The sequence below is a fragment of the Gymnoscopelus braueri genome (genome assembly GCF_963280865.1).
Source record: "Gymnoscopelus braueri genome assembly, chromosome: 13".
Lineage (NCBI taxonomy): Eukaryota > Metazoa > Chordata > Actinopteri > Myctophiformes > Myctophidae > Gymnoscopelus > Gymnoscopelus braueri.
In genome coordinates this window covers 18,071,714-18,176,890 of record NC_137615.1, presented here as the reverse complement: position 1 = coordinate 18,176,890, position 105,177 = coordinate 18,071,714, and the positions used below count along the sequence as shown (strand labels likewise).

The window sequence follows — 105,177 nt, the reverse complement described above, 5'->3', positions numbered from 1 at the left end:
TGAGCGTTTGTTGTTCCATCATTTGTTTGTCTGGGCAGAGTGTAGGCTATATGTTGTGCATTGCGCATTTCTGGAAATTTGGAACAGACTGGAAATGAGCACAAATTGTTCAAATTATGTAATTTAGGTGAGGGGTTTAGAAGTTCAAACATGTTATTCACAAATGGCAGTGAAGAATTTACCCAATTTTCCCTGGCTGTCATTGTTAGGCTATCACTTGTGATTTGATTGGCTAATCTGCCATAGTGATGTAGTTTTGATTGCTAGCGATTATAAATCATCACACCAGAACACCATGTCCCAAAGCCAGAGCTGGATCCCTGTTCGGGCCTGTTGGTACCAGGCCCAGGGGCCCAAAGGTCAGGATGCCCCTCTAGAAAATTAGGCCAACTGAGACCCACTGTTTCAGGTCCTGGCCCTGAATTTCAAAAGCTGAACCAAAAACACACCACTTAGAGGTACATTTTCTGAACAGGCAAAGTAGGGGCCCAGAGTAGGCTCATTCAAGATGGTCAGAATAGGGTGTTTTCTGCCCAGGGACCCAACAGTCTCAAGAACGGATCTGCTTTTATGCATGGTAGACTAGTAGACATTAATTTCTTTGTTTGTTTTTCTCAGACTGTCGGCTGGAAAAATCTACTCTGTGATTGATTTGTGATTTGTTTGAAAGTGTCTATCCAAGTTCCCTTTCTCCGCCATTACTGTGCAGTAATCTTTACCATTGAGCTAATAAAAAAAGAAAGCCGGTCTGCTTGCTCAGGGGATAAATTGAATCTTGACCATGACCATCAGGTCAAACTTCGTGTCAGATCCTGTGTCTAGGTGAGACATGACCTTTGACACGATCTAAATGTCTCAATAGAAGAGCAGGGGAGACAAAAAATGTATAAGTTATATTGTATTACAAAATCGTGGGATAAAAATAAAATAAAAAAGTTAGTGAGGCTTTAATGATTAACTATTAACTATTAACTATTGACTATTAACTACAGTATTAACTATTAATCATTAATAATGAATAATAATAAGTTAGGGGTTAGAGAGTCTTGCTCTGGGACAGCTCGACATATTGCCGGGGCCGGGAATCAAACCTGGGACTTTCTGTTTCCCAGGGGGGCTCTGTACCCATTCAGCTAAAGAGCTGAATGGGTCACTTCACCATCACTGCATAGTTGGTGCTGATGAGACAAATACATTTCCCATTCAACGTGATGAAATAATTATTTATAATATGTCTTTTGACTCGTAGCGTCTTTTCCCAAACTCATTCTACTGATGTTGTCTACTTGTCTCGCTCTATGGTTGAAAAGTAGCAGTATAGCCCAGTGCTAAACAGGTAAAACAACTGGACCATTGCTGAGAGGTTTTCATCCTGAAAATGGGCCTATTAAATGATGAGATATGCTGTGTACATGTGTGACATTATGGGGGGGGGGGCCTGAGTGGGTAACCGGTACAGTGGGCACAGTGGGCACCTGAGTCCTCTGGGCACCATTTTGTTTCCCAGAAGACTGCACCTCAGGAACTAAATGGATAAGGGACCATTTGGTTGTTTGGACTTTAGATCTGAAATATGATGGTGCACTAAGGATATCTATAAGCTTGTCACTTCCATAGGCAGTCTCAGGCCCAGGGGGGACTCAAAGCTACCCTGCCCAGAGCAAATTCTTAATAATTAATCTTTCGTGGGTAATATTAGGAAATTGCCGTGGCATAGAGTAATTCACAACGGTATCTTCTTCTTCTTTCGACTAATTCTCATCAAGGAACAGTGGATCATCTGCTTTTATCTGCTTCTGTCAGTCACTTCTGACCAGTCACTCCTTGTGGTCCCAAAAACAGGCTACAGGGGGATCGATCATTTTCTCTGTAGTGCCCAAACTGTGGAACGATCCACCTAATTCTTTACTGAGTGTACAGCACTTTGGTTCTCATGGATTGGATTGTTCATTGTGTAGCAGAGTTAGCCTCGCGTGGCCAGACAATATCACACGACACACGGATATTAGTCTGGTCCCTATCAACAATAGATTTTTTTCCAAGGGGCGGTTACAAAAAGATCCAAACGGACTCTATTGGTTAGACCTAAACCAATCAGAGCAGTGCTTCCTTGTACGAACCAATCAGAGCAGTGCTTCCTTGTACGTCATTGCTCCAAATAAGGTGATAAGCCCGCCCACATTTGGATACTGGGCCCTGATTGGTCCCTCACGACTTCGGAGGGAGAGAAATGAAATCTCTATTGAGGGGGGCCAGACCTAATCTGCCGAGGGCTAAAGTGCGATGCAATTTTGCAGGCAGATTCGTCTGGAACCAGGCTATAGCAGAGTGGCTCTCAACCTCAGCCTGATGACCTAAAAGCCTAATATCTCCCCCGGGATAAGGAGAATTCCCTTTACTCTAGCGGTTAAGATGTTGGCTTTCAACGCGGGAGACTGGCGTACGAAATCCCAGGCATTACATTTGCATCTTCCTCTGCCACACCAGCCACCTGCATTTTCTTCTCTCTTTAATTCGCAGCTGTATCAACTTTATTAATTTGGGTACCAAAAGTAGAGGCGGCTACGTGTGCCTGCAGGCAGAAGGAGCACATTTACTATAGGTAAATAGTAGTTGTCATGGCTGGCACACTTGACCACTCGATTGAAGCAGGTACGTTTTGCAAAAAAAGTGGATACAGGGCACAGAACTACACATTTTGTATCAACACATTCTCACAAATAATGGACTGGGACATAGCTATTTTCAATGTATCATACTAAAGGATGACAAAAGCCTTCAAATAGTGGCAAAGTAGTCCTTTAAGCTTCAAACAAATTCATGCACACTAATGATAATGCAGTTTATCTACCATTAGCTGTTTAGACTTTATTCAATTCTTCAAGATGGTGCTGCAGGTTCTAAGTTGTTTGTGTTTCATCATGACATTGACATTTAGGCAGCAAAAAAAGCTGTTTCATAACATTATTGTGGCATTTCTATTCAATTCACCCTCTTCCATATTGAATGCCTAGTCCTTTTACTCTTCATTTTGGATGTAACACAGAAGTAATGCGAAGGTCATTTAAAATATTAGACCTAACACAAGTTGATGCCTTCAAGTGTTGCCTCCCAATCTGATGCTCCACTGAAAACCTCTGGTTACAGCTGAACAGTCGAACAGTGAACAGTCACATTACGTGGTAAAAGACCAGAGGACGCTGATTGTAATTCATCAGTCACATATTTATGCATATAATAAACCCTCCAGTTCATTAGCAGTTTAGCACATTTTATCATTATTTAAAACCCAAGTTATTCTGTGAATAAATCTTTAGAGGAGCAGCTAGGTTTGATGCAAGAAGCATTCTGTAAACATTTGGATCCTCTGCTGCTCTGTCCACACACCCATGAGCCCAGATTGCACTCTAGATCAGTGGTTCTCAACCGGTGTGTCAGGACCCCCAGGGGGATCCCCACATGATTTTGGGGGGGTCCCCAGATGACAGTGAAGTGACAATTTAAGGACCTTTTTAATAACAAAAAAAATGGGAAAAAATGGAAGAAAGAAGAGAAAAAAGACCATTACTGCATCAAAAGTAATCAACAAACTATACTTTAAAAACTGGTCAAACACTGGCCAACATTTTTGAAAATAGCCGATCTACAAGCGCTCAACGCCTTGCTATTTTCACAATATGTATCTGTGGAACCGAGTCAAAATAACATTATATATATATATTAAAAAAGAAAGGCATGGTATTTTCTTTTCTTCAAAACCTTGAAAAAATGTGCTCGATTGTGATACTAAATAGGAAATTAGTTAGCTCTGAAAATGCATGTGGCCCAATGGCTGCCGTTTTAAGTGGTCAGATGGGCGGGCCGCCAACGCTTCCAAGATCTTCAAGTGGGCCCTGATCCAGAAAAGGTTGGGAAGCACTGCTCTAGAATAGATCATCACAAAGTGCTGCACTGAATAATACCAACGGGAATACTGACAGAGTAATGAATTTATGGATGCTTGTTTGGAAAGCTGCTCCTGTGATCACAGCCAATTAATTATCACACACAATATTTGGATTCTTTGCACCAAGGGCCAAAACACATCACAGAAAACAATTAAATAATCCATTGGATATTTTAAGACTAGATATAAGTAAGTAGGTCTGAGAGGCTTATTGTCGGTATCAGCCGAGAACACAGGAGTCTATCCCCGCTACAATGCCCATGGGAGATGTTGAGGTGGAGCCGGAGCGCCACACATCAGCTCCCAGTAGCACATCTTGCTGTACCCAAGCGTACCCGTACCCGTGCTAATCATACGCGGTGCCCGGGTTCGAACCCATGATTTTGTGATCCAAAGGCAAGAGCACTACCGACTGAGCTACCCAGACACTGAATGGATGCAGTCAGCATAATGTCCATGCAAACCAGGCTTTCCACAGAATACTGCAGAAAGCCTGATGATGCAAGGTTTCTATGGAGTGAAACTAGATGTATGGGATCTACTACTAGCCATTGACATTGAAAATATACTGTATTTGTACTGAACACAGACAAAGAGAGACACACACATACAGACACTGCACACAATACCCGAAGGTATACACGAATCCACAGACGCGCTGCCTGTAGCTGCCTGTAGGCGGCCATTGCTGCGGTGTCGCGTCCGCGGAGCGTTGACACCGCAGCAATGGCTGCGCCCAGGGCTGCGCTCCGTGGATTCGTGTATACGCTTCCCTACAAGTTCCGACCAGACGCGACAGTGTACCTACCGGCCATTCAACAGCAGATTTTCGGCAACAGACGCTTTTCAACGCTTACAGCGTGTCTACCTTTACACTACTCAAGCAACCAGACTTTTGCTCCTTTATTAGAAAGCAGACACATTTTCTTATACACTATCAAAACACTCAAGGCAAATGATTTCCTAGACAAAAGTACTGAAATAAATTTGGTATGCGGACAGGCTTAGGCCTGGCTCAGGGCAGAGGACAGCCCTGCCAGGCATAGTCCACCATGGGCACCTAAGGCCTAGCAGGAAGACCATCCCTCTGTAGATTAATGCATAACTCTACTCTATTGAGTCTGAAATTCAAGCACTTGAAAAAACTAATCAGAGGACACCAAGGAAATGATGGATTCCTCTATTTGGTATGTATTCAAGTTATTTGAATACATACCAAATAGAGGAATCCATTATTGTCTAAAAGAAAGATACTATGTGCTAAGAGAAAAGGCTAGTGAAGTGCTGAAGACAGACAATTCACGAGTAAAGCGTTTTCTATAATGAACTGAAGTTATTAAATTGTTACCCTCAAATACCCCTCCCACAAGTTTTACAAGGAATTAAAAAATATCCTAATCCCGCCTTAATTGAAGTCCTCATATTAGCAAGGGAATTGAAAATGATTTCCTGAAACATTCTGCAGGCCATTATCTCTGTTTTTCACAAAACAGGAAAAGATCCACTAAAGCGGCCCTCCTATAGGCCCCAATTTCCCTCTTGAATACTGATTATAAATTAGTAACCAAAATTATTTCCTCTAAACATTTAAGACATTCTTAAGGCGTGGTGCCTAGGGGGCGAGCCATGTAGAAGAGCAAGTTCATGTGTCCTCAATCTGTCCACACCTCCATAGGGCAAGACTGACATCACTGAAGCCAAAATTGTCATTTTAATAAAAATCATTATAATGTTCTTCCAAAACTGAGATTGTGGAAAATTACGGGGCCAGGCTCTGCAGAGCAAGGCTCCGTTTTGTTATTGGCATTATTCTGTTTCTTCTTCTTCTGCCGTTTTTGGCAGTTCTGGCTTAACCGTGCATACGCTTTTTACGAAACTCTGCCATATGTTCGATGGTCATGAAACACTTTCAAGAAATAATTCTCACACTCATTCGTCAAAGGGTGGCGCTATAGCACTCAATTGAAAATGCCAACTTTGAACAGGTACAACTCATGCCCTGTTTGACCTACAGCCATGAAACTTGGATACACATTATGCGTCTCCTCATGCTGAACAATTTTCACACTCTGACTTTTGACCTCTGACCTTTAGATCTCCCACCATTTTGAATTATATGAAAAACAGTCATTGGCTCTTAAAAGCTTCATTCTTTCACTTATGGAAAATCCGCCACTAATGTTTTGTCGGCAGAGGTCCAAAGTTCATGTGTAAAACGTTTCGTGCAGATTACTAAAAAATCCCAGGAGGAGATAGATTTTAACTATTGCAGTTTTATGAAAATTATTCATCTGCCCCTAACACATACGTGCAGACTCACATTTCTTTGAAACTTTGCAGAAATGTAGAGGGGCATTCCAAATATCACTGAAACCAATCTTACTGCAATTGGCCAATAGCGCTATAGCAATTTTTTTTTAATGCAAACTTTAAACAGGCATAAGCCATGCCTCGGGTACGTTGTGTACACGAGGCATGACTTACGTTTTAATCTTGACGTGAACGTTTCAATCCCTTTCAATCCATGTCGCCTCTGTTTTTATATCTTCACTGAACAATCTGATCAGATGTTTTATTTGGCTAAGTAATCACCAAGGGCCACGTGTAGGCTAGACAAATACCCTGACATGGAGAATCGGAATATGGCCAATATAAACAGGCAGACAGGGCACACCCCGCACATTGCAAAACAATATTCACACTCACAGGCCACTGAGGCCAGTGCTGCACTGAATGTCTCGTCGTGCAGCACTGGACCTCCACCGGCAGGGTGTCCCCCATACTATCGTGTCCTCGTCCCAGTTTGCCCAAAATGTCCTGTCCATGGTAGCTGCTCTCCCTCTGGCCAGGCCGCAGTGCTCACATTCTCTCCTCTCCTGTGCAACATACTCTATCTAGCCTAGGTGACCATCTTTGAGCTGCTGTGTCCTCTTTTAAAGGAAGGACGGTAAATTAAGGAAATGACACAGATGTCGTTTTCTTTATCCTGCAATTCCAGCTGGCAGATTTGTCGCACTGGGTGGCAAACTGCAGCCGGGAGTTCAATGGAATGCATTTCAGTCCACATCCCGCGTCAAAGAGAGCCAGGTAGTCTGTGCACCAGCTTATGAATAATCACTATTTCTGAACAATTGAGACCATTGTAAAATACTCAGTGCAGGAAAATAAAAGACATCATATCACCCATTTTCTGCTGTGTTGCTTTTTGATGTGTACACTGTATAATTTTATAGAGGCGGTATCTAAAGAGCACAAAGTAAGTTTATGAACATGCCAAAGTATCGTGAGACTGTCCATCATTGCCAGTCTGACGACCAAATCTCGCGATACTACCAAGCATGAAACGCTACCTGCCGCTGTTTAGATGCCTCAATAAAATGACATACTGTGCACATCGAAAAAACAGTTTTCACAAAACAACCTGCGATATGTCTTCTTTTATATTCCTGAACCGATTAACTGACAAAGGTCGCAATGGTTCAGAATTAGGGTTTGTTAATAAGCTGGTCCAGCCGGCTCTCATTCACTCCAATGTATTTCATCGAACTTCCGGTGCGAGTTTGCCACCCATGGGCATCATGGCGCATGCCCGGGATCCAACATGTTTCTTGCTTGTTCCTTCTTATCTAGTTCCTTACGTTAAAGCTTCTTGATGGGCTGCCACTTACACACCCAGGTGCATTGCATTCACACAGCTGCAGGTCTTCTTTACTAATCAAGTCAGGCTTTGGTGTTAGTGGACAGGAAGAATAAAATGAACAAACATGCAAGTCAAACATACATTGCACACTCAAAGTAATAAAGAAAAGCAAACAATAATCACACAAAATACCAAACAACCAAACAAATCATATAACTATTCCACCGGCCAACAATGTGCTCAACAGCAGTGGAGGTAAATTGCTCACTTCTATCCATCAGCGACACTCTAAAAGAGATCAGATATTATTAACGCATTACATTTTAGAAGTGATGAATGAGGTCCTGTCTCCTTTATAGGCTCCAGTTGGGGCTGTGCTGGCCATGGCATCGGTTAATCAGGTTGTATTGGCACATTCAATGACACCCCATTATCCTCCACAATATTGCACAGAACCCCACTGGGGTCCACTGGTGGGCCGTGAGGATATTGCAAGTGGGCAAAACACAAGATTTTATATTATATAATATAAAATTAATATTTAAAATAATAATGTAAAAATAAAGTCATGGTATTCTTTTCTTTAAAACCTTTAAAAAAAAAATCATTGTGATACCGATAATTAGTTACTTAATGTTAGTTCATCAATCGAAACAGAAGGTCACAAGAAGGGGCACAGAGGGAAGTGAGGGAGTGCTAGGGAGGGAGGTGGAGTCTGAAGAGATGAGTTATCAGATTACGGCTTCAGATTGTAGGGTTGGATCATGCCTTTGGTTGTCAGTGTTTTGTACTCTGTGCGGGCAGAAACCGGGAGCCAATTGAGGGAGCGGAAAAGGGAGACGTGAAGGTTTTTTGGCTGGTTGAAGACCAGGCGTGCTGCAGCATTGTGGATCATTTGGAGGGGCTTAAGTGAGCATGCCAGGAGGCATACAAAGGGAGTTACAGTAATCAAACTTTGAGATGGCTGAGGCCTGGATACAGAGCTGGGCTGACTCCTGGGTGAGGAAGGGTCTAATCCTTTGAATGTTATGAAGTGTGAACCTACAGGAGTGAGTGAGTGCTGCAATGTGTGCCTTGAAGGACAACTGACTGTCCAGGACAACCCCCAGGATCCTGGCTGTTGGAACAGAAGCCACCAGGAAGTAGAAAGAGATCCTGCATGGGGCAGGACTTACCTGGTCTGACATCACACACAACAGAAACCGTTGCCGAATAATGTTGATTTGCACTGATGTTACCCCTTGCCTAACAACACTGATATGCACTGACATTGCACATGTCCAGTCCGGCTTATTATCAGCACACCCACTACAAAAGGTTGTTACAGTCCATATGCCCTGATTATAACCAAGCATATACAATTTTTATGGAGGTGATATTTAATCAAATGTTTATGCCAGGAGTTAGATCTCCTTGATTACACATAAATTGAACTATGCTTTGAATATGTAACAGTCTATAATAACTAAGCTATTTATTACTTTAAGTTTTTAACATTGTCAATTTATGTATAAAGAAAAATGTAATGGCAAAAATTACCACGGGCGAGACAGTGCAGTATGGAAAAAATGATGTAGCTTGAGTCAGCTGCTCAGTTAATTTAGTGGATGGCATGATTTATTATGACCGCACAAATGGTTTTCCACATTATGCATTCATATTGTGGGGCATAATTGAACTGCCAAAGGACTCAATCTGATGGTGTACATGCCATGGAAAGACATACAAGCCTACCTTCATCCTAATTCATTTTTATTTCACCATCAGAGATGGTGTGTGTGTGTGTGTGTGTGAGAGAGAGAGAGAGAGAGAGAGAGAGAGAGAGAGAGAGAGAGAGAGAGAGAGAGAGAGAGAGAGAGAGAGAGAGAGAGAGAGAGAGAGAGAGAGAGAGAGAGAGAGAGAGAGAGAGGGGGGGAGAGAGAGAGAGAGGCGCACAACATTATTTATTGGAAGGCTATAGGTGCAGGCAGGCAGACTGGTCGTAATACTCTTTTATTTTAAGATTAGTCAATATATTTTATATTGAACCACAAATTGCTGATCACCCACAGAAAGACCTCCTGTTTGCCTGGCCTTGGTCCTAAACTAAATGTACATCAGGGAATGCTGGGAATTGGATCTCCCCTTTCCTCCACTGGAGGGCCATGAAATATTAATCCACACCTCTTTCCTGACAGTGAGGGATAGCCTGGCATCTAATGCGCACACATGTGTGTTTGTGTGCATGCGTTTCCACACGTGCAGGACCATTAACAGTAAATTGCATGTTATGTACCATAATGTGTTTCTCTGAGAGAGAGAGAGAGAGAGAGAGAGAGAGATGCCCATATGTGGTGTAGTTGCAGGTATGTGTTCCATTTCAAGCAGGTTATATTTGTACTGCGTGATCCCTGGATTTTTCCTTTATTTTCTGCAGCGGTGGTATTGGCCTGTTCATCATAAATCATAAAACTACATGTATTTCCATTGTTTGTGTGTGTGAGTGTGAGTGTGAGTGTAAGTGAGTGTGTGCGTGTGTCCCCTACTGAATTCCAGGCTAGTCACAGTCTACACTCTACAGCTTTAGAAGTATCCAACCATTTAACAACATGAAAGCAGATCACGCTACCTATAAATGGAGAATCACCCAAATGCACATCTGAGTTCTGGACCGGAAGCCAGGTCCATTTTCATTGATGTGTTTTCAAAAGAACGAGGATGTGTAGAGGGAGTGGGAGTTTGAAAGAAATGATGTCATGTTGCAGCATGGAGTTGGAGACCTCAAGAGACAGTGCTTCACTTTGGGGACACGCTGAATGCCACTCAGAGCTTCACAGAACCGGTATTGATGAGCCAGTGGAGCTAAAAATGCAACCGGAGCCAAGTGTCAGACTGGCCCCAAGGACAGACAGTTTCCTCCTGGGTATTCCACCAGTGCACCTCCAAAATTCAACTCAATGTTGATTGGGCCCTTACAAACCACAGAGCACCCCTGACTGTTGCATCTTTTCTGACTGTGTGCTACTAACGGCCCAGTGGCGCACCACAGTATCGTATTACATTGTACCACGCCTTGTGCTTTGTTTTATCTTTTTTATTTTTTCATTGGCAGCCACTTTTAAGCATGAGAAAACAGTCTCTAATTAGGTTTCAGTGTCATCTCAATTTGCCTGAATGGATTTCTTGTTCACTTATTCATTAGGTTACGTCTATGCTTAGTAAGCTATCAATATGCAAGGTATGATACGGCTATCCCAGGTAAACAACCAATAAAATCCAATATAATTAAATATGAATAATGCACTAAACAAAAACAGTTGATTTATTTGATCAATAATATTTGGGTTCGTAGGGGCCATTTCCATTTGAAGTATGCATGCATCCTCTGCCTTGGGCAGTTCAGTCTGTATGAATACATACCACTTCTATGAACTATAAACATGTGAAAAGCATTATTTGGCTCAGTCTGTAATGCCTCAACCTTATAATGAACGAGAAACTCTGTGTATCACGATTACTTATAGTGGATCAGGATACATTTGCTCCATTATACTGTACCATGACATGACCTCATTAAAGTGTAGGAAAAAAAATGTATTTAACAAAGGTAAACGTGTAGTTCTCTCATGGAAAAACAGTGTGTTCAACACTGTATTACAAAGATGGTGACACGGGGATGTGGTGGATTTCCATAACTAATCTAGCTAAAAATAAATCCACTTTGGTCACACTTTATATTCGTGTTTTTTTATATATACATATGCAATGAGGTGGTAACCCAGCTATCAGGTTAGAATTCTTCATCAACTAAGTGGACCAAGAGGATTCATCCAAATCAACTTGATTTCTCTTACTATTGCACTGGAAATCACAATTGTGCTACAATACAAAGGCATCCCTATATGTTGTGACACAGTAAAAGGTAGAAGTAATGTACCAAGGCCAAATAGACACCACTGTCCCTTATTTGTCTTCATTTGAGATATGTCGATGCTGCAGTGTGGGTGGAAATGGTGGAAATATGAAAGGCATAATTCTAAATGTGTCTGACATACCATCCACTGAGCCGCAGTTGCTCCCTCAGAGAACCCTGGGTAGACAGACAGTGGGCATGAGAACACAAATAGAGATGCTAAAACAAGCATTAGCCTAACTGTCAACGACAAAATAACATTTCCAAATGCCTAATACAAATGGGAAGAGGTTGGCTTCATGTGGATCTCGGGCTTCATCTGGCCAGCCTGTCATTTATGACAGTGGTTCTCAACCTGTGGGTCGGGACCTCCAGGAGGGGTCCTCAGAAGATTTTTTTTTGGGGGGGGGGGGGGCAGACAATGTAAGGACTTAAGATATTTTTAATACCCCCCAAAAAAAAAAGAAATGAAAAAAGATGATTACAGCATCAATCATGCAGTAATGGTCAAACATTGGCCAAATTGTCAAATAATATAAGATAGAGGCAAACATTTTGAAAATAGCAGATCTACAAGCTCACAAGCTGTGAGCTTGTGATAATCAATCAGCTAATCAAATCTCTCCTGATCACTGCTTACAGGAAAGAGCTTTTGAATGCCAAACAGCCCGACACCTGGATGTGCATTCACAATGAATCCATTAATAACAGACCTTGCTTGTCCCTTACCATTCCCCGCTCACCCTGAATATAGAAACAGCAGGTGACATTTCAGCTTGTTTTCCTCTGTGCCTATCTTGATGTCAACACCAGTCTATTCTTCAGTATAATCAAAGCTGATCGGAGTTGTTTTTTAAAAGGTTGTGTTTATTCATAATTAAAGCTATCTCTAAATGTCAAACTTTATGGCTAACACTATCTTTGGGAGGCATCTGAGTTCAGCAACTCCATGGCTAAGTCTTTTTTTATTTTACTCCTCATTTTATCTGGGGAGTTTGCTTCCAGACCATATGTTGCACCTGAGATCTACTAGTGTTGGAAAAGTTACTTTCTAAAAAAATAAATAAGTTACATTTAATATTACTTACTACTTCAGCCAGACTGCAGACAGCGATAATTACGTTTTGGGTTGCAAAGGACAGGTTTACAATCAAGGTCAAGAAAAAATATCTCAGGCGGTGCAGTGGTAGAGAGCCTGTGGGTTTGAATCCACGTGGTGCTTTGTCAAGCGTCACAATCGGGCGAGGGACGCCAGGCAGGGAGGGTGATATTTGTCACTGCACGTATTCCTACGGGCTGGGGCGGCACCTGTCAGCAGGGAGTGTTGGAAGGAAGGAGTAGGACAAAGGCTCCACGTCCTTCCGGTGGGGGCTCCTCACTGGCAGGTGAGTCAGTATGTGTGTGTGGAGAAAAATGAATTGGCATAATGACTAAATTGAGGCGAAAGAGGGGTAAAAAGAAAATCCAGTATCTCAAAATATTAGAATACAGATGTATAAGACCAATAAAAAAAGTTTCTAATACAGAAATGTTGAAAAGTCTGTTAATTTATGCACTCAATACTTGGTCTGGGCTACATTTGAATAAATGACTGCAACAATGCGGCGTGGAGGCGATGAGCCTGTGGCACTGTTGAGGTGTTATGGAAGCCCAGGTTTGCTTTGATAGTGGCCTTCAACTCGTCTGCATTGTTGGGTCTAGGAGAGTGTCTGGCCATTCGAGCTCAGTAATACCATGGTCAGCAAACTTACTAGTATAGTTTCGGAGAGGTGCCAAGTCCTTCTGGAAAATAAATCTCCATAAAGCTTGTCAGGAGACGGAAGCATGAAGCGCTCTAAAAACTCCTGAACGGCTGCATTGACTCAGATAAAACACAGTGTACCAACACCAGCAGATAACATGGTACCCCAAAACATTACCGACTGGAAACTTTCACTCTAAAACTTCAAGCATCTTGGATTCTGAGCCTCTCCACTCTTCCTCCAGACTCTGGGACTTTGATTGCCAAATGAAATGCATAATTTACTTTCATCTGAAAAGAGGCAATTTGTGTTAGGAGCCCCGACCAAGTATTTAGTTCATGAATGGACATATTTTTCAGAAGGTCGCCATTTATCATAAATATTTGATTGGTTTTATGTGGTTTTCTGTAATATTCTAATATTTTGAATGAGAAAAAAAGATTGATCATTCATTATTTTCATGAGCTATATACCTTAATCAAGACAAGTTTTTAAATATTTACTTTGTGTCGAGAATATATTAAAGTTTCACTTTTTGAATCACATTCTGTAGAAAGGAACTTTTGTAATGTAATTTTTTGGACCGCAACCGTAAGCTTTACACAAAAAAGAAAGTGTTTGTTAGCAGTTGGCTGCCCTCTGATTTGCCATCGTTTTCCCATACATGAGGGAAAGTATCTGCTAAAAGTTTGGATATATTGGATGCAGTGGTGGACAGTAACAGAGTAAATGTACTTGAGTACTGTACTTAAGTACAGATCCTGAGAATTTGTACTTTACTTGAGTATTAGGTTTTTTTGATACTCATTACTCTTACTTTACATTTCCAAGAGAAATATTTTCCTTTTACTCGATTACATTTCTAGGAAGACTGTAAAGTACTGAGTACTTTTAGGTTGGCTGTTTCTTTTTTCTTCTCTAAAATGCAATTTTAGGGAAGGGCTGGGAAGCCCAGACCTTTCTGGGCTTCCCTAAAATGCAATTTTAGGGAAGGCCATACTTCTGCTCTAGGAACGAGGGGTAAGCACGCACATCCTAAAGCAGTAAATCGGGTGCTGGACAACAATACGTACGTGAGAAAAAGAGGGGAAGTCCGCACACCGTTTGAGCTCCCAGTGGAAGAGTTTTTTATTTTGTTAGGCAACGTTTCGACCGTAGCCGGTCTTCATCAGGTCTTGATACTTCTGCTCACACTAGCCGCGTTTCTGGCTTCCCCCTCCGCTCACCTCTTTGTTACATCTTGTTTGGGTGTATAGGAGTAAAAGTATTTAGTTCTGATTCCTCAGTCATTTCTGTTTTCATAGGCGTCTCTGCAGGCTTTGTAGCATAGTGGTTCTACAAGCAAGCACATCAGTGTATATGTCACAGGACGATTGAATAACCAGGACGATTGAAGACAGAGCGCTCGTTTTTAGGCACGGGGCGAGGCGGGGCTTTGATGCGACGCGGACCTTTCACCGATTTGCATATATGGCTGTAACAAATGTTGCCCATATTTTTGCGAGGGGCACAGGGGGTCTCAATTGTCACACAACCTTCATAGATGACAGATCCACTGAGAAAGGGACCTCCGCTCTCCACCGTCACAGACATTCTGGGAATGACCCAAGTCCATTTCTCTTTACCATGGCAACTATTCAGATTCAAAAGTGGATTTTCATAGAACAAGAAACCTGAAGGCGATCATGGCCTTGGAAGAGCATGCATTTTGTAAATTTCTCCAGATGTGGTTACGTTACAGAAATGTAAGCTCTAGACTAGACTATTAAAGTGCACTTTTCATAGTTTAAAATGACGAGATCACAGCAAAAGTTGTTTTAAATACACATTTACTTCCTCATGTCTCACTCACACATACAAGGACAAGTTACCACAGTGGCACAGTCTACACAGTAAAATCACTGTCATTGAACTTAGACTGTTAAAAAAAAAAAAAAAAAGTTACCAAATGGACCCATAAGGGTACATTTTCTACTGCAGAGAATTTTACTGTGTAGCAGGCATAACTACAGCAATGATTAAATTATGGATCATACATTAGAGCAGCATCTCTTAGTCCATACACAACATTAGCAATCTGCTGTGGTGCTAACTCATTGTCAAACAGTCTTTCAAACATATTGGCAAACAACACAAAAATCGAGCAGCAGATTCAAATCGAGGAGGGAGGGAAAAAAAGAAACACCAGACCAGAGGCAGATATAATTAAGAAAACAAGAGTTTAGGACTCCCGAGGAAATTCATCAAGCTCAAGTATTTACACAGCAAACAGAGATATGGGAAATATAGTTCCAAGACCACACAGGGATAAGATCACAGAAAGTACTGTTAAGGCTCAAGTGTAATTGCAGTTCCCATCAAAATTTCAGAGGTAATGGGTTATCACAATCAAACTGTCAACCAGGGCAATAATCAAAATACGAATCTGTCACTGACCAATCACTTTCCACCACCTTCCACTAGTACCTCCCCTGGGCAGACTGAACTCCCACCGTTGTGGTTACTGGAAACTTGTGACTGGAAGACTTCAAACATCTCAAGTATTTAAATGCAGGCCGAACCAGTTAGTCATCAAGTAGGCTATGGAATCCAACACAAACTGCCCCAAAGATGAACACCTCCCCCTGCTGGTCTGCAGGGTAAAGACAAACATTTGGGGACTAGCCGAGGGCAAGATCTACAATGAAACATTTAGTTTAAGCCTCTCAGTGAGGAAGAGAATGTAGGTGTCCCTGTGCACAGCACCTGTCAGATCTATAATAAAAAAGGCACACCATACTCCTTTAACCATGCCATTCAGATGCGTCGCTGAGACCGCAAAACATCCAAAGTTAACTCAGACAGAACTCCCACCAACATAGAAATCAATTAACTTCTCCACAAAGAACAAGTGAGAGGCAAATTTCTAAAATGGCAGATGAAGACAGATAACAGCTGATATCTAACCCGTGCCCTCCAAGTGCATCACTAAAACAACCAGTGCTGAGAACAAATGTTGGAACAAGACAGAAGGGTGCGGTTCAAAGACAAGACAAAGTAACAGTTGGAAATAATATTCCAGTGGGTTACGAGGTTGGCAAAAGTTTCAATTACCAAAATAATAAAAGTAAAAAACAGGAACCCAGTAAATGATTATTGCTGAACGGAGATCTATGTGACACAACAGGGATAGGCCTGAATCGTAGGGAGAATGTAAATACAAAGGAACAAATAACCCTGAACAAGTTGGAAGGAAAGAAATAAACTCCCACTAAGACTATCCCTTTAAACATAATGAACTTTGTACATACAAATCCGGGGAAGCAGTCGGAACAAACAGGAAAAAAAGTCAGAAATTTTTAGAAAATGTTGAGTTCATACCGTGTCATATAGTTGCCCCTTTTGTTGTGTGCAATCATCTAACAATGCGGTCCATGTGGGTCATGAGGCAAGAAGTTATGGAGCCAACATGGTTGCCATTAAAATATTCATCGACTATACAATCTACATCTCTGACTTGTTGACATCTCAACAGGGAAAGGGGGGAGGAAAAAAAACTAGATTAAGAACAACTTTACCATATTTTCTCATTGTACATGATTCTGAAAATATATTGTCAACTTAGAAATTAAAAGTCAAATAAAAAACTAAAAACTTAATTTAACAACACACTGAAATTAAATATACACACACACACAAAAGAAGGGGGGAAACACATCAAAAACTCCCATAGACTGGCACGCAACTGTCCGGATAGCAACAGGCTGCACTCCCTAACGCCCTCCAGGGGTTGCTAGCGGGAGCGCACAGGAGAGAAGTCAATGGACTGCCACGCTGAAATAGAGACTGAAGGAGCTCTGCAGAGCTCATCATGGCCTGGCTGTTGAAATGGCTAGGAATACAGCATGAGGCACTTTCCCTGTAGTCAGAATATACGCTTGCGTTTCAGATACGAGTCTGCGTAATGTCCACCCAGGCCTTGGGAGTGCTGGCCCACGTACCCCCCCTCAGGGCTTGGCTCGGGAGATGGGATCAGACCGGAGTACACACGTTTGTGACCACCGATGGGGGTCTGCAATTAGAAAAACGCAGGCTGTCATTTCTAGGAACGTTTCCAATGCGGATAATAGATAAAAAAAAAAAAAGAATAAAAGTAAAACCAGCACAGAGAAAGCAACAATTACCTTGATGTCATTCCCTAGGCCAGGTGGGTAGCTGTTGGCGAGACTCAAAGGAGGCATTCCCACAGCCTGAGAAATAACAACCAATTTACTGTCACTGACTGCAACAATTTAACACTTTGGGATCCAGAGTTTTGCACAAATGCCCTATACATTAAGGTGGGGTCATTTATAGTCAAACTTACCATTCATAATAAAAATTATACTCTCATATGCCAATTTGACAGATTCTACCAGTGGCAATGGTGATCAATGTCAACATTTAACTTAAGTTCATTATAGCCACAAAAAAACACTGAGTGGAATGGTTCAGAGCTCCAAACCTTTATTCATTGGATTGGCATATAAGTTGGACTCTGAAAGAGTTCCAGCAGTCAGGAATGTACAGCTTACCTTGTTGAGTTGGGTGGAAGGGGGGTTGGGCAGGCCTGGTCCTGAGCTGAAGTATGAACTTAGGGGTGGATTGGTGGAGTATCCATAGCTGTAGTCAGGATGATGAGACAGCTGCAGAGACCAGATGAAACCACAGTTATTTGCCAGCCTGGATACATTATGTTTATAAATGTATCTTTTGCCATTGCATCCTCTAGCGTGCCCAATTTATACAATGTCAAACAATATGCAGAAACAATATTCAGAAGCAAGGCTTTGCAACAAGGCATCTTAAGACAGCGTTTCTCGGGTGTAGTCTTCAACTCTGAGATAGGCCTGTCACAATTATTACATAATAGTCTAATCGCATTTTTCTTAGATAGTTATTTATTTTTGCATAATCGTTTCCATGAAAACATTTTCAAATATATAAAAAAGCAGAAATGGCAAATCTACAAGCTTACGACACGTCACTTAGTGACACGTTGTAAGCTTGTAGATCATGTCAAACACAATTAAAATCATTAATCGCAATTTGAGTGACAATTAATCGTCAACTAAATTTGTAATAGTGACCGCCCTATTCTGAGAGTGTACAATGGGTCATCTCTGTGACCCCAATCTACACTGCTAAATCCTTAACTCTGTACTCTCCCATAGACTGTTAAAGACCCGTAGGTCCATTTGGACCACTGGTGGTCACCGAACCAGACGTTGAGATCCTGGGTCTCAAGAGATGATATGGTGATGTCCATTCATCATCAGTGCAGACTGCGCTAATACAAACTTGCTTTCTCACAGTAATTGTCACATCATGATTTCCCATGTCAACCTCAACTTGCACTTCCATTTTACCATCCCCTGCCAGTCCATAAATATTTAGACACCAGTAAACCTATGGTGACATTCTACGGTGCGTAAAACACGGACAGAATCATGGAAATCAGGACATTTAATAAGATAGAAGTACACAGAATGAGTTTGGGGGAAATCATAATATAATCTTCAGAACATTTAGAATTGTCCATAGAATAGAAATCCTGTTGTGCTTCCGACTTCCTCCCAGTCCTTTGCATGCGTGTACTGAACCAGGACACATTAACGAGTGGTTATATAGTCAGGGGATATTAGCAGAAAGATTTCCAATCTTGGAATAAATTCCTTACCAAAACAAATCTTACCAATGTGTTTGTAAAAGTGTCTAGTAACACATCTCACAAAGACTGAAATGCAGTTTCCCTAGGGGAATTTTTGACAGCTGCTGAAAGTTGGGGTACCCACCATAACCTTATGTGGGGAAAAAAATCCAAATTTAATTCTGTTTTAAGTAGCATGTGAGGGGTCAAACTAGGGTGTTTTTATGATTCTGAATCCATTGCAAGCATTTGTTTTGCACCAAAACCACTCCTTGGGCTAAAAACAGCCCAATCTCAATGGGCTTTTTACACAAAAAGTATACCTGGAAAAGGATGGCTATGGCCGTTTTTAGCCCAAGGAGTGGTTTTGGTGCAAAACAAATGCTTGCAATGGATTCAGAATCATAAAAACACCCTAGTTTGACCCCTCACATGCTACTTAAAACAGAAATAAAATTTTATTTTTTTCCCCCCCACATAAGGTTATGGTGGGTACCCCAACTTTCAGGAGCCATCTCAAATTCTCCTTGGGAAACTGCATTTCAGTCTTTGTGAGATGTGTTACTAGACACCTTTACAAACACATTGGTGTAGATTTTTTTGGGTAAGGAATTTATTCCAAGATGTTTTTAATATCCCCTGACTATATAGGATAGCAACAGAGATGAAAACCTCGTCTAAAAAGAACTAATTAACAGATAAATTCAGGGCAGAACAGTGTCCAAATTAATTTTAAAAGAAATGTTTGGGACAACCGTTTTGTCACCACACTACTGACCAGTTTTTATATGCCCAAAACGCTCAGATTAGTTCATGCTCTGAAGCACTTGTCCAAATGTCCTTTTATTATTGTAGTGACTGATTGCTCAACCTTTCAAAACCGGTATGGTAATTTTATATTTATGCCCTAATGGACTTTCAGTTATTCTTATTTCAACTAAATGCAGCAGTGCTTTCCCCATGCTAAGTGTGAACTACTGCATTTAGCATCCTCTATGGTACATTGTGATATGATGAACAGCAAGACAAGGAAACGAACCAAACCAAAGGAAGCAGTATGTAAATAAGCCTCCTGTGACTTAATCTGATTTAAATTGTGCAAACGGAGTTACTCTTTGGTTGTACCGTTCAGCAACAAGTGTAAGAAAAGTGTGCAAGGAATGGTGGAAAAGTGTCTAGTCAGCATACAGCCACATGCCAAGATGGTCCAAAACATCATAAACTCTGGTTTTATACATGCAAGTCTGCTAAAAGCAAGCCGTAACCAGAAATCACATCCAAATGACAAATTATCACAGCAGCCATTTCAGGGAGATTTGTGCTGTATAGGTGGGGGCTCAGAGGCTGACTGTACACACCATCATGCACATGAGGGGTGAGAGGGTATTACCTGCTGTCCAAATCCTGCCAAGGCCCCAGTGTCCAGGTTCTCCTGCTGTTCATACAGGTGGGCCAGGGGATCCTGAGGACAAACACCAGATGGGTATCAGACAAGTCACTGGAATGTTCAGCCAGGCAGGATAGGCGTCATGGTAAGGTAAGGCCACGTTGGTGTGACCTTACCCTGCAGAGGAGAGCGTATTAATCACTTTTTAACCCAGCATTTAAATTGAATAATGAAAATAGGTAATCTATAAAGCATCGTGATGTGATCTCGTAGATCGGCCATTTCCGCCATTCGTCGCAGGACCAAGTATACAGTATAGGGTTTTAGTGGTTAATATCACAGCCAGTTCATCAGCATGCAGTGGGAGCACGGAGGATTGATTACCTGGTGACGGGTGTAATCTGGGCTATACGACTCCTGGTAGCGCAGGTTGTAATTTGAGTGTATGCTTTGGTTTGTACGCTGGTTGGACATATTGCTGAGCGTAGGCCTCTTCCTGTAGGGGTGGGGTCTGCAGTTTCCGCCTGTGCAATCAAGAGAAAGATTGGCATGAAAACACTGTCTCACCTCAGGGTCAGTGCTGAGATCCAAGAAGGGATTAAGCACATGGCAGAAAGCATAGCAAGTGGAAAAGGTGACATCTCACCTGAGGGAAACATGCTGTGGCCGTTAAAGAAGGCATTCTGGGAAAGATTCACTTCTTTAGGGCCATCTCCGAGTATTGACACCTGGTGAGGAGGAAATGGGTTTGTTTTAAAGTCCCTGTCCACATGTTCCATGGTGTGGTTTAAATATTCATCTGTTCAATAAATGTACATTTCAAGTATTTTTCTCCCCCAGAAAACACTCTAATAAAAGTGACAGTACATTTGTGTCTCCATCTTTTTCCTCATTTAGTATTCCATATCCTATGAATTATGTATACATGTGATCCTCCAGAATGTAGGTAATCCACAGAGAGTCTACATCAAACGCACTGACAAAATACAAGCAGTCCACTTCCTCGTTGTAGAGAACCACAGTGTTGCCAGTGTATCAGCTCCGTTATAGGCCACATTAACCTCTGCCAAACTATACCCAGGGTTAAAGTGGGCTAAGATTTGCCTGTTTTATACCCCAGGTATATACCGGCCTAGTCAGTTTACACCCCAGGGTATAAATCTGGCTATAGTTGGGGAGTGGGGAATTATTTGGGCTGTTCCATCGGTTATGGGGGAGCGCTTGTGTTGCGTTACTCATGTCCCTCCATTCGTTCTCATTGACTATTGCTGCATTTGGTGAGGCTCTGACTGTTGTTAGTTTGTGATGTTGCACCTTTTCTGAATTGCAAGGCCTGTGTCAACCGGTTTTCAGTGAGTGCTGGTCTGGAGAGACCACATTTTAGTTGTGAATCTATATGCTTTGGAGATGTGCAAGAAACTACCAGAGTATCACAGGTAACAAGCGTCAGAGAGAAAACTAAATTCTAGGAGTACATTTTTTTTAATCTTGTGTTACAAAGAAGGCAAGTGAACTGACAATGGGTACAGGCAACGGGCAAGTTAATTTAAGAGGCAGAAAACGCAGCATTGCCACTGTATGACCACTTACCCCTTGTGCCGTGAGACCCTCTGTCCCGATCATGCCACCCATGAGAGGCATAGAAATTCCCTGCAAGGTAGGAGACAGATTTTGTGGGAGGCTGCATGCAGCTGTGGGGGACTCCTGCTCCCTTACCAGGGTTCTACCCAGAGATAGTGGCTTGAGAGGGCACAGAGAATCTGTTTGCAGGCCAAGACCTGGGATCACCCCACCTGGGGACAAGAAACAAAACCAGTCCATTAATTAAAATCTAAAGCGCTACAAGAAATAGCACATAGCGCTGACAAATGACCAGTGGAGTCGTCAAGATCATGACCGATGCAACAACAGTCAACCAAACAAGTGTTCCTAAAAGGCAAACAAATGTTAGTTATCAATGTAAAAAGAAAAATTGGCCTGCAAGTATACCTGTAGATTGTCATCTTAGCAATTACTCAATAACTTCCTCGACCAAACGAATAATTGAGAATTGATTATCGTTAATTTTTCATAATGGATTAGTTTGCTACTAATAACAGAGCTGCTGCAGTTCATGAGTCTGGGAGCTACGGATGGAAGTCAGCGGATGCCAAACCTTGTTGTAGATCTCCGAGCAGATGGACTCCCTGCTGTAGAGCAGCCAGAGGGTTCTCCCCGATCAGTCCCGCCTGGAGGGGCAAGAGGAACGGGGCAAGGGTCAGTGTCACCGCAGGGCTATATCGCTGCTATCGGGCAGAAACCTTGTAGTTACCATTTGGTCACAGTCTCTTGTTAATACTTAATCTGTGAAATATTCAGCTATGAAAGTGGTTAACTCTGTCTGTGGGTTTTATAAATATTTCAACCTGGTGTCCCCAGTTTGGTCATGTCATACTGTATGCGAACATTTTAGATAAAATAGCAGATCTACAAGCTTGTTGCGAGTTGTACATCAACCATTTTCGGTACTTTCGTACAACACGAAAGTACAAAAGTATAAAATAAAGCATTGATTTGTGAAGAAATGTGGAATTATAAGGTTTCTGACCAACAGCAACGTTTAGAAAGTAGTCACTCACTGCCACAGGAAAACTACAAAGCAACATAGCTTACTCACCAGATATGTGAGGCCGTTATTTACACACTTTCTCTGCACAATGAAGGCACACACACCCACCACATCACTCAACAGCACTCGGAACTCATCCCAAAGAAAGAAAAATAAAACCTCCTCTCATCAGAGCACTTACCCACTCAGCATTGTTATCGCCACAGCAAATAAAAGAATCGAGACCTAAAGCCTAGCACTGCCTCACACACTTATATATAAAATTAATTTAAAAAAAAAGTCAAACCCACATCATTATCACTCACACAAGGTACCAGACGGTTCTCTTTATTGTGCAGCACCTGAGCCCAGAGAAGATGATTTCCCAGAAAGGCTTGCTAATTGTGAAAAAAATAAAAATAAGGAGAGGGCTGAGGATTTTTTACTGTGCAGCAGGAATAGTGATACAGAGTGAGATGGGATTAAAAGAAACCGGCAGAAGCTCTAAAACACTGTTTCTCAACGTCAGGTCTGGGGACCCCCAGTGGTGAAAATAAAAAATTTAAAATGAGTAAACAATGGTTTCAAATGGGGTCCATGGCATAATAGTGCATATCAAACTAGAAGTCCTTGAAGTTAAACAAAAGGTTGAGAACCAGTGTTCTAAAAGATGAGCAGCAGACATTCATGCATACTGTACCTGCTGGACCTGAGCCTGGTTCTGGAGGAGCAGCTGGAGAAGGGCAGCAGAGAGGGCAGGGTTGGCCAGTAGTGGCATGGTGGGGGCAGCTCCAAGCAGACCTACACACACACACACACACACTATGTCTCATTGTAGTTCATGGATCCGGGTAGGGCTGCACTATTGATTATTCTATAAATTACTTCAGATTAATCTTGAAGCGTGTTTGGATAATTGGTATAACAAAAATAATATATCAATGAATCAACGCAGAAAAGTTCCATTAGTTGACAACCCCCATTTAGTACTTAAATTTACCTTATTTGTGCAACACTGTAGGATTAACATTTTTTTCCCCCCCAATATCCAAAGAATATATATAATTTCCCCCTCAAAATAGATGTTTTTCTTATCAGCAATTCGATTAGCCATTTCAGCCTTAGATCGGGGCCAGCCTCTAACCACATGAACCCTAGAACCCCAATATGCGAACAGTCTGCAGAAAAAGCTGATCTACAAGCTCACAAGCAGAGACTGTGTCGAGGGGACCAAGTATAGACCCCTGGGGTACCCCGATCAACAAATTATATATGGTTTAAGTGGTTAATGAAAAAACTAAAAACGTATTTTGTGGTGGTTGTGGCACCGTGCATGATGTTCCTCACCTTGCTTGCGCCCCTGGTTAAGGGGGTTGAGGAGCATCTTGAGGGTGGCAGGGTTGCTAAGACCCGTGAGGATCTGCATGGCTGTGGGTTCAGGGAGGAGACCTTTCCCTCTGTTCACAGCCTGAAGAGACAAGAGGGCAGAGGATTCATATCAGCATAGACCCAAATTAGCCTGCCAGAAAAACGATAATTACAATGGCCCAGACGACAATATGGATATTTCTGGGTGTCCTTGTCAGACAGCCCGGAGAATTTTGGCTGAAGTCGATACATTTTCTGCTCAAGCAGTCGATTTACCACCTCAATTTGCTAATCTGTAATTTGCCTTTCAACGGTGTCGTTCTGTGGACTTGTGGACAAATATTCGCTGAGGTTTGGTGTGAATGTACAGCCAGAAGGGCTTTACCATGGTCTGGGCAGCAATCAGAGCAGCCAACATGCTTCTCCCCGGGGGGCCGGGGGCACAGAAAGACACCCGGATGTGTGTCCCACCAAGCACCCTGCTGTCAGCTACTCGCTGCACCTCCTCCGCCATTTCTGCTGTGGCAAACTCCATGACCGCGAACCGCCGGAAGCTTCCATCCTGTCCCTGAGCCAACTGTAGAAGAACACACACAAACACACCACATGAGGCACACTTCCATATGCTCAAAATGACCAACCCAAAGTGCGGCGGCTATCAATAATGTGTACAAGTTCAATAACTAGATTCTCTTAAGACAAATAGTTGCTAGGCAGATATGAATCATTTAGATATCAGGATATGGCTTGAAATAGTCATTAAGTGAGGTGTTGTGTGTGTATAGTGGCTATAAAAAGCATGTACCGCCATGGACTGATATTTACACACTATTTTGTGGTAGATATTTAAGTACATCAGTGTAGAACAGATATGTGACGGTAGAATATAAATTTCAGCCCTCTAGGCGTCAACTTATTTTTTTATCCCTGAAATTTGCCAACACCAGAACCCTTCTTTATTTACATTTTTGCTTTCAGCCCTTGGCAAACATTTTGAAAATGTTTTGAAAGAAATGAGACCTTCATCTTGGTAATATCTAAACAAAGTTTCTTACAATAAGGATAGCCAGGAAAAACCACGATGAGGCTTTTGATAAGCCAAGCCAATTTCTGCGGTCCTACACTCACTAATTAGATTTTCAGATCTCCAGAAATGTCACCTTTCCAAGCAAAACGAGATGGCGCGGTGGCTCACACAAACTAATCAAGCTCCTCTGGCCCAGAGGGTTATGAGAGTTGTCACTGTTATTTTCAGTGTGACAGTATCAGACACCATTAGATTTATGATGTAGCTTTTACCTTGCATTACCCATTTCCCCCAAAATCCTATATCAGATCGGATGACCCTAAAGCAGTTTTAGGTCAACATTCATTTGGATGCTTGGTTTAATCATCTCCTTGTTCTGAATTTTAAATAGTTTTAATGTTATGGGAATAGTAATAAATCCAATTCAGACTACTCTAAATAATTCTAGACACGTTGAGATCTGCGACTGCAAGAGCCCTAAATTCAGCATCCATCACTATGGATGCCCTCAAGTTGTAGAATCACATTTAAATCTTTAATCCTGCCCAACAGCTTCTTGTTAAAACGATTACATGAGTGCTAGACAGATTCTGTCAAACTAGCATGTGAGCTTTGAATATTGCACAACCTAGGGCTGGGTAATTAACCGAAAATATATCTCAACTAATTATTTAGAGCTTAATCTTGCTCATGTAGGTTAATCAAATACCAAGAAGCAGTTTAAAAAAACCAAAGTCTGATTAACCCTGCATTATACTTTGCAGTACAATGTGACATACAAAAACAGCTGCTCTACAAGCTCACATGTCCATTTTTCCTTTTTGTATCGTTCATTAATCATAGTCAAGGCAAAGGTTTGAAATAATAGTAATCTTGATTTGAAGTGATATCGCACAGCCCTAGTACAGCTTTTGACAACCAAAAAAAATCTCAATCAAACCAGTGGAACAGACAGAAAGTGTTGCTATGCACGTCATGCCAAAAGGACACCACTCTCTCATTCCAGAAACGCCTGTTGAATGACACCACCTGGGGTAGTCAGGTGGTCATTGCCATAGAAACCAGCTATGTTCATCGCTATAGAAACTCTGAGTGGCCACAGGAAAAGCAGGGCAAAGGTGAGGGCCATTGAGAATTCATATTTAATACTTAATCTAACTTGCCTAAACATGCAGAAACCCTGTATTAAGACTTTTTAATGACACTCAGAATTTTATTTAACCAATTACCCTATTCTGAGGGGGACATTTTGCAGAAAAAAGCTCACATTGTGAACTTTTAGATCTGCCATTTTCTGAGCAGGGACTTATAGAAGTATAGAAATTATAAATGTCACAAAGATAACAGCTGTCATTCATGGATTTCAACTACAGAGTTTAAGTGATTACCGTATTAACAAAAAAGCACAAATACAACATAAGAAAAATAAAACCTAAGATTTTACCAGTCTGTCTGTAGCATTTTTAAGACCTTTGAAGCATGCATTTGTAAGACCTTTGAAGGACGAATTTAATGCTTATTTTTAAGCCTTATTTTTTACAAGAATTAAAGACTTTTAAGGATCTGCAGAAACCCTGTAAATATAATTAATAATCCCCTTTGGAGCTGTGTCCCATCTTCTAAGCCATATGCTTTATCATGCATTTTCCACTGCAGGCAGCAGACATCTAAAGCTCTACTAGTGAGATTTTCCAAAAGGTTACAGTTAGATTTCTCACGTCTTAAAAACCAACAGCAGCTAGTAGCTGTATAATGAAACTCTTGTGAATGTTGCCTAAATTGAGAGTAATAATGCCAGAGGTATTTCTAACATAATATAGTGAAGGAACACACATTAGGCTTGCACCTCAGCAGGCATGAATTCACAATTACTGAGGACATGACAGTGATAAGACAGCGTGTGTGCGCTTATTATAGTAATGTACTTGTGAGGGCCAAATGTTCCCACCCAAAAAAAGAATATATATATATATATATATATATATATATAGTAGAATTTTAGAAAGAGACTGTGGTAACATTCTGGCTGGTCCTCATAAAAGAAACATGTTTTTCCCCCCCCTTCGTTTAATTAGTAAAAGATACAGGTTGAGGTTAGATTAGGCATTTTGGGATTAGGTTTGGGGGATGCGTTTAGGTTAAACATGAAAGGATGATAAAGTGGCATGAAATTGCTGCCCTAAAGTTTTAATGTCCTAACAATTATAATAACACAAATGTGAGTGCGTGTGTCACACTGGACCTGGCAGAAGATGGGGGCGTGTGTGTCGGCGAGGGAATTGCGGAGGTCTTGGGCCGTCAGTACGCTGGGAGGGAGCCGGTCCACACACAGGCATCTAGAGTGCAGCAGCGGGTAGGTCAGAGAGCCCACCTCGGTCCAGTGGACGTACAGCATGCGAGAGCCCAGCTGCTTCCCGAGGAGCTCCGACTTGGCCCGGGCGGCCGAGTCCTTCTTCATGTACTCTACAAAGCCGTAGCCCTTGGAGTGGCCGGTGGAGGCGCTGTACACCAAGAAGCAGCGCTCAAGGTTGCCGAAGGGGCGCACCAGGTCTTCAAACTGCTGCTGGGTGAACGCGTGGGGCAGGTTGGCGATGCACAGGAGAGCGTCTGTGGGCTGCAGCTGCACTGAGATCTCTCGGTCACGCAGCAAATACTGGTGGAACTCTTTGATGGCACATTGCGCCTGCTCCCCATTGAGCAGCGTGACAAAGGCTTAGGATAAGGAGGGAGAGAGAGAAGTTTTGATTATTCGAAATATTAGGTGGTTCTTTTGAAAAGTTCAAATGTATTTGTATTATATAAAAAATTACTAAATGCATTAGTTCGATTAATCACTTAGGCCTTTTTTACACTTTGTCATGAAACTCTCATTTGTCACGCTAGCAAAATAGTCACGCTGGCAAAATAATCCAATCTACAAGCTCACAGCGCATCATGATTTGACGCGTTGCGTCCTTGTTGATCTGCCATTCTTATTAATTTGTTATGATATCAATTTGATATTCTTTTGTTAAAATATAAAGTGTAAATAGCTCTACATTCTTATAGTACTCATTGCTATACAGTGTTTGTTCAGCAACAGGTCCGCCTGTCTCTCCAGCGCTTTATTAAACAGAAGATGCATTTTCAGGTTGGGACACCAATTTTAGAAAGAACTCAGACAGGATACAGATTAAACAAGTGAAATTGAAGCGATGACACAAAGAAATGAGCAGACAAAATTGGAACACTAATTTAAGCTAAACATTCTTTAGCTAAGCACTCTTGACTGGCTGAAATTGGCAAACTATCTGAACATTTGTTTTGTTTATTAAAGAGCTGGTGAGACCTCTGTTAACTCTTTCACTGCCAGACTTATTTCAGACTGTGTCGTCCCAGTGCCAGGAAAAAGGTGCATTTTTCCTCTGTTTGTTTTTTAACAAAAAAAATTCAATTTCTTTTTTTTTTCATATTTTCGTCATTCCGTCATTGGCCATGATAGCCATCGGACGGGAATTCCCGTCCAGGGCAGTCAAAGAGTTAAGGTAGTGCAAGTGATTTGCTTTGGTTAAAATAAGTGTTAAATAGCTCTATATTCTGATTGCTATAGAGTGTTTGTTCAGTATTAGGAGTCTCCTTGTCTCTCCAGCTCTTTATAAAACAGAAAATGCATTTTCGTTTCAGTTTCATTTCCAATTTTATCCAACCAAGACAGAGAACTCAATCAGGATACAGATTAAACAAGTGAAATTGGAAGTGACGACACTAAGAAATGAGCAGACAAAATTGGAACACTATACAAATTAAGCTTAAAAATGGGTACTTTCTCCTGATTGGCTGAGATTTTGACACCTACTGAAAAATGCATTTTCTGTTTATTAAAGAGCTGGAGAGACATCTGTTACTGAAAAAAACTCTATAGCAATGATTACTATCAGAATATAGTATTTTAACTTTAACAAAATACTTTTTGTTTTAACCAAAAAATATCACTTACCCTACCTTTAATGAACAGCAATATATAGTGCAAATATAGTGGTTTAACCGTTTAAAAAAAGTTGTTTTAACCAACAACAAAAAAACTGATTTGTATACTGGTAATCCTTATGAAAAGGAATAGATTAACCTTTATGTTTTGCATTCTAGCAACAGCATTTTAGAGCTAGCTAGCAAACTGCATTGTTAGTAGGTCCATTTAGTACATTCTGCTTGAGAAGCAACTATGTACCTGTCCATGTATCTACCTACCGTTTAACAGCAACCTAGTCTCCCACGGGCAGATCTCACTCTATACTTTTTTAATCATGGTCTCATCACTGATTGAGATAAGTCAGTCATGGCTACTCACTGCCATCTCACCCACAGTTATGTCTCCCTTCTACGACAACTCACCCAGCCACTGACCAGACAAAGCAAGTGCTTTTTGAAGGGGGACACTATATTTCTACCCGTGCCAAATACACACTGAACTGTAACGTTGAGCATAAGTTCTGAGCTTGATGGAATCCTTTTTTTATTCAAACTAATGGCAATCCCCTTCAAAAATGTAAAAGCAATTTACATGATTGGTCCACATGGGCAGGGTAAGATTTCACTCCTAATCTGAATCTTGCCTGAATTGGTTAGTTTTAAATTACAGTCTACTACTGGCCACATGCCTCTTTGGCATAACAACTTAGGCGAGCCAATTTTACAACTCTATTCTGCAGCCACAGCACAGCAGCAACAGCAGTCACAAGTTAGATTGCTAGAGAACTTGTAGTAATGCAGTGCATGTAAGAAAATCTGTATACTGAATTACCAATGTTCCAACAAATGTCTCAATGCAAGTCATTGTGCAGGAAAAAAGTACCAAACCAGCCAATGTGAACCCAATAATGTAAAAAATAATAAATACATTACACTTTGAATAAAACCATCAACCAAACGGCGTGAGTGCAGTGTACAAGTGCTGGATGGTAGCCAGATAAGTACTAGTTAAGGATTTGTGGAAAACTAGCATCCATCTACAATTATATAGAACATTTAACAGCTGGAACAGCCAGACGCTTTGATCTCTTCCTGTAATAAAGTGATGTCTGCATGCTTTTCTGTGACAATTGAAAGGTTAGAAAAGGGTACGCCGCTCACACCACTCCAAAAACATAGTTTCAAATTCAAGTCAAACCAAGGGACATTTCAGTCAACATATCTGAACCGCAGCCTTCAGTGCAATTCATTTTCACCCCAGCCTGTAAATCATTAGACAGTCGGTTCAAATTCTTGGTTGATATTAATTCCAGAATCTGCCATAAAACGTGTACCATCCCCAGGGGGATTCTGGCTGGGAGTCACTTTGTCATGTTTGTTGGCAGTCTCAACTTCATCTATTTTGTTTTTATTAAGTAATGTAGTCTACTCATTAATTCTCAAGACAAGAGATCATGGATCAATTTAGAGTCATGTCATGTGAATGATTAATCAACAGCTTTCTGGTGAATGTCCCCCTTTGAACGTTAATTAGCATCATTGCAATGAAGAATTATGTCAGTAGTAGTGTTGAATATGAACTTTAGCCTTTGAGAAATAGTCACCCACAGTCATGTTATTTCCACATCAGTTTGTTAATGAAACAATAGTATTAGATATTGATCTACCTCTGAAGTGGTATGGCCTCAAGCACACACTACCAATACATCACACAAACCAAACATTATACCAACCTGTGCCCTTGTATTTGTCTACAAAGCAGTACTTCAGGTCATACTGGCTCAAGAGCTCATGCACCTCCTGAAAGAAAAGAAAATCAGTATGTAATCACATTCTGAAATGTTACTTCATCACAGGTTCTGGCTATAGTGAGACATTTTGTTTCATTTAAAGTTTTATAAATAGATTATGTTACCAGATAGCAAATTATCAGCGCAAGAACAAATGTGGAGTAAATGATGACTCATTGTCAGTGGTGTAAATTAAAAGTGTAAAGTACTGTACTATTTGTATGCATTTTAACTTTCCAATTTTCAGTACATTTACTTCTACTCCACTATTATGTTTTTATCCCACTACAATTATTTGAAAACTTTAGTTACTTTGTAGATTTGGTCATTTGGATTATTATTACAAACTACTTCAACACTATCATTTCAGCCATTTGAAAATAGCCAATCTTCAAACTCGCTGTGAGCTTGTAGATCTGCCATTTCCAAAAGATTTGTATCCACAAGTTTCCTAGGGCGTTGTGTGCATCACTCAAATCGACAGGAAGTGATGCCCATAAAGGAAACCTGTGGATCCATTTGAAAACTTGTGGAATGGGGCATTCTGCATAATGAGTATTCTACTTTTGGTTCCTTCAAGTACATTTTAATACCAATACTTTTGTACTTTTACTAAAGTACATTTTCTAGATTGCAGACAGTGATGATACTTTTACTCAAGTAAAAAATGTGAGTGCTTTTTCCCATCACTGCTCATTGTTGTAGGAGAAATTGTTCCACAATGCTTTTGCCTGTTCACAAACGAATGGCGATGCCGTCTAGCATTTTCCGAAACGTTTTGTCTCTCTCTACGCCTTCCACCTTTTGTCACACACAGCTCCCCGTTCCCATTACATCTCGAACTCCCAGCACTCCCATTCACACAATGGCTGGCCCAGCGTTACCCCCACGAGTCAAGCACGTTCCAAACGGTGTGGCATCATGTGAAAAAAAAACCTGCTGCTGCCTAAACAGCCAATTACACTAAATACTTAATTGACATCTCATCTTAACACCCGTGTGTCCCACTCCCTGATCAATCAAAAGCAAATGTTACTACGCGACATGTAGCATCGAAAAAAATCTAATAATCAATGGGGCATGTTAATTATTATCTATACACATTACACACAAGGCCTGAGTTAGCCATGGCTCACACGACTGACCGTCACGGATGAACTTCAACCTGGTGTTTTCACGTTCTACATTTACGGCCCGTACATCTACATACACGTTCAGATTTCAAATATAAAGTGCTTAACCCATGGCCACGGATGTTACAATTCTGTACGAGCCCTAAGAAGTACCCGTATCAGTATTGTGCAATAAAAAGCATTTTAATCCGATCGGTGGCCATTTTCTCACACAGTTATAATGTATCGGAGTGCAGTACACCTCCCAACTAATAGGGTCACGTCGTTGAAAGCATATGGAGAAAATGGCCACCGATCGGATTAAAATGCTTTTTATAGAACAATAATGAAGATAAGGGTACTTCTGAGGGCCCGTACATAATTGTAACATCCTTGGCCATGGGGTAAGGACTTCACATTTTAAATCTGAAGGTTTATGTAGATGTACGGGCCAAAAGGGGAGAAAGTGCAAACACCAGGTTGAAGTTCATCCATGACTGATATGACAGTCATGTTTCAGGGCTAGGCCTGAGTTGGCAGCAGGTCATGGGGGACACTGTCTGGTCATCGTCAATTCACCATCGGTCATCGTTACATGCCAATTTGTTGATAGCGTTTGTCGTAGCAGACGCGGGGATACATCAATGAATTACTTAAGGTAATTTGTCAGAGAAAAAAGTCGGCAAATATTTAGCAGATTCTAATCGGAGCGAACACAACAATAATAAACGCTACTTCAGCTAAGTTGGAGCGTTCGATGGCTGGCTACCAGCTAGCTGCTATGACAGGAGGCATGATGGAGCTGGACTCTTAATGTCAGCCAAACAATCCCACCAAACAGTTTAAAACGTGTCGCCCCGGCTGGACTTTTCCACATCTCACCTGATTGCTGACATCGGATGGCAGGTTTTTGACGAGGATCTTTCGACGATTATAGAACTCTCGTCGAGTTCTGTCCAAGCGGCTCTCGATCTCCTCGGGGCTCAACGACGTCAACTCTTCATGATCGACCCTGTTATTGCGCTGACCCTCCTGCCCCGGCGAGGTGTCCTCGTCGCCGGGCAGGGTGGGCTCAGGGTGTCCGTGGTGGTGGTGGTGTTCCCCTGCCCTGGTCATCCAGTTTGCTGCGTGGTCCCCTCCGGCTAGGGTTGTCACGATTACAAATTTAAGTTCACGATTAAATGTCACTCAAATAATTACGATTAACGTGTGTTTGGCATTGAACATATGAAAAAAAATGCACAGGGCAGATATGACAAACTTAAAAATACAAAGATAGACATTTAATTATTGTATTTGTATACAATGTCAAAATAGCAGAAATAGCTGATCTACAAGCTTACAACGCGTCATTGCAAGCTTGTAGAGCTGCTATTTTTCTTTTAATATTCGAAAATGTGTGAACATTTTAACATGGAAACGATTATGACGATTATGCAAAAGTAATAGCGATTATCTCAAAATTGCGATTAGACGATAATGTAATAATTGTGACAGGCCTACCTCCGGACAGGTCGTAGTTGTCATGAAGAAGTGGACGGGATTGGGAAGAAGAGGCGAACTTGTTGGGCCCTGTCGTTGTCTCTGTGCTCTCATCGCTAACGGACACAGCAGCCGCCATCACTCAGTGTGAAAAGTTTCTCTGTGGACGCTGAAACAACAAGCGTCTGATTTGAGCAGTTTAAACAATACACACATGGCCGTAGCGCGGCCTCCCATTGGACGAGCCGGAATGCAATTCTCACGTCACGTGACAAGAGGGGGCGGAGTTATTTGAGAAAACAGCAGACGAGCAGACCTACAAGCTCATTGAAAAGCCTGGTGACCGAGGTTACAAGCAGGGTTGCCATGTCCGCTTATTATAAGCGACTTTGGTCTTGGTTTTCTGTTAAGTCGCTTGTAAATATTGGCAGTTGCGGTTTTTGGACTTGTTTCTTAATGTTGTTCAAACCAGTGGGCCAGGGACCCCCCATACAAGATTTGTTGTTAAAATGTGTCATAAATATTCCCAAATTACCTATTTTTTTACCCCAAGATTATTTATTTCTTATTTTGAAAATAGCAGATCTACAAGCTCACAACCTGACGCGTTGTGAGCTTGTTGGTCTGCTATTTTCAAATAGCCGTATTATATGGCCCCTGTCTAAGTCTTAAAGGGGAAGACCACCCATTTTCAATATTTAACTATGTCATTAATATAGCATAAAGGAGTTGTGTGGAAATAAGAAAATTTTTAAATGTTAAAAATTTTAAATGTTAAACCCAAATTGATTTTGGGTTTAACATTGCAAATTACACCATGATGAGTCATCACGGTGTAATTTGCAATGTTAAACCCAAAATCAATTTGGGTTTAACATTTAAAATTTTTAACATTTAAAAATTTTCTTATTTCCACACAACTCCTTTATGCTATATTAATGACATAGTTAAATATTGAAAATGGGTGGTCTTCCCCTTTAACCTACCCTCCCCTACCCCCCCCCCCCCCTCCTTCATTTTCCTCTTTTGTATATATATTTTTTTCTCTCTCGTCATACCAGTAACCTGAAAGCTGATTGTATGACATTCTGTATAGTAGTGTGTATATCTGCCTGCCTCTTATATTTCATCATGATTTGTGTGCATGGGGTTCTCATCTTAAACAAGCTTAGTGCTTAATGAGGGTTTCCAGTTTAGTAGACCTTGTATTGTGAATTTGTACTTCCATGTACTGTTATGTACTGTCATGTACTATTCTCATGTCTTTCTAAATAAACTACATCAATCAATCAATCAATAATAGTCGGCGTCTTTTGGGCTTGTTTTCATAGACCTGATGGCTTATTTCTCTCGCAGAATCTGGCAACACTGGTTACAAGCTCATTTGTCTTGTAGTGTAGTAGTTAGACTACCGTATGTTCTGCGCACGACACCATCGTACGACAAAGCATAAAAAAATCACTTGTCAACGACAAATTATCCTGGGTGGCTTGTTTGGTTACAGGATAGGTGGGCACTAGGGACATCTGGGCACCAGGCACCTCGATGTAAAATTGGCTATTTTGTCCAAAATGTTAAGACCATTTTTGAAATATTTAAAAAAAAAAGTAATGTAAAGTATACATGGTGAAATATGCACGGTACATCTTTATTTATCAGACTTAAATTTATCCTTCACCTTCTTGTTTATGCCCCAAAATGACTGGATATACAGATTTTGAAGCAATTGTAGAAATGTTAGACCTTAATTGTCGAATGTTTAATCATGTAAACTTTACTTTAAAACATTTTCCAAATATTTATTTTTGTAACATTTTGGGAAAGAAATGCCATTTAACACTGAGGTGCCCAGTCTTCCTTGCCTGGTGCTCACCTATCCTGTGTTCCGCTTGTTTACCTCAGAATTTAAATGATCCAAAATATCTAGCACGCATGCAGTTGTGTGATGTGTCTTTACGTATGCTATTATGAAAAATGTATTTGACAATTGTGTTTGCAAGTCATGTTTCAAAGTATAACAAATAACACAAAAACAAATGATCAACCATGTCTTATTGTCATATCACGTGCAATTTTGACCCATGGAAGCATTTGTATGAAGTATTTTTTGAAAAAAGGCCTAAACCCAGTTTGATACAGTACAGTACCGTACAGTCAGTAGCCTACAGTATAGTACACCCACACACGCTTCAAACATCAAACATGTAAAAAAAAAAAAGTGCAAAAAAGGGTTTATTGATGACAATCTTATTCCATTGTATAAAAAGAAACTTTCAAAGTACACCTACATTTCTAATAACCTTATTTATAATTAAAAAGAAATTGCATTTGCAAAACATACATTATTACACAAGTGTTTTTTATACTTTCTCTGATATATGCAAATTATTATATATATTTAATGAATGTCAGAAGTACAAGGACAGTAATGTGCTTTCATCCACATGAACTCTATACTATGCTAGATGGATAAGTGCAGGCAGAGGGCATTGCAGGTTAGACATAAGCTACTGTAATATATAGATCAGCGGTTCCCAACCTTTTTCAGGGCCCATTTGAATATCTCGAAAGTGTTCGGGGACACAGGGCCGCGTGAATTTTCAGAGCATGGTTATTTTAATGATCAAAAAAAATCATTGTATTCCAGCTTGGATCAATGAAACTAACATAGTATCACTGACAGAAACTCTGCAACTTTCTATAACTCTGTACTTCTCCTTGAATAAAGAAACAAAAAAAAAGATGATTTTTTTTTTTCCTTTACATTATTTTTTTTAAATATTAATGTTATATTATCATTAATATCTTAGTGTTTTACCAATTAATTGGGGGCCGACTTGCAATATCCTCACGGCCCACCAGTGGGAATCGATGGAATCGATGGTTGGGAATCGATACTATAGATGATCTTGTGGCAATATCAAAGGGGAGTACATGAGAGAGCCGAACATTGGTCCTCATGACTGAACATGGGCCAAGGAGACGTTTAAGTTCGGCTGAAATTCATATGTTTGTCGAATTGCTTTAATGCTGTCCATGAGAGATTTGAAAGTTGGCCGTTGTGCAGGATCCGTGTCCCAACACTGTCGCATCAGCATGTGCACCTGATGGAAAGAAGTATGGAATCATTAGCCTCATTCAAAACACCTAAACGCTCGGTACTTAGTAAACTAGTGCTTAGTTGGCTCTATACTTGGTCCCGTCTTTTTTCCATTTACACCAAATCTCTATGCTGAAAATAGCCAATCTACAAGCTGAGAATGCAGTGCGAGCTTGTAGATGTTCTATTTTCGGTGAATGTTCCCCCCAGAATAGGATTGCTAGGTTTCAAGTGGTTACTATATAGAAATGTGGGATTTCTACCTCCTTATGTATAAGACACAGCCTCATCCAATTTAAGGTCACACATAGACTCCACTGCTCCAATGAAAAGCTAGCCAAGATATACCCTGGCTTTGATGCTGGGTGTCCGAGATGTCAACACAAACCAGCCACGTTGGGCCATATGTTTTGGTCGTTCAACTCATTAGTCAGGTTTTGGGAGGGAATTTTTTAAGCGATTTCCCATATATATGGTGGTACGGTGGATCCCTGCCCGGTGATTGCCGTTTTTGTAACATGTCGGATACAGTAAATAAGATAAATAGAGAAAATTGGTACATGTATGTTTATTATCCGTTACACATGGAACATTTAAAAAAAGTGTATTAAAAAAAAAGAAGTGGAATTTACCTCGTGTGGGCAATCTCTGGGACAGGGCAATCTCTTGTGTCCCTCCAGTAGTTTTATCAGTGTCACCACAGTCATCTGACCCTGAACATTCCCCATCAGGTCAAAGAACCTCTACAATAACAAAGCATATAAGTTATGTTTCAGCATCGAGACAGAGACTGCACATTTGTATGTTTGAACTTAAGACAACAGTATGAAAACACTGTTGTGTTAAAATAACACAGAGGATTTTACAGTGAAGAATCATCACGTACTGTTGGAGGACTCTGGCGAGGGTCACAGCGAGTCAGGATCTCATACAGCGTAACACCAAAAGACCAAATGTCAGAGGAGAAGGAAAACTTGCTGTCTTTCAGACACTCAATGGCGTACCTGTAAAGCATACAAACATACAGTATAGAGTATAATGTAACGGATGATTTCAAAGGCATGGGTGAAAAAAACATACAATGTTGCGTGAACTTACCAAAAGACAGGGCTGTCTCCGTCTTCGCGGACACGGTAGTAGACATCTCCTTCAGGAATGTACTTTGTCAGCCCAAAGTCCCCAATCTTGACCAAAGTGTCATTCTCTACCAGGACATTGCGGGCAGCCAAGTCTCGATGAATGTATCGCTTGGTGTGGAGGTAGTCCATCCCCTTTTTGAAAAGAAAAGACAAAACAGAGAAGAAGCAAGAGACATAGCAGGAAGAGGATTTAAAAAAAGCTATTCAGCAAAAACATAATAATAATAATTGTATATCACCAAACTCAAAGTTGGTTCAGTAACTTAGCTTACCTGACAGATCTGCTGGGCAAAGTCGAGGCACTGGGACATGCGTAGTTTACGTTTGGGAAGGTACTCTCTGAGACTCCCAAGTGGCAGATATTCCATTATAAGCTGCACCACCTGTCCCCCTACCAACAGAAAGAAACTACAATTCTATCTGTGTCATACTGTACGTGTGCTGTGAGTCCAATGGGGATTTACGTTTATAGCACTGGTTCCAGTTTCTCATTATTTCCCATGCTAAGGATGTGTTGTTTGCTATGGAAGCAAATTTCTGCCAGTAAAAGAGTAAAAATAAAAAGTAAACAAAAGTCTTTTCTTGAAATTGTGATTTATGTCTCACAAATGCCTATCTCACAAAACTCAGAATTCAGAGATATAAGTAACAGTAACCCAGTAAAAAAAATGAACAGGGTCACAACAAGGCCCTGTTACCAGTGACACCTATCCTGTGGGTTCCTTGCCACATTGGCACCTCAGAGAAATGCTGTGCACCCAGCTCATGCGGCCGCTGCTCTGGGCCAGATTTACGTTACATTCATTTGATAGCCCACCCACTGAAGTTAAAGTAGCTCGCCCATTGGCTTTGGTAGGTGTGAAGAGATGTGTGTGTGTGTGTGTACACACAGTGCACATCCATGCAAGTCATGGATTGCCAATCCATGATGCACAGATAGCAGCACCAACTCGAGGGAGTGAAGAGGGACGGTCAACGAGAGAGACAGAGAGGGGGAGCGAGCGAGCGAGAGAGATGTTTCCTCCACAATTTAAATATAAAAAACATATATAGCACTTACCTTTTGTGAGATCATCATCATCAATAAATGCCTTCTTTCATAATGTCGGTGCGATGGCATTAATTAATTAGCCCTACTTTGTGTGCATTCGTGTTTTTTTTTCCCCCAAACTGGTTCAGGCTCCTAAAGTGAACGTGTGGGCAATTTAATTAGGTAATATTTATCTGCTCCTTATTCGTTAGTTAGGCTAAACCTTCGAGAAATCTTGAATCCTTATAGGCAAAATATTTTTGTGTAATTGTAGGCTATGCCTGTTGATATGGTGCTGAAATGTGCATTTGGTGACTTTTTCCAACAAGTCATATGAGTGAGTCATGTGTGTCATAAAAAGCCCTAGGACATTCATTTGATAATCGTACCACTGTACTATTAGCAAAATGTTAATAAAGTAGGCTATTCAATCAATAAAAAAGCATTCAATCAATAAAAAAAATTAACATGAATCGGCGTCTATGCCTATTACCAATACTTCCAATGCTAATCAACTGAATACTGCAACCATAAAGGCACACGTATGACTCTCACATACTGCTTCTTACAGTATAGTGAGTGTACAGCAAAAAAGATAATAGTGAGATTAACAAGCTGAGTATCTAAGACTCACCTATCTCAGTACAACAGCCCTTGTACTTCACTATGTTGGTGTTGTTGAGTGACTTGAGGATCTCAATCTCTTTCATCCAGCCCTCGTGGAGTTCGCTGCCACCACCATCTTGCTTCAAAGCCTTCACTGCCACCAGTTCTCCAGTGCCATCATTGGCCGGGTCATACAGATACAGTGTCACTTTTCCAAAGTGACCCTGCAGACATGATTAAGAGGATTATTTACCAAAATGAAACGCATGGCACATATCTGTGGCAAACCAAGAAAGTTAACAGATATAGAGTAGTTAAGTGAGGACGTGCAAGCACCTGGATTCAAACCCAGGTCTGCCACATGGCAAACCATGCATCTACCTCGCAACCAAAGAGGAATCTCTCCCTGTCCAAGATATATATTAGGCTTCTGCCAACCCATCCACCAGGAAACCTGATACAGATCACGGCACCAATTGTGAGAGACCCAGGTATGGATCCAGGCGGTTACAATAGCACAAAGTGTTAAGTAGACCCCGACTGATGCCAGATTTTGGGATCCGATGCCAATCCCGATTTTGAAGACCACCGATTGGCAATGTTTTGACCAATATTTGTATTTATTTCTTAAAGCAAGGAAAGAAAAACGAAATTGTCGGCTGCATAATTGTTGATACCAATTGTCAAAAAAGTAAAATAATGACTATGACTACTACATTGGCCAAACCGATATATTGGTTGGGCTCTAGTATAAAAAGTAACAATTCACCTCTCCTAAGTCCCGCATCTTTTTCATGTAGCGTTTGAGGAACACACTATGGTTCGCATCTTGTTGTGACTCACTGGTAGGGATCTCAGGACCTGAGCACAGAGAAACATTGATTATTGACTGCAATGACATGACTCGAAAGGAAACCAGCTGCACATTGCAGTTGATAAGAGAGGACCTACTTTTGATCATGATGTCTATGAGCTCTCTGAGCAGAGTGCGGAAGGAGGGCCTCTCCATGGGCTCATAGTTCAAACACATGTTGATGAAGCTGGCCAGCGCCTGGGAAGAGGGCACGGGTAAGCGGCGCTTTTGCTGGTAGAATCTCTCTTTCTGTTGGCGGGTGGGGAGAGTCAGGAGTTCAGAGTTCAGATAGAGCATCTCGAGACGCAATAGAGAAACTTGGCATCTTCTCGGGACCCAAATTTATAAACATACATTATGAATTCATCACTTAAGCCCTATTTAAAAAAGAAAAAGTGAAAATAGCCGATCTACAAGCTCACAACACTTTGCAATGTAACGTGCTGTGAGCTTGTAGACCTGCTACTCAAAGTATTAATAATTTACTATATTGTATACTATACTACCATATAAAAAAAACACACAGTTTTATTTATCAAATTTTTTAATCTATTTATTTATGCATTTTCAACCACGGTTAAACATGGGATATCTGCTTATGTTGCGACACATTAAAAACACTGAATGGATAGAGAATGAGACCTCTACAGTTAATCAAGGCTGCTGCTGCGGAACCAGGCGTATGGTTGACTGTCATTAACCCTACCTCAGACAATAAGTCACCACTCATGGGTAGATCACCATTGTTGCAGATTTCTAGCAGTGTGACACCAAAGCTCCACTTGTCGGCAGCATTTTCAAAGCGTGCGTCACTTGGAATGCACTCAGGAGCTATCCATGGGATCCTGTCCAGACGCTCTGTAATGAAGACCATGACCAAACAAAACAAAAACACAACCTCAAAAAACACAATTCGCAATGTGATCTCAAGAACACATGTGTTCTAAATTTACTTTTTACAGAGGAAATCCATCTTGAAACTAATTTTTGAGTTTCATGTTGCTGAAATGTATGGTCATCTCAAATCAAGGCTGACATTGTGGAATGTGTCACAATGTTTTTTTCATTTTTTCACCCAGTGCCAAATGTAATCCTGGGCGCTACTCTCCCTCTGCCAGCCTAGGGAGAGCCCAGAACTGAGCTCATGCCTTCATGCCTCCTTCAATGCATGAGGAGCTAGCAAGCCGCTTCTTATCACCTGACAGGGGGGTGTTTCCCCGGTTGGACGTACCGCGTGGAAGGAACACCTTATTCCAACCAGTTCCTTTCCCCTCCATCAGGCGCCCCGGCTGACCAGGCAGTATAGAGACCAGGATTACTGCATGTTTTTTGTGAGGGTACCTACCATAGGGGACACGGGGAGAACATGCAAACTCCACACAGAAAAGCCCTTTCATCAACCCCACCTAGGGTATGGGCCCCCAGTGCCCACAGCGTCCCCGGCGGGAATCAAACCCAGGACCTTCTAACTGTGAGGCAACAGCGCTACCGACTGCGCCACCGTGCCCCCTAAATTTTCCATATTTAAAAAAAAAATGAAAAAAAAAAAGTTCACCTAAAATGACAAATAGGGATGCCAAGTTGAAAGTCGTCATAAAGTCTTAATGTGTTGTCTTTTCGAAATTTGGGAGAGACTTTATGATCCACATGAGTGGAAGAACATTTGTGAACTATTCTAATGGTGCGTTCACACTGGCACACAAAATAACCAAGTGTAGCCAGCTACAGCACTTTGCTGCCGAGTCACAGTTGAATTGTTGTGCAACACGCTTGTTGACATCATCACGTTTGCGCCTCTGTGTGGGAGCGATGAGCGAGAAAAATGTTAAGGAAACTATAAGGATTTTCGTTTTGTAATTTTCCCCATTACAAGCAAGAATTGTGTTGACAGAGAAGGTGAGTGGAAATGGTAAAACACAATTGACACTTCACCTCGTGATTGGAAAAACCCTCAAGCCAGCTCAACTTTCTTTTGGATAGCTTTTGTAGCTTGTCAACAAGCTCACTGACAAGTAAAAAAAAGTAAAATAAAGTGCTGGACATTAGTTTGTATCTTCATGTCACTGGGTTACATTGAAAATGGCTTGTAGCCTGTCACTTTGTCACAGCTAGTGTGCACACAGTATAATGTGAACTACTGCATTTAACATCCTCTATGGTACATCATTAGCCTGGTTAGCAAGACAAGGGAAACGAACCAAAGGAAGCAGTGTGTATGAAACTTCCTGTGACTTAATCTGGTTTAAATAAGACGGCAGTCTAGATAAAAGTACACAAGTGTTTCACTGTCACTTGTCTGACAGTTAAAGTACGTACGTACCTTCCCGTGAAAGGACGTTCAGGCTAATGCCTGGATCACTCAGCTTAACGAAGGGAGAGGTGCCAGGCTCCAGACCACGCCGTGCCACTAGAATGTTCTTGCCACAAACGTTGCCATGACCTAGCTCCTTGGTCTCCTGTATAGATCAAAATGGAGACTGTATTAAAAACGATAAAACAACTAATAATACAAATAAAATAATAAAAACTGGTGGAATATTAGCAAGAACTTCATGCAATATTAAGCTGCCACAATGACAATTAGTCAATAGCATACTTAAAACCCAACAGTTAAGACAAAAGCTATTGGAGGTCAGTACTGTATATATGCATGTATGTACAGTAACACATCCATAAAGTATGGTGGCATATTTAAAGTTTACTGCAGGTACTTTTTTGTGTTCATTTGTGCATGATATATCTTTAGGAACCAGATACTGTTTCATGGACTTCTCCATTTGAGACTCTCATCACATTTCAATGTTTATAGTACAATAAAGAAGAACATCTGCAAATAGTGTTTAATTGCCACAAAGATGGAGGGCCCAAATGTTCACACACAACTCCTCTGATCATGCACTTAACTGCACAGGACAGGCCTGAGTAAACTAAAATCGTACCACCACTTTGCCATGTTTCTCTTCTTTTCACCACTTAAACCCTATATACACTTCGAACGGGGGGGAACAGGGGGTCCCGCAAGAGTCTAAAGTTGATCCCCTCCATTTTCCCCTCTACACCAAATTTCTTCCGCAAAAATAGCCGATCTACAAGCTCACAACACGACCTGCCCGGAACATGGATGCTAGGGTTCATGTGGTTTTTGCAGGTGTCTCTTTTTGAGCATTACTTATACATACAGAAAATGATAAAAACACAAGCAAGAATGTAACGTTTGAACCTCAAAAGAGGGGGGTGGACAATGAAGCTGAATATTCCAGAATAGATTACAGATATAATGTATGGTATATGAAGAACACGTGTTATAAAATGAACTCACAAGATAACTGAGGGCGCTGGCAAGTTGTTTTGCAACGATGAATTTCCACTGAGGAGTCACCAATGCCCTTTCTCTGCGAAGGAAAACATCCAGAGGACCAAACTCCACGTAGTCCTCTATCATTATGTCTGTGAAGAAGCAAGGGGGAAATAAAGTAGGTACAGTGTGGTCTTAATTACGTTTGTGGTTTTGTGGAAGTAAACAAAGATAGAAGCTTGATTGTAAAAACTGATCGTGTGCGTGATGGGGAAGTGTTTGAGAGGAGGAAGTCGCATAAAGCTGAACAGTGTAAATGCTCTTACTTTCAGATCCTTTCACCGACACACCATGCACAAACACCAGGTGACTGTGGGATACCTGACTCATGAGACTCGCCGTCTCAAAAAATGCCTTGACAAAGAAACGGGAGAGATTATTGAGAGAGCAACCGACAAATACATAAAACACTGACAAAGTTATTAGACGCTCAGCAAAGGATCACATTGCTTTATCAATGGTTACTTACCAAGTCTATGTCTTGGTGGCTCTCGTCTAGGATTTTGAGTACAACTCGGATCCCTTTGCGGCAGTTTTGTTCCCTTTGATTGTTGTTGTACTCATCCTCTTCTTCATTCTCGCCTCCGCCCCACACCAGCAGACGTCCAGAATAAATGCTGGTTCTGGTACCACGACCCAAATGTTGCCCCTATTCGTAAAACAAGAACACCACAGAGTCAGAGGGAAGGACCAAAACCAGCAGGGTGTAACTAGAGGTGGTCCAAGCAATGCACAGGGTGGTGTTGTTTTTACCTGTTCGAACTCCCCGTCTTTGATCTGATGGAATCTCAGCTGGTCTGTGTTCACTGCCAGAGAGACAGGGTGAACAGAGTGGTTTCCCCTTTGCCTCATCACTAACAGGTTGGATCGATCTATGCGACAAAGAAAACAAACACACAAAGTGGTACACGTACATAAAGTCTGAGTTCTTTTCTCACAATTTCTTTGTAAAACAAACCCCTCAAAATTCTTATTTTATCCAGTTCTGGGAATGGGCTTCCCTAGCATGTCAGGCCAAAACAAAGACAAATTAAACATAATATTGAAGTTTACATTTTAAAGGCCAATGGCAATTGCAAGGAGTTCATTGGTGTGGACTGGCCTTAAAACTGTTTTGTGGCCTACAGTAGGTGGCCAGTGACTTTGACTAGTTTCACTTTCAAAACCTTTGCATCATGCATGTCACACAAACAGAATGCGGCACACAACACCAATGGTTGATAAAATGGATTGTGGAAGTTAAATGGTGGATTTGTGGATAGGACTCTATATGAACAAACTTGTTATATCAACAAAACGCATCGCATTCTGTTTGAGTGACATGCATGATGCAAAGGTTTTGAAAGTGAAACTGGTCAAAGTCACTGGCCACCTACTGTAGGCTCCAAAGTAGCCTGACAGCTCGTCACGAGTTCGATTCCCGATCCTGGCCTTTACACAGAGACTAACCTGCTGATCGAGGTAGACAGCATTTCTTCACAGTGAAACAGTCTGTGCCCGACTTGAGTACAAATGTCTTGAGGCTGTCTGCCAGCTCCTTTACGCTGGAGAATTCCTTGTCCCAGCCTTCCAGGCAAAACTTTGAGTCTTTTTGCTGAATTCGGAACTGCTTATGCGTTGGGGCCAGTCCATTCTGAATGGCAGTAGGATCAAGCACACAGACAGACACACAGACACATCAGAATCTGAATATGATATTACTTGACTATAATGCAGCCTTTAAAACGAGGAAAAGACAACACTGAGGCCATATCAAGATCATATCAATTATGATATTATCTAGTCTCATATTACAATATCAATATAATATCAATATTATATTGTCCAGCCCTTTGCCTAATGTTAATTGCTTTTGTCCTCTCACCTGACTTCTATTCAGCACTGCCAGTATGATTCGATGATAGTTCACAACACTCCAGCGTAACAGGAAGGCTCCATCATCCGGATTCTCTTTCTTTAGCCTCAGCAGCACAAAATCATCACTGGAGAGAGTTATATTATTTAGTGTTGTGTCTTTATTCTCTTTTTTTTTTTACATTGATGTCCATGTAAAATAGTAAACTAAAAAACTAAAATAAACAGAAAACAACTCACAGCATAGGTCCATGCAAGCCACTTGCAGCACTCATCACTACCCTGGGAGGTGCCACTTCATGACATAGATAGTGGTGGGCATCCGCAGTCAGTCGGAAGTATCCATCTAGGAGGGAGATGAAGGAACGAGCCTGCAGGCTGGAGCCCATCTTAGCCTCCTACATCCACATACATAAAACACACATACACTGAATTACCAATTACCATCTGCGCTACCTCCTACAGACATGTGACAGTGAATGACACTAAGGAACTACACACACATAGGAATTGAAATCGGAGAATATTGCACACTGCACGTTCAGACCCTAATAGAGACCTGGTACTCTTACATTCGTCATTTAAAATTAAAGCATTACTGCTTTTAGATAGAATGAAAGTCAAGTGCTCTGACCACAGAGTGGTTATCCTGTGTGGTAATGCACACAGCAGCTCCCGTAATGGATATGTGGGATATTTCAGGGAAGTCACAGAAGGAGGTCCATTTGTTCGGCGAGTCGGCATCCTCTTCGTTGGGCTGTTGCTTTGATTTCTTCATGCTGCCAGTATAATCGGTCGATTCGATCCTGATGTAATTGTTAGCCTGGGCCTAAAGGGTGACAGTCAAAGACAAAATTAACAACACACATACTCCGTCTTCCGTGCTGAGCCAAACTGCAAAAGCAACTCACTTTTAATGCTTCAAACTTTATTCATAGCAGCAGCAAATAACGACAATGTTTCGACCTTGCAGTTAACTTGAGGAAGATTTGAAGAAGACTGCAAGGTCGAAATGTTGTTATTTGCTGCTGTAAATAATGCTTGGAGCATTAATAGTGAATTGTGAGCCCTTTTTTAGTTCCTAGAGGGTAGCAGACCACACCCAATCAACAATAATACACTTTACATGAGCAGAAACACCAAGCAGAGCAAAATGATGGCATTACAGGCACGTTACGATGTTTTACCGTACCTTCTGTCCAGGCAATTTCCTCCACTGGATCCCATCAGAGCCAGAAACCATTATTTCATGTGTGGCTGGGGAAGCAAAGTTGTCTTCTGAAACATCGTGGGCATGGGTGGTACTGAGATAAGACCCGCTACTCTCCCCGTCTTCCCTCAGCTCCAGATCGCACACAGGGAATACTTCTGTGCCAAATTTGGGTGCCAGGTGCTCCAGGGTGGAGATGTACTTGTAGATGACCTCCTGGACGCCCAGTCTCCCCACATCCACCGTGTGCTGCTGGAAGGTCCGCACAAAGTCATTAAAGACACGCCGGATCCTGATCTTGGTCAAGAAGTTGACCTTGGCAATGTGTTTGGCGAAAGATCTTGGAATACAGTGCAAGAAGCTGTGAAAAAGAGAATATGTGCATATAATCTGGTTAAAGCGTTGACACCATAGTTCGATGGACCATAAGCACACTGCATTTCTCTTAACCAATGCATTACTTGGTTTTCTTGGCAGCTTCTTGTATGCTGCAGTCTATACGCATTGCCTGGTGCGCAAGGTGCAGCACTGCCATTCCCAAACTCTCGTTCCTGAAGCAATTTAGCTCTTCCTCTGTCCGAGCCTCTTCCATCGCCACGACATCATTCACAAAATCATATTTAGCCTGTTGAGGAGAATCGTAACCATTTCAATATAAGAGTATACAGCACTTATCAATATTATTTCCTTTATCTGTACAAGCACTTTGTAACAATAAGAAAGGTTCTATATAAATTGTTATGATTAAATAACTGTAAACATTCTTCATAATTACAATATTATAAAACACACCTGAGAGTACAGGTATTCTAGGGACGTCATTTCCAAGAGAGGGGAACCTCTGTTCTCTGAACTAGAACGCAGAGCATAACGGGAAACTGTTGGTTCCGTCTCATTTATCCCATGCCAGTTCCTGAAGTAAAACCTAAAAGAAGGAGAAAACAGATTAAATATTATGCTACTGTATACAGAATGTGAATGTATTCAGGCTATTACCCCTCCGTTCCATCCTTCAACACTAATGACTAACCTCATACGATAGTGCAGTTCAAGGCCGGAGTTCTCTGGGACGAATACGTGGTTGGGGCTATACCAGCAGCCCAACTTTGGATCGTAGAGTGCAAACAATGGATGACATAGTGGAGTAACCTCTGGAGTGGAAACAGGCAAGGTACACCCACTTGAGAACATTGTCTCTATGTAAACACAATCCTCAAACCAAAATCCTAGATGTTCATGTATCCACATGTAAAGCAAAGCAAAGCAAAGTTTGTTGTTTACCCAGGGTGTTGGACTAAGTGCGAAACTTATTTACAGCCAGACCCTGCATGGAAGCCTTGCTCAAGGGCTATTCAGCGGTGATTCATGATTGATGTGATGAATTGGGGAATCGAACTAGGGACCTTCCGGTATCAAGGCCGCCCCTCTAACCACTAGGCCACCGCTGCCACCGCTGCCATTTGTACACTCTCAGAGTAAATTAACACTCAGGATTTTAGTGTGTATTTTAACCCATTAAAACCTGAGGCGATTCTTAAATTTTTTTTCTAAATCCTCTAAATCTCAAAAAGGTTTTTTCGCGATTTTTCAAAAATAGCAGATCTACAGAGCTTGTATATCTGCTATTTTTGAATAGCCAAAGAAATCTAAAGAGACACAGATGTGTTCCAGGTCTTAATGGGTTAATAAACACTAGATCAAAGGGCATGAATCGAGTGTCTTTCTATTACCAACAGCCTCTGCAGCGCGGATACACAGGTCCTCTGCGGTGACCTGTCCTTCTGCGTGAGACAGGTAACGCTCCCCGTCCTTCTTCGTCCAGAACAGGTAGACGTGGACGCCCGGACTGTGAGGAGGTTCACAAGGACCTGGACGTGCTCCTCCTGCCCTGGTGGTGCTCTTGGAGATCCGAGGACCAGACATTGTGCGAGCCGCTCAATCACTGACAAGACAACAAGTTGTTTGTACAATTTGTATTAAAGCCGCAATCCGGAACATATTTGGATGAATAAAATGTTATTTTAACCATTCTGGTTCTTCTTCTTTTTTTTATATTTTTTCATAGCGCTGGTACAGAATATCTCCTACTACTGTATACAGTACACCTTAAATGTTTTGTACATAAATGACAAGACATTGACAACACAGGGTGATAGAACTGTGGGTGGGTGTGTGGGGGTACACATTTTTGCTGAGATTTGTCAAAATAAATATAATAATGATAACTATTATCTAAAATAACACATAAAGATAAACACTCCCACCATAGTAAGGAACCTAGGAGCAGGTAAAACACAGGACAAAACAAGAACATAATAAAAATAAAATTAAAATAAACTGAAACAAACAAAAAACTAAATCAGAAACAAGACCCTGAGATCCTGAAAGGGGCAGCGGCGAGAGAGAGCACGATTATCAATGCTCCATGTTAGTTGTTAGCATTGGCAACCATTCTGGTTCTTAGAGTGGGGTCCATGGACCCCCAGGGGTCCTTGAGGGGGTTCCCCAGTTAATAGGATCAAAATCAGTTTAACCACTTTACCCCTATGGACCTCGGCCACAAGCTCTACAAGCTGCTATTTTTAAACAACTAAATAACTAAATGTGGACATTTTAACAACACAAATCTTGTATGGGGGTTCCTGGCACAAAATACTTCGAGGTGGGTGTCCGCGGCCAAATGCATGTTAATTTGGGGGTCCTTGACATGAAAAACTTTGAGAACCACCGTTAATACAATGTAACAAGCATATCCGCAGTGGTTGGAGGTGGTCCCATAGAGTTATATGGTGGTCCCCACCCTACTCTTCCTTTGAGAAATGTATACCCTGGTGTCCGGTAGGACACCTACTGGCTGACAGTTGTACTGCATGATGAAGCTCATAATGCAATATCTCACAGATAAAGTGAGGGTGCTTTATTGGAAGAACGGTCTCTCTAGGGGAGGTTCAAATCCAGGATAGGACGTAAAAGGTACGGATTGCTTTGCAGCCACATAGATACATGCAGTGGTGGAAGAAGTACTCAGATATTTTACTTAAGTAAAAGTAGCAATACCATAATATAAAAATACTCTGTTACAAGTAAAAGGCCTGTGTTCAAACTGTAGTTGAGTAAAAGTACAAAAGTATTGGCATCAAAATATACTTAAAGTACCAAAAGTTAAAGTAAAGGTAGCAATACCATCATATAAAAATACTGTGTTACAAGTAAAAGGCCTGTGTTCAAACTGTAGTTGAGTAAAAGTACAAAAGTATTGGCATCAAAATATACTTAAAGTACCAAAAGTAAAAGTATTAAAATGTTTGAAAATAGCAGATCTACAAGCTTCACAGGTTGGCTATATGTATAAAATAGGGCTAAAGTGACTCATGTATGTTTTATAATATAATATAATTGATATCTGCAAAGTAACTAGTTTTCAAATAATTGTATTTGCCTCTGAGATGTAATGGAGTAGAAGTAAAAGTGCTGAAAACTGGAAATATTCCAGTAAAGTAAAAAATACCTCAAAATGTTACTTAAGTACAGTATACTTGAGTAAATGTACTTAGTTACTTTCCACCACTGGCTATACTGTACGTGACGTTAATACCACCATAAACACATTTATCCACACACAGTTGATTGAAAATGTACACAAGTTAATCAAAAACGGAATATCTACAGTTGATTATTTATTTAGGCAGTCAATAAAATAGAAAGAACAGAAAATAGCAGTACATTGGCCAATGAATCCGACAGATTGTTAAAGGCCTTCCGGGGTTGCAACCTGTTTGTTGTTTACACAGAATAGCAAACAAAGCAGCGTCAACGTTTCAGTATGTCTGTCCACTGTAATGTTGATAGACTACTGCGTCACCGAATGGCCGCCCACCCTCGTGTGTGTGCGTCTTTAGTTGTAATAAAATTGTGTCGATCAAAATTGTCAGTCATTTCTGAACTTGACAGACTTGTAAGGAATCAGGTTCAAGAGTATCTTACCATATGGCGATGATGAGAGATCTTCCAATGTTGTTTTGTTGGGAGAAGCGAACCGTTTTAGGTTGAACACCTCTGTCTCTTCATGTTCTGATGACTGTATTTTTCACCCCCGCCCACATCAGACTGGATGTGAAAATGAAAATTCTCATGAAACCCTTTAGTGACGAAGACAGTCGCTTCTCTAGAAGAGCCACTCCCCTTAATTCAACCTCAGGCTTACAACACTGTCTGACAGTCCCAACAGAAAGATGGCATTTAATATTTTAAATGGTAATATATGCCCGTGGGTCGGGACCCCCAATGGGCTTCCCACATGATTTGGGGGGTCCCCAAATGACAGTAAAGTGATAACTTAAGGACCCTTTTAATACCTAAAATATAAATATAAATAAAAAGACCATTACAGCATCAAAAGTAATCAACTCTACTAAAATAAAATAAAAACTGGTCAAACATTGGCCAAATTGTCAATTAATATAAGAGGCAACAATTTTTTAAATAGCAGCTCTACAAGCTCACAACGCCTCGTAACGCGAGCTTGTAGATCTGCAATTAACACAATATTTATCTGTGGAAGAGATTTATCTGCTCGTCAGGGTGGGGTGGTTCCCCAGTTCAAATATGATGGGGGGGGGGGTCTTGGCCGTAAAAGGTTGAGAACCACTGGGCTATGTAAACAGACCCACAGCAACATATCTTACACATTTTTGAACATCGGGGACACCTGCTGGTCGATTACAAATGACCATGACTTGGATTAAAGAGGATTGTTCATGTATTTTAAAATTTAAAACTTGTTTAAACGGAACCAAATATGCAACGTAATTTATTTCTGCTATGCATCCGGGATATACAGTAGTGAATAACAAAAGGGAACTTGAACTTGAGTAATACAACCATGGGAAATTACACCATCATGTCATTCAGATATTACATGATCAAAAAGAAAAACATGATTAAATGACATACCAAAACAAAAGGCTAAACTAAAGTAAGATCTAAAACTCATGGAGGTTATTTTGCCTGGCTAATTAAGACACCCATGTACTGACATGCACAGACAAAAAAAATACACGGCATCATACGAATACATTTTTACTGAGGCCCGAAGCAGAAAGGTTCAACAGGAAATGCCATTTCATGTCCAAGCAAGTGATGCTGACGCAACATGGTTGTGCATGTAAATGAATTTGATGACATCCTTTAACGCCTAAATGTCTTAGATAAGTTCTCTTTTTTTCCATGTTTCTGGCAACAAACTAGTCATACATATACATAATTGGGATTAGCAATACAGAGAGTACATTTGCGAAAACAGTCATCATAAAAACAGTGTTGGTCATTCATTTTTTTTTTCTTCCGCGTCCTGTTTCACCTCCTCGTAGGTGCCATCTTCATCTTTGTCACCCCCAAGGCCATCCCTGGAGTTGGGGACCCAGAGCCCTGATTCTATGCATTTCTTCATGTGAATCTTGGCCTCCTAAAGCACAGAATAACAACATTCATTAGATGAGCCATTTAAAGCTGCAATCGTCCATTACGTTTTATGTCAACTTGTGATCAAATCGATTTAATAGTCTCCATCATTTATAAACTGGAAATACATTGTTGTACACTAGAATCTCAGTGTATATCAACCCTGGCAAACGTCCCAATTTTGGGCCGGGGCTACTGCTGAGGTGTGCCGCACCGTTTGAAGGAGGTTTGAAAAAAAAAGATTTTGAAAAAAAAAAGATTTTTTTTTTTTTTTTAAACAATAACAATAATCAGGCATGCAAACAGCCCCGAGGTGAAAAGGGTGACAACATGCTGTTTCTTTTCGGGTCAGGTGTCACACTATTGCCCTATTTGGATTCAAAACGGCTAGTGGAAGCTGAAAAGCTACAAGTTTGCATGTCTGAATAATGCAAAAACAGAAATATTTGTTTGCATTTGCTTTTTTTTCTCCCCCATATATTTTCATGATAAAAAAGTGCGTATCGTATCGAAGTTGTGTGCCCAATATCGTATCGTATCGTTTCGTGAAATGTGAAAATCGGCACACCCCTAGTGTGTTTATATAGATATACCGTATATATATATATATAATTATATATACCGTATATCTAGGTGTGCCCTGGGATTTTTTGGCTATGCCAGGTGTGCCTTGGCACAAAAAAGGTTGATAGACACTGCACTAGATAATTATCTCTAGATCAAATCATGTACTTAGTGTAGCATGTATCAGAATCTGTAATACTCAAAAAATAAGTATTTTCATTAAAAAAAATCTCCCACCTCATAGTTGACTTGCATTGCATTCATATCCATGTAAACACTTTTTAAAATATTATGTTGGGTTAGGGCTAGGGTTTCATCTTTCAATATATCTCGTTTTCTATTATAAAAATGTTAAAATTCACTCATTAAATTTCCTATAATGAAGGCAATGGATAATGATGTTATCTAGCTATAATAGAATAATTAAGAATAATAATTAGAACACACTTGCAAAAAAAACAAAAAAAAAACACTTGTTTTCGTTTTGTAACTTTAAAAAATGTTAAAATTATAAAAAATAGTGACACTAGTGGTGCTAGGGTCCGAAATGACCCTTATACCATAGAAGGTAAAAAGACATTTATTTTTCATAAACTCAAACTTTATTTTACTCCTGATAGCAAATGCTAATTGAGGACAAGTCTCTCTCACTCTCAAACATGTAAACATTGAATATTGACAATTTGGGGGGGAATTGAGCCACACTTCTTTGCCGGGTCATTTTGGACCCTAACACCACAAGTGTCACTTTTTTTTTTAGACCATCAGAATTTCAGTGCCAATGACGTCGCCAACGTCACGTTTTTATAAGCCCAGAGTGCCAATGATGTCGCCAACGTCATGAAAAAAAAAAATCATGATTACAAGATGCTCCATTCACTTCTTGTTTAACTTCTTACTGAAAAAGGCTGTATCTCGGCTCCTAAGCACTTTTTTTTTACAATGTATTTTTGGCCTTGGCACAGGGGTGATAAAGCCAGAAATAAGTTTGGCACTGAATGAGTTAAAATGATGATAAATAATTTTGTTGCGTTAAAATGGCTATTTCTGAGGATATCATGAAGCCTCGTTCCAAGGTACTTTTTACCTTTTCAAACTTGAAAACGGGTCAAAAAAGACCCTAACACAATGGAAGGGTTAACTAGGTACAGACAATACAGACACTTTATTCTGAAATAAACACACCTATCATTTTATCCGCGAATCCCACATAAAATGAATATAATGACACAAACAAATCTAACTTACCGTTGGGTCCATTTTGCTGATCACATCCTGTAACAGGGAGATGTCCTTGTCATCAAAACATTTCTGCATCTCCTGCAAATAGAAAGAGGTTATGGTATTTTTTAAGGACAAAATAACGATGATTATTGGGGCTGTTTAAAACTTAACTTGCAAAAGATTACTGATTGACAAGCTAACAATACGTTGCATTGTGGTGTGTTGTTAGCCAGGGTATCTGTAGGTATCAGCACTTGAACAAACAAATGAAAAATATATTTTTTACCAAAACATGTCATTTTTAAGGCATCAGCAATCTGTATCAGTAGTCAGTAGTCATAGCAATGCCAATGCAGGGTTGCCACCTTTCAGTGATTAGTTGTTGGAGGGGGTTGTGGCTGCTAGGGACGCTAATTTTGATTGTTTTAATTGACAGATAACCATCATTAATCATTAACTGTTGGACAAATGACTGTGAATCACTCATAGTTCCGCCAGAGGACTGCATTTGTGGTCATGAAACTGCAACAGGAACTCAGTATAGCCACGGGTAAATGTAGTCTTTTGGTAAGTAAATTATAGAGATCATCCGTCACTTTGGCCAGAAGGAAACATTTATTTCCTACATGCACTGGAGGTTTGCTTCTGTGCTGCCTGTCATTGTCCATAGAACATAATTGCCTTTGTCAAAATGTTTTTGACTGATGCAAAGCTTAAGTATTGATTCAAATAAAACAAATGTTGCAACAAAAAAAAAATTCTGCAAAAAGACATTGTTTGGACATGAAAATCCCATGCCAATCCCTCAGCCTAAGCCATCACAGATTCTCAGCTCCTTGAAGTTTCCCCTGTGTTAGTTGTATAAGGCAGCAATCATAAAGCAGTCTGCAGCATTGTAATGATGCGGCTGCCTACAGGCGTCACAAAAAGTACCGCCCCAACGACACAATAAGAATTACTGTTTAACTGATAGCATTAAACAGTTAATGGAACATCCGTAGTAGCAGATACTATGTAAGCGAGTTATCCAGATCATTTGTACCCAGGCCCGGCGTCACGGGGGGCCACGCCCCCTCAACCGGACTATCTCGCCCCCTGCTGCCAGTTAAAAAAAAAACTTTCTGGTACTTTTGAATTAATAGTGTGTCAGTGTCAAGCCTTCCTCGGCGTGTTAACTAAGTGGTTGTGTGTACCAGGAAGGACTGATGGACAGACAGACATGACAAGGACTTCAGCTGCTGTCGGTAAAAAATTAAATTGCGTCAATTTGCGTGCCCCCCCCCACCACCACCACCATTGTGGGCTAGCACCGGGCCTGTTTGTACCAGTTGGTTTCTTTTTTTTTCAAGATTAAGGCGGTGTATTAAATCCCTAAATACACAGCAACTTCTCAAAAACACCAAATTTGATTAGGACTCATAGAATTTCCCTGGGACCCATTCAAATGACCACCCGTGGATCCCAGGACCCACTACATTGGAAACCTAACAACATCACTGAATCACAAACTGGAAACGTTAGAGAATTGGGATCATTAACTCTGAGAATAACGCTGTATGCTTACGAGCATATTCCTTTTATCAATTATATGTTTTTCTGACAGTTGCTCATTGCAAAACAATGATGTGTCTACGCTGCTGACAAGGAAAACATAAGGAAGGAGCACTGTAATTTTATAACTTGTTAAAATGTTAGGCAGTGTTCAGACTTGGAGACCAGTAAGTAGTTTAAAACCTGTGTCGTCCTATTCTTTTTCCACTGAAAATTCTAACAAGTGGAATCGATAAAGAATCGGACTGATGCGAATGGCATTTGCATCAATTAAATCTTATCAATTCCCATTCCTAAGCAAAGTGCATGTTCTTTCTGAAATAACTAAGTGGCTAACAACGCTTATTCTGCACTACGTCCTGCCAATTTAGCCATCGTCTGGTCCTGTTTTAAATGTAATTATTAAAATTTAGAGTAGACAATCATATATATTTTTTGCCCCTTTTCTCTCCCAATTCAGTCATTATGCAAATGATTTCCTCCCACTGCTGTTGCAGCCTATTGGCTCACCTGCCAGTGAGGAGCTACAGTACCACCGGGAGGACGTAGCCTCATTCTTACTCCTCCTGTTCCAACATCCCCCACTGACAGCAGCCCATAGGAGTACATGCAGTGACAAAGGTCGGTGGATTCAAACCCATATAAATCCAAATACCACTTTTTTTTTTTCAAGAAACCATTTCAGAGTCAGACCACTGTAATTCATATTCCAGAGGCTATCTAATAATTAAGCTTGCCTTGCGAGTTTGTGACCAGGCAGTTGTGAGCTTGCAGCTATTTTCGGTAAACATCTGTAAGTATAGGGCTTAATTGGTTATAGTAAAGACTTACTTCTGGTAGGGTCTCGTAAACCTCTACAGGATCCAGGCCTCCAGGTCCCATGCGCTTTTGCCGTTCCTCTTCCTCGTACTCCTTCATGGCCTTCTCAATACGGATCTTAGCCCTACCGCGCACCCGCTCTTTGAAGGACTCCAGCTCTTCATTGAAAGCGTCCTGATACTGCTGATCTGCAGTCTATAGGGGATATATCACTTCGTTAGGAAGTTGCTTTGGTGCAAACGAATGGAGCAATTTGTTGCATTGTTCCATGATGCTGTTGTATTTCACATTTCTGTTCTACTAGTCTCGCGTTGGCAGCCCTCCATTCTGAATAGAGGTCCGGAGAAACACATTGGAAACAGTGGATAGAATGAGTGAGTAACTCACTCACTCAGACATGGCTGCTCAACTGTGATTGAGTGGTGGCGTAGAACATTAGGCGAGTATGTCTGTGTTTGTCTTTTTCCAGCTCTTCCAAGGTCCATATAGTCAATATATATCCACTTTTAACTTAAAAATTCCCTAGACTATCTTTCAGAGAATGCAAGCCTGGTATCCAGGGTCATGTTCAACTCAATACAAAAGCAAAAGAATAAAAAACACAGACTTGTGGCTGGTGGTTTGTAAAACAAATTGACTTTATGCATAAAAATAGAGGAAAGATCCGAGCATCCTGAGCAAAAAAGAAAGGCTCAGAGGGTATAAAATCAAAGTACTTTAATCATGTCTACAAAATGTTTTAAGCAAACATGTTTCGACCATAACTGGTCTTCATCAGGGCAAGTATGACTTTATGCATATTGTGCCATTTCTAAGTCACCACTCAAATTTCAACACCAAAAACCTCTCATTTGAAAATATAGCACAAAACAAACAAACACTCACCTTTATCTTGGCAAAGAATTGACGGAAACATCCACGGGGATCCACCTTTAAGCTTTTGGCCAGCTCCAAAATGAACTGCATGACTATAGTCTGATGAGCCACCTGCTCCATCAATGCGTGTTTCTATAAAAGCAACAATAGTGACATTCTTAGAATTTAGTTTACAATGACAGACGGTGACTGTAAATGTATTGTGTTTTTTGCCACAGCTAAGGCATATGTATGATAAACACTGTGTAGTGTGTGCCTTGGTTAGAAAGCAGAAATGATTCATTAAAGCATTTCTTTGTAACTTTTACCTCCTCAACTTCAAGGTCGATGCACATGATGACCAGGTAGTTTGCAGTCTCCTCACATACTAGATGAGAGTTGTCAGAAAGGTACTTCTGGCTGTCATCCCAACGTCGCATCATGCCTGCAGCAAAAATAACAGTGATATAACCGCACTATTCTTAGCTACAATACTGAAGCCCTTCATCATTCAGTAAAGAATGGGCCTCTGACATGCAACAATAATGAATGAGACACCAACGAGGGGCAATGGTTCTTACCGAATTTTTTGATCTCCTTCTCATACTTCTCCACGAAGGTTTTATGCTTTTCTTCTTTCTGCTCTTCGGTCTCCTCACCACTGTCTGGCTTGAAATTGACGACGCTCTACAAGAGGGAATCATGTGAAAATGTCATCAAGCACTACAGCGCTCTGGTAGCTTAAACCTTGCAAACATAGCTCACGACCCGTCTCACCTTGCTGAATCCCTCCTTACTGAGCGTGTCCACGTTCCACGGCATCTTCTGCCCTTCCCGCCGATGCTCGTCCAATTTCTTCTCGGATTCCCGTTCCTCTTTTTTCAGCCTCTTCTCCTCGGCCTGTGCCTTGCTCAACTCCGCTTTGGCGTCATCCGTTGCCGAGTTCGCGAGCTCCCGTGTTTTCTTCTGTGCATCTGCCAGCTTGCGCTTGGAATCAGCAAGTGCCTTCTCTAAGTCCTCGGTCCTCTGACTGAAGTCGTCCATTCGCTCCACACGTGCCTGCAGAAGAGCATGAGAAGACCAGATCATCATCAGGCACATCATCCAAATAGATACAGGCCTAATGATGTGTATCCACCCCATCACCAATTCGCTTAGGCTCAGCCTCTCATATTGTTTGGGTCAACTCCTATTTATGGGCTATATAGATAAAAGGTGACAGCATTTCCTGTTGCCATCAATTCCCTTACCCTCCTTGTATTAAATATAACTTTCCATTTTTCAGGTTTCTATCGTGCAAGTGCAACTGATGGGACTATGGTTGACAAGGGCATTGGTTCTCAAAGTGGGGTCCGTGGGGCCCAGGGTATTCCAGGGGGTGCCCAGATAAATGATGGATAGTTAGTAGCCCTGAAACATGACTGTCATACAAGCGTCATGTGAACCATGGCTAGATAGTTAGGAACCAAATGGACCCTTATGTGGTTGTAACTCTGAGAGTGTACAAATGGAACCATTTACACACTCTCAGAGCTATGGTGGTCCGTGGTCGTATGCAGGGGTTCTCAAAGTGGGGTCCAGGGACCCCCATGGTCCTATATATCAGCAATTTTCAAAACATCTTGACAGTCTTTGAAAACGTCTGAATATTTTTGAAAATGTTCACACCACAAATCTTGTATGGGGGGGTCCTTGGCACAAAACTTCTCAGATTAATAAATACACATTAATTTAGGGGTCCTTGATCTGAAAAGGTTAAGGAACCACTGGGCTAGGGTTCATCAACGTCCTATTGATTACATATTAAGTTAGCAAACGTTAGCAACCTAGCTAACTGGTTGTTTATGTTACTCGTGTCACTACATTGCTTATAAGTAAAACGAAAACAACAAAAAAACATCTAGTTACTGTACCTGGTGTTTCCATCTGAAAAGGCTGGGTGTGTCGATGTTTGGATGCGTGTCGTCTTCATCATCTGAGACCTCGATGTGGTCCCACACGCTGTAGTCTATTCTGGACATGATGCTAGCGAGCTGCTAACGCAGGTAACGTTAGCTTGCAAGAATGTTCCGACTGTTAGCGGTGCAAACGTAAAACACTGATTAAATGTGTGTGATAGCGGTGGCAAGAAACGCCCTTAGACTAAAGTATTTGATGCCAATACAGAGCCCTCCTCTGTTCTCTGCCTAAACTAACACTTTGCAGAGCAATTCTCGTAACTACTACTAGTTTCTGGAGAATTCCAGCAGATTTCCGCCTCGACGTCAGTACGTCACCCGTATCAGCGTTCAATGATTCAATCACGTTACGCAGGGTGGCAACGTCCAAAGTCTCAAAAGGCTTGTGACACTGACATCATCATGAAACCATTGTCCCACAAATAATTAATTGATTAATGGTCCTCATTATTACTCTGTCATCCCTACTTTAAAAAAAATTGTGACATTTTTTTAACATTTGTTTCCGAAAATAGTAGATCTGGGATCAGTGGTGTAAAGTAACTAAATACATTTACTCAAGTATTGTACTTAAAGGTAGGGTAAGTGATATTTTTGGGTTAAAACAAAAAGTATTTTGTTAAAAGGTTAAAGCACTATATTCTGATAGTAATCATTGCTATAGTGTTTGTTCAGTAACTGAGTCTCCCCATCTCTCCAGCTCTTTAATAAACAGAAAATACATTTTCTGGTAGGTGTCAAAATCTCAGCCAATCAGGAGAAAGTACCCATTTTAAGCTTCATTTTTATAGTGTTCCAGTTCCAATTTTGCCTGCTCATTTCTTAGTGTCATCACTTCCAATTTCACTTGTTTAATCTATATCCTTATTGATTTCTCTATCCTGATTGGATAAAATTGGAAATGAAACTGAAACTGAAACGAAAATGCATTTTCTGTTTTATAAAGAGCTGGAGAGACATGGAGACTCCTTATATGGACAGGACACTCTATAGTAACGAGCACTATCAGAACATAGACCCATTTTGCAATTATTTGAATAATCACTTACCCTACCTTTAAGAACAATTTTGAGGTATTTTTTACTTTACTGGAGTATTTCCAATTTTCAGTACTTTTACTTCTACTCCACTACATCTCAGAGCCAGAGGCAAATATTATACTTGTACTCGCTACAATTATTTGAAAACAGTTATAGTTACTTTGTAGATTTCTATTATTAGTACAAAACATGCATTACCCACCTATTTTTATACATTTGAAAACTTGTGAAATGGGATATTCTGCCTAATTAGTACCTTCTACTTTTGGTACTTTAAGTACATTTTTATACCAATACTTTTGTACTTTTACTCAAGTAAATTTTGAATTCCGGACTTTTACTTGTAACGGAGTATTTCTACATTGCAGTATTGATACTTTTGAGACAGTATTGAGACTATTTTTCCATCACTACATCTGGATGCATTCGGATCAGCTATTTGCTTAACAGTGGCTAACGGGACTGTTACACTAGAATGGATAAAATGGATAGAACTCTCTCAACCCTATTTTTCAAAAATGGTTCAATAAATAGGCCTAAATAAATAAAATGTGTCAAAACTTTTCAAATGTCCAAAATAATTCAACATTTTCAAAAATTCCGAAAATAGCAGATCTGGACATGTAACATCTGGACGCATTGTGATCTTGTAGATCAGCTATTTGCTTAAGGTTAACAGTGGCTAATGGACTGTTATACTAGAATGGATAAAATGGATAGTCTAGAGACAATCTAAACAGACAGATCTAAAGGTCTAAGTCCAAGTCCGATGCAATAATCATGAAACCTGATCCCCTCAAATGTCTTCAAGTTCAAGCCATTTAATGTTATAGGATTACAATTTCTTACATTGTTAATCACATCCCAAACAAAAAGCTGCACGCTTTATGTGAAGCATTCATTAATTTTACTGCCATCAAATACAATAGATCTGCATTGAAAAACTATTCAGATCAAGACGTTTAAAGACACGGCAAGAGATAATTTTAAACACTGGAAATTCAACTATTATGAAAAGACTGTGCCTATAGGCCTATGTTAGAAGTTTCTCATAAACCATAAATGTTATTTACATTTTGGAAATCAGGTCTGAACAGCTAAATCCACCCCACCCCCAACATTTCCCATACTCAAGGCTGTGATGACAAGAGTGGAAATAGTATTCCTTGCTGCTGCTTGACCGCACCACTCAACAAACAGGGGCACTTAAATCATCATCAATATACATTAAAATTTGTATTCAATAGTAGAAGGGATTCCAGAGCATTGCAAATTTAGCTGGTTTTCAATGCTAGACATACACAATGTACATTTATAGCAAAATATTATACCAAGTAGCCTACAGTCAATATAGTATGTACAACGAGCAACTTCATCCACTTGTGATGTGATGTCATTAGTCTGCAGTCAAAAAACTGATCCATTCTGCTAGTCGTCACCTTTTCAGAACTTTTCACATTGTACGTCATTTCCATCCAGCTGTCTGTAGGCTATGTCAGGTCATAGTATTAATTGTAGCCTACCCATATTTCTCATAGCTGGACATTAAAATACTAAATGACAAAATGACCATGCGCATTAAAGGAAATTAACTGACATTAAGTGTAATTAGGATGGATACATGCCGTGTGCTAGTTATAGCCTTTCTTTGGGCATAATACCATCATTACATAACAAGTATTCGCATAATCCACCCACAGCCATCATCACTGACATACCTGCCAACATTAGACTGTGAAAAATCAGGAGACTTTCTGGAGGGGAGGAGGCAAAGCCCTGGCAGCCTATCGATGGGGTGTGTGTAACACCCCATGCTAACTGATGTGATCAATGCATGCTCACTTTGCCTCTAGGAAGATCTCCAGATCTTTTGAGATCAGATTTCAGGCAATACATCTTTGGGCAACCCAACCAAAAAAATAAGATTTTCAGGATAAATTACAATTCAGGAGCACGGGAGGATAAAGGGTAACAATTCAGGAGTCTCCTGTTAAATTTAGGAGTGTTGGCAGGTATGATCACCATCACAACAATACTGCTAAGTGGATAATGTGGCGGTGTTCTGTGTAGGCTTCTGGTCCCTCACGAATCCCTCACAGCAGGTGGAGTGGTTACCAATGAGATCACAGCATCGACGCATGTCCTTGATCAAATCCTGACACATGCTCTCCTTGTATTTGTGAGCTGTAATAGAAGGAAAAAGCAGTAAAGAACTGTTTACTTTGAGTTTAAATTTAGCAGAGAGAAAAACATACAGTAAGAGACAAGAGTATTATAAATGTACCTTGCAAACACGTTTGAATTGCACATGCTTGCTTCTGACACACGTTTTTCCGTGGCATATCTGAAATGGAAGCCAGTCGGTGAGTCGGTGAGTTTTGACTTTGTCCACTTGTAATCATGGAATAACGCATTGATCACGATGTTTAGTTATGCATACACGTACGTTTTAAGAAATATTTGAAATAAAATAACAATACTGTAGAATGCACAATGTGCTTAGTCCCACCTTGGATGGTTTAGTTTGCCATAAAGTTGTCAGAAAAGGTAGGAAACTGGTGCATCCGCTAGCTGCGTGATCTTGAGTTTCTTCTCTGTATGGGGTTTGGGTTTGTGACGCAGGCTGAATGTTTGTTGTGATCACGTGCCAAAACACACGTCTTCTTCTACTTCTTTGGTGTCTATTGGCGGTTGGCAAACCAGCTAAGAGGTGCATTACCGCCACCAACTGGACTGTGGACCGTGTGGAACAGTAGATTGTGCAGAAACATACAAACAAAACAAAAACAACTAGATTCTGTGAGAAAATAAAACACAACTGCCACATGCTCAATAATAACTAGTATACAACAGTGTTGACTGTCGAAAAAGAACCGATATACGATCTAACAATGCATCATGTTACACGTTTTTAGCTTGTAGATCTGTTCTTTTTTTAACTGCACATGCATATCAAGCCCGGAATAAATAATGTCCAAATGCATCTACTGCAGTCAGTATAATACAATAAATGTATCCACATAGCCTACATGATGTGGTCTTGTTCTGCATACATGTAAGAAAACTGTAAAAAAAAAAAAATACTTGGAAGTGTGGTAAAATGCTGTCACACTGCATTGTTTTTAGGTCGCAAACAGAATTTCTCCCATGAAGTCAACTGAACTAAAAGGGGTGGCACATTTTAAGAATAATAGTAGCCTATGATGATGATGATGATGATGATGATGATGATAATAAAGCTCATTCTTAAATATCACCTTTAATTATCTATTATTTATTTATAAAGATAAACAATTAAGAAACAGTTCTTATGTACAATGATGGCAAATAACATAAAATCTATGCCTGAATGTTAGGCTATTACATATTGTCTTTATCCAAATGTGTAATTCCCATAATCAATAATTAAATATTATTTAATTATTACTATAACTTAAAGTGCATGCTTTTGTAATCATATTACAGAATTGTATTTAATTACTGTACTACTGTACTACATTTTATACAATATAGGCTACATTAGAAAAATTAGGACAAGGTCAATATTAGTGAACTAATATTCCAAATTAGCTACTGCACACACTTTATGTTAAGACAGCCACAAATAATATACAATTACAGATCATTAATGAGTCTATACAGCTTTTTCCCCCCCTTAATGAGTTGTGATTCTTGAACAATAACATCCTCTTAAATATAATTGAGCCATGGAATACATGCTAGAATAGATAGACATTGATGGTTTTACTCTCCATCCAAAATGAGTAGCAACATTTAAGTTGCATTGAAGGGAACACTTCTTTTATTTCCAGCACCGTGATCCTCGTTTTATGCACCTGTGTAAAAACAACAGACATTTCTGTAACATTCATGCAAAATGTATTGCAATAATTTGCAGTGCGCAGTGTACAGTTACCCCTTTTCTAACTTAAATCAACAGTCAGGATTGTACTGTCCACCTACCTTTAGACTTTTCTTTGATGATGAATTGCTTGGTCTTCTTGTCCAGCCTATTAGAGGCAGTACAGTAATAGGTTCCTGGGAGCAGTGAGGAGGATGTAAAAACAGCTTGGTCCTCTGATGTCTCTGGCATAGAAACCGAGGACTGCCAGATGTAGACAGGTGTGGGATTTCCTGTAGCACTGCAGTCTAAGCTGACCTCCGCATCCACTTCAACGTCAAACGTTTCCTGCTCAGGACTGAGGAAAGTTGGGGGATCTAGGAAGAGGGTCATTGGGATTACTAGACACAGCCCAACGTTGAATACTTTCACAAACCGTACTCATTAAATAAAGGATAATACAGCAGCTTGTGCAATCGGCTCTTGACTCACAGTGTACAGAGGCATTAAGAGGCTCAGAAGACACCGTAGGAGGAGGCTGTGGTCCCTCTGGCCCCAGATCCAGCTCTGCAACACACCTGTACTGCACTCCGTTTTCAGCTTTGGACGGAGTGACCATGAGAATAGAAGACACTTGCACAGGGGAGGAAGGTGTGAGGTCTGCGAATGAGTGGTTGTAAACCTCAGTCTGCCCTCTATACCACCGTAGTGTGAGGTATTGAACAGGAGCAATATTCTGGACCTCGCAGAGCAGTTGGTACTCTTTTCCCTCTACCATTGGACCAGTGTGGTTCACAGCGCTTATGGAGACACTGTCTGGAGTCTCTAAATGAACACACAGGTATTTTTGCAATATTAGTGCGTGTGTCAGACATGATCCATATTTGTGGTATTCACTTCCTCAGTGCTGATTCATGTCTAAAACCACACATATCTAAAAAGGAGGAACTTACTGTAGAGGATGAGGTTGAGTTTCTCCTCACACTGCCTCGGGGCGGTGAAAAATACTCCGTAACAGATGGGCTCTTCAATCCAGTCAATGAGACTGTCTACCTTCCACTGGACAGACAGATCTTGTTGAGTATGGGCTGCGCCAATGGCTGATTCCCAGCCCAGAACACGCACTGGGCGTACAGCTTCACAGTTGACTGACACAGGCTCCCCAAACGCCACCACAACCCTGGAGGGTTTGAGGATCAGGGAGCATCCTTCACCTGACACTGCATAAGATATAGTAAATTATTGTCATTAATTAATATAAGTAATCATCACCATCCACCCACTCAGGACTGTTCATCATTCTAACCCATACAAACTAGAGTCATTATGTAATTGTGTTACTCAAACACCATGTTTAGCCTACTAAAATTCACACTTGCATAGACAGTTCTAATGTCACTTTTGATACATGCGCTGGTGAGGCTTCTGCAGTGATAGGCTACTAGCCTACTGTAGGCCTGATTATCAAAGTCGGTAGGAAAAAAGAACTGCATACTGGAACGAACTAACTCATCAACTTTAATCATCTAACGGTTCTAACACATTATAAAACCCCGAAGCCTCTTACCCAAGTAGAACATGCAAACCGTTACAATCCACTTCAGAACGTAGTTTCCCATCGTTTTCGTATTTTCGCAGTGTGGCCACCGTTGTCGATAGATCGAGGGGAAAAAAGAAATTCCACTTTGGCCGTGCTTGGCAACTCAAAAGTGAACTATGTAGGGACAAAAGGGCCCCCTCATCCTGTTTGACTTTGGGGTGGCGGGGGGTGGGGGTAATGCCTCATTTATACTCCTTAGTAGAACAGTGTCGCTTGCCGACAAGAACTGATTTACAAGCTAACAATGCCAGTATGCCACCATCGTGCGATAGAGTATAGGATAGCCTCTGAAAATACAGCCGGAAAGAGTTTATAATAATCGATCATAAAATTAGATATATTGGCCAGGCGGTTATAATAATGAACAGTAGCCCAGGACAGCACTTGATGATTGCAAATGATTCTGAATCTGATTTCTTACTTACTCTCTGTAAAGGCTATCAAGAGATGAGGCACATGTATGTCATTGCATTTGAATGTAGCCTAGCTTGTATAGCCCAATGATGACAAATACTTGAACCTTGAATGTTTAGTTTACAGTAGCCTATACAACAATCCATACTGCTACACAAAGATTATGCTTTACTTCCCCACATATACAGTAGCCTATGTAAACAATGGAAGCTACCTTTGTGCATTTTAAAGGTTTATGGACACTTTACATTTCCAAGAAATAAATATGACTTGCAATCTGCATTTACCACTTAATCTGTTTCACAACTGCCTAACTTTATATGTATTGTATGCCTATGGCAATACATGAATTGATATTCATAAATACCAGCTTTTCCCCCCTAAACATAATTGTTCATATTTTTTTTCTAAGTCCATATTGGGAACTCATGTTCTATCGCTTTCAATGCATGACAGTTCCATAGAGTAGCCTATAACTTTACTACAGAGCTTATCAAGTGAAGCATTTCTCAGTTTCCGTAAGTGACCTATAGCTTTTTAATTCCAAGCATTGCTAAATCAGCAAGTGGAGCTCTCATGTTTGTTACTCTAAACTGCCAGAGAGAGAAAGTAACTGGATGCTTATTGGGATATTTATGGAAGGCACAGCTGCTTATCTCAATGTACAGCGTTCTTGTGCACTTTAGCTATGCTGTTCCCTCCAAGGTCTCTGCAGAAATATGTTAAGCATGTGTGCCTATAATAAGACTTTTTTTCACCCTACTCCGAGACAAATTGAACAATATGCACACTGCCAGGTTGTTATAGCAACACAGTCAGAGCATACACAAACAGTGTTTCCTGGAGGAATTCACAGGGAAGTCAACATGCACTAAACATTAAGGACATTTTTTTTTATTTTATTCATTTATTTTTAAAGGGGGGTTATATTGACCAATATGGGGTAAAATGTCTTGCTTTACATTCACTTTTGTTTGCACTAATTAGTATGGCACTCTGAGCCCTGGATAATGTATGCCAGATAGCATGAGAGAGGGGTCCAAGGGGCGGACAAAAGGTGGCAGAAAAACACTTACACTAGTGTGACTCTGCCTCAATCAGCATTCCATCCTAGAACATCACACATCAAACATCATAAAGAAAAAAGAATACATCATAAACTGTTGAGATTTGTTTTTCCATTGATAAATTTGTTTCTGGTTATTTTACTTTACTTTTATTTGTCACAAATCACAACAGTAAAATAATACAACAACAAAAAAGCTGTTATATCACAGAAACATTGGCAGTCTGCAATAGTGGCCACTGTTTCCAGTATTCGAATAAAGTCAACAACACAACACAGACATTCAAATGCAGGTACAAACATTCATCAGTGCATAATATAAAACAGTATTATATCCCATTATCCCTGCTCACTGTCACATTTTCAGCACCATTACAATTCATTGACAAAACATCAAAATAATATATGCTTAGTACCCACTAAAATCCCTGAATGTAAACAAAAAGAGTCACTGTATTTTTCCTCATTATAATAAGACACATATAACCAGGGGCTATCTGGAACCTGAGGTCTATGTCATGAAGCCGGTTAAACTAACTTAATAAGGCACATGTTTTGTAAACAACATACCCAGTATCATCATGACCATCGGCATGAAAACAAACAGGTCCAGCCCCTTACTAATAATGTATTTAGCATTCGTCGAGGTGTACACACACATGCCAAACACACATATTGTACATAGTGCATACATACAGAATTGTGCTTTGTAACAAAGGCCGATGATTGTTGTGACTTAGACATTGACTTAATAGCTCTGTACAGTCCACAGTACAGACATTTGAATGTTCTTGACTAGTTTATCCTAGTTTATCCTCATTAGGCAACAGTATTTGGCAAAGCTAGCTTGCAATAGTACAGTTTATGATGCAAGAAAACAAGAAATATGAGAAAGAAATACAAGAAATATTATACGTTTTGTTAATGTTCACATTAAAATCCAGAAGAAGACCTCAGAAGGCCTCAGTGGTAACGTTGGTTCAATAAAGTTATATTCTGCACCGTAGCGTAGGGTGTGCGACCAAATTGTTTTATTTTCATCTTTCACACTGTGGTCAGCAGCACCATCACAATACTGGTGTGTGCCCCTCCTTTTTGTTCGTTATTGTTCACATTGACAGTCAATGTCAACAATTGACAGTTAGTTGATCAATGGATGCATTGATGGTCAGTCATTGATGCAATATTAACACAATGAATATCATGTCACAGTGCTTAGGCAAGTTTATGTAAATTTTGTTTTGTATACATTGTATATTTGTATACTGCTGTCTCTTTTTATATTATGTGATGTCTTTTCCCCACGAGTCTGGAATAAAGATTATATATATATATATATGCATGAAAAGATACAGATTGAAAACTAGACAAATGTCTAGGGGGAAAAAAAGGTCTCTGCCAGGCCAGGTAGTAGAAGTCGATCTTAACCAATCAGGATTGAATATGAAAAATGACATGACTATGGGGATAATGTGTACCGATTTGCGTGATGTTTGGACAAATCTGTAGGAGTAATAACAAAAATAGGCCTGCTGGTGGCATTATATTAAGCCAATGTGAAAAGGGTGGCATTTCTTCTATAGGAGTAATATAAAAAAATAAATGTTTTGCAAAACTCTGCCTCCTGGTGGCGCTATAACAGGCCAATGTGAAAAATGTGGGGCAGAGGTTTTGCTCTGGCCTCCAGGTAGTGTGTGTGTGCACAGTTTCACACCGATCGGTACCGGAGATTAGCTGTACACGGATGGACGGACGTACACGGACACATGGACGGAAGGACCGACAGGGTGCAAAACATAGCCTCGCATGCATTTATTCAGGGAACAGGCACAGTGGGTATGTGTAATAACATTACCTTGTAAGCATGCAAAACAAATTTATCCTAGGCTAACAAGAGACAAATTACAAGCACATCTGAACTACAAAATGGCACTGCTACAGTACCACTAAAAAGCCATGCAGAATTGTGCAATCCATAAAGTCTTTGGTAGGAAATCCATCCATCCAGTTAGTATCCCTTTCAGATGACTTGTTGCCTTTGCCTGTTGCCTTCTATCGTTTTGTAAACAACATACCCAATTAAAGCCAGGAGTGCTATGGCCACAGGTGGTCCAACCATAGCCCAGAATGTTGTGCGACTGCGATTCACTGTGGAGGAAGGTTAGCCTATTGTTATTCTACGTATTATTCATTTTCTCATAAACCAAACTTAATGTATTTGGACACTGTTGATCACAAAATACCACCAACACTTTGAGTATACCACCACACATTAAGTTCACCAGGAGACAATGACAGCCATTACCTCCTCTATGGAGTTTGAGAAGCGAATTGCCATCCCTTTTTTCTGGATCTCCTCACACTAACAAAATCTTAAACGGCTTGAATATCTGGTTGCATCACACACTACTGGATAATCATATAAGATTCTCTTCTCTATATTAAACAAGTTACACAGTATGACTTTAACTTTAAAATACATAAATAAATACATTTCTGGTACATTTCCGATGCTTGTGTCATTTTGGCACGAGTGCTGGGGCAAACACCCAATAATAGTGTTTACAGAAGTTGTCAAAAAACACACTTATGTATTGTGGAATGGTTATAGTGGAAAAATTACCAGTGAAAGATTATATCATAAATAACTTTGGTTTAATTGAAAAACGTACACAGTATTAGTATGACTTTAAGACATTAAGACACAGTCACATTAAGAGAGAGTGCAAAATAAACACATTATAAAAGGACATTTAACAAAAGAGGTTAGAATAAAACCTCATTAAATGACACTGGCCAACAGAAAGTTCTTTAGCTTTGATTTTAAGAATTGATACCTGTAGTTGTACTGTAGCAAACCTGCAGTTTGTTTCAGATACTGTATGTGGAGCATAAAATGAATGCTACTTCTCCATGTTTAGGGTGTTAGTTCTGGGTTCTAAAAGCAGATCTGTCTCAGAAGACCTGAGAAGTCTGGATGGTTTATGATGTATCACAAGATCAGAAATGTGTTTTGGCCCTAAGCAATTCAGTTCTTTATAAACCAACAGTGGTATTTTGTAAGGTCTTGAGTAGCAGCATTCTACGATCTCAATTTTGAACAAATGTTTAGGGAGACAGTAGATTTACAGTAGTCAAGTCTACTGAAAATGAATGCATGCAAGCTATGCATGGACAAGTTCTTCCAATTCTTGCAGAGACGTAAGTCCTCCTTGATAGGCCTATATTCTACACATTATGGTAAGTAACATTAGATGCCAGACTTTAATGAAAATGTCTTTGGTCTGACTGGCATAGTATACAGTGTCAGCAAGTTGGCAATAAATGAATGGAATGGATGCGATGAATAAAGGAATATTTCACTTTCAAACATGTTTGGGGTCATTTTAACATCTAGTCTGGCTTTTGTGAGGACTCCAGACAGTTTTTAAGTTGCTTCATTCAGTATTTAGATATTTGACATTTTTGTCTGACCCGCCCCCTTCCTATACAAACAAATTGTAACTTCTAACCATGATAGATAGATTCATCGTCCTTCTTATGCGTGAGGGGGGCATGTTCTTTCAATTACTTTGTTCATAATGTATTTAAAAATTTAAAACATTTATAAAAGATAAATTATAAAATAAAAACACGGCCCATAACGCATTAGAAGGACTATCAGTCACCAGAATCAAGAACAGGTGTCTTCGATTAAATAAAATGTATATCAACTATCTAATTACTGTATCAAGCAACTTAAAACTGTCTGGGGTCCTCACAAAAGCCTGAGTAGACCCCAAACATGTTTTAAAGTGAAATATCCCTTTAAGCCTGAGTTTACTCCCAACAGTGGGGGCAAAGGCTGCCCTCAAAATATGTTTTCCTTTATTTTAATTCTATTTCCTGCACTACCCTACTCCAGATCCTTCTTTTTCGTATGTAATAAACTGCAAAGCCAGACATTAAGACAACCGCAAAGACAGCCACAACAATCACAGCAGTGGTCCCAGCCCCGTTGCCTGATAGAGAACAGTAGCACGGAGGAAATATAGAATTATAAATTAGAATTAAACACTGAAAGAGAATAGATTAGGTAATGTTAATTTATACTTCATCATACAATGGTGTTGTTTGCCGAGAATAACAGATGTTCAAGGAAAGAACCTGTTGCGTTTTTCACTTGAAAATCTGTTATTTTCTGCAGACGAAACGTCATACGATGAAGTATAAATTAGGCTGTATACAATAGTAACACGTCTTACCTTCAGGTTCATTGATAATGAACTGCTTGGTCTCAGTGCCCTCATCATTGGAGGCTGTGCAATTGCAAAGGCCTGAAAACAATGTGGTGGTAATGACAGATTGATCTCCCATCTTCTCCTGCTTTGTATTAGTGCACTGCCACCTGTAGGTGGGGGTGGGATTTCCTGTAGCGGTGCAGTTCAAAGTGCTTTTATCAGCTGGATTCATGGCTGACTCCAGTGTTTCTGTTTGGGGACTGAGGAAGGTTGGTGGGTCTGGAGAGTAAACAAAATAATTATTAGAGAGCAATGGAAAAAAACGAAAATGTCCAATGTTCTGTAATATTCATATGGCTTAGGAACAGAAACTCACAGTATACAGTCATAATATGTGGCTCTGATTTCTTCATTGGAAACGGCTTTGGACCTGGCGGTCCAAAGTTCATATGTGTTTCCAGGCAAAGACCAATTCCCCCCCCCGCAAGGTCCTGTTTTTTTACCGGGTTAGTTACTTTTTGGGGTGTTTTTGTTACATTCATTCAGTTAATTCGGTTCGTGCTTTCAGTATTGTCTTTAAAAAAAAAAAACATTGCCTGTGCTTAAATACGGCCCTGGTCATGTCCTACCCGGGATTCGAACCCTGGTCTCCCTTATGGTAGATCACATTTCTACAGCTTTTTCAAGAGGCAATCCCTTTTTGGCCAGGGGAGATATTGGGCTTATTTCCTTCAGGCAGTACTACTGTACTGTACTGTATTTTTTTTTTTGACTGCTTGTCAACCAGTAGGTGTCCTACCTTACAAATGTCTCAATGGACCACATCCAATCAATGCCGATGTGCTAGTTGTATTGTATTAACATACTCATACGAATTGGTTAAAATATGTTTTTATTCATTAAAATAAGTAATGAAGTTACATCTCAGGGTTTAAATTGGCTCTGGTGTATGAGAAGGTTGAATATGCGACTTACACATCACTAACACATGCAGAGTTCTGTTGGTATTGATACGGCCTTTAGCTTCAATGGTGTAGAGGCCTGCATTGTGCCTCGACAAAGCGACTGCCTGATCGATGCGATGTCCATCTTTAAACCATGCGATGGTTGGAGACGGATTTCCTGTCACAGAACACTGGTGCTCCAAATTCTGACCTTCTGATATTGTGATATTGTGAGAACAGGCTATGTCTGGTCCATCTAAAGAGAGTCGAACATTTTGCAACAAATTACAGTATTTCAAAATGATCGTTCCTTTGCAGAAAAGTAAAAACAAAAAGGCACAAGTTAAACTGGTGGGGGGTTCTGCTGGTTCTATGTGCCACCAGAAAATGACTGTTTGGTCTTATAACAGCTCTGTGGTCCAAGATTAATTACTGAACAATTCCCAGGAGTAGCAACTTGTTCTGGGTTAGTATGTATCATGGTTGGCTGCTGGCATAATAATGTTATCTCTTGTTATTTATTAATGGAGTAAGCTTTATCCAAACTGACTTGTTTCCAACCACTGACTTCAAGAGGTTCAAATGTCAGAGCTAAGTTATTACAAAGCAAAATACCATCTCTTTTTCTGGGGCATGACTGCATCACTACCCTTCAGTCATGCTCCTAAAATGTTTTCAAATGTAATATACTTACAGTGAATCTTTATCGGATACTCCTCTGAAAAGTTAGAATGCTGAGGTCCTTCTGGTCCTAGGTTCAAAAAAGCTTCACATCTGAAACGGGCTCCATCATACACTCTACTGGCAGTAAAGGTGAGATTAGCTAACACATTCTGTGGTTTCTTGGAGGGATCATCAAAAAATGATGTGTTGAGTATGGTATCATCATTGTACCACGTCACAGTGAGGTTTTGAACAGGAGCTATGTGACGGATGGCACATGTGATGGTATATTGCTCCCCCTCATACATCGGACCAGCAGAGTCGGCATTTGGGCTGATGGTGATGTTGTCTGGAAAGGCTGTAAGACATAAAATGTGTGAAACTGTGGTAGAGCCTATAAGTCTCATTCTGTGCTGCGCAAAGACAATACAATCAAAGAAAGACTGGCAGTGTCTTTATACATTGTTCTATGATGTTGATGTAGCATATTGGACTGGCATCCCATTCTGTTAAATTTGCCACAGTCCAGACAACAAGGTTGACGTTGTCCATTTGGCCAGTGCCTCCCTTTACAGCCTCCCAACCCATTCCTTTATGTGCTGTTTCTGAGGTGGTGCAGTTAAATGATGAGGATTGAACCTGTGGTATTAAATTATCATAATAATAAGTGAGATACTCACCATAGAGAGTGACTGTCAGTGTTTTTAAACACTGAGTATCGTCGAGTAGATTAATGTAGCATTGAGGCTCTATTTCCCAGTTTTCTGGTTTTAAAGTCTCTACTGTCCAAGTGATAAGCTTCACATTTTCTTTCATGTCTGTGGCTCCAATCTTGGACTCCCAGCCCATTCCATGGTGGTCTGTAGATGGTGTGCTGCAGTTAACAGAGACAGTGTCTCCATATCTCACCACAACACTGGGAGGGTTCATCTCAAGAGGGCAGGATGCGTTCACACGTCTATCTACAAGTTGTACAATTATACAAAAGACACATCAACAAAAAGCAACAACAAAATCTGCACAATATACAATCAATAAATAGGCCTACTCCAGTGTGATATAAATGCTATTTCAATTGAAAATCTGCACACCAAATAGCTCACATTATAGCTCAGGGTGCTCTCACATATGTTCTTTTCTGTCACTCTATTACTTTGAATGGTGTCATCAAGCTGGATTGCTTGATTGTGTAACATAAATAAACAATAGGGAACATAATTTATGTTCTGACTCTACGATGACACTGACTCATCTCTAATGGACAAGATACTTCAGAAACGTCTTGGCAAACGCGCGGGTTAATATTATGGCTGATTGGCTGCCATAGCTACCGCGCCTGCTTGGCTCTCTTGTTTTGGTAACAGCAGCTGTGTCGACTCGAGCGGTGCGTTGCGCACAATGGTTTTGTGGTGACGCAATCCGCGTCTGTGTGATCGGCCATGTCCCCAGGTAGCTTTCCATCAAACAGACTCGTTCAGTCTAGTTCAGGGTGACCAGACGTCCCGGTTTGTCTACGGTCTACACGCTAAACGGTACAGTGCACGCGCGTGCACACACGTGCACGTGTAAACGTGACCCCCCCCGTAGATTTACGAGCCAAGTACCCAAATGGCTACTTTGCATAACAGGTTTACAAGTGAGTGTGAAAATGTATCCTCAGCTCTATGGCATTCCTTGAATTTGTATTAGTTTAAAAAGACTAAAACTAAGCTAAAAAACATTTCCTATACAAACATGTTTCCTAATTTAAGGTAAAATAAAGTGCGCGCGATGTGCGTGTGCCGTGCGCGCGCGTGACGTCATTAAAATACCGTCCTGCCAGTAAAAAAATCACCATGATTTGACCGCTGGCTATTCGTTAAAGGGCGTTATTTCCTGTTCCCCACCCTCATTCATTGTTGGCAATAACCACAAAATCTCCACTTTCAGTTTCAAATTCACTTCAAGTTCCCACGCTATCCCCTCGAACAGTTTACTGTAGCCGGCTACATAGTACATAGTACATACTGTTTTTCTAACTGTTTATATGATGTTTTGCATAGTAGTGTATATTTGTCTGTAATTAAATACAGACCATGTATTGAACTGTACTTAACTTTTGCAAACTGCTAATAAAGTATTCAATCAATCAATCAATCAGAAAAGTCTGGAAAAGAACAAGAATATTTCTGGATCCAGCATCCATCTGATTTGGGTTTGAAATGTTTTTGTTTCTTTGTTTTTATTTAATAGCCAAGAGGAAAAAAACTGATTTGGGAACTTATACGGACTAAACTTTAATTAATATAGCTACATAAAACAGGCTATTTTAACAACATCCATGCGCTGGCCTGTGTTATGACAAGAACATGTTATTTTAAACGCCAATCTGCTCCATTCAAGTTTGAGAGTTTTGAGTTATTCTTTTGTTCATCGTGTGAAAACAAGACGTTGTTGTAACGTTTAGCGGTTTAGCCTACCTGCAAATGCAATTATTCCGATTAACATAAATATGCCCGTCGTTTTCCACATGTTGTCAGTGCAATAGTTTCCCAGTAAATTTCAAGTAAACGGTCCCGGAGTCTGAGAACAGAACTATTAGGCGACTACTACGCCTTGTCCGTCCTCGTCACGTCAACCGTTATCGCAAATCTCTTCCGTATGATGATGGGAGGGGTAGGAGTAGGCTATAGGATCCCAAAGCACCCAAAGGTGTCATATCTCATGTCCCTAAAAGTAGGAGGAGGATGTTTTCAAGACAACACACCCAACGCCCGCTCATTCCAGTGGTTCTCAACCTGTGGGTTGGGATCCCCACATGATTTTTTTTTTGGGGGGGGGTCCCCAGATGACAGTGAAGTGACTTTTAAGACCCTTTGAATACCTAAATTAAAAAATAAAATAAAAAATAACGAAAAGAAAAATACCATTACTGGATCAAAAAAAAACTAGCTATAAAAACTATAAACTATAAAAACTGGTCAAATTGGCCAAATTGTCAAATTATATGAGAAAGAGGCATGCATTGTGAAAATAGCCGATCTACAAGCTCACAACGCCTCGCAAAGCGAGCCATTGTGAGCTTGTAGATCGGCTATTTTCACAACATTTATCTGTGGATCTGAAAATGTAATGCCTCAACTCCTACATACCAAGTGCTTATCAGGGTGGGGGTCCCCAGTTCAAATATGATTATTTTGGGGGGTCACGGACTGAAAAGGTTGAGAACCACTGGCCTATTCCACTGTTTAAAAATAGCATGAGATTAATAGGCTATATGTATCAAATTGTTTTCAGCAAATTCCATTACATTTCTGGTCCCTGCAGGCCTTCATGCAATAATACACTTTGTGAGAGTATTTTACTGTAGGAATTTGGAATTAAGGCATGGTGAAATCCACCAGAACAAAAAGTCAATAAATCAATAATAATCCTCTTTTTAAAAATCTATAATATGAAATTGTTTTCAACAAATTCCATTACATTCCTGAAGATCATGTCCCAAAAAATAAACGTTGTCATATTTTACTTTAGGAATGTGATAATGGTGGAATATCATTGACTTGACAGTGAAAAAGCACAGAATTAATTGCATGAATGCCTGAGGACCAGTGGTGGACAGTAACAGAGTAAATGTACTTGAGTACTGTACTTAAGTACAGATTCTGAGTATCTGTACTTTACTTGGGTATAAGATTTTTTTGATACTTATTACTCTTACTTGAGTTTCCAAGACAAATATTTTACTTTTACTCGAGTACATTTCTTGGAAGGCTGTAAAGTACTGAGTACTTTTAGGTTTCTTTTTTCTCCCCTAAAATGTAATTGGCCACACTTCTGCTCTCACCCTAGCCGTGTTTCTGGCTTCCCCCTCTGCTCGCCTCTTTGTTACATCTTGTATGGGTGTATAGGAGTAAAGGTATTTAGTTCTGGTTTCTCAGTCTTTTCTATTTTTGTTTGTATAGGTGTTTCTGTTAATACAATTTAACTTATGCATTTTGGGCGGTTATATTTTGTCTACCTGCTCTTCTATTGAGACATTTAGACCGTGTCAAAGGTCATGTCTCACCTAGCCACAGGATCTGACATGAATTTTGGCCAGTTGTGTTAGTATAGGAAATCAGAGGTTGTTTGTGTGGAGACCAAGCAAGTCGACTTGTCTCTGTGCCATCTTGTTTTGACAGGGTGAAGATCGCCGCTGTGCATGTCGGCGTCATTTTGTTTTGACAAGGTGAAGTTAACGGTTGTGTGTGTGGGTAAATATGAAACATCCTCTGCTCTCATGAGAGCAGAGGATGTGGTCACAAAGAAGGCTGTATGTCTAGCACTGATAAATGACCTAACCACATGCCTTGCAAACAACACCTTCCTCTCTGCAACCACCATGTCTGCAGGCATGGATGCCAATTTATGTTGGGTGGGTAGGGTACTCAACAACAAGTCACAAACACATCAATCAAGTTTTAACCCCTTAATCAGAAATACCTGATGAATGTCAGTTGGCAATAAAATACTTTTTTGCAGTAAGTGAAGACAGTGTGCATGATCACCATTCTTTCCTGCCTCATGCACTGGCTGCCTACTCCTACGCACCTGTCCTAGTGTGCAAAAGGACCTTTAGTTTTTTTTACTACATTTCAAGTCATACAATTTGATTATTGGCTGATGATGAAACCATAACTGGCATAATGACTCTACAGGGAGAGAGTTTGAATGACAGAAATCTGTTCACAATAACACACGGTATCAGAGCGGGTATACATCATGCATCCTGTCCACGTTACAGAGCATCACACAATAGTCATCCGACCGACACATTTCCTGTGGGTGCTCACCCACAGGATTGGCACCAATGTCTGCAGGTCTCTGCAAAACATACACTGAACAGAGTGAATGTTCTGTTTCTATGTCAACTGTATGCATGCAGAATGAGCATGTAAGGTATTGTGTCATATCACCAGATGTTAAGATCTGGTGAAAAAAATTGTGTAATCACTGTAATCAAAATGCCCTTCATGACAGTTACTCTATGCATTCAATGTATTGATTTCTTTTTTAGAACAGATGGCCTCAGTTTAAAGTTAGCCCCATGTCCTAATCTTTGAAGCTGAATGTTATGACAAAAAGGTCACAGTTGATGGCCCTGGATCTGAGAATTTGTACCAAATAGATTTTCTTTATCACCAAAGTATATTAAAAACTGAAATATAATTAATGTGATCTGAGTTCTGCTTTGTCAGCGATGTGTCACTCATGTGTGACTCCTGTTATTTCCTCATGAGAAAATAATAATCTTTTGAGGCACTGGGGCACTTTTCAGGCCATGAGTGACCCCCCAAAATAATCATATTTGAACTGGGGACCCCCCACCCTGACAAGCACTTGGAATTGTAGAAGCTGAGGCATTGCATTTTGTTTGACTCGGTTCCACAGATACAAATTGTGAAGATAGCTGATCTACAGTATATGCTCATAACGCCTCGCGTTGCAAGGCGTTGTGAGCATGTATATCGGCTATTTTCAAAATATTTGTGTCTTTCTTTTGTAATATAAAAAAATATATATATGTTAATTACTTTTGACGCAGTAATGGTCTTATTTTAGTATTTTTTTTTTGTATTAAAAAGGTCTTAAGTCCTTAAAATTGTCCCTTTAGAAATGTGCAGATTCCATGTATACACTTGTCTTACACTGTATGTTTACTGTTGATTGTTGCACATGAAGCAAATCATCTGGGGACCCCAAAAAAAAAACATTTGGGGACCCCCCTGGGTCCCAACCCACAGTTTGAGAACCACTAGCCTATGGGACAAACTGATGATGACGATGATATTTCTAAACATTGTTGATATAAACCTAGTTCTTATAGATACAAATGTTTATGAAATATCTAATAAAACACTCAGAGATGTGTAAAAGTTATTCATGTAAGCATTTTGATAACCTAGGACATTTTTATGACTTGATGCCTCTTTACTTGCATTGTCCAGACTGATAGTAAAACATAGGACCACAATACATAGGACCACAATGAAAACAAATCCGCAGGACTTTTTTGTGTTATCCTTTTAGCTCAAATGTCTGACTGTACCTTAATTGTTTCTGTCTAAAGTATTTTATCAATCAATTAATACTATTCATATCTATATAGTAACACAGTAATGACATTTTATAAAAACAACATTTTTAATAATAACATAGTTTTACACCAAATTGTGAAAAAATATTTTACAGCAGTATTCACAAGGGGCTACCTCCAAAGATCATATTTTACACTTAGAGGTAGGGCTTTAATACTTACAACTTATCCATCCCATTTATTTGAAATAATCAAATTTCTCATCACTTTCATTGCATCAAATCCCTCCTTGCAGTCCAATTTCCACTCTACAGTGTTGTATTTTTTGTCTCCAAAAATAAATATGATTTACATAAACATCTGCATAAGATTGATATGACTGTACAAACATTATATTTGTTCGATATTCCATTATGCATGAAGTAACATGCCTGTAGTTACTAATTTGGATCATATAGTTCAAACACATGTATGTCTCATAACCCCTGACCCTAATACTTAATCTATACGGAAATTGCAGAGCTACAAGCTCACAACGCATTACATCGCAAAAATAGCAGATCTACAAGTTCACAACGCATCACAACCTTATCTGCTATTTTCAGTGTGCAACGCTGACATAAGTATAAATTGGGCTTTACACTCAGTATCACTACAGTATAAGACAGAAAAACAGTGAAGCCACAAACTCATAGTAGTGCAGAGTGAGTGCAGAATGAGTAGGCTAGTTACAAAAAGGGTGAGAAACTCAGTGGACTTGGCATGTGCAGGCAGAAATGTTCACAGATCGGGCCACAGCTGGCATGCTCTTTCAAATGATCAATGACACACATTAAAGGAAGCAAGTAAGGGATGAAAGAGAAACAGTGCATTCTCGTGTTAGTGGAGTTTTGTCAACACTATTCCAAAACCTCACAACATCACTTTCAGCTCTGTGCTACGATTTTGAAAGTAATTACTGTTTATGAAAACATCACATTACAGTGTCAGGATTGGAGGGTCAGAACCCAACATCAATCTGAGATCAAATCATCAGAAACAAAGAAAACAAACATACATAATAGCATCATGAGGCCTTTGTGCCTTTCAAACAGAGCATAACAGTTTCTCTGACATGTCATAAACTTGACTTTATGATGTAATGCTTACTACTTTACATCATATCGTTTCACCACTTTACCCCCACTTCCCAGTAAATGCAGTTAGCTATACTTCAGTAGTACACTTAACCCAACATTCCAAGTTGCAACTACTGAACTTCATATTCATGTTTTCCAAATCGGAATGGAGAGAGTGGATCGCCTTGGTGAAACGTTATCTTATACAGACTTCATAGAGAGCAACTTGTATGTAAGGCCAACAAAGTGCATGAACTATGGGAGGTTTGACAGGGATCAGGGAGACTTCCAGATGGTTATGTATCTAGTCCTGAGTCTGCCAGCTGATTCACATGGATTCAGGCAGACGTAGAGACACATGGACGTGTCGTCTACCATTTGGACGTCACAGGAAAAACTAACAGTCCAACGGAATGGCAGGATGGCAAATCCAAACACACATGATATGTTGCTATGGTGAGGATTTTTAAATACAATTATTTTGTGATACGGTATGTGTATACTGTATATAAAATGCAGGGTTCTCTTAATATTACCTCCAAAACATAAGGTCATGATTAATTTCCAACATGGATAGTGAAGGAGAACTACACTTTGTGTATCCGTGTGTTTGTGTAAAAAAAAAAAGGGACAGAAAAAAAGCACATATGGGTGCATCCCATTCTGCAAGAGCACAACATATATGGTGAATTTCATCAGCTCATCCAGGAAGTGAAGACAGGTTTCAGGCATACGTCTTGGCTGAATCTTTCTCAATTAAGCCACTTGCTCCATCTGATTGCTCCACATCTCCAGAAGATGGACATCGATTTCAGGACACCCATCAGTCAAATGCAAATATTAGGTTCTTGTTGTCCAGTTTGCCCATGTTTTCTCCTTGTGTAAGAGAGCTACTTATCATCCAGTTATACATTCTGCCGCTGAGCACAGAAAAAAGTTAAAATATTTTAACTTTGGACCGCAATGCCGTCTACCATTACCTTTGCCGGAGGTTTCTACCAGCTCCATCTAATTTTACAGTCTGCTCTTCTCCCAGTACAATTATATACTGTTTGCCATCTACCGTCTGCCTGAATCCATGTGAACACAGCATGAGTGGTATTCATCCCCTCAACTACTTAAGTGTTCGAGGGGTTCTGCATTCAAAGCAGTCATATCCATCCATCTTGTGGTAGAAACGGATGTGAGGCTAAGGGAGTTTGGTCATGGGGATGGGGAGTTGCATGTCCAAGCCGTTATGAGCTACGTTGCCATTCTGGGTGCTCAGTTTGGGTTTTTTGAGACTGTAGCTTCGCGTCTTGGTGTTCTTGTAGTAGATTGAGTAGATGAAGACGAAGATGACAGAGATCACCACTACAGTGACGGCCACAAAGCCTGCTATGAGGGGCAGGTAGTCCTCTGTGATAAAAGAGACAGAAACACAGAAACCAACACCCCATTAATATGCTAACAGGCCAAGTAGAATTGTTCACGTAGAAACGCCTCAATTTCTGACACCATCAAACATGTGCCATAAGGATGCAACTATGAAACATGTAATTAAGAGACTAGTGGTGGTGAGGCTGAGGGATTATACAATTTCTAACTAGTTACCAGGCCGTATAGAACAGGGACGAAGGAGCACAGAGTAACTGATGAAAACCATTGGGAGAATTTTGAGAGCTCATTATGAATCTATTGAGTATTTGGTAGTAACCCAGATGAAGCGTTGCAAAAGAAAAGGAAAATATGGCAATGGTAAGAAGCAAGATGTGTAAATGAACATTATGAAAAGTATGACACTGGCAAGGTTAATAAAGTGATATATTAAAGCACAGTTTAAAGGCCTGATTATACTTTCTACATCCACGTGCGAGGGTCCATGGACAGCGGACACCATATAGTTGTGATTTTACGACAATTTTGTGTCTGCAGATGCACATGTGTCAAAGTGCAAGAGTAACACAGGCTGCACTTAATACAAGGCACAATCTAATAATCTTCCAGATAACTGAAGGACATGTGCCATGGCAACACATTCTCACTCCCAACTCGTCAAATACTGATATGGACGTGAAAGAGAAAAGGCAATGTTGCCATTAAAAACACATTCAAAACAAGAAAGGCGTGGCATCAGAAGCGGACTTGAGCCCTGTGAGGCACGCCCGAGCAAGGCACCAGCCGAATGAGTGCCCGTGCCAAGCGAGTGTCTGCAACTCTGCGCCGAGTGGTGCGATGTCCAATTCTGTTGACTTAGCACCATTCTAATTGCATACAGATAGGGGGTTGGAATCAATTATGATCCGTCTACAACTATATGGTACGGGAAAGGTACCCCTTTCGTATACCATATTGATGTCAGCAACGGATATGAAAGGTGCCTTCACCAAGCGTCAACATACTGACGACTTGGGAATGAGAATGCATTGGCCATTGCAAGAGGCCATTGTGAGAAGAGGTCTATTGTTAGTTTTACTCTGTCCAATTATAGTGCAGGAATGCACTATTACGTATATCGGTGCATTCCTGTTATCCTCTGAAGACCTCTAATGCTAAAGAATTCCTTCAGCAAGTTTCTAGAAGTATTTTTCAGGGGTTTGTTCTGATCTGTTACAGTATACTGTTGAACAAACCTGCTGATGAACATCACTTCAAGTTCAAGGTCTTTACTCTCAATAGCATAATACAGTGGGCATGGCGACAGATCTCCTCACTCAACCTCTCCTCAAACCCAGGCTTGTCCGCACATAAAGTACAACGCTGTCATAATATGTGGGATGCACACAGATGTCCCCACTGACATGAGCCAGAACGATATTCACGTCATATGACACTAGCGGACCCTCGCAGCTACACAGACGTGGCAAGTATAACTTGGCCTTAACTGTGGTAAGACATAAATAATGCAGGATAAGATTTATTTTTATTTTTATGGAACTAACAATAAACCTGTAAGTCTCTCTCTAACTTAACTCTATTATTGCTGTTTTTTCTACACTCAATGAAGCATTTTATGTTTTTGTGTTACGTATGTCCGATAAGGCAATAAGCCACACAACTCAACTATGTACACTAGCTTCAAACAGTGTGCCAGAGATCCAGTTTTCCTAATAACCTTATTTACTTTCTATCTATAATTTCTTGCAACTGATATAATAATATAATTAAAATATTCTGTTACCTTTTAAAATCACGTCCACCTCAACGGCGTTGGAAGTAACATTATTAGTGGCAGTGCAGGTGTAGCTACCAGCTTCAGACACGGTGAGGTTGCCTCCAGTCATACGGAGCACTGAGCCGTGGAACCACTGGATCGTTGGTGGCGGGTGACCATCGGCCTCGCACACAAGGTCCACGGGATAACCTCTGAACACTGGTATCCTCTTTGGAAGTTTTGTGGTGTTGATTGTGGGTTCATCTGCGAAGACAGAGGCACACAGATAAACATGAGGTGTGTGGAACTGGGCAGATTTTCTTTCTCTTCGTGATATTTGTTCTTGTCTATAGGCAGAAAGGTTTTACATGATCTGTACATGACAATATTGTGCAATACTTTTGCTGGTTACATGATAATACACGGTTAGTATACCATGTACTTTTGCGTATCAGACTATGAAAAAAAATTATACCCGCACACTGTCTTTACTTACAGCAAAAAAGTATTTTATCGCGAGTACATTGTTTCGGTCCAACTGACCTTCATCAGATATCTGGGTCAAATAAGCAACAGACACATATATATATATGGAAGCACTCAGAGAGGCGAGGTCCAATCAGGGAACCACGCCAATCTGTTACCATGGAGAACGGACTGCCCATACAGGTAGTAACGGTGGTACTTTTCAAATCCATAGTAAATGTAAACATATTAGTAGTCAGTGAATAAGAGATAGAAATGCATTGAGAAATGTTAAATATATATAAATGGATATGGGTAAGGTATGCCTCCTTCATCTAGCACTTAGATTTTGAAGTGTTTTCTGCTGTGCCTCAGTATACCTTACCCATATCCATTTAAATGTATCATTTCTCAATGTATTTTAAATCTCTTCTTCACTGACTACTTTTTTTTACATTTACTATGGATTTGAAAAATACCACCTTCACTACCTGTATGGGGCGTCCTTTCTCCATGGTAACAGATTGCGTGGTTCCCTGATTGTACCTCGCCTCTCTGAGTGCTTCCATATAAATGATATGTCTGTTGCTTATTTGACCCAGATACCTGATGAAGGTCAATTGGACCGGAACGTTGTACTCGCAAAAGTGAAGACAGTGTGCAGGATCTCCATTTGTTTACTGTCTTAAGCATTGGCTGCCTGCTCCTATACGCCTGCTCCTATATATACCTGTCTTCCCAGTGGGTGTGCAAAAGGACCTTTTTTTCACAAAGAATTGGACTATGCCATCTCAAACAGTATTTGTGAACATCAGCAAGTCTCCTGAACATTGACATATTAAATTTGTCTTCATTTTGCGATGTGCAGTATAAACAGTAATAAATGTTTAACGGACACACTTTTCATTGGTCTCCACTTTTACATCCTAATAGTTAATTTTAGTCTATAGAGAGTGGACTGCCCAAAAGCACCACAATCAGTCACAGCTAAAGTACAGTGGTACTTTAAATTCCTCTTCCAAAACAGACTGACATACACGCACACGCACACGCACACGCACGCGCACGCACACGCACACGCACACACACACACACACACACAGAGTACTATTGCTCTCACAGTAGACGGCGATGTTTAGGGGACTGGAAGCCATGGTAGGAGGAGTCTGTGGTCCTTCTTGTCCCAGATCCAAATGAGCCTCACATCTGAACTCGGCTCCATTGTGACTTCTGTCCAGAGTGATGCTGATGGTGGACGACACGTTGTATGGTGCCCTTGTGGACGACATGTCATACGGTGTCCTCGTTGTGGCGACATTGCCGTGTGACTTTGTGAAGGTTCTGAGGGGATGCCACCGCACGGTGAGTTTCTGTACAGGTGCAACGTTGACGATGTCACATCGCAGTTGGTACGACGTCCCCTCAACCAGCGGTCCAGTTTGATTCACAACGTGGATGGAAACGCTGTCTGGGGATTCTTGGGGAGGAAATGTGTGACAATGTCAATCAAATCAGAATAGTTGAAATCAGTGGTGGAAAAAGTACTCAAATGTTTTACTTAAGTAAAAGTCAATCAATACTGCAATGTAGAAGTACTCTGTTACAAGTAAAAGTCCGGAATTCACAATTTACTTGAGTAAAGGGTACAAAAGTAATGGTATCAAAATGTACTTAAAGTACCAAAAGTAAAAGTACTAAAACGTGTCGCGATGCGACGCGTTGAGAGCTATTTTCAAATAGCCTAGGTATAAAATAGGGTTAAAGTGGTTAATGTATCTTTAATAATGTAATAATTTAGATCTGCAAAGTAACGAGTAGCTAAAGTTTTCAAATAATTGTAGTGGAATAAAAGTACAATATTTGTCTCTGAGATGTAGTGGAGTAGAAGTAAAAGTATAGACAATTGGAAATACTCCAGTAAAGTAAAAGTACCTCAAATTTGTACTGAAGTACAGTACTTGAGTAAATGTACTTAGTTACTTTACACCACTGCTTAATACTAATAATTAAATACTTACTATACATAGTAAAGTCAAGAGGTTTCTCGCATTCTCCCTTTCCGTCAAACTTTGCGACACAAACAGGCCTTGGGTCCCAATCTTCATGGATGTCCACAGACCACTGGGTTGAGGTGGTTCCTTTGGCGGTGTCTTGAGGGACCTTCCAGTATATTTCTTTGGAACTGGATCTATCGGCACTGGAGCTGCATGTTGCAACCCCACTGCCTCGATACTGTACCACCATCCTTTCTGGGGTTATTTTGACGGGGCATTCGGGTGTCACACCTGTGGAATTGAAAGTGAGGCGGAAACTGTCATTGCATTCCTTGATTCCCCCCCCCCCTATTCTCTCTCTTTGCATGCCTACGTAACACTCCCATGTTCAATGCTGAGATACAATGGTTAAGTCACTGAAAAAACAAAGGCTGTGACTCAGAGTCCGTAGACTAAAAATACAGGAAAGGGCTCAGGATCAGGAAGGATACCCCCACCCCACATGCACAGTGTGCGCACACACACACACACACACACACACACACACACACACACACGCACACGCGCACACGCACACACACACACACACACACACACACACACACACATACACTCATTATGAAAGTGGGCGCTTGAGCCGCTTGATGCCAACTTTATCAGACCTAGCCTTAATGGCGATATTTCCCTCCAGGCTCCAGCCCTTGTGAAGACCATACCTGGCCCATGGCTAATAGGCCTAATTTCAATAATTATGAACGTTTTCCAGTGGTGTAAAGTAACATTGTGTACATTTACTCAAATACTGTACCTAAGTACAATTTTTAGGTATTTTTTAACTTTACTGAAGTATTTCCAATTGTCAGTACTTTTACTTCTACTCCACTACATCTCAGAGGCAAATATTGTACTTTTACTCCACTACTATTATTTGAAAGCTTTAGTTATTAGTTACTTTGTAGATTTTGATTATTATCACAAAACATACATTACCCACTTCAGCCCTATATACATTTTTGCTATTTTTTTTAATACATTTTATACAAACAGGACATTCTGCATGATACTTAAGTAAGAAATGTGAGCACTTTTCCCCCCACTGCTAATTTCAACAATTATGAACGTTTTCCATTCACAGCAGCTATATTGCCCGTCTGAATGGTTGTACGCACGCGCGGTGCGTGCGCGAGCACGCGCTTGTTGCTTCTAAAACAAAGACTTTCACCTTTAGGTTATTTATTATGCCAGTGTCGCGCGCGCCGTAAAACAGCCGATCTACAGTACAAGCTCACACCTATGGCTCACACTCACAGCTGTTGTGAGATTGTCTGTTTTCGGCACGCGACACTGTTACATATGGTGTCCAACCTAATGGCTTTTCAACCAAAACAAGGGAAACGTGTGACGTCTAGATCTCTGTATAATTGGCTTACTTTTACTTACTTGTTTCAGACCCGTTAGAAAGCGACAGTAACTCCATGATAAAAACGACTGAGAGAAAAGCCACAGAGAGCAAATCCTCCATTTAGAAGAAGAGGTTTTCCGACGCGTTGAAAAGCTGTCGCCCCCTCCCGTTATGTTCCGCTTTAACTATTAAGTTTTCCTTTGCTTATGAGTCAGAGTGAGTGCTGCTGGGCGCAGAGCTCTGTGCCTTGGGAAGCAGGGAGCTACTGGAAGTGTTGCCAGGTTTCGCGAGAGAAACAAGCAACCAGGTATATGAAGACAAGGCCAAAATAAGCTACATGAGCCCTTTAAAACCTATATACATGGGCGGGCTATTTGAAAATAGCCGATGTATATCGCACACAACGCGTTCAAAAAAATCTTGAAGAAAATATGAAAAATGTGGAATATTTTTGTAACATTTTAACGACACAAATGGTGTATGGGAGTTCCTGGCATTTCATATGGGGGTGCGCGGACAAATACATATTAATCTGGGGGTCTTTGACTTGAAAAAAAAATGTCTGATAACCAATGGCTTAAAAAATATTAGGAAACAAGCCCAAATAAGCAACTACACTTTGGAAACAAGCCCAAAAGAAAACGCAACCCGCAACGACCAATATTTAACAAGCAACTTTGCAGAAAAAGAAGCCCAATAGTCGCTTATAATAAGCGGACATGGCAACACTGGTCGTGCTGCTGAGTCTACACGACTTCCAGCTAAACATCATAGGAGAGGAAGGAAACAACCCTCCCCCACTAAACTACTAGACCGCCTATATCTATAAATGTAAAAGCCTGTTACAGTAGCCTACGCAGTTTTTCCATGTTATTGGTGCTCTTGACTTAGAATGATGGTTTGATCAAGTTTAATACAAATCTTAACGGGGGAAAACTGTCAACCATAAATTATAATTTTGTTTTACTTTATGAAAACAATAGGCGATAGGTGATATCATATTCTTAATTAGGCCTGTATATATCAGCTGCGACAAAATACACATCGTGGTGTAAAATCAGAACCCATGGTAGCCGCCTACTGTAACCCAGTGATTCACAACCTTTCTAATTCCAAGGACCCCCAGCTAATCTCTGGGACAGCCAGGACTGGGACCCCAATCTACACTGTGTTCATTTAAATCAGAGACTGTACAAATGGCACAAAATAGACCTATATCACGGGTCCATTTGGTTCCATTTGTATACTCTCGGAGTTAGGCAGATCCATGGGCCTATCTTGTAACAAACAATCATTTAGCTGGAGACCCCCTGGACCCCCCCCCTCCCCCAGGAGGCCGGGGCCCACACAGTGACAACCAGTACTGTAGTCTACACACAATGACCTTACCTTTAACTGTGACTCTGGCTGTTCTAGAGACGTTTCCTCTGCTGTTCCAGGCATTGCAAGTGTAGGACCCCATGTTGTCGGCAGTGGCATTGTGGATGTGGAGAATGGACACGCCGTCTTCATTTCTCACCTCCACATTGGCAGCCTGGAAATAAATCCAGGAATATTCAGGCTGTGGGTAGCTGGTGGAGACGCACTTCAGCCCCACAGAAGAACCAACGTCAATTTCAGCGTCCTCAAGCTCAACTGGTGATATTTCTGACGGTGGATCTGGAGGTACATGATACATGATATAGGTTAGATCTAAAATAAAATGTCATATCGTCACTGTCAGGTGGAAACCTTTTATGTCCAAAACTGTCACTTGCAGAAAATGGAAAAAAATAACCTGCGCTCTACTGGATCCAATGTAGTTATTATTTAGTCACAGTAGTCACAAGCTCTTGTTAATACTTTTCAATATTACTTTGTTACATTTTTATAAATAAACCCACAGACACACTTAAACACTTTCACTTAAAAGTGAAAGTGGCAGAAATAGCTGCTCTACAACGCGTTGCAGTGTGACACTGTACTGACTGTAGTATGACGAAGTAGGGCATTCATTTATGAAAAAACATAAAAAGTTGAATTATGGATAAACAATGTTAACCACTACGAGGTTAACTAAGCCCTATACTTTGTCATATGAGGAATATGACAAATATGACACCCACACACCCACACACACGCACGCACGCACGCACGCACGCACGCACGCACGCACGCACGCACGCACGCACGCACGCACGCACGCACGCACGCACGCACACGCACACGCACACGCACACACACACACACACACACACACACACACACACACACACACACACAACCCAATTCATTCATCAGTACATTTTGAGATTTTCAGTGATATAACTTACATGAGACATCAATCCTGAAGTTGTGACTGACATTTGAATATTCGTTTGAAGCTGTGATCGTATAGAGTCCTGCATCGTGTCTTGTTAGGTTCTCTGGGAGGGACTCGACTTCTTCCCCATCTTTGACGTAAGTTATCAAAGGTGACGGGTATCCAATAATACTACAGTTGATGTTGATAGGAGCATATTCAACACCAATGTAGGTGCTGGGAGTGGGACAATGTATCTCTGGTCCATCTGAAAGCATTCAATAAAAAAAATATATTAAAAACATTAGATAGTGGATCTCAGTGGACAGTGAGAAGCACCCAATGAACATCAGACTGGAGTACAGTTAAAGCTGCAATCCGTAAGTGTCATGTCCTACCCGGGATTCGAACCATGGTCTCCCTTATGGCAGATCACATTTCTACCGCTTTTTCAGGAGGCAATACCTTTTTGGCCAGGGGAGATATTGGGCTTATTACCTTCAGGCAGTACTACTGTACTTGTCAACCAGTAGGTATCCTACCTTATAGTCTAGGACCTGGCTAAGATATGTATGCACTTAATTTAGGAGAGAATATCTCAACTGTTTTAGGCTAATATGACCCCAAGGAACAACTTAGGAACTATGAGAAATTCTCTATCCGGGGCGAAATACCCGAAAATGACCACGCCCTTTTTAAAATGACCACACTTCCAACATGGCACTATCTTCTAAACCGTTGGAGCTACAGATTTTCTGAGGTGCTCAAAATGTTCAGAATACTCATGTTTGGGAAACCCGTGCCCGAGCCATTAACCCTACAGGTCATCATAGTGGCCAAATCCAATATGGCCGCCACCTGAAAAAGGTTTTGTCTATAACTTTTGAACCAGATGAGCTATGAATGCAAACTTGGTGTCTAAATCATGACAATTAGAAACATGTTGGAACGCTTATCTTTATGGCTGGGTGTGGCTGGACCTCTATTTTGCATATTTCAAAGATGGCGACTATCTGACAATTAGTTTTACTTTTTTACATTTTTGCAAACTTGGTGTCTATTTTATACTTTTTGAGCATTAAAAACACATTAGAATGCTCATATTATTGATTGAAGCCATCTAGAGCACTCTGATTTGCTTATTACAAATATGGCCTATATCAAAAATGTTATGTAACATAAAGTTTCTTCCAGATTTGAGTGTAGAGTTGTTGGAATGAGTTAAGATCAAACTGAAGAAAAGAAACAACCTGTGTACAGATGTTGAAACAATAGAATATGAGTTGAACCCAAAGTATACAGCAACAGCCAGTACAGTATAAATTGAATAATATCATACTAGTCAAAGGTGTATAGAATTTTAACAATATTATGTTTAAATTAGAATCACAGATTTTTTTTGTTCTAATCATACAACTTCTATATCGAGGTGCAACGGACTCCAGCTTCGCATAATTTGCTTTATGTCCACTACATGACGGTGGAGGAGGATGGTGCAAGCTTTACTGGCATCTGCAAGATGGGTCCAGTAAGGTTCCCAAGTCTTAGTCATGGAGTCCCAATACCAGCCCAACGTACTGAAATCTGGGATGTAATGGCCTTTTGACATGCTGAATGTATGTATCAGTTCTGTTGCTGTTGTAACACCAAGACAATTATGTACAATGTACAATAATACAGATTGTTCAAATTATATACATCCTATGATAGGATTACATTTATGCTGTGCATTGTTGCACATACTGCACTAGCTGTAGCTGTATAATTAGGAATGAGTTCTACTCTAAATCATTCTATTGTTTCAATAAAATTACATCTATAAGATACATTGGTTGTTTCATAACATAGTGGCCATATATGTGATATGCACATTAGAGTCCTCTAGATAGATTAAATCATTAAGATAAGCATTCCAACATGTTTCTAGTGGTCAAAAAACATGATTTAGACACCAAGCTTGCATTTGTAGCTCATCTGGTTCAAACATAGCCAAAACCTTTTTCAGGTGGTGGCCATATTGGATTTGGCCACTATGATGATCCCGAAGGTTGCTGGCTCGGGCACCCTTGCTACATCATCAGAGCATGCCCTGGGTTATATCTGGGACACATTTGGTGCTTTTAGATTGATTCACGCAAAAATATTCTTATGGCCCTGGACTGTAATAAGTTGACCGTTTTTAGCCGTTTGTTTTAGCTGTTCTGTAATAAGATATAAAATTTGACATTTTACACTTTTCTATTTTCACTAAACATGAGTATTGTGAACATTTTGAGCACCTCAGAAAATCTGTAGCTCCAACGGTTTAGAAGATAGAGCCATGTTTGAAGTAGCGGTCATTTTAAAAGGGGCGTGGTCATTTCCGAGTATTTCGCCCCGGATAGAGAATTTCTCATAGTTCCTAAGTTGTTCCTTGGGGTCATATTAGCCAAGAACAGTTGAGATAATCTCTCCTAAATTAAGTGCATACATATCTTAGCCAGGTCCTAGACTATTACACATTTTTCCATGGACCACATCCAATCAATGCCGATGTGCTAGTTATATTAACATACTCATACAGATTGGTTAAAATATGATTTTATTCATTAAAATAAGTTCCGGATTGCAGCTTTAATGTAATGAAGTTACATCTCAGGGTTTAAATTGGCTCTGGTGTATGTGTAGGCTGAATATGCGACTTACACATCACAAACACATCCAGAGTTCTGTTGGTATTGATACGGCCTTTAGCTTCAATGGTGTAGAGGCCTGCATTGTGCCTCGACAGAGCGATTGCCTGATCGATGCGATGTCCATCTTTAAACCATGCGATGGTTGGAGACGGCTTTCCTGTCACAGAACACTGGTCCTCCAAATTCTGACCTTCCGATATTGTGATATTGTGAGAACAGGCTATGTCTGGTCCATCTAAAGAGAGTGGAACATTTTGCAACAAATTATTTCAAAACGATCGTTCCTTTGCAGAAAAGTATTACATGAAAAGAAGAAAACAAAAAAGGCACAAGTTAGACTGGTGGGGGGTTCTGCTGGTTCTATGTGCCACCAGCAAATGACTGTTTGGTCTTATAACAGCTATGTGGTCCAAGAATAATTACTGAACAATTCCCAGAAGTAGCAACTTGTTCTGGGCTAGTATGTATCATGGTTGGCTGCTGGCATAATAATGTTATCTCTTGTTATTTATTAATGGAGTAAGCTTTATTCAAACTCTGATTTGTTTCCAACCACTGAATTCAAGAGGTTCAAATGTCAGAGCTAAGTTATTACGAAGCAAAACGGCACCTATTTTTCTGGGGCATGACTGCATCACTATCGTTCAGTCATGCTCCTAAAATGTTTTAAAATGTAATATACTTACAGTGAACCTCAATCGGATACTCCTCTGAAGAGATAGGATGCTGAGGTCCTTCTGATCCTAGGTTCAAAAAAGCTTCACATCTGAAACGGGTTCCATCATACACTCTACTGGCAGTAAAGGTGAAATTAGCCAACACATTCTGTGGTTTCTTGGAGGGATCATCAAAAAATGATGTGAGTATGGTAGTATCATTGTACCACGTCACAGTGAGGTTTTGAACAGGAGCTATGTGACGGATGCCACATGTGATGGTATATTGCTCCCCCTCATACATCGGACCAGCAGAGTCTGCATTTGAGCTGATGGTGATGTTGTCTGGAAAGGCTGTAAGACATAAAATGTGTGAAACTATGGTAGAGCCTATAAGTCTCATTCTGTGCTGCACAAAGACAATACAATCAAAGAACGACTAGCAGCGTCTTCAGACATTGTTCTATGATGTTGATGTAGCATATTGGACTGGCATCCCATTCTGTTAAATTTGCCACAGTCCTGACAACAAGGTTGACGTTGTCCATTTGGCCAGTGCCTTTGGCCTTCATGTAGTGTTTTTGAGGTGGTGCAGTTAAATGATGAGGATTGAACCTGTGGTATTAAATTATCATAATAAGTGAGATACTCACTATAGAGAGTGACTGGCATCTTTTTGAAACACTGTTGATCGTTGGGTAGATTAATGTAGCATTGAGGCTCTACTTCCCAGTTTTCTGGTTTTAAAGCCGCTACTGTCCAAGTGATGAGCGTCACATTTTCTTCCATGTCTGTGCCTCCAATCTCGGACTCCCAGCCCATTCCATGGTGGTCTGTAGATGGTGTGCTGCAGTTAACTGAGACGGAAGCTCCATATCTCACCACAACACTAGGAGGGTTCAGCTCAAGAGGACAGGATGCATGTATACCTACACAGCCAATGATAATATAAAGACTTATTAGTATTTGCAGTCAGCATTACCATAAAAGCTTAATTTATACTTTGACGTACGATGGTGTCGGTCGGTCGCAGAACATTCGTGATTTTCAAGTGTGAGGAACACTGTCGAACAATAAAGTATAAATTAATCTTTACTCATTTGTACTGAAATTTACTGTTTCAGTCTTTGAAAGTTGTTTTTTCCATAACATTGGTGGAAATGGGCTTCCATAGAGGACATGTCAATCACGGGCATACCTTCAATTACGTGATAAGCCGTTGGCAAATAGGTAAATAATACAAATAAAATAGGATTTTCAATTTTTCAGGCCGAGAGTGCCCATGTAAGTTGATGAAACCTGAGTATATTAAAATAAATTGAAGGAACATGGTTGGCATGCATGCTATTGATTTGATATGCTTTGTTTACAGAAGGATTGCCAATCTTGATAAAGTTGAGTCAAACAATATATGTAAACCAAACTAGAAGTTTATTTTAATTAATGTAGTAACATACACATAAAACATACACATACACATAAGACAAACCTTGAGACTTGTGTTAGTGTACACTATGCAGTAGTTCTCAAACTTTTTCATGTCAAGGACCCCCAAATTTATATATATTTGGCCGCGGACCCCCATCTGAAAATGTTTTGTGTCAAACACTTTCGATATTTTTCAAAATAAATGAAAAAATAGCAGATGTACAAGCTCACAGCGTGGCACAAAGTGACGTGCTCTGAGCTTGTAGATCTGCTATTTTTGAATAACCAACATGTAAATGGATGAAGTGGTTAAAAAGATTGTGATGCTATATTAACTACATTAGCTGGGGACCCCCAGGACCCCACTTTGAGAACCAATGCACTACAGTATAATGCCGCCCTTTCCTGTTACACCTTTCAATGAGTATTTCATTTATATTCCCCCCCCCCCATGTTTCCTTTTTGCTCCGGTATGTTGTGTGTAGACAACATATCTCATAAACCCATATTGTGATTTTGAGGACATGGAGAAAGTCTGGCCTCCACGCGTCAACAACAGGCAGCCTGTAGCCTGTAACATCATTACAAGTATTTACTCAAGTAGCCTACCGTACTTAAGTACAATTGTGAGGTACTTTTACTTTACTTGAGTATTAAAAAAAGAAAAGAAAGTCCTTTCTAAGAGGCAAATACACATATGTATTTGATAGCTTTAGGTAGGCTATAGATTTAGATCATTAATACAAATGATAAATCAACTAATAAAGTATTGTTTATTTTGTATAGGTTAAGCTACCCAAGAGTCATTAAAAATAGTTACCTGTAAACCTGTGATGTGACAATTATGTAGACCTAATAATCACATTATGAACAATTAATTATAGTCCAATAATTTACACCTAGGCTATTCTGATATGGGCATTATATGAGAAGTCCTATTTTTACTTTTGCTACTTTAAGTAAGATTCTGTATGCAAAGTAATTACACTGTCACTGTCTGTTGGACCAGTGGTTCAGGGTTCTCAACCTTTTCAGTCCGTGACCCCCCAAAATAATCATATTTGAACTGGGGACCCCCCACCCTGACAAGCACTTGGAATAGTAGGAGTTGAGGTATAACATTTTAGTTTGACTGCAGTTCCACAGATGAATATTGTGAAAATAGCCGATCTATAAGCTCACAACGCCTCGCAGCGTGAGGCGTTGTGAGCTTGTAGATCAGCTATTTTCACAACGTTTCCCTCTTTTTTTAAAGTATTTTAAAGTATAGTTTGTTGATTACTTTTGATGCAGCAATGGCTTTTTTCTTTTCTTTCTTTTTGAGGTATTAAAAAGGTCTTAAAGGTCCTTAAATTGTCACTTCAATGTCATCTGCCCCCCCCCCCCCTGCATAGGCCTACTTCTTCCACTGTGAAGGTGAACGAAAAAGCCTTAATGTTCATTTTTACTACAAACAAAAAACCAAATAAATCTACGCATTTTAACTACAATACCGCCCTCTTCTGGTCAACACATTATTCTAAAAGTTGCTACTAAACCCATAGGATACTTGTGAAAACATAATCTTCTTCAAGTAGCCTGCACAGACTAGTATATTTTCCTGTTTTGTTATTATGATGTTGATGTTGTTTCGTTGACGATAGTTTTTTAAACAAACCAACAAAATAGTTATATTATACTATATGATATATTAATACAAATTAAACAATCCGAAAATGAATGAGTGTATTATAGACATATGTTTTAAACAGCCTACCTGTCGCACCGAGGAGAAAACCCACAAACAGTCTAATAAATGTACTTCCACTCATTTGTTCCAACAGTCCTTGAAACAACAGGCAAGAAAAAAAAGTGATGCCTTGTTATAGTCCAACTGATCAGCGCCTCTTATGGCTTCTCTCTCCTGAAGTGAAGCAGTGGACTGGACTCTCCTACTACATCTGCAACTCTAACGGTAAACCACGTGGTACAGGTTCACTGGAATACCCCCACAGACACTACATGCATCAGACTGTATAAATTAAACTGCCCCCTCACTCACTCTCTCTTTCTTTCTCTTTCTTTCTCTCTCTCTCTCTCTCTCTCTCTCTCTCTCTCTCTCTCTCTCTCTCTCCCTCTCTCTCTCCCTCCCTTCTCTCTCCCCTCTCTCTCTCTCTCCCTCTCTCTCTCTCTCTCTCTCTCTCTCTCTCTCTCTCTCTCTCTCTTCTCTCCCTCTCTCTCTCCCTCTCCCCCTCCTCTCTCTCTCTCTCTCTCTCTCTCCCCTCTCTTTCTCTCTCTGCCTCTGTCTCTGTCTCTGTCTCCCTCTAAAGCAGAGGTCTTCAACAGGGGGTCCTCAGAGTTAACTTACTACAGGGGGTCCGCCAAATCTATGTGAGAAAGAACATTTTCTCATTTTTACACTAAGCATCCCCACAACGCGTTGTCAGCTTGTAGATCTGCTATTTTCGGTGAGCAGCTTGAAGTGACTGCTCTTTATTAGGCTGTTTATAAATGTAACACTTAGGTTACATATCAGACATCATATTCAGGACTCATTAAATACATTTTGCTGTAAAATAAAGTCTCCACGTCCAGTTATCCACAATGGATAAGTGGAGTGAGGGTAGCAGGATCCTTTTACAGTAAGATGGAAAATGTTGTTTTTCAGAGATTTACGATGCTCATTTCATTATGCCCACACTTGAGGTCAACAGTGCATATGTTTACTCCTACTCACAAATGAAAAATGCTATTTTTCTGCTCTAATATTACCATGTTTATATTTCAGTCAGCAAAGTCAGATAAGTCAGATTATAGGCTACTCACTCTATTCCGCTATTTATATTATACATATTATTATACATATTATATCTTATTATATCATGTTTGCTTGACTAGCTACATTCATGAGGGACGAAATAGAATTTTGGGTTATAAGTTCAGATAAACAGAGAAACATGTCAAAGACATCAGTGGAACCACATACAGTGAAATAGATTTTTGCATTTAGAGCTAGGTGAATTCATTAGGCTATCAGAGGAAAGAAATTAGATATCATATATCATATTGTTTTGTGTTGGCTCTCCTCTCATCAAACTAAGTAAAATGAGGTTATTTCCTCAACTGCCATTATTCAATGAGGGCATGCAGTGCTTTGGAATGTTTTGAAATTTCCAGAGTACGTAAGTATGTTAACATCCTGTTTTTTAGTTCCGTTTTACAAAATTATGACTAAAGGTCTGACCATGAGTTATCAAGAACAGACGCATTGGATTTCTAGTAGGCTTCTGTGTCATTGGCTATTTTTGGCACGCTTCTCCGTCATGTGACGTATAATCATAACGGAACTGTGGCAGATGGTAGGCTATGGCACCAGCCATAGGCCTACACATCCGAAGGCAGAGAGACAGGAGCACATCAACAAAACCTTATGTGAACTCATGTTCTCCACAGTTTCAAAACCCGGCAGAATGAAAGTGACAGAATTAAACAGTGAATCTGCTCACAAGCCACATTTGTCATCGTATATAGGCAATTTCTATGACAATTTGTTTGTTTGTTTTTTGAATTCTCTTTTTGTTGTTGCTGCACAGTAAAGATCTGTGATGCTTACATTTTGAGTGTCCAAAATGTTCAATTTCTACACTCTCAGAGTTAAATTAACACAAAGTTGTGTTTCTGTATGTGATCACCAGTAATTTTGTATCCAGAGAAGACCAAGATTGCTGAGAATTTACAGCTGTGCACCCCTTGTTGTCTTTAATCTGGGTTATGGTCAAGGGTTATTAAAAATAAATATCAGCATGGGGAGTTTAATCAGTATAAGAGCAGTAGATGTGTGTTGGAGGACTCCATGAAACAGTGGGGTTGTGTCAAGAAAACAAGCATTTGGATTCCAATCATGTCCTGAAAACACTCCCTATTCACTAGAGTATAACAACATGGAGGTGTGGCATGTCCTACTTTCCCTCTGCATTTGCAACAGAAAATCCATGCACACTGACTCGCATAACAAGAGAAGGTTTTTGTAATTTCAATAAATTGTTTCTCACACACTTTGATCTGAGCAAGGGTCATGTGTTTCCTGGCGGCATGGATTGAAGGCACAGAAAAATAAGCAGAGTGCTTCCAAACAAAACAACTTTGTGCATATCCCATCACTCTCAAAACGATGCCCTAGAGTCAGACTCTGATCATTATCATATGCATTTTCTCCATGCCTCTTATATACAATCTCCGTTGGATAAACAGTAAGACTGTGAACAAAAGAAACCCATGGACTTATCATAAGGAGACTGAAAGAAAAAGTAAAAAGGAACCGATTGAATGGAAAGGGGAAACGAAAGCAACTTCCACATGATTCACAACAAATCCCCCTAAATTAAATTTGTCCCTTACAGTCATAGCCAAAAGGGTAAAATGCTGTTAACTGTTGTAGGCTTTCCCCTTTTGCATTGCTCTTGATGTGCACATGCAGTGACTAGCGCACAAAGAACAATGACTGAAAAAAAAAACAGACTGGAATGTGATGAGCCCACTGGTTAGATAAGTACATAAAGTAAAGATTCCGGGCACAACATTAAAGGAGCATACCAGCCTTTTTGACATGTGGGTTCTATGTCACTCTTGATAGAATTTAATTCATCAAAACTTACCACACTCATCAAAAATATTCTGATGTTCTCAACTTCTCACTTAGATGTTGTATTTAGGTCCATTGTGCCATAGGCTAATCCCCCAGCCCCATGCATGTACATACATGTGGGACTTATGGATTATGGCACAATGGACCTGAATTATGAAATCTAATTGAGAACACCAACCTCAGAATAGCATTTTGATGAATTGCGGTAAGTCTTGTGTGATTTTTCAGCAGATTAAGATGTATTGTATCAAATCTTATCAAAGAAGAGTGACCCACATGACTTAAAACTAGTATTTTCCTTATAACCAATTCATTCATTCATGTAACTGTGTCACTTGCCAAAATAAGTAATTTTCAAACCAAGCAGCAAGTTATTTTCTTTGTGAGAAACAAAGTGTCTTTCACTGGTGGACTGGAAGCTGAGTCATTCGTTCAAAAAGGAATCAAGTATTCGCATTCATCCGGCCAAATATTAACTATAGCAAAGAACTTTCATGCTCAAGTACAACTTGAGCATTCTCCCATGACTCTGCATGCACTCAGTACAGGAGTGGTGTCATCTGTCCCAGGTCCCAGGTCTACCGCTGACTTCTGCCTCTGACTCATGTATGACTATAGATAATGCTGTGAATGGACACTGATAAGGTGACCTTGCGCTTGGGTTGTTTGGAACGAAGCCCACGTCAGCTTTGGTGGGCAATCCACCTCACTGACATCTGCATGTTGAAAACACAGGCATTGAAATATTAAGGAACACAATTTGTGAATACAGAGAGAACCACACCAGAGAAATTCACTCTACAACAATATATCTGTTGTGGATTTACTGACTTGGCTAAAGCTCTACTGTAATATGATCATGGGGAATACATGAGCTCAACAGAGGTGCCTCTGTGTCCATAGATTCTTTGTGTTACTATTGGCATTTGAGGGGCTTTTTCTATGCTACGAGTGGCTGGACCCTGTCAGCCACTGAAAATGTGTACAGGGTTTCCTGGAATTGGAATACTTACAGGAAAGGCACAGCCTACTAACAAAAAGGGGAGCTCATCCAATTTGTAAGACTAGAACAAACATCTTGCAGAGCCCTGCCCTAAACTTGAATACAATCACAGGAATTGATTATCATTACTGTAGCATACAGTATACCGTCATTCCCACCCAGTATTAATAGTGTTAATAGTGTTAATTTTACACAGTTGATTAACTGTGTAAAATGTATCCAAATGGACCTGTAGGGGTCCATTTGGTTATATTTGTACACTCTCTGAATGACAAATGATTTAGATTAATTAAGCTCATTATTCTGGCAATGATTATACTCCTTCCCTCATCATTGCCCAGAGCACAGGAAAAATATGGAATAAACACATACACTTTCTGGGAGGGAGTGTATGGTACATGTGATTAACACTTAAAATTAAGGGTTGACTAAAAGTGAATGCATTAATACATGTATTTATTTAGTTAGTTAAACTAGTAAATTAACTAATGCATTTACTAACATGAACAAGACATGAAGAATAAGATTATCTTAAATGCACAATAATAGACTATTCTTGCTGTGATGCTGGATTATTAAGTAATGTGTGCAAAATGCATGTCACATTTTGGCCAATAACTATTGAAACGCAGGTCATACAATAAAAAAAGAAATCCCTGGATTCCTTGGATAATGATGCAGCTTCCCATATAGGCCAAGCCCCTTTTCTGATTAACAATATTTTACCCCAATTTGCTTTCTTCAAAACACTTTTTGCTACTCAGATTTTGTCCAAAAATCGGTATACATTCTCTCTGGAGATATGTTTTTTTTACAAAAACTTATCTAGGAATGCAAGCTCTCCACACGGATTGAGGGTGATATAAGAATGCTGTTATTGAGCCAAATACTTCTACTATGAAGAACTGATTGATTGATTGATTGATTGAATACTTTATTAACAGTTCGCCAAAAAAAGCGCAGAAAGTACAGCTCTGTATACGAGGTCTGCTAAAAGAATTAAACCCAAGAACCCAATGATTTGTTTCCATTGGTGTCCATGTGGAACAAAGGTGTTTTGTTCTGTCTGGAAGGGAAGTGATAGTCAATATAGGAAATGTCACTAGGAAAAGGCTTGCCGCATGCTCATGATTCACCCTTGTAGATTAGTTATTTTCGGTGTGAATATAAATTAACTACAGTATTAGCCTACTCAAGGTTCAAGTTATGGTTCATTGTTACATAATTTTGTCTCCCTTGGGAGAAATGTGTCTTTTAGAACAGCAGCACATACATACAATACAATACATTACCATACAATATAGTACAAAAACAAGGCACACAGTGACACGTAGCCTACAACACATAATTTAGGCCTGCATCACCCTCCAGCATGATATATCACCCCAACCAACATACCCAGTGCAACAAGAGCAACAGCTCAGTACCACCTCAAAACCACCTCTACTCTGCCCTCCTCCATTGAGGAGTGTGATTGACAGAGGGACAAAAGAGTCCTTGAACCTATTATAGCTCCACGCAGAGACCCTGTACCTCCTACCTGACGGCAGTAACTATACTCAGGGTATAATACAATTTTCTTAGCCTGCCCAATGGTGGACTGCTCAAAAATGACCTGGGGGGTGTGGACATACCCATAATCGTCCCTGCCATTTTGACCGTGTTTACCGCACTCTCACCCTAAAAACCTAAACAGTTGGTCATGCTTGCTGCATATATGAGGCTTGAATTGTGTAAACGGTAAGCATTTCACAAACTAAACAAAGCATATAGCCTACGAATGTAAGTGAAATAAGAAGTAGTTCAGAGGAGCACATAACTGATGCATTCATATTGTTCAAATGAGACAGGGTTCCCAAATATCACATTAATGCAATCCTTTGTTCTATACTGTTAGTTCATAAAAGAATGATTGGGTCAGTATTTTGGCTTGTCCATGTTTATAGATGTCACATTATTAGTCATAGGAACTCTCCATTTTCTCACTTTCTGTTGTCTTGCCAATTAGTAAATTAATCTTCACTGACTAACACTTTCACTGAAATCTCACTGGTATTAATAGAACTGCAATGAACAGTTGCCATTTCCTGGCCAGGACTGAGTGCATGGGTTGGGTTCACAGCTTTCCCTAATCACAGAGACCTCCTTTACCATTCTTCTGAGGTGTGCGCAATATGCCCAAGAAGAGAATACAAGGAACCACATGGTTAAATGTTAATGATGGAAATTTTGGAGACCAGTCAACAATAATTATCACGCTCACTGCTCAGGGAAAGTTTAATGCATGCAGGAACCAGATAAGGCACGGGAAACATCCATTCAAACAAAAGGCAGAGGACGACGTGACAGGAAGGCAGATTAAAAAAATCAGAGGCCAAAGCGTAAATATGCTTTAGATAGCACTTGTCACGGAAAACATGGTTTGGATTTCATAGCAGCTTCCTCTGGTCTCTGCTGATGGCATCCGAAACCACTATTTTACTATCCTCAGATATCCCCTTCCTCCTCCTCAAACTCTTCCGTCACCCTCTGTCTTTCAGTATCTGATGGGTTGGCCAGATTTGGTGTTGTGTTTGTCAGCATGAGGCAGTCATATGGGGGGTTGGCCTCAAATTCTTTTTTCATTAACTCCTTTTATGTTTTTTTTTTCTTTGGGGGAAGGGGAAGAGTGGATAGAAGACTAAATTCTTCTTTCCAGTTTTTCCAATTCTTCCCTTCCCCCATTTCTTTTCGTCTTTCTGACTGTTCTCTTTCTAGCTTTCTTTTTTTCCTTTAGTATGCAGGCATTATTTTCTGTTTGGAAATGGAGAAGTGTGCTGATGCTGTCGATCTCTTGGGTGTCAAGGCTACAAACAACAAAGTTACATTCCCATAAAGGGGCCTCATCATTAGCCCACTCCTCTCCAGCTGAGTCAGTGTTTCTCCAAAAACAATCTGGGGTATGTCTCTTACTGTGTGTGTGTGTGTGTGTGTGTGTGTGTGTGTGTGTGTGTGTGTGTGTGTGTGTGTGTGTGTGTGTGTGTGTGTGTGTGTGTGTGTGTGTGTGTGTGTGTGTGTGTGTGTGTGTGTGTGTGTGTGTGTGTGTGTGCCTGCGTGCGTGCGTGCGTGCGTGCGTGCGTGCGTGTTTGTCTGTGTGTTGTTAATGTTGAGGTGACCTCTTTCCCCCTGTCCTGCATTCTGATGATAGCCAGGTTTAACCAGCCTTCCTCCCCAGTGGCAGACAAGTGGAGGACGGTAGTCTAGTGGCCACTACTCCTATCTCTAGGGGTCTGGGGTGTATAGGATGGTCCAAAATGGAGATTTGTTGCTCTGGAAACACAACACTTGACATCATAGTCATCTGGGAATAGTTAGCCTCTATAAACTAGTACCATACTCACGTTATACAAGGAATGTTCTTTGGCACAGAGACAACCTAGCACAGGGCTATTAAAATGTAAACTAGGTGAAAAAATTGTTGACTCATCACATTTTACAAATCAGTTATTTATATTAATCGACCTTTGTGCAATGAAGCATGAATCAGGCTTAAGACTAAGTAAGAACAATGAATATAGTGTAATGTACTGTACAGCATATTGGTTGATGAAACAATGACTGCTGGTGAGTGATGAACATGGACTTGCTGTAGTATTTGATTTGCCATTTTTTTGTGAAAGGGGGCTTAGCGTGGGATGTATGGGGGATTGTAAATGATTGTATAATACGTCAGGGAAAACAAACTAAATATTGAAACGACTGCACAGTGTTGTGTATACTGTTCTTGAGAGAAAGACTCCTGACCCTTCTTTTGGCACGATATCCAAAACTCAACAATATGGCATCTGTCCATGAGGTGAAATGCATCCCTTGGTGGGAGGAGAGCATATGTGAACACAGGAAAGCATATGTGAACGTGTTGATCTTTTGACCTATGTTACTAGGGAGATTTATAAGCAAGGGCGTACTACAGTTATAGTTGCTGCAGCTGCCACAGAGTACACTGCATGCATGTTTGCAGGCCAGGTATTCATCAGTGATCTGTCCCCAAAGACATAAACACTCTTGCTGATCTCTGGCTCCACCACGTGGTGACTATAAGCAGTGCAGCCTTTTGTTTTGCACTGTCCAAGGAGTCTTCAGTGAAATTATGTCAAACCTCACCATTATAACAACATGTACAAGTAAGTAGCCTACATTTAGAGAATGTATAGTTGTACAGTATACACAATTATTGACTGAGGTCCCTGAGATGAAATCAAATGGGGGTCCTTAGTCTAATCTAATGCATGTTCTTGACATAATGGCAGTCTTTGACATAAACAAAGATTGAGAACCACTGATTTTAGCCCACAGAAACACCCAAGCCATCATTCTGATTAAGTTGTTTACTCTCGTTGAGTCAAATCATTTGACTGTATAGCACATTTCATATGACAGTTGACTCATGTGCTTAAAAAAGATAAAGATCATACATGACAAACAGATAGGAACGTATAAAATAGAAGGTGTTTCCTAAAATATAATATATAATATAAAAATATATAAAAACAACTAACTTAAAAAGGAACAAGTAATTATTATTACAAGTTATTATTATTATTATTATTATTATTATTATTATTAATAATATAATACTCACATTCTAAAATTGAAGTTTTTCAGTAACCACATATCTAACAAAATGACTAATTAAAAGCTTGTGAAGACATAGGCGTATGTCTTTTTTTTTGTCTTATTTTATTCAAAGGTCACTGTTGCTGCTGACCTTAGTTCATAATGGTACAGAATTCCAGATTCTTTGATTCTATTGATTTTAATTTGTCTCATCAACAGTGAATTTGAGACACCGTTAATGACCACCACTAGATGACAGCATAGCGTTAAACAAACTCCCATTCTAGCTCTCCCTCTCTTTTTCTGCCATCTCTCTCACCCCTGTCCCTAATAGTCAGAGGTGTGTATGTTGCTTTATAATTGTAGGCTAGGAAGGATGGTAGGAGAGGCCAGGTTCACAGGATTTTACTGTGCTCCCGGGCACAGGTTTAGAGAGGGTGCATTTATAAATAGGTGTCCTATGGATTTGGCGACCACAGCAACCACATACATGCACTGGGAGGCCACAACTAAGCCCCCATGGGAAAACACAATTAGTGAGGTCAGAATGAAATGGATGGGAACATGTGATGGCTGTTTCTCACATTTACCTTGGATTCACATTTCATATGACAGTTGACTCATGTGCTTAAAAAAGATAAAGATCATACATGACAAACAGATAGGAACGTATAAAATAGAAGGTGTTTCCTAAAATATAATATATAATATAAAAATATATAAAAACAACTAACTTAAAAAGGAACAAGTAATTATTATTACAAGTTATTATTATTATTATTATTATTA

At 40.3% G+C, this 105,177-nt stretch overlaps 4 protein-coding genes across 5 annotated transcripts; all 4 read right to left on the bottom strand.

Moving 5' to 3' along the window:
• Positions 1 to 15,061: 15,061 nt before the first annotated feature.
• Positions 15,062 to 33,739, bottom strand: raver1 (ribonucleoprotein, PTB-binding 1). The gene is made up of 15 exons (XM_080446900.1): positions 33,611 to 33,739; positions 32,990 to 33,249; positions 30,939 to 31,005; positions 27,500 to 27,969; positions 24,616 to 24,807; positions 24,210 to 24,330; positions 23,563 to 23,663; positions 22,431 to 22,503; positions 21,866 to 22,068; positions 20,922 to 21,003; positions 20,660 to 20,799; positions 20,279 to 20,350; positions 17,774 to 17,884; positions 17,384 to 17,449; positions 15,062 to 17,271 (listed from the first exon to the last, which is right to left on the bottom strand). Exons 1-15 carry the CDS (start codon positions 33,726 to 33,728, stop codon positions 17,125 to 17,127), a joined length of 2,223 nt encoding a protein of 740 aa, XP_080303026.1. The 5' UTR covers positions 33,729 to 33,739; the 3' UTR covers positions 15,062 to 17,124.
• A 2,064-nt stretch (positions 33,740 to 35,803) lies between these two features.
• Positions 35,804 to 51,453, bottom strand: tyk2 (tyrosine kinase 2). 2 transcript variants are annotated; one of them, XM_080447596.1, is made up of 24 exons: positions 50,721 to 51,450; positions 48,467 to 48,678; positions 47,767 to 47,887; positions 47,529 to 47,661; positions 47,198 to 47,361; positions 46,719 to 47,097; positions 46,161 to 46,355; positions 45,767 to 45,924; positions 45,537 to 45,654; positions 45,122 to 45,305; positions 44,426 to 44,544; positions 44,142 to 44,321; positions 43,939 to 44,026; positions 43,637 to 43,764; positions 42,638 to 42,773; positions 41,024 to 41,175; positions 40,416 to 40,566; positions 40,234 to 40,325; positions 39,493 to 39,688; positions 38,101 to 38,219; positions 37,788 to 37,960; positions 37,576 to 37,693; positions 37,322 to 37,432; positions 35,804 to 36,693 (listed from the first exon to the last, which is right to left on the bottom strand). In XM_080447596.1, the coding sequence occupies exons 2-24, from the start codon at positions 48,657 to 48,659 to the stop codon at positions 36,547 to 36,549; spliced, it is 3,555 nt and encodes a 1,184-aa protein (XP_080303722.1). In that variant the 5' UTR covers positions 48,660 to 48,678; positions 50,721 to 51,450; the 3' UTR covers positions 35,804 to 36,546. The 2 variants fall into 2 exon arrangements, with proteins under 2 accessions (XP_080303722.1, XP_080303721.1); XM_080447595.1 differs by having other exon boundaries at positions 40,234 to 40,566; positions 50,721 to 51,453.
• Positions 51,454 to 51,529: 76 nt separating this feature from the next.
• On the bottom strand, positions 51,530 to 59,478 carry LOC308099045 (hsp90 co-chaperone Cdc37-like). The gene is made up of 8 exons (XM_080447597.1): positions 59,123 to 59,478; positions 57,987 to 58,268; positions 57,791 to 57,896; positions 57,539 to 57,654; positions 57,240 to 57,362; positions 56,367 to 56,549; positions 54,009 to 54,080; positions 51,530 to 52,200 (listed from the first exon to the last, which is right to left on the bottom strand). The coding sequence occupies exons 1-8, from the start codon at positions 59,228 to 59,230 to the stop codon at positions 52,060 to 52,062; spliced, it is 1,131 nt and encodes a 376-aa protein (XP_080303723.1). The 5' UTR covers positions 59,231 to 59,478; the 3' UTR covers positions 51,530 to 52,059.
• Positions 59,479 to 63,585: 4,107 nt separating this feature from the next.
• On the bottom strand, positions 63,586 to 96,169 carry LOC308099437 (hemicentin-1). Its single transcript, XM_080448180.1, has 19 exons — positions 95,922 to 96,169; positions 93,391 to 93,666; positions 92,768 to 93,091; positions 92,092 to 92,316; positions 89,438 to 89,674; positions 88,515 to 88,784; positions 85,748 to 86,014; positions 84,850 to 85,206; positions 83,292 to 83,528; positions 73,636 to 73,917; positions 72,987 to 73,313; positions 72,324 to 72,548; positions 71,373 to 71,627; positions 70,998 to 71,129; positions 65,616 to 65,750; positions 65,002 to 65,268; positions 64,541 to 64,873; positions 64,171 to 64,425; positions 63,586 to 64,043 (listed from the first exon to the last, which is right to left on the bottom strand). The coding sequence occupies exons 1-19, from the start codon at positions 95,974 to 95,976 to the stop codon at positions 64,036 to 64,038; spliced, it is 4,467 nt and encodes a 1,488-aa protein (XP_080304306.1). The 5' UTR covers positions 95,977 to 96,169; the 3' UTR covers positions 63,586 to 64,035.
• Between the last annotated feature and the right edge of the window lie 9,008 nt (positions 96,170 to 105,177).

What these genes read in the sequence shown, in the direction of transcription:
- raver1 (XM_080446900.1), bottom strand. Translation starts at nt 33,728, where the DNA reads ATGGCGGCTGCTGTGTCCGTTAGCGATGAGAGCACAGAGACAACGACA. An exon ending in ACGCCCCCATCTTCTGCCAG is followed by an intron (nt 24,808 to 27,499) that starts GTCCAGTGTGAC and finishes GTTCTTCTACAG; the next exon opens with TTGGCTCAGGGACAGGATGG. An exon ending in CAGATTACACCCGTCACCAG is followed by an intron (nt 20,351 to 20,659) that starts GTAATCAATCCT and finishes GTTTGTCCTCAG; the next exon opens with GATCCCCTGGCCCACCTGTA.
- tyk2 (XM_080447595.1), bottom strand. Translation starts at nt 48,659, where the DNA reads ATGTCTGGTCCTCGGATCTCCAAGAGCACCACCAGGGCAGGAGGAGCA. An exon ending in GAAGCTGCCAAGAAAACCAA is followed by an intron (nt 47,098 to 47,197) that starts GTAATGCATTGG and finishes TCTTTTTCACAG; the next exon opens with CTTCTTGCACTGTATTCCAA. An exon ending in CAGTGCTGAATAGAAGTCAG is followed by an intron (nt 45,306 to 45,536) that starts GTGAGAGGACAA and finishes ACTGCCATTCAG; the next exon opens with AATGGACTGGCCCCAACGCA.
- LOC308099045 (XM_080447597.1), bottom strand. Translation starts at nt 59,230, where the DNA reads ATGTCCAGAATAGACTACAGCGTGTGGGACCACATCGAGGTCTCAGAT. An exon ending in TTTTCAGATGGAAACACCAG is followed by an intron (nt 58,269 to 59,122) that starts GTACAGTAACTA and finishes GCTCTTCTGCAG; the next exon opens with GCACGTGTGGAGCGAATGGA. An exon ending in TCGACCTTGAAGTTGAGGAG is followed by an intron (nt 57,363 to 57,538) that starts GTAAAAGTTACA and finishes TTGCTTTTATAG; the next exon opens with AAACACGCATTGATGGAGCA.
- LOC308099437 (XM_080448180.1), bottom strand. Translation starts at nt 95,976, where the DNA reads ATGAGTGGAAGTACATTTATTAGACTGTTTGTGGGTTTTCTCCTCGGT. An exon ending in AGCCAGAGTCACAGTTAAAG is followed by an intron (nt 86,015 to 88,514) that starts GTAAGGTCATTG and finishes TCAATTCCACAG; the next exon opens with GTGTGACACCCGAATGCCCC. An exon ending in TCTTAATGCCTCTGTACACT is followed by an intron (nt 64,426 to 64,540) that starts GTGAGTCAAGAG and finishes CCCTCTTCCTAG; the next exon opens with ATCCCCCAACTTTCCTCAGT.